General features: G+C 50.9%; 6 protein-coding genes across 10 annotated transcripts; 3 read left to right on the top strand and 3 right to left on the bottom strand.

Moving 5' to 3' along the window:
• Nucleotides 1-22,088: 22,088 nt before the first annotated feature.
• Nucleotides 22,089-51,536, bottom strand: LOC128836602 (zona pellucida sperm-binding protein 3-like). 2 transcript variants are annotated; one of them, XM_054027009.1, is made up of 9 exons: nucleotides 50,320-51,536; nucleotides 28,042-28,220; nucleotides 26,698-26,810; nucleotides 25,710-25,813; nucleotides 25,055-25,226; nucleotides 24,075-24,186; nucleotides 23,606-23,792; nucleotides 22,925-23,167; nucleotides 22,089-22,383 (listed from the first exon to the last, which is right to left on the bottom strand). In XM_054027009.1, the coding sequence occupies exons 1-9, from the start codon at nucleotides 50,444-50,446 to the stop codon at nucleotides 22,127-22,129; spliced, it is 1,494 nt and encodes a 497-aa protein (XP_053882984.1). In that variant the 5' UTR covers nucleotides 50,447-51,536; the 3' UTR covers nucleotides 22,089-22,126. The 2 variants fall into 2 exon arrangements, with proteins under 2 accessions (XP_053882984.1, XP_053882985.1); XM_054027010.1 differs by lacking the exon at nucleotides 50,320-51,536 and adding an exon at nucleotides 31,770-31,831.
• On the top strand, nucleotides 32,204-42,134 carry LOC128836603 (transcobalamin-1-like). The gene is made up of 9 exons (XM_054027011.1): nucleotides 32,204-32,314; nucleotides 33,181-33,363; nucleotides 34,024-34,173; nucleotides 38,292-38,444; nucleotides 38,626-38,804; nucleotides 39,248-39,434; nucleotides 40,846-41,035; nucleotides 41,483-41,601; nucleotides 41,840-42,134. Exons 1-9 carry the CDS (start codon nucleotides 32,236-32,238, stop codon nucleotides 41,899-41,901), a joined length of 1,302 nt encoding a protein of 433 aa, XP_053882986.1. The 5' UTR covers nucleotides 32,204-32,235; the 3' UTR covers nucleotides 41,902-42,134.
• On the top strand, nucleotides 47,842-55,107 carry CBLIF (cobalamin binding intrinsic factor). The gene is made up of 9 exons (XM_054027013.1): nucleotides 47,842-47,984; nucleotides 48,275-48,463; nucleotides 51,876-52,010; nucleotides 52,853-52,987; nucleotides 53,290-53,453; nucleotides 53,689-53,869; nucleotides 54,227-54,362; nucleotides 54,566-54,684; nucleotides 54,881-55,107. The coding sequence occupies exons 1-9, from the start codon at nucleotides 47,855-47,857 to the stop codon at nucleotides 54,940-54,942; spliced, it is 1,251 nt and encodes a 416-aa protein (XP_053882988.1). The 5' UTR covers nucleotides 47,842-47,854; the 3' UTR covers nucleotides 54,943-55,107.
• A 5,470-nt stretch (nucleotides 55,108-60,577) lies between these two features.
• On the top strand, nucleotides 60,578-64,255 carry MRPL16 (mitochondrial ribosomal protein L16). Its single transcript, XM_054025928.1, has 4 exons — nucleotides 60,578-60,761; nucleotides 61,364-61,429; nucleotides 63,081-63,229; nucleotides 63,513-64,255. The coding sequence occupies exons 1-4, from the start codon at nucleotides 60,710-60,712 to the stop codon at nucleotides 63,996-63,998; spliced, it is 753 nt and encodes a 250-aa protein (XP_053881903.1). The 5' UTR covers nucleotides 60,578-60,709; the 3' UTR covers nucleotides 63,999-64,255.
• A 6,116-nt stretch (nucleotides 64,256-70,371) lies between these two features.
• Nucleotides 70,372-96,584, bottom strand: STX3 (syntaxin 3). Of its 4 annotated transcripts, XM_054025482.1 has the most exons (13): nucleotides 81,308-81,811; nucleotides 79,192-79,272; nucleotides 78,685-78,784; nucleotides 78,427-78,501; nucleotides 77,774-77,841; nucleotides 76,795-76,903; nucleotides 75,756-75,829; nucleotides 75,272-75,406; nucleotides 74,120-74,230; nucleotides 73,888-73,998; nucleotides 73,071-73,125; nucleotides 72,183-72,297; nucleotides 70,372-70,574 (listed from the first exon to the last, which is right to left on the bottom strand). In XM_054025482.1, the coding sequence occupies exons 1-13, from the start codon at nucleotides 81,425-81,427 to the stop codon at nucleotides 70,565-70,567; spliced, it is 1,164 nt and encodes a 387-aa protein (XP_053881457.1). In that variant the 5' UTR covers nucleotides 81,428-81,811; the 3' UTR covers nucleotides 70,372-70,564. The 4 variants fall into 4 exon arrangements, with proteins under 4 accessions (XP_053881457.1, XP_053881459.1, XP_053881456.1 ...); XM_054025484.1 differs by lacking the exons at nucleotides 73,071-73,125; nucleotides 73,888-73,998 and having other exon boundaries at nucleotides 81,308-81,795; XM_054025483.1 differs by lacking the exons at nucleotides 70,372-70,574; nucleotides 72,183-72,297; nucleotides 73,071-73,125; nucleotides 81,308-81,811 and adding exons at nucleotides 96,093-96,259; nucleotides 96,491-96,584 and having other exon boundaries at nucleotides 73,173-73,998.
• Nucleotides 96,585-129,892: 33,308 nt separating this feature from the next.
• LOC128835352 (olfactory receptor 10V1-like) lies at nucleotides 129,893-130,840 on the bottom strand. The gene has a single exon (XM_054024761.1). It carries the CDS (start codon nucleotides 130,838-130,840, stop codon nucleotides 129,893-129,895), a length of 948 nt encoding a protein of 315 aa, XP_053880736.1.
• Between the last annotated feature and the right edge of the window lie 9,517 nt (nucleotides 130,841-140,357).

Genomic DNA, 140,357 nt, shown 5'->3' with positions numbered 1-140,357 from the left:
TGATCCACAAGTGCTTGCAGCACCATTGAAAAGTACCCCTTGCGGTTTATGTACTGGGTACCCTGGTGCTCCGGTGCCAAGATAGGGATGTGGGTTCCATCTATCGCCCCACCACAGTTAGGGAATCCCATTGCAGCAAAGCCATCCACTATGACCTGCACATCTCCCAGAGTCACTAGCTTTTGTAGCAGCACCTCAGTGATTGCTTTGGCTACTTGCATCACAGCAGCCCCCACAGTAGATTTGCCCACTCCAAATTGATTCCCGACTGACCGGTAGCTGTCTGTCGTTGCAAGCTTCCACAGGGCTATTGCCATTCGCTTCTCAACTGTGAGGGCTGCTCTCATCTTGGTATTCTGGCGCTTCAGGGCAGGGGAAAGCAAGTCACAAAGTTCCAAGAAAGTGCCCTTACGCATGCGAAAGTTTCACAGCCACTGGGAATCGTCCCACACCTGCAACACTATACGGTCCAACCAGTCTGTGCTTGTTTCCCGGGCCCAGAATCGGCGTTCCACGGCTATAACCTGCCCCATTAACAGCATGATCTCCAAAGCACCGGGTCCCGCGGTTCGATAGAATTCCATGTCCATACCCTCATCACTCTCATCGCCGTGCTGCCGTAGCCTGCTCCTCGCCGCCTGGTTTTCCAGGTTCTTGTTCAGCATAAACTGCACGATAAGGCGCGAGGTATTTACAATGTTCATGACTGCTGTCTTGAGCTGAGCGGGCTCCATGCTTGCCATGGTATGGCGTCTGCACTGTTCACCCAGGAAAAAGGCGCAAAAACGGTTGTCTGCCGTTGCTTCCTGGAGAGGGGGGAGGATATACCCAGAACCACCTGCGACAATGTTTTTGGCCCCATCAGGCATTGGGATCTCAACCCAGAATTCCAATGGGTGGAGGAGACTGAGGGAACTATGGGATAGCTATGGGATAGCTACCCACAGTGCAACGCTCCGGAAATCGACGCTAGCCCCGGTACATGGACGCACACCACCGAATTAATGTGCTTAGTGTGGCCGCATACATTCGACTTTATACAATCTGTTTCCCAAATTCGAATTATATAAATTCGGATTAATCCCGTAGTGTAGACATACCCTTTATGTCTGTTCACACCCCTTTGTGATAAGAGAGGGGTGGGGTTTTTGGTTTGTTGCAAAATTTCCACCCATTGTTTCCCTGTATCCCTTCCAGCAGTTGAGATGAAACCCTCATACACGGGCAAGACCGCAACACCCCCTCTTCTAAGCAGGGATCTCCTAGTGCTATGCACAGATGGATGAACTAACTCTACCCCCAACATTTGTTGAGTGAGGAAGGGATGATCACCCCCATTGTACTAATGGGAAACTGAGACACAGAACAGTCAAGGGCTAAGTTTTCAAGCACCCGCTAGATTTGGGTGTCTAATGTGAGACTCCTGGGGCCTGCTATTCAGAGGTGCTGGACAGCTCCAGCTTCAGTTGAAATCACTGGAGTCCTGGACCACAGAACCGCCCACCCCATTCCCATACTGAGCCCCCACCCAGCTCTAGCGATTCCCATTAATCCTGATTCTACACCCCTGCTATCCCTGTGTAGCGCTTTCCCCCCAGCTCTGCCAATTCCCCTTACTCCCGCCTACAGCCAGGACCACCTGCACACAATGACCCGGGAAATCAGGAAGGGATAAAGCCAAGAAGCCCAAATTCCCTCTCCCTTACACTGGTGCACAACTTCACTGGGGTGGCCCATGGTGTCAGTGTGTTCGTGCGGAGGTGTTAGCCAGCTGTGGTCTCACAGTCCTACGGCCCCCAGTGAGATGTGACCCAGGGCCCTGTGATACCTAGTCAACTGGGGAAGTGGGAGTACGGATTGTGACGCGGAGAATTCCATCTAGGTCTCCGGTGCCAATTGGCTTCTTGCAGCACCCAGAGGCCATGGGGAGGGAATCGTGGTCTGACAGCCCCAGATATCTCTATCTGTGCCGGTCTCTGGGGCACAGACCTGCCCATACTGCTGGGCATTGCTTAATGTCTCCCATCTGCTATGGGGAAGCAGCAGGGTGAGGCAAGCCAGGGAGGAGGGCAGGGCACCCTGGTGTCCCCGCCTCCTTCCAGCTGATAAATACCAGGTCACAGCACAGCCAGGGAGTGACTGAAGACAGAGGGATGAGGAGGACTTTGGTGACCATGCTAGCAGGGCTACTGCTTCTGTAGCTCATCCCGGGGGGCTGTGGTGAATCAAATGGCCCTGTGCCATGTACCCCTCCCCTCTGTGGTGTGACTTCTGGAGTGGCAGGGGGAAGGGAGAGAACCCAGATAATGATGGGCCTCTGCAGGATGTCAATAATTCTTCCTCTGCAGAGCTCCTCATATGCATGAGGAAACTGGGTGATCCAGCTGCGGTGTGAACCCTGGAGTCTGGACTCCTCCTTCCAGAACACACTGCCCCCTGCATGCTCCATGGCCTGGATTGCATGTCCCTGTGGAGTGGGGGTTGGGGAGGCTATGAGGCAATGTTAACTAGGCCTCCTGCAGGACTCACTCTGTCTCGCTGTAGGTTCACGTACACGCTGAGTGTGTGGGGCACATACATAACCTCCATGCAGGGGCTGCAGGCCGATTACAACCAGCGCACCTACTGGCAGCTCCTGAGCAATGGCATCCCGCTGAAACTAGGTGGGATGGCAGGGGAGAGTGGGGGTGGGGGGGAAGAGTGAGGAGGAGGGTTGTGGGGGGGGGAGAGGAACAGTCGGGTGAGAGGCACAAGAGAAAGCGGGGATGAGAACCAGAAGACGGACCAACCCAGGGAGGGGCTGGCATGCAGGTGGGTGGCCAGCACTGAGGGGCAACTGACCCCATTTGTGGGCCAGCACCCGCAGGACTGGTACAAGTATTTACCCCACCTGCTGTTCGCATACAGGGAAGTGCCCCAGGAAGCCACAGGGTTTTCTCCGTTCGAGTTGCTGTATGGGAGGAGAGTAAGGGACCCCTGGACTTAATGAGGGACGAGTGGGAGGGAAAGGCCTCTCCCAATGGAGAATCAGTGGTGGAGTATGTCCTGACCTTCTGGGAAAAGCTCGCTGAGCTCATGGGCTTGGCCAGGGGAAACCTAGCCAGGGCACAAAGGAAGCAGAAGGTCTGGTATGACCGCTCAGCACACTCCCACTCCTATGCTACCAGGGACCAGGTGATGCTTCTCATCCCCATGAGGAAGAACAAGCTGCAAGCAGCCTGGGACAGCCCCTTCAAGGTAATCAGACAGGTAAATGAGGTGAACTATGTAGTGGAACTGTCAAACCTGGCACACAGCCACTGGGTGTACCATGTCAACATGATGAAGCTATACCGGAACATGAAGAAGTTGGTGCTGGCTGTCTGTGGGCAGTGGGAGGAGAAGGGAGAGGATCCCGTGGTGGGTCTCCTCCCTGAAGCTGGGGCTGACCCTTCACTGGAATCAATTCCCCTCTCAGCCTGCTGGGCAAGGGTTAGCTGGTCTATCAGAGGGGTGCTGCATTCATAGCGGCAGCTGTTCTCCAACCAGCGTGGGCTTACTAACCCAGTTGTTCACCAGGTGGAAACAAGAGCCAACCTTCCCATCAGGTGTTCCCCATTCAGGGTCACTGGGAAAACAGCCCAAGACCTGGAGAGAGAGGTCGGAGACATGCTGGCTTTAGGGGTCATTCAGCCATCCTCCAGCCCCTGGGCCTCTCCTGTGGTGCCAGTCCCCAAGAAGGATGGGTTGATCCAGTTCTCTGTGGACTATTGGAAGCTCAATGCTATCACCATGTCCAATGCCTACCCCATGCCTAGGACTGATGAGATCCTAGACAAGTTGCGGGACGCCCGGTGCCTTACTACTATGGATCTCACCAAAGGCTACTGGCAGGTGCCTTTGGACACAGAGGCCAGGGCGAAGTCTGCCTTCATCACCCCAATAGGGCTCTTCGAGTTCCTGGTCCTGCCTTTTGGCCTCAAGGGGGCACCTGCCACCTTCCAGCACTTACTGAGGGGGATGGAGGACTTTGCTGTAGCGTATATTGATGATATTTGTGTCTTTATCTAGACTGGGAGGAATATGTGTCCAGTTGAAGCAGGTGCTGGGTCGCCTCCAGGATGCAGGACTGACTATAAAAGCTGGAAAGTGCAAGGTGGGGATGGCAGAGGTGTCATACCTGGGCCACAAAGGGGGGAATGGCCACCTGAAGCTGGAGCCAGGGAGCTAAAGTGTGGTAGTACCCCACCATACTTTAGCTCCCTGGCAGCTCCCCTATAGAGCTTTGTAGGAAGGGAAAGCTGGACAAGGTGGTCTGGACCAAGTAGTGCCAGAGGGCTCTCTGTGCGCTGAAGGGGGCACTCGTCCAAAGCCCGGTGCTGGTAAACCTGGATTTTAACAAACCCTTCCTTGTGTTCACTGATGCAAACTGATACTAAGGGGGAAGAGACACCACATTGTGTGTACCTGAGCAAGAAGCTGCTGCCTCGGGAGCAGCACTATGCGGCCATAGAGAAGGAATGTCTGGCCATGGTGTGGGCCCTTAAAAAGCTGCAGCCACATCTATTTGGGCAGCGCTTCACTGTGTACACCGACCATTCGCCCCTAATATGGCTACACCAAATGAAAGGGGCTAATGCCAAGCTCCTGAGATGGGGCCTGCTCCTCCAGGGTTATGCCATGCAGGTGGTCCATGTGAGGGGGAATGCCAATGTTATAGCCAATGCTTTATCACAGAGCGGAGGCCCTGAACATCCCCAGGTCACTGGCTAAGTGACCCCGCTCAGTTCAGACTCAAATGGGGGAGAGATGTGATGAAGTGGGGGATTTCCTTGTTTTTTTCAATGGTTTGCATGCAGAGGGGGTGGGACGCAGTTTCCCTGAGTGTTACTGATTTAAAGAGATGATGGGAGAGGGAGTTTGTTGTTATAGAGGATCAGCGATGGAAATTGGAACCCTGGCCAACAGCCAGGAGAATGGATACCCCAGCGACTGGTGACCTGGTGACCAGGAGGCCCAGCTCAGACGTCACAGCCAGTTCTGGCCAGTGGAGGACAATGGGCTGTGGAAAGAGGACCCCGGTGACCTGACCAGCCGGTTCCAGCCAGTGGGGAACAAAGGATGGATGAGAGAAGAGGAGAGGAGACCCAGGCGACTCTGTTTACCTGGACAGAAGACAAAGGACAGAGGCAGGGCTTGGGGGCAGGGGATATCAGATGCCCAGCTGGAAAGCACGGAGTCTCTGGACTGGAGAGAGGGGGCAGGCAGAACCCACCTAGATGCAGGGGAGACTTAGATGTACTGTGCTGAGGGAGGCCAGGCCTGAGGACCCTGAGCGTTTCCTATGCTGTGTTCAGATGCTCAATAAACCCTCCTGTTTTACGCTGGCTGAGAGTTGCTCCGGTCTGGAGAACAGGGTTGCATTATTCCCTCGGAAGTCGAGGCCCCAGGGGGCCAGAGCGAGTGGACTCCCTGAGGGGGCCCATCAGGTGGTTGTCAATCTTTATGCTGAGGTCAGTCAAGGTATCCAAAATGGGTGGGTAGTCCACATGTGCCAGCCCGTCTTCAATGTTGTCATTAAGGCCGAAACAGAAATGATAATGCCGCATGGCCTCATGCCATTCGGTATCTGCTACCAAGCGATGGAACTCCATGGCATACTTAGCAGCCAGCTGGTGTCCTTGCCTCAGCCGTGGTTGTACGCTGACAACTAGGGTCATTGAGGATCACAGCCATGGCTCGAATGAAGTCTTTGAACTGGTGCAGGCATGGGCTTGTTTTCTCTAGGAGTGGAGATGCCCAGACCAGAGCCTTCCGAGACAGCAGGCTGATAATCAGCCTCACCCTGCATTGGTCAGAGGGCAACTACGGGCACAGTAGAAATAGGAGCTGGCATTGACTGAGAAACCCCAGAAGTGTGTCCCAATCGCTGTTAAACTTATCAGGCAGGGCGGTCTTTGGTTCACATGGAGCAGGGGATGAGGGAGGGTGCTGCTGCCTGCTTGTGCAATGCTGCATTATGAGCCTGCTGGGCACTGACCAGGGCCTGTAGGGTCTGTAAGGCAACCTGTATGTCCTGCAGGAAAACATTGGCCAGGGAGGGATCCATACTAGCCACCGATCTGGACTTGTCAGCCTCGTCCCCTCTGTTTTATTTTTGGACTGCTCAAACTGTCAGTGGACTGGGTCATGGGCAGTCAGGGCTAGTGGTTGGAGCAGGAGTCAGGCCTCGTGGTGGAAGCCTGAATGCCAGAGCCCAAGGTCGAGACAGTCGGAGTCAGGAATCAGAGCCAAAGGTCAGAACCGGATTACCAGGAGTCAGAGAAGGCAGGAGCAGGGCTGGTTGTGAGGCAGGAGCAAGGCTGGGCAGGGCCACCCTTACCCATACGCAAAGTACGCAGCTGCGTAGGGCACCAGGAAACTTAGCTGCCTGCTGCTCCAGGCCCTGCTCCGGCTCTTCCCCATGGCTCCCGCCCCTACTCCACCCCAGCCCTACCCTACTCCACCCCTTCCCCAAAACCCCTGCCCCTTCCCTGCCTCTCCCCACCCCAGCCCTGCCCCGCCCCCACTCCCCTGAGGAGTGCAGCAGGGCCAGGCCTGCACTCACTGGTGGCAGGAAGTGCAGGGACCTGGCCCCAGCCACACCATCAGTGAGTGCTGGGGTTAGTTCCCCATGTCCCCCACAGAGACCTGGGGCCAGCCCCTGGGGGGGGGGGTCTGCATAGGGCCCCAGAATAGCTAGGGACAGCCCTGAGGCTGGAACAAGACTTGGATGCAGGGCAGGATCTGAGCTGGAGCAGTGGAGAAGCAAGGCAGAAACAGTGATTGGAGAGAGATGAGCACAGGGAGGCAGAGAATCCATGGGTGTGTACATTGAGCAGCCAGGGAGCTGCTGCTGCTGCTGGGCTTAAGAACCTCCCTGATGGTTTCCTCAGCCAGTCAGGCAGGATGATCTATCAAGCACCTGGCTGACTCGTTAGGGCGTCCGTGGTGGATTCTCTTCGAGACCTTTTCTACTCAGCTTATCCAGAACACCTTGTTCAGTTCTGGGAGAACACTTCATCCAGTTCTCTGGGATCCAAAAAACCTGTTTGACTGCAGGTTCCTTTAGTTGGCATACAGCAAAGCTATGCTGAGTTGATCAGATTCAATCATAGGGGGTGAGTGTAGGGTGTACCATGAATCCAAAGTTACCCAGCAAACCTCCTCCTTTATATACATTCACAAATTACATTTACTATCCATTGCATCACACATTTTGGCATCAGCTTGTTTACTTTGCATGAACCAAACCCTGTGCCACAGGCGCTGTCCATGTACTGTTCAGGTATAACCTGATTTTTACATTCCAGGTTTATCTTGTCCATTGTCCCTGGCAGCAGGGTGCTCCTGTTTTTCTTAGCTCGCACAGATATCCTCACTCCAGCACACTGCTTGTTAACCCCCTATTTATAACTTCACCTTCCACTCACCTTCCCAATCACACTCATTAAGAAATCACACCCATTAAGAAATGAGGCAAGTTACTTATCTCAAGCCAGGCCTACAGACAGGCATACTGAGTAGGCTCAGCTGTAGGGCCTTGCTCCTGACAGGATGTTTACTAAACTCTGCCAGTTTACTCACAGATCAGGACAGGTGCTGAACTCTGCTGGTCTACTTACAGATCTGGACAGATCCTAAATTACTGTGCCCTATTGGTGACTAAAATAAAATCAGCTCCCCCACCACCTCAAAGCGTGGGTCACTGCACCCTGATCCTGCTGCTTTTTCAACTTTAGGTACCTTGAACTTAGTTTCACAACACAACTTACAAAGCCCCCTTAACATGTGTATAAACTTCAAACAACATGACATCTCCTCCCCCCGTCCCGCTTTTTGCAAGATTCAAAACAACAAATTGACTAGTTAACAGGAACACTGTTATTCCGCTCACTGTGAAATTGGCCAAGCAAGAGAGCAAAAGGAATACCACTGTCACAAACTACACCAGAAGCAAAAGGGAAAAGCAGAACAGAGAAAGGAAATATCATGACTGAGGCAGATTCAGTGCCTGGGAAAAAGTGGTTGGCAGAGAACAATTCTAACTCCAGTTTACCTAAAGGTGAGTCTAACATGCCCTGGGCTCTAAGCCACAAGTAAAGGGGGACACCCCTGAGCACTCTTCAGGATCCCTGTTCAGGTGCCCCTCTGTAGCCTGATTTGTTGAGTGGTTACTGGATTCTATATTGAATTTTAAGAATTCCCAATTAGTCACTGATGAAAATACTGAGGTTTAAAAAAATCATTGTCACAGAATCAGGCACAATAGAATGAAGTTCAGTGTCTGGCTGTGCACACCAGCATGAACAGTGTTTACACTGCAGGCAAAGCTTTACATTCTGTCATTAGCATAATTAGTAAAAACACAAACATTCCAACCCAAAAGAGAAGGTAGCTATAATGTGAAATTAAGACAATGTCCAGCACCGTCCCTTACATATACTCACTCCTTTCCCATGGAGACCTAGTAGTGGGAAACAGGTGGTGTTCCACAAGGGTTCTACAACCCTGTTTCTGGCACATCAAACAAGTTCAATGGGCAAGATCTCAAAGCTTACATGGTGGCTTGGCCTATTATGGGGCCTGGTGACTGCCATGAATAGTCATATAAACACCTGGCCTCCTTTGTCCATAACTGATTTCCTCACCCTAACAACGTTGGGGTGTCCTCATCCTATAGGTGAGTATATTAATGCTCTCAACTTATTATCATATATGTCAATTCATTGCCAAGGCAAATTTGTGGTTGTACTTTTACAGATGTTCCTATCCTAAAATATCCAAAAGCTGGTATTAGTTCATATTCCTGAAGTTACCTGGTGCAATAAAGCAGAAAAACTGCCAGCCAGGACAGCAGGAGTTAAGGAAAGCCTTTGGACCCAGATAGCCCCGCCTGCTGTACCTGTAGCCAATGCCAGGTCTGGACGGGGGAGAAAAGAATGGAGCCTGGCTCAGTTCAGGGCTGACTACTGGCAAAGAGGCAGGAGCTAGCTGTCTCTTGGCCTGAAGGGATGGAGCACCAGCCTACCAGCCAGGGCAGCCACCTGGAAGTAAGGACTGGTTCCCCAGCAAAGGGGGCAGAGATGAGGTGTGATTCTGGATAGTGCGGGGGGAAGAGACTGCCCCATGCATCAACTTTGGGCTGAGGAACCATAGCAGAGCCAGGAGCACCAGGACAGCAGTGAGCGAGCACCTTGAGGAACCTCTCATGGCAGCCAGGCTCCGTGGGCAGTGGCCAGCACCAAGGGGCCAGCCACCACTCCGACTCCCACAGCACAGAGCCAGGGGCCGAGTGGGCTAGGCAGCTCTCATCAGCTTTCAAGCCACTGGCTCCAAAATGGAAGGCAGAAATCTGTTGGGACATGTGATCCCATGTCCCTCTCCCCCGCCACCCCATCGCCTCAGCAAGGGGGACTGTGATGGAACCTTCAGCACCAGAGGTAACTGATTGAGCAGACCCCAGAGATATTGTGACTCTCCCCACCACACTTGGTGAGTGAGGAAGGGATGATCACCTCCATTTTACTGATGGGAAAGTGAGACACAGAACATTCAAGGGCTAATTTTTCAAGCACCCACTAGTTTTGGGTGCCTAATTTGAGATGCCTGGGCCCTGCTATTCAGAGGTGCTGGGCAGCCCCAGCTTTAGCTGAATTCAATGAAGTCCTGGACCACAGAACCACCCACTCTATTGACATCCTGATCCCCCACCCAGCTCTGCCGATGCCTGTCAAACCTGACCCTGGACCCCTGCCACACACAGCTCTAGTGATGAGCCTCAATCCCTGCCATAACTATAAAGGGAAGGGTAACAGCCCTCCTGTGTACAATACTATAATCCCTCCTGGCCAGAGACACCAAAATCCTTTTACCTGTAAAGGGTTAAGAAGCTCAGGTAACCTGGCTGACACCTGACCCAAAAGACCAATAAGGGGACAAGATACTTTCAAATCTTGGGGGGGGGGGAAGGCTTTTGTTTGTGCTCTTTGTTTTGGTTGTTGTTCGCTCTTGGGACTAAGAGGGACCAGACATCAATCCATGCTCTCCAAATCTTTCTGAACAAGTCTCTCTCATATTTCAAACTTGTAAGTAACAGCCAGGCAAGGCGTGTTAGTTTTATCTTTGTTTTCTCAACTTGTAAATGTTCCTTTTGCTAGAGTGTTTATCTCTGTTTGCTGTAACTTTGAACCTAAGGCTAGAGGGGGTTCCTCTGGGCTCTTTAAATTTGATTACCCTGTAAAGTTATTTTCCATCCTGATTTTACAGAGATGATTTTTACCTTTCTTTCTTTAATTAAAAGCCTTCTTTTTAAGAACCTGATTGATTTTTCCTTGTTTTAAGATCCAAGGGGTTATGGATCAGTGTTCATCAGGGAATTGGTGGAGGAGTCTCTCAAGGTTACCCAGGGAAGGGAGTTATCACATTGGGAGTGGTGGCAGCAAAAGCAGATCTAAGCTGGTAAAGAAGCTTAGAGGTTTTCATGCAGGTCCCTACATCTGTACCCTAAAGTTCAGAGTGGGGAAGGAACCTTGACATGGTGGCAGAGCGGTGGGATCATTTTAAACCAAAAGCCAGTAAGATTTTTTTTTCTCCTTTCTAGCTGCTTAGAAAGCAGAGCTGAAGGTAGATACATATCTTATCTCTCCTTGCCTGAAGGCAGAGGTGTTACGTTTTTTTAACAAGGATCTTTGTTAAGAGAAGGGTTCAAGCAGTGAACAAGCAGCTGGCAAAAGGAATTTACAAGCTGAATTGTTTTTTTTTTCTTTCTACCTCTCGGGGATAGCTAGTTAGAAAGTCTCTGTTAACTAAGCAGCCCTGAGCTGAGTGCATCCCAGTTTCAGTGAACTGCAGAGGGGTGTGGCCCAGCACAAGAAAGCCGGAAAATGACTACCAGTGAGGCTGCAACTAAACTAGAGCTGGCCAGACTAGAAGCAGAAGAAAATGAAAAGAAACATCAGAGACTGCTTGAATTAAAAAAACTCGAGAAGGAAGCTGCTGAGAGAACTATGGAGGAGAGAGAAAAAGAGAGGGAGAAGAGGGAAAGAGAAAGGAAGCATGAACTGGAGTTGGTAAGGGCTAGGCAGGAAATACCAGCCAACCCTAGCAACCCTTCTCCAGGTACTGCTTCCCATCCCAGAAAATTCCCCACCTACAAGGCAGGCAATGATACTGAGGCCTTCTTATAAAATTTTGAAAGGGCCGGCCTTGGGTACAGAATCTCTACAGACCAGTACATGGTAGAGCTGAGGCCGCAGCTCAGTGGACCTTTAGCAGAGGTGGCGGCTGAAATGCCTAAGGAACACATGACCAGTTAGGAAATTTTTAAAAACAAGGCCAGAATCAGAATGGGGCTAACACCCGAGCATGCCCGTCGGCGGTTCAGAGCCCTAAGGTGGAAACCAGACGTGTCATTTACCCGACATGCCTACCACATTGAAAAAAATTGTGATACCTGGGTATCAGGAGCAAGTGTTAAATCTCTGGAAGATCTGTCTTTCCTAGTGAAAATGGAGCAATTCTTAGAGGGTGTTCCTGAGGAAATAGAAAGGTACATCCTAGATGGGAAGCCCAAAACTGTAACCGAGGCAGGGGAGTTTGGAGCCAAATGGGTGGAGATGGCAGAAAAGAAAAAAACTAGTAGCAGTTGGGGCGAATATCAGAAGGGGCAACCCGAAACAAAACCCTATCACCAGGGGCAACCCAAGGCCCCACAGACATCCCAAGGAAAACCCCAGACGCCTTCTCACCCCACCACCCCAGTCTCCACCAACCAACCTCGACCCGGTGATACCTTAGCAGGGCGATGTTTTAAATGTAATGAATTGGGACATATAAAGGCCCACTGCCCCAAGAACCCCAACCAATTACAGTTCATTACACCACAATCACACCAAAGATCCCCAGGCCCAGATGCCTCTCAAATACCCTCGGAGCAAAGAGAAACCTTGAGAGTGGGCGGAAAGAAGGTTATCGCGTGGAGGGACACTGGGGCACAAGTGTCGACTATCCACCAATTCCTAGTAGACCCCAAACTCATCAACCCAGAGGCTCCGGTGACAATTCAACCCTTCATGTCACACTCTTTAACCTTGCCTACAGCCAAGTTGCCTGTCCTGTACAAGGGCTGGTCAGGAATGTGGACTTTTGCAGTTTATGACAATTATCCCATCCCCATGCTATTGGGGGAAGACTTGGCCAACCATGTGAAGCTAGCCAAGAGGGTGGGAATGGTCACCCCCAGCCAGGCTAAGCAAGCTTTCACACCCATCCTTGTTCCAGAGCCGTCCACCAGGGCCCCATCTGTGTTACCAGAGACCCAGACAGAGGTGGTGGAACCGGATCCCCTGCCAACGACTGCAACAGCCATAGTGGATCCAATCCCAGAGACCCAGCTAAAGCCAGTCCCAGAACTGGAATGCAACCAGCACCAGAACCATTGCCAGCACTGAGTCCAGCGCTTGCAAACCCATCTACAACTCCAACGCCAGAGGGCACCAGCGAGCCTGAACTGGCAGAAGCAGCAGATAACCCTACCCAAGAGGTTCAGCCAGAGCCTGAAATACCACATAGTGCACCAGCGGAGAGCGGTTCACAGTCAACGGAAACAACCCCATCACCTGCCTCGCTTCCAGAGGGACCTAAGTACCGGGTAAAGCTCTTGAGCTTAGCCCGTGATCATCCCAGTGGCCATTCTGGGGTGAACAGAACCAAAGACCGGTTGGGGAAGTCTTTCCACTGGGAGGGAATGGGCAAGGATGTTGCTAATTATGTCCGGTCTTGTGAGGTGTGCCAACGAGTGGGAAAACCCCAAGACCAGGTCAAAGCCCCTCTCCAGCCACTCCCCATAATTGAGGTCCCATTTCAGCGAGTAGCTGTGGATATTCTGGGTCCTTTCCCAAAGAAGACACCCAGAGGAAAGCAGTACATACTGACTTTCATGGATTTTGCTACCCGATGGATGGAAGCAGTACCCTTAAGCAACACCAGGGCTAAAAGTGTGTGCCAGTCATTAGCAGACATTTTTGTCAGGGTAGGTTGGCCCTCCGACATCCTTACAGATTCAGGAACTAATTTCCTGGCAGGGACCACAAAAAGCCTGTGGGAAGCTCATGGGGTGAATCACTTGGTTGTCACTCCTTACCACTATCAAACCAATGGCCTGGTGGAGAGGTTTAATGGAACTTTGGGGGCCATGATACGTAAATTCATAAAGGAACACTCCAATGATGGGGACCTAGTGTTACAGCAGTTGCTTTTTGCATACAGGGCTGTACCACATCCCAGTTTAGGGTTTTCACCACTTGAACTTGTGTATGGCCGCGAGGTTAAGGGGCCATTACAGTTGGTAAAGCAGCAATGGGAGAGGTTTATGCCTTCTCCAGGAATTAACATTCTAGACTTTGTAAGCAACCTACAAAGCACCCTCCGACACTCTTTAGCCCTTGCTAAAGAAAACCTAAAGAATGCTCAGGAAGAGCAAAAGGCCTGGTATGATAAACATTCCCGAGAACAGTCCTTCAAAGTAGGAGACCAAGTCATGGTCTTAAAGGCACTCCAGGCCCATAAAATGGAAGCATCGTGGGAAGGACCATTCACGGTCCAGGAGCGCCTAGGAGCTGTTAACTATCTCATAGCATCCCCCACCTCCAACATAAAGCCTAAGGTATATCATGTTAATTCTCTTAAGCCCTTTTATTCCAGAGAATTAAAGGTTTCCCAGTTTACAGCCCAGGGAACAGATGACGCTGAGTGGCCTGAAGGTGTCTACTACTTAGGAAAAAGTGACGGTGGCGTGGAAGAGGTGAACCTCTCTACGACTCTTGGACGTCTGCAGCGGCAGCAGATCAAGGAGCTGTGCACTAGCTTTGCGCCAATGTTCTCAGCCACCCCAGGATGGACCAAACGGGCATACCACTCCATTGACACAAGTAATGCTCACCCAATTAGAACCCCACCCTACCGGGAGACACCTCTTGCCCAAACTGCTATAAAACAGGAGATCCAGGACATGCTACAGATGGGTATTATCCGCCCCTCTAAGAGTGCATGGGCATCTCCAGTGGTTCTAATTCCCAAACTAGATGGGGAAATACGCTTTTGCATGGACTACCATAAGCTAAATGCTGTAACTCGTCCCGACAACTATCCAATGCCACGCACAGATGAGCTATTGGAGAAATTGGGACATGCCCAATTCATCTCTACTTTAGACTTAACCAAGGGGTACTGGCAAGTACCACTAGATGAACCCGCTAAGGAAAGGTCAGCCTTCGTCACCCAGGCAGGGGTGTATGAATTTAATGTGCTCCCTTTTGGGCTGCGAAATGCATCCGCCACCTTCCATAGACTTGTAGATGGTCTCCTAGCAGCATTGGGAGAATCTGCAGTTGCCTACCTCAATGATGTGGGCATTTTTTTCTGATTCATGGGCAGAACACCTGGAGCACCTGGAAAAAGTCTTCGCGTGCATCAGGCAGGCAGGACTAACTGTTAAGGCTAAAAAGTGTCAAATAGGCCTAAACAAAGTGACTTACCTTGGACACCAGGTGGGTCAAGGAACTATCAACCCCCTACAGGCCAAAGTGGATGCTATCCAAAAGTGGCCTGTCCCAAAGTCAAAGAAACAGGTTCATTCCTTCTTAGGCTTGGCTGGATATTATAGGCTATTTGTACCACACTACAGCCAAATTGCCGCCCCACTGACAGACCTAACCAAAAAGAAACAGCCAAATGCAGTTCAGTGGACTGATGAGTGTCAGAAGGCCTTTAACCAGCTTAAGGCGACACTCATGTCTGACTCTTTGCTAAGGGCCCCAGACTTTGACAAACTGTTCCTAGTAACCACAGATGCATCCAAGCGTAGTGTGGGAGCAGTTTTAATGCAGGAAGGACCGGATCAAGAATTCCATCCTGTAGTGTTTCTCAGCAAGAAACTGTCTGAGAGGGAAAGCCACTGGTCAATCAGCGAAAGGGAATGCTACGCCATTGTGTACACGTTGGAAAAGCTACACCCATACGTTTGGGGATGATGTTTACAACTACAAACCGACCATGCTGCGCTACAGTGGCTTCATACCGCCAAGGGGAATAATAAAAAGCTTCTTCAGTGGAGTTTAGCTCTCCAAGATTTCGATTTTGAAATACAACACATTTCAGGAGCTTCTAACAGAGTGGCTAATGCACTCTCCCGTGAAAGTTTCCCAGAATCAACTGGTTAAAAATTGTTCTTGGAATGTGGGACATATTGTTAGTTTTTATATAATCAGTAGTATGTCTAAAGATGCATGTGTCTTATTAACTCTGTTTTCTCCTAGAGTTCCAGGATGAAATCACAGCCAGTGTGGAACCGGCTGTCCAACACTATCTGTGATTTGGGGGGCATGTCATAACTATAAAGGGAAGGGTAACAGCCCTCCTGTGTACAATACTATAATCCCTCCTGGCCAGAGACACCAAAATCCTTTTACCTGTAAAGGGTTAAGAAGCTCAGGTAACCTGGCTGACACCTGACCCAAAGGACCAATAAGAGGACAAGATACTTTCAAATCTTTGGGGGAGGGGGAAAGGCTTTTGTTTGTGCTCTTTGTTTTGGTTGTTGTTCGCTCTTGGGACTAAGAGGGACCAGACATCAATCCATGCTCTCCAAATCTTTCTGAACAAGTCTCTCTCATATTTCAAACTTGTAAGTAACAGCCAGGCAAGGCGTGTTAGTTTTATCTTTGTTTTCTCAACTTGTAAATGTTCCTTTTGCTAGAGTGTTTATCTCTGTTTGCTGTAACTTTGAACCTAAGGCTAGAGGGGGTTCCTCTGGGCTCTTTAAATTTGATTACCCTGTAAAGTTATTTTCCATCCTGATTTTACAGAGATGATTTTTACCTTTCTTTCTTTAATTAAAAGCCTTCTTTTTAAGAACCTGGTTGATTTTTCCTTGTTTTAAGATCCAAGGGGACTGATCTGGACTCACCAGGAATTGGTGGGGGGGAAAGGAAGGGGGGGAAATGATTAATTCCTCCTTGTTTTAAGATCCAAGGGGTTTTGGATCAGTGTTCACCGGGGAATTGGTGGAGGAGTCTCTCAAGGCTACCCAGGGAAGGGAGTTATCACATTGGGAGTGGTGGCAGCAAAAGCAGATCTAAGCTGGTAAAGAAGCTTAGAGGTTTTCATGCAGGTCCCCACATCTGTACCCTAAAGTTCAGAGTGGGGAAGGAACCTTGACAATCCCAACCCACAGTCCCCTGTCCCCCCAGCTCTGGCCTTTTCCCACAGCTCGGCCCCTCAATCTGAACCTGCAGCCCTCTGCTATCCTAGCCCTACACTCCCCACAGAGAGCTGTGCCAATGCCAGTCAATCCTAACCCACAGATCCCCCTCTCTCCCACCCATCCACCCACAGCTTTGCTGATGCCCCTCAATCCCAACCTATAGCCAGGACCACCTACACTCAATGACCTGGAAAACCAGGAAGGAATAAAATCAACAAGTTCAAATTCCCTCTCCATTTCACTGGTGCGGACCATGGCGTCAGTGTGTCAGGGTGGAGTTGTTAGCCAGCCTTGCAGTCCAACAGCCATTCAGCAAGACGTGACCCCAGGCCAGTCACACCAATTCAGCAGGGGGAGGGAGTGGGAATTATGACAGATGAAATTTTCCCCAATTTGTGGTGCCAGTTGGCTCCTTGCAGCACCCAGAGGCCATGGGGAGGGAGTAGTGGTCTGACAGCCCCAGCCATCTCTGTCTGTGCTGGTCTCTGGGGCATAGATGTGCCCATACTGCTGGGCATTGCTCAATGTCTCCCATCTGCTATGGGAAAGCAGCAGGGTGAGGCAAGCCAGGGGAGGTGGGCAGAACTGCTAAATACCAGGTCTTATAGTCGAGATCCCAGCACAGCCAAGGATTGACTGGAGATGGAGGGAGCGCCGGCAAGAGTCTATGATGTTTTATCAGGGGTGAGCGTCTCATTGTAGTCCAATACTGACCAAGGGAAGCGGGGTGACTCACTCGAGAGTCCAACAGATCCTTTTGTTGTCGCCTAGGCCAGCATCCTTTGTTCCTGTGAAGCTGGGCTGGGCTTGTCCCATACATATCCTGATGAGGTGTGATCTGCCTCTCTGCTCCTGGAGAGTTTTGCCTAGGCCTCTGCTCTTGGAGAGGTTTTTGCCTGGGCTTGTTTTAAGCCATGAGGACACATTTTCAGCCTCATAACTGTATACACATGAAATTACAACCTATAAGTACTATAACAACAATGCTCAGTGCATCATGCGCCTTCTGAAGACACCTGACATGACAAACTTTGCATTGGATATCACACAATCATGTTATAAGGATGTACATGGGGGTGCAGGGTGTTCCCCTGAGTACAGAATGTCACACCCTCCTCCAAAATAATCTGAATGTTTTGCTTTAGGTTTTTGAAAAGCAAAAAAAAAAAAAATTCCACTTCAGCACAAGCTTGTTTGGAAGTTATCAAAAGTGACAATTTCCCCCACAAAAATTAACAAAACCCCATTTTCCAGGAGAGTTTTGACCAATTCGAATGGAGGAGGCTGTGCAAGGGCTGTGGTGAGTCACATTGTCCTGTGCCACATACCCCTCTCCTCTGTGGTATGACTTCAGGGGTGACCTGGGGAGGAAGAGAACCCAGAGAATGATGGGTCCTTTGCAGGTCATCAATAATCCTTCCTCTTCAGGGTCTTATTGCATGGGAAAACTGAGGCACAGAGCAATGAATGACCAGCCAGGGGGCAAATCTAATTCTAGTTTAGGCACAACCTCCCCCAACCTATCCATACCATGTTAAAAAGTAATGAAATTCCAGAACAGTTGTTTCTCATAGGTCTCCAGCAGGGCTGAAATGGGGGTAATATGAAGCGAACCTTGGAATTATTTTGGGAACACACAGTTCAGACAACCCTGTTTCCTCCACTGCTCACAGGCTTTGCCTTTGGAGAGCTTTAACACTCTCAGTGCCGTCATGAGGGACCTGACGTTAGGCCAGGCTAACATGGAGAGGGTAGAAAGAAGGAATGCTGAGCCAGGCTTTTACCCGCATTTAATTGCTCCCCGTTTCACTCACTAGGAGGTGGGGTTAGACATCCCCAATTCCTGCAGGCATGAGACTGTTTATATCACAATTTCCCCACTCTATGACTTAGGGTATTTACTGCCAAACCAGAGAAGAATGGAGGAGTTTACACTCTCAGTGCCATGGTGACACCAGTAGCCACAAGGGCCAGGGTTCCTCTTAACATTACAGAACAGAAACAGCTTGAGCCAGCACCCAGAAATGTGGGAAACCTATTCACTACCCTTCTTCTTGAGGCAATACTTCCCCACGTGCAAGCCTTGAGTCTGTGTACAAGAGAAAGCTTCTGTGGAGAGGGATTGGGGGAACCACCAAAATGGTAACTCAAAAGTAAAATAAAACACTTGCTCCACAGACTCTTGGTCCTCTGCCTGTTTCCCACCTTGCAATGGGAAGGCCCAGTGGACATCAGCTTAGCACACCAGTCTCTTTGTCCCTTGCTGCACCCACACGCACAGTTTGGTGTCCAAGATCAGGAAAATCCCAGCCTCCAGGAGTGCATTCAATCAGCTGCACATCCTGCCTGAGGGTGGGGGAAAATGGTTGAGTGATGCTGTGTTTGGAGATTCCACCACCTAATCCAGTACTTAGTGATTAGAGTGGGTGGCCACTGCTGCCCCTTCTTTCACCAGAAGACCCTCCCCCAATATCTAAGGTTCAGCCCCTTACATCAACTTAAGGGTTTCAGCTCTAGTGATCACTAAAAAGGTTGAAATAAGTTGAAAGGCCTTTCAGCTCTCTTTAAACACTGGAGAAGATGGCCAAACACCACCTAAGATGCTTTAAGAAGAAACTGCACCACACAGGAAAAGTCTATTCCCACTTCATCTTTCACTTGGATTTGACATCACTACCACACACTTAGCAAGGGAGCTTACAGTTAGAGAGACTTCCTCACTTAGGTTCTGTTAAGCATAGTTCTCTTCTCTACCCTTTAGTTATACAATAAGATTTCATTAGCCCTGCACCCAAGTTTTAACCCAAAACAGCCAAAATTGATCACTTTGGCAAAGCTAGTCTGTCTGCTGATCACCCAGGCAAATGAGGCGTGTGTGCAGATACAGTTGGTTCCTCACATCTTTCCCCATTCCTCAATAGATGGGGAAAGAGAGCTCAGTTTGAGCACAGGTTTACACACACAATCCAATTACTAGTCACAGGAAAGCAAGACCCTCAACTGTCTGAGGAGAGTTTTCTCCTCTACCATATGATACACCAGCACTAACTATAAGGTCGCAGCACTCAGACATCTAGGCCAAAAGTCTTTGTGAATTTGCAGAGAGCAGACCTAGAATCCACCTCAGTAGCTACTAAGCTGGACTTTAGTGAGACACCTTTCTGAGCATAGAATCATAGAATATCAGAGTTGGAAGGGACCTCAAGAGGTCATCTAGTCCAACCCCCTGCTCAAAGCAGGACCAATTCCCAGCTAAATCATCCCAGCCAGGGCTTTGTCAAGCCGGGCCTTAAAAACCTCCAAGGAAGGAGACTCCACCACCTCCCTAGGTAACGCATTCCAGTGTTTCACCACCCTCCTAGTGAAATAGTTTTTCCTGATATCCAACCTGGACCTCCCCCACTGCAACTTGAGACCATTGCTCCTTGTTCTGTCATCTGCCACCACTGAGAACAGCCGAGCTCCATCCTCTTTGGAACCCCCCTTCAGGTAGTTGAAGGCTGCTATCAAATCCCCCCTCATTCTTCTCTTCTGGAGACTAAACAATCCCAGTTCTCTCAGCCTCTCCTCATAAGTCATGTGCTCCAGACCCCTAATCATTTTTGTTGCCCTCCGCTGGACTCTTTCCAATTTTTCCACATCCTTCTTGTAGTGTGGGGACCAAAACTGGACACAGTATTCCAGATGAGGCCTCTCCAATGTCGAATAAAGGGGAACGATCACGTTCCTCGATCTGCTGGCAATGCCCCTACTTATACAGCCCAAAATGCCGTTAGCCTTCTTGGCAACAAGAGCACACTGTTGACTCATATCCAGCTTCTCGTCCACTGTGACCCCTAGGTCCTTTTCAGCAGAACTGCTACCTAGCTATTCGGTCCCTAGTCTGTAGCAGTGCATGGGATTCTTCCGTCCTAAGTGCAGGACTCTGCACTTGTCCTTGTTGAACCTCATCAGGTTTTTTTCTGCCCAATCCTCTAATTTGTCTAGGTCCCTCTGTATCCGATCCCTACCCTCTAGTGTATCTACCACGCCTCCTAGTTTAGTGTCATCTGCAAACTTGCTGAGAGTGCAGTCCACACCATCCTCCAGATCATTAATAAAGATATTAAACAAAACCGGCCCCAGGACCGACCCTTGGGGCACTCCACTTGAAACCGGCTGCCAACTAGACATGGAGCCATTGATCACTACCCGTTGAGCCCGACGATCTAGCCAGCTTTCTATCCACCTTACAGTCCATTCATCCAGCCCATACTTCTTTAACTTGGTGGCAAGAATACTGTGGGAGACAGTATCAAAAGCTTTGCTAAAGTCAAGGAATAACACATCCACTGCTTTCCCCTCATCCACAGAGCCAGTTATCTCATCATAGAAGGCAATTAGGTTAGTCAGGCACGACTTCCCCTTCGTGAATCCATGCTGACTGTTCCTGATCACTTTCCTCTCCTCTAAATGTTTCATAATTGATTCCTTGAGGACCTGCTCCATGATTTTTCCAGGGACTGAGGTGAGGCTGACTGGCCTGTAGTTCCCCGGATCCTCCTCCTTCCCTTTTTTAAAGATGGGCACTACATTAGCCTTTTTCCAGTCATCTGGGACCTCCCCCGATCGCCATGAGTTTTCAAAAATAATGGCTAATGGCTCTGCAATCTCACCCGCCAACTCCTTTAGCACCCTCGGATGCAGCGCATCCGGCCCCACGGACTTGTGCACGTCCAGCATGGCTGGGGTGGGGTAGAGAGATCTTTGAGACTGTCATTGCAGGAAGGGTGAGAGTGTCATACCCTTCATTGCCTTCCACCTTCTCACCAGGGCATGGCTTAGGACCAACTGTGGGACCTCACCCCCCCAGATCTGCCCTATTAAATTACACAGGAGATCAGCACACATTCAGCCCCTCAGAGCAGGACTCTCAGTGATACCTCACCAGATGGACAGAAGTCCTGTGCGTCTCACACTTGGTTAGACACCAACTCAAAATGCTCTCCGTACCAGGACAGCCCCAGTTAACTGCCTTTTGGGTACCTAGACTCTTGTTTGGGTTCAGATCAGGTATGGGGCTGTGGTAGGGGGAGGGGGTGTCCAGCCACCATGAGTGAGAGGGGGACAGCAAGTGAAGAGACAGGACCAAACAAGTCACATCAGTCAGATTGATGTATTCATTAGCACAGAGTCAGTCAGCTCACAAAGCCCTTGAGTTCCAAGATTTGAATGGAGTGAATTTGTTTGTCCTATCTCCTCCACCCCATCGCCACCCTCCAGAGTGGCACCTAGGAAAAGTAGATGGAGGTAGCAGAGCATGAAGACTCAGCATCCTCTCCACACCCCATTTACAGTGTGTGTGGTGGTGTGGGGGGAGAAGAAGAATACCCAAGTCATCATGGTTAGCTAGCTATCTTACCCCAGAAAAGGCAACAGAATATTCCCTCAGCAACAAGCCCTCCCCCATTGTGGTCATTGTAGCAGAGGACATGAAATGTGCCCCCATACACAGCTGTGGCAGTGACCAGCAGTGCTGTGCCTAGAGGAAGGTACATAGTGGGTGTTTTATGGTATAGCCATTGACGAAGAAGAAGAAGAAACTCCCCCAGCTCAGGTCAGCTTATAGCTCCATATGGAAGATAGTGATCTTTTGGAAATCTGACCCTCAGTGGTCAGCTTGTCTTCTGATCCTGAAGGAGAAGGTACTGGTATGACTAGCCAGAGTTAAAGTGGTGACAGAAGAGGCTCACAGCCAGCCAGGTGGTGCTGAAGTCCCCCCCACCCCAGCTGCCCCTACACTGAGGAATGAGACATTTCCCTTGACTGGTTGGTTTATTTGTTTATTAGGAGGCGACTGGAGTTTCATACAGAGCCAGACTCCCCACAGGCTGCAGCCACCACAGCACCAGGTTTCTTAGAGGCTACATTGGAGTCCCCAGTGGCTGTGGGTGCCATGGCGACAGCACCAGACTCCCCCAAGGCAGCATCAACGGCACCCATCCGGTATCCTCTGTGGTAGCGCTTGGTGGAGCAGTAGCAACCCAGGATTCCCAGGAAGACAAAGAGTGAGCACAGCACTGCAATGGCCAGGGTGGTGACGGAGAAGGGGAGCTGCAGCCCTGTGGGAAAGAAATTCAGAGCAACACTCAGGAGAGATGTTGTGAGGGCATGTGGTCAAAGCAGCATGGTTCCAACAGGCCTCCCAGCTGTTCTCCACCAGGGAATGGTGGCTGCTGCCTAAAGCCATCAACCCTTGTGTGTGGGGCAGGGGGAAGAGAACAAAAAACCCATGCACCCCCCCCCCCCACACACACACACAGCGCCCAGGAAGGCTCATTTCCCCCCCCCCCCCTCCTCCTGGACACTACTCTGCTTGTGAGACATGGTGGCTTGGCCCCATTTCTATTTGGAAGAGAATAACTGACTCCAGATCTCCCCAGATTTCCAGGATATGGGCCTGCAGCCAATGGCAGCAACCCCATTAGTCAGTTCTGCCAGTTGGCTAGGTGATGAGACAATAAGGAGTTGACCAGACTGCTCATGGCCTTGCTCGTGGCTACATTGAGCAACAAGTCACCTACTGAAAGATGGGTCATGGGAGTCTGTCTCACTCCAGTCAGCTCCCCCACCCCATGGCAGAGGACAGATCAGAGCACTCACCTGAGGAATCCTTCATGTCCCCTCTCACAATGGAGTTCACAGCCCGATTGGGAGAGAACAGGTCAGGGTGGATGGCTTTAGGGGTGCCAGAGATGGACACAGTGGAAGAGAGCTCAACAGCCCCTGCTGTGGCAGAGGTGGGCTCTGTAGAAGCCAATGTGAGGGGGCTGGAGCCCAGTGTAATGGAGGAATTGGTGGCCAGCTTGATGGGGCCAAGCTGGAGGTCTGCTTCTCCAAGGAGCCCTGCAGGGAGAAAGCAGCCACAGAGTCTGGGAGCAGATGCCGGATGCCTCACCCTCCTCCTCCTGCCATGCCAAATCCCACCAGCAATCAGCACAGGGTCTGGTGGGGTGGAAGCCACATGTGCAGCAAGCCAGATCTATCCAGCCCCATATCAGAAGCAGCTGGGCTCAGCTCTGATGACAGCCAGATGGAAGCTTAGTCTAATGGGTAAGAAAGAAAGCAGCTCTCCACTCCCCCAAATGCTAGAAGGGGCCACATGCCCATAGGGCAGCCCCTGCTCTGGTGCCAAGGCAGAGCTGAGGGGCAGGGCACAGAGACTGGAGGATCCCAGGGAGACATTAGCCCAGGGAGCCTCCCCCAGCCCACCAAGGAATTGCAGAAGCCAGGCAAGCTCCTCCAGCAGGACTGCAGGGGGTTTCAAGGTAGGGGCAAGGTTACCTTCCCTGTCCTGAGGCAGATGCCGGCGCCGCCTCCTGCTCCCACAGCCAGCAGGGGAAGCACAGCAGGAGCAGTTGCCTCCTTCATGGGAGTGCCAGGCTGTGGTGGCTGGGTCATAGGAGCAGGCCTTGTTGTGCTGGTCAGCAGGGCTGGCAGCCACTGCCTTCAGATGGCACAGGAGGTAGATCTGAAAACATGAGAGATGTCACAGCCAGGTGTGGTTCTGTATGGGATGCAGGGAGAGCCCAGAACTCAACTCTGGGGTCAGGCTGAGGGAACCCTCTCCCCTTACAGCACCTATTCTGCCCCACACCTCTGTCCATCCCTATCTCTGTGAGGAGAGCTCATCTCCTTGCAGGGCCCTGTGGGAGAGTCCCTCATGGAGACGGCAGCCATCTTGCCTTGCTGACACCCAACCCCATACAGGGAAGTCCGTGCCCTTCCAGGTCCCCACCTCCTCTGTACTGACCTGGCTGTTGGAAGCACCAGTGAAGATAAACGTGTCCAGCTGGAAACGGAGGAACTGGTCTCCTCGTGGGGCAAGGAAGCGGGAGCGGCTGTGCTGCCCATCCACAAGGCACCTGTAGGGAGGAGGTGTTACCCACCCAGCCTCTTCAGTGCCATGGAGCAGCCATCATCCTGGCTCCTAGACTGTCCACATGGGACCTGAGAAACAGCTTCGTCTGGGCCTGACCCAGTTCCCAGGGGTGGGGAGACAAGGAATTGTGGGGATTTGGGGCAATGGTGAAGAGGCCAGCAGCCTGCTGAGTAGCTTGGAGATACAGGAGCAGTTCAGACCATTACTAATAACTAGGGCCCTACCAAATTCATGGCCATGAAAAACAAACAAGTCATGGACAGTGAAATTTGGCCTCCCCCATGAAATCTGGTCTTGTGTGCTTTTACCCTATACTATACAGTGGTCACAGGGGATACTAGCATGTCTCAAATTGGGAATCCTGACCAAAAAAAGGGATTTGTGGGGGGGGGGGTGTCACAAGGTTATTTTAGGGGGCTCATGGTATTGCCACCCTTACTTCTATGCTGCCCTCAGAGCTGGACAGCCAGAGAGCAGTGGCTGTTGGCCAGGCACCCAGCTCTGAAGGCAGTGCCCTGCCAGCAGCAGCGCAGAAGTAAGGGTAGCAGTGCCACAATCCCACCTACAATAACCTTGTGACTGCCCCCCCCCCCCAAAATGCCTTTTTGGGTCAGGATCCCTACAGTTACAAACACTGAAATTTCAGATTTAAATAGCTGAAATAATTAAATTGTAGGATTTTTTTTAAAAATCCTACAACTGAAATTGACCACATTGGACTCTGAAGGCCCACCATCCACTTTCCTCCCACACCTCTCCCTGGACCAGTGCTGCCTAGTCCTGCTAGATAAAATGGTGCTTTGGTACCAGACACCAGAGCCTGTTCAGAGTCTTCTGCCCCAGACACTCACCCGTGGTCTGTGATGACCTCATATTTCATGGAAGATGCTGCACTTGGCCGTGCCACACACTCATCCACGTAGATCCTCAGAGGCACATGGCTGCCAGTTCTCACAGATGCCTGGATGTTTATCAGGTCACCAAGGTAGTAAGAGGGATCAGACAGGGGGGATAACCAGGTACCTGAGGATGAAGATGAGACACACACACTTTGCCTGAGAAAGGGGTCTAAACAGAGAAAGGGGTGTAAGGCAGGAGAGATCAGCAAGAAAACAGGAGGCTTGGAGGGTGGCATCAACAGATCTGTGAGAGGGGGAACCCAAGGCTAGAATAATAGGGGCTGCAGGGTGGGACTGAGGGCTACTAACTGCTGGCATAGGAGGGGGCTATGGGTCAAGGTAAGGGGAGTTCAGGGATGAAAAGGGGTGTTGGCAGGGCTGGGGGAGAACACAGGACTGAGGTGCATTAACCAAACTTGGGGTGCCCCCAGTTCCCCTTTTTCTGAACAGTTTAGGTAGTATATGCATGGGCAATGAAGTTCCTTCCTAACCCATCCCCTGGAGACAAGCCTGGCTAGTGGGCTCCCAGGTCAGCCTGCCATTTAGCTATAGACTGGGTGGGATCCCCAGAGACTCTCAAGATCCCCCTGAATACACCAGTACTCACTGTCATATACATCAAGGGCAAAGTCCAGGTGCCATCTGTGCATTAGGGTGGAGCTGAAGGGGACCCAGGTGGGCTGGAGGCCCAAGGAAGAGACATTACTGGTCCTGGAACAGAGAGGAGACAATCACTACCTCTTCCACACACCCAGGATCTGCTATTGTGTGGTGGCACGTGGCACATGGCACTCTCCTTTGGAGGTATCCTGGCAGCCACTGCGTAGCCCCTCCTGATTGCCCATCACACCCTCCAACACATAGTTGTGAGGTTAATCCCAGCAGGACTCAGTTACACATCATAGCATCTAAATCAGTGGTTCTCAAACTTTTACTGGGGACCCCTTTCACATAGCAAGCCGCTGAGTGCCACTCCCCCCTTATAATTAAAAACCATACTTAATACCATTATAAATGGTAGAGGCAAAGGGAGGTTTGGGGTGGAGGCTGACCCCCAGTTTGAGAACTCTTGATCTACAGCCACCCCTCTATCCCCTGGCTCAGGCCAAGACTATGGTGTAGCCAGAACAGAGCTGTGGTGAAGAAGGAAGCGGATACATTCGTGAGCGCTAGTGCATTAGGGCTTCAGTCTATTTCCTTGTCTCACCATGTGCACTAGCATGGCACTATCAGGTCAGCATTGCACTAGTGCAGGTGACAGGCAGGTCACATGGACCATCAGGCCCCACCAAGGCTCTGCTCAGTTGTGCATCCCTGCAGCTGAGCCATGAGCATTAAAGACCTGGGCAGCTCTAGTTGACTGGATACCCAGCCTTAGTGTGACAGACCCAGCAACCACATCCCACCCTCAGCAGGACAATCCAGGACTCCTGACTCTCTGGCCATTAGCAAAGCTCAGTGGGGCAGCCCTGCAATGCCAAGGCCACCCTCGGCAGGAGGGTGAACAAGTCCAGGTAATGGGGAGAGACTTTGCTCCTTGAAGCAACTTGGGACAGTTCTCAGCACCCAGCACTGCATGGAAGATGCTCACTCACCTTGGGTAGAAGCAGTCTATGGGGAGGGAGAAGGCGCTGGCTCGGATCACGCCCCTCACAGCAGAAGGTCTGTAGTGGAGAAAGTTTCTGTAGTGGATGGTGTCAGGGAGGAACTATGCGGAGCAAACACAGCCGAGGGTCAGTATCCCCAAGACTACTCAGCTGCACCCTGCTCCATCCACCCAGCAGCAGGGCCTCCTGTCCAGCCATAGCCCAGGAGGATAGCTACTGTGACCAGCCAGAAGGGGAGGTGCATACACCATTGGAGAGACACCTCAGAGCACCAGCCAGTAGGGCACCATGTTTGGCCCTCACAACCCTCCAGCCACTGCCATTCAAGGGGGCAGGTAGTAAAGAGACTCCAGCTAGAGGGAGAGAATAGGTTCATCATTGCTATAGCATCAGCCGCCCCCTCCTGGGGGAACATCAGGGCTTGGACCTACTGCTGGGACTCTTAGGAGCAGGAGCTGCTACCACAAGATCTAGAGGAATCCATCTTCTAGCCAGGGGCTGTAGCAGAGTCAAGCCTCCACAGATCAGCCACTAGAGGGGACATGCAGTGCCCTGAAAGAGGGGGTTACAGTGGTACCTTCCACCTGAGCATCTCATCACATGTGAACACTAAGCCTCAGCCCCCCCCCCCCCCCAAAAGGCAGCTAGTCTGTCATTTTCCAGATGGGGGCAATGGAGAGTCCCTTCCCATAGGGGCATGCTGAGTACATGGGGAACCCTGGGCACTGCTTCCAGCTCCAATAGTTCCAAGGCCTGTAACTTCTCATTTTAGATCAATCTGTGTATCCCCACCTCCTGCAAATGCAGGAACCTGTGGGCACCAGAGGAAGGCAGGAGTTACCCAAGCAATTTCACAAGCCAGCATTCACAGATCTGTTTCAGCATTTGCATTGCGCCTGCTCATCGGCAGTATTAAGCCCTCCATGGCCCCTGCAACGTACTTAGACACTGTACCATTGCACCCACTTTAGCTGCAGGCATGAAGTGAAAGGCTATGGGTTAGTATCTGATGGCTAAAAGGCCCGCTCCCCTGGGCTCCCCTCCACCCAAGGGCTTCTTTGGATATAGATCCCCTATTCGTTCTCTCCTGCATGGGACAGGGTGTATCCAGATTCAAGAAGAGCCTCATTGCAGTGAGTCTGTTCTGTGTCCAGCAGTGGGAGTGAGTGAATGTGAGGCTTGATTTCCATCACTCAGGAAAGGTGGGTGTCCCTCAGGAGAAAAGGAGGTCAGGGGAGGGAGGGGCTGAGGATTGAAACCAGGCTGCACTCAGCTGGAAGAAAGATTGACATCCACCCACATACCCAGCCCCCCACTGGTCTCTGCTCTCACCTCCATGGTGGCCCCACATGCCGACAGCAGGTATTCTAGTTGGAATCTATCTGGCCCAACAGTTGTCACAGCACAGCCAGCCCCCAGCGTCAGCTCCCTGGTAGAGACAGTCACACCGTTGCCAAAGAGATCCACCAGCACCGTGATCTGAAGCCGCGAGCTGCCACACACCACTGACACTGCAGACAGAGCGCACAGGGGTTAACAGACTCAGCCACAGCATCCTCCAGACACAACAGCCCCAGAAACCTGGTCCTGGGATTTATACCACTCCCAGGACACAGGAGTTCAGGAAGGGCTGGGTAGATATCCAGCATTACTGACTGTGTCTGGGGCTGTAGTGTATTTTCATACATCATTACAAGGCTCAGGGCCATAATTCCAGTTGCTCCCAGTAGCTGCAACCCCAACATGCTCCTTCCACTCCATTCCAAACACCTGCCCTGTGCCTGAGAGGCCATCCTTGATCCCTAGCACCTCCCAGGGTCCAGCTACCAGATCTGTGCTAGCAGGAGAGGGGATTTCCCCACCACCCCAACAACTCATCCCTCATTACTGCTGCCCAGGGGCATGCACTGATACTACTCCTGGGAGGAGCAGCCAGGGACAATGTGACCAGATGGACAAGCCCAGTGTCAGCAGAAGGGGTGAGCGTCCAGTGGTGCAAGTAGAGGATCCACCAACCACCATCACTGAGAGAGATGTCCCTTGCACCTCATTACACTGAGCAAGACAGTCCTTAGATCTATGGCAGCTACTGAATCCTGGAACTAGACAGCTTAGAATTGCAATAACACACTGGTGACATGCAGGGTTATGGAGACTTGGACCTTGTCTACACAATATTAGTCTGTTAGAGCTATATGGCAAAGCCCCCTAGTGCAGGCTGAGCTTATGCCAACAGAAGATGTTTTCCTGGTCAGCAGAGTAATACCACCTCCTGGAACAACATTTGCTAAGCCAAGAGAAGCTCCCTTCTGTTGTCATAGCTGTGTCTACATGGGATTTTTGGCAGCTTACCATGTCCCCCCCCCCCCCCCCACACCCCTGACTGACAAAAAGCTGAGTGGAGACCCGGCCCTAATCTGCCCGGACTACGTCTCCAACAGCCCCCAGCCTCCCAACTCAGACATGGAGGACCAGGAATCACCTCCATTTCAGGAGGGTGGAAACTGGAGCCACAGCAGTGCCAGGCTCTACCAACCCCAGAGCTGAAATACCAGACAGCTGCCTTCAGCCATCTACCCCTGATTGTGGAGGAGGAACAAGGAAACTGTCAGCCAGCAGGTTACACCAGCTGTGACAGATCTCACTGATAAAGCCAGGTTAGAGGCAGGAGAAAGTGAGAGCATTAACCATTAAAAGGACCCAAAAGGCATTGAGGAGCACCAATGCAGCTTGCCACCAAGCATCCCAGGGTGGGGTCAGGAAATGGAGTCAGATGTTGGACAGCAACTGCTGAATCTGTGGGTGCCTCAAGCCAGACATCCCAAAAATGAGGTACCCAGAAATCCAGCAGCCACTCTGGCAAGCTTTGGTTTCAGCAAGGTCACCCCCTTCAGAGCAAGGACTAGAACCCAGGGCCCCCAACTCAGAGGTTCAACCTACTCTAGCCACTAGGCCATACCACCCCAGAAGTCTCATAAGTGGGCACACAGGAGTGTCCTGCTGGTATCTCCTTGTGTTACAGATCTCATGCCACCAGAGGCACCTAGATAACTACCACAAGAGGAACCTTCACTGTTGTCTCATTGCTGCCACTAAGCCCCAGGAAGCCAGCCACCAAAATGCAGTGTTGTATCCTTTGAGAGAGCAGGTCTGTTAACCCACAAACTGCTCAGACCCATCCCACCTGGGACAAAGTCAAGGGTTAGGATTTTGGGGGAGGGGGCGGGAGGAGGAAGGGGGAGAGAGAAAGAGGAGAGAAGCATAGTGGATTCCTCACTACAGACCTCAGCTACATCTCATCACCTTATTGCAGCTCCTACATCAATAACTGCTTCCCTAACGCCTATCACCAGCAGGCTGGAGACTGTTCTGTTGAATAGTGGCAGTATCTACCACTGTTTTACGAGATTAGAGAAGCAAGGTGGGGGAGATGATCTTTTATTGGGCCATATTGGTCCACTAAGAGGTATTACCTCCTCCACCTTGGTGCTGTAATATCCTGGGATCAACATGGCTACACTGCATAGAGTAAGAGATTAGCTATTTAGGCCCTAGGGAACTTGCATACTTAGGGAGATTTAAAGCCACAGACTGGCAGAGGGAGCAACTTCCACACCCAGCATCTGCAGGGAGACTGGGGTTTCCCACGTGGGCCAGGAGGAAATGAAACTTTGTAGGCACTCTGCCAGCAGATAAGAGTCACTGAGCAGGTGCCCAGAATACATTCCATACAGGAGAGCCCTAGGTTTTACCTGCCCAGAACAGGGAGTTCCAGTGCAACACTGGAACAACAGGATCTGGATCCGGCTCTGCCCACCCAGCAGCTCTTCCAGGAGGCTGGAACCCAGAGCAGGAAGTCCCCACACAGTTGGAGGATAAACCACAGCAAGAGGCTCAGTTCACACCCAGCATCCCTCATTCCCCCCACTTTACCTGAAGCAGTTTGAGCCCAAGCACCAGTGACTAAGAGGAGCAAAGGCCAGCAACCCCCAGGAGCTCCCATCTTCCACTCCCCCTTCAGGAAACAGCCACATAAGGAAAAGCTGCCCCCATTGGCTGGTTTTATACAGGGGGCAGCAGCACTCAGGTGTCTGCGATTCCTCCATTACCAGCATGGGCCACAGTTCCAGTCCCATCCTCTGCAGCTTTGACAAGGGACAGGTGAGAGTGGCCAACCAAAGCCAGGCAGGCTCTAGCTAGTAGCTGTCTGCTACTCTGAGCCTTTGTCGTTGTAGGTTCAGCTCCCAGGAGTGGTAACTCTGCCCCTTTCCTAGTGAGGATAAATTAAAAGCCCCCTACCCACTTCTGTAAGAGACTTTATGTCTGTTTACAACCCCTTTGTGGTAAGAGCAGGTTTGTTTGTAAAGTTTCTACCCATTGTTTCCCTGTATCCCTCCAACACTGGGGGATGAAACCCTCATACGCAGGCAAGACCACAACACCCCACCTCCCAGGCAAGGATCTCCTAGTGCTATGCACAGATGGATGAACTAACACTCCCCCGACCTCAGTTGGTGAGTGAGGAAGGAGCCCCCAAAACACCCCCATTATACTGATGGGAAAGTGAGACACAGAACATTCAAGGGCTAATTTTTCAAGCACCCACTAGTTTTGGGTGCCTAATTTGAGGCTCCTGGGGCCTGCTGTTCAGAGGTGCTGGGCAGCCCTGGCTTCAGCTGAAATCACTGGAATCCTGGACCCCAGAACCACCCACCTCAGTGCCATCCTGAGCCCCCACCTAGCTCTACCAGTGCCTGTCAAACCTGACCCTAGGCCCCCTCTATCCCATCCCTGGGACCCCTGCCACACACAGCTCTGGTGCTGATGAATCTCAATCCCAACCCACAGTGCCCCATTACCCCAGCCCTGGCCTCCCCTCATAGCTCTGCCAAGGCCCCTCAATCCCAACCTGTAACCCTCTGCTATCCTACCCCAGGGCTCCCTACCCCAGCTCTCCTGATGCCCCTCAATCCCAGCCTATGGCCAGGGTCATCTACACACAATGACCTGGGAAACCAGGAAGGGATAAAACCAAGAAGCCCAAATTCCCTCTCTGTTACCCTGGTGCACAACTTCACTGGGGTGTCCCGTGGTGTCCATGTGCCTGGGCAGAGGTGTTAGCCAGCTGTGGCCTCACAGTCGTACAGCCCTTCAGTGAGATGTCACCCGGGGCCGGTGGCACCAAGTTCACCAGGGTGGTGGGGGATGGGGGTATGAACTGTGACTGGGAAAATTCCATCTAGGTCTCTGGTGCCAGTTGGCTCCTCGCAGCACCCAGAGGCCATGGGGAGGGAGTAATGGTCTGACAGCCCCAGCCAGCTCTGTCTGTGCTGGTCTCTGGGGCACAGACCTGCCCATACTGCTGGGCATTGCTCAATGTCTCCCGTCTGCTATGGGGAAGCAGCAGGGTGAGGCAAGCCAGGGAGGAGGGCAGGGCACCCTGGTGTCCCCGCCTCCTTCCAGCTGATAAATACCAGGTCCTAGTCCAGGTCCCAGCACAGCCAGGGAGTGATTGGAGACAGAGGGATGATGAGGACTTTGGTGACCATGCTAGTTGGGCTCCTGCTCCTGTACCTCACCCCTGGGGGGCTGTGCCAAGGCTGTGGTGAGTCAAATGGCCCTGTGCCATGTACCCCTCCTCTCTATGATGTGACTTCTGGGGTGGCAGGGGGAAGGGAGCCTTTCCCCACTGCGTTCCCCACCAGAGCCTTCCCTTGACTCGTGTAGCTACACCCCACAGCCTGGGCACACCCTGCTTTTCACTGGGGTGCGAGCTACTCCTGTCGTCTCTGCTGCCAACACGGGTGTGCAGTGTAGACATCACCCAAACCTGGAAGCTGGTCTGTCCAGTTCGCCTGGGAGCTCAGGAGGAGTTCCCCTTCCTGATGCCCCACTGGAGGCTGAACAATAATAGCCTCATTGTCCCTGCCATCCAGGCCATGGCAGCCTCTCGCCTCCCATCTCTCCTGCCTCTTGCACCGGCCTGGGAAATTTCACACATGGCGGGGGGTGGGGGAAAGAGGGGGAATAGGGAAGCGGGGACAGGGATCATGGATGCAGCTGTCTCTGGGCCAGGACACAGGTGACCTGAAGCATGGGACTGTGTCAGCATTGGGCACTGGAGATCCTGGCTGGCTCAGGTGCTGAAGTCACACCCCATCTACCTGGGGGGCTGCAGAGACCGTGCCCTCCCTTCACCATGTGCAAACAGCCTGTGCAGAGCATATCTGCATAGCTACAATGCCAGGGAGAGACGGGGGGGGGTGGGCAGGGAGGTTTTGGGGGGGCTGATGAAGGTGGGCTTAGAAATAGGGTGTAATTGGCATGGGGCTAGGACTGGGAAGTGTTAACTTCCTCCTGGCTGATGCCTGAGGCCCCGCATTCCCCCCTCAGCTGGTTCTGGGGGTGGGGGGGAAGTTGAATAGGCCCCCAGCTGTGACTACCCATGTGTGATCCTGGCTCCTCCACCAGCCGTGAATGAAGCTGAGCACCCCCTAGTGAGGGATCTGCAGAAGAAGATGATCTATTCAGTGGATGCTAGTGCTCCCCCAAACCCCAGCATCCTGCTTTCCCTGCGGCTGGCCCAGGACCACAACATGCGCATCGAGCAGGACATGCTGAACAAACTGAGCCAGGATGCAGTGCAGCGAGCTGGTAAGGGCTTTGCCCCCCTCCCCACACATAGACACCCACCAGGCATGTGGGACTCTGACACTGTCCCCCGAATAGAACCAGCCTTCCCAATCCTCCATTAGGAAGTGGGGTCCCCAATAACCCCACATATAAAGTCAGACCCCCTGAAAGGGTAATGGTGACCCCACAACAAAGCTGTCCCCCAAATATGCACCCCTCTGTGAGATAGAGGTGACCCCATAGCAGCCCCCAAAACACAGCCATCTCCCCATGCCCACTGTGCCCCACAGCACCCCAAAAAACAACAGCCATCTCCCCACCCCTTTGCGTCCCATGGCACCTCCATTGGGTACAATACTGGTGCTGAAACTCTGCTCCCTTCTGAAAAGCATGAAACCAAAGGGAGAAGAGAAAAGCAGAAAAATAAAGGGAGACAGATAGGAACAGACAGACTGATGGGGCGGGGTGGGGGGGAAAGAGACACACCCAAGGGGGGTGAGGTGCAGGGAGACTGAGGAAGGGAAGCAGAGGATGAGGCTGGGCCTGGGGCAGAGACAGTTGGGGCAGTGGGGCAGAGGCTGTGGCAGGGAGCCAGAGATAGAGACTGGGGCAGGGAGCATAGGGCAGGTTTGCAGCATGGCCAGCCCCACTGACCCCCACCCCTGGCGCGCTGCTTTTCAGTTGTATCCTTCTCCTCGGGCCAGGTGGCCCTACATATCCTGGCTCAACAGGCCTCCTGCTCCGAACCCCGGCGGGTCTCTGCGAACAGCTCTACCATCAACCTGGTGCATCTTCTGGAGCAGAAGTTCCAGGCGGAGCTGCAGAACATAGGTGAGGAGCCCAAGCCTTGGGGGGGGGGGGGGGGAGATCCTGCCTGGCTCAACCCCTCTGCACCCATACAGTTGAGCTCTCCCATCCCCTCACTCCCTTTCCCTTCTTTCTCTCCCCATCTCTCTGTGTCTCCCTCTCTCAGGCCCTTTCCCCCATCCCACGCCCTCGGGCGGCAGGTTTGTATAATTTTTGGTGGTGCCCAGAATGGGTCTAATCCCCCTCCCGCCCCCGCCCCCACCCTCCTGCCTTGTAAGCTGATATATATTGTATTAAATAGTGTAAAAATGGACTGGAAACTGTAAGCGTTTAAGTTTCTCTTTATTGCACAATATCACTATCATAAGAAAAAATTATTTAACTAAGAATATCAACATTATTAATACTCTTTTGAATACGGAAACAACCATACACTCTTTGATCAGTAACCCTCAAAAGCAAATACTTTCTAAAATTAAAACAAATATAGCCCCTTCTTTTGCGATGTTCTTCAGGAGGCAGCAAACACTTTTCGTCGTTGTTTTGGTTCTTGAAATGAAGTCATCCAGGAGACTTGCAATGTCCAATTCAGAGGTAGAATTCTTATGAACATGCAGAAATGCCAAGTGATTTAGACTTTCTTGGCCCATGTCGTTTGCAAATAATTTTTCAGTCGGCGCAAGCAACTGAATGATTGCTCAGCGGTGCAGGTTGTAGTCAGAATTGTATAGAATAATTTCAGGAGAATTGTAACTTCTGACAACATGTCACTCAAGCCTTTGTTTTGTTTTAGAAATTGCTTCACTTCACTCACCGAATTAAGCTGGCAATTTCTCGATCTGCAAATATCACTCTGGCTTGGACTCCAGTAAATTTGCCGGACACATTACTGGTTCCGTTGTAACACTGCCCCCGGCAATCAGAAAAGGGCAAATCACACCTGAGAAGTGTATCTTTCACAATTTTGAAAAGAGAAGCAGCATCCATTGCATCAGTTTGGTAAAACCCAATAAACTCCTCATAAATCTCCCAGTCTTTACTAGAAAAGAACCTTAAAGAAAAATTTACTTGTTCTTTTCTTGACAAATCGGTAGTCTCATCCATTACAATGGCATAAAACTTAGAAGCCTTTATCTTTTGCACAATTTTTCTTAGCACCATCATTGCCATCATTTCGATTATTTAGTTAATAACCTCATGTGACAGTCACTTGTATTTTGTGCGATTAAGCCACTGTCTCAGTTCCTCAGAATCTGTACTGCGTAGCAACAAGAGCTGCATCAAATTTGAATCACTCTCATTCTGTCCACATAATGCTATTCCTTGTTGAGCTAGGTACTGAACACTGGTAAAAATGTTGTGCGGTGCAATCCTAGCTGATTGTGACCCTTTTCTGCAACTGGACAACATTAGTGCAGAAACATTTACCTGTGATTGCAGAGCAGCATACTTCATTACCGCTTCCTTGTGACAAGAGGATTTTTTGTGTGATGTAAAACCACGCAATGCGAGTCTCCAATCTTGAAATCCAGACAAAATAAATGTTAGTTCGGCCTTCATAGAAAATATTAAGATCTTCTTTTCAGAACAGTTTTTGCAGACTGAGCAAAAAACTCTGTTTAATTTGCTATTGTACTCCAACCACTTAAATCCTGATAGCCAAGATTGCTGAAAACTCCTTTTCTTATTTTGTGGATTTGCCGCATATTTCTTTTGTATAACTTCAGTTTGAAAGCTGAATGTCGAACTCATGCCGTCACTTGATGAATTACCCTTTTTTTCTTTTTCTCTGGGTAACTTTATTAAGAATTTATCCATTGTTGATTATTAGTGGTCCTACAAATCAAGAATTTGTTGCTGGGATAAAATGAAGCTACAACGCGTTGGCAACACAAGATTACAAGGGTCAATTAAAAGTGGAAAGTCAGAAGCAGCACTTGCCTCCTTCAATATATTATATTTTGTTGTACCTGCTGTGACGAAGTGAGAATGTTCTTAATGTTTTCTCTGCATATTGTGTGGGTGCCTCAGTTTCCCCTGCAAGGTGCCAACTGAAGGTGTTGGAGAACAAAGAGATCAGGGGGCCTTCTTGTCCGGAGACAAAGGCCAGAGGAGGGGCTGGAGGGAGTGTCAGTTTGGAGCTGGCTGGGGAAACAGGGAGAGATCCAGTACTTGGGTCTGGGTTCCTCACCCCCCAAGATGGACCTGACTGAGGGGTCCTGTTTTCTGCACCTACAAGCTCTGTTTTAGACTGTGTTCCTGTCATCTAATAAACCTTCTGTTTTACCGGCTGACTGCGGAGTTGGGGTGCAGGAACCTCTGGCTTCCCCAGGAGCCCTGCCTGTGCGGACTCGCTGCGGGAAGCACACTGTGTGGAAGAGCATGCTGAATGCTCCGAGGTCAGACCCAGGAAGGTGTAAGCTTCTTGCCCTGGAGACAGTATGCTCAGAGAGAGGAGGCTCCCACAGAGTCCTTATTGGCTTCGTATTCAGTAGTTTCAGAGCATCCCAGCATCCCCTTCCACACTGTGCGCTTCCCCGGGAGTCCGCACAGGCACCGACACTCCCTCCAGCCCCTCCTCTGGCCTTTGTCTCTTTTCCAGGCATTAGGTGGCCACCTGATCTCTTTGTTCTCCAACACCTTCAGTTGGCACCTTGCAGGAGAGCAGCCCAGGTCATCAGCTGCCAGGAGACAGGGTGTCTACAACAATCACACACCCTTATCCCACCACTTAGATCCTTAAGAAATGCATAGGGGAAACTGAGGTACACACACAATATTCAGAGAAAACATTAAGAACATTCCCACTTCGTAACACCTGTATACAACCAATTATATACTTTAAAGGGTGTAAAATAATCAAGTATTGTGCTAAACACGATCATACCCCAAACTGACTGCCAAATTTAAGTTGCGTGTTTTTCCCCTCAGGTGTGGGCTCTGGGGTGGGGCTGAGGATGAGGGATTCACAGTGCAGGAGGGGGCTCAGGGCTGGGGCTCAGGGTTAGGGTGCTGGGGGTGCAGGCTCTGGGGTGGGGCAGAGCCAGGGATGAGGAGCTTGGGGTGCAAACAGGCTGCCCCAGGGCTAGGGTCAGAGAGGATTCCCCCCACAACCCTCTCCCTGCCAGCAGCAGCAAGCTCCAGGTGAGGGACACCTCCTCCCCCCCCCCCCCCCCCGCAGCACACTCACTCTGCACCACTGTCACTGCACATGCTCCTAGGGCCCCTCTCAGGTCCAGGAAGCCCCCTCGCTTCCCCTATGGGGGTACCGGGGTGGGGGCTGCCATCATGTGTGGCCTCCCCTGCTGCTGCCACTCACAGTAGCCTCACTGGGGATGGGAGACAGGACTGCCCCTTGCCCAGCATGGGGCAGGAGTGGTGGCTGCAGGGCGGGAGGGAGGACAGGATATCACAAAATTCACCCAAGCCCCAGCTGCTCAGGTGTAGGAAGCCCCCCACCCAGTCTCCCCTGCAGTGGGTGGGTGCTGGGGGGGGGGGGGAAAGGGCTGCCATCACATGTGGCTTCCTTCCTCCCCTGCTGCAGCCTGCTGCCCCTCACCATAGTCTTACTGGGTGTGGAGGATAGGGCTGCCCCTTGCCTAGTGTGGGGAAGGAGTGGGGGCTGCGAGGGGGCAGATCATGGGGTCAAACACTCACCAAAGCCCCAGCAGCTGCTCAGGTGAGTGAGGTCTCCTGCCGGAAGCCCCCTTGGCGTCTCCTCCCGGTGTGTGCCAGGGGAGGGGAGGGCTGCCAAGCACGTGTGCGCCTCCTCCTCCTCTCCGTCCTGAGGTGCAGCAGCCAGGGCCCCAGCCTGCTGCCAGAGTCTCTTGTTGCCATAGGCAGCAGCAGCTGGCGCCGGCAGGCAAGGGAGAGCCACTCGCAGCTTTCATTCTGGCAGGAACACTCCGGGGTCGGGAGGGATGCGTGGGAGGGTGGCAGGTGGGGGCCGGGCCCGCTCCAGGTAGGGCCGGGGGAGAGACCCAGCTCCAAATATTGGTGGAGCAGGGCCCCCAGCCCTGAATATTCGTGGAGCCCGGGCACCACAAAAGAATATATCTCACCACCCATGCCCCCCGTTTTGCCCCCTCTGACCTGGCCCCAGTCTGTATGTCTGTGGCTAACAAGAGGTCTCTCCCCCACAGCAATCCATGGCAACCCCTTGACCAACTTCTACCAACTCAGCTTGGACGTACTGGCCCTGTGCCAGCTGAACGGCCGCCTCTCACCAGCCAATGCCAGCGCCCTCCTCAGCCCGGACCACAAGAAGTATTACCTCGGCGGCCAGTTCTCTGTGGGTGGGTAAAGGCACACAGCCTCCTATACCTGGCGGCCTATGGCTTCCCCTATGGGGAGGTCCCGGGTGGTAGGAGCTGGAATTCCCATGACTGTCCCCTGGGGTGGGTGCTGGGATGACCCTGTCCCTCACCTCTCTCTGGCGTGGTAGTCCCATCTGAGCCACTTTTCCGGTCTCCACAGACACTGCAGCGGTGGCAGTCCTGGCTCAGATCTGCCTGCAGACCAGGGGGCAGCCCCTCCCCCCGAAGGTGCATAAGAAGATCAGACAGAACGTGCAGTGGCTAGTGGACAAAATCCTGGCTAAGAAGAGACGAGATGGAGTGATCGGGAACATCTACAGCACCGGGTTGGCTATGCAGGTGAGGGACCAGAGTCCCAATGGGAATCAAAGGGGGTAGGACTGAATTCTAGCTTCACCCACAATCCAAAGACCCTCCCCACAACTGCCGAGCATCTGGATAATTCAGCTGTGGAATAGTTAATGTCAGCAATTACTGTGTCATTGGTAGGTTCCAGAGTTAACACCATATTGCCATAAATGGAGGCAGCTCAGTGCCAGGTAGAGAGAGAACAGAGGATTTGGGCTGCAAATTCCCTCACTGATAGAAGGCCTTACATATCCCTCCCTTCTGTCTACATCCCAGTCACCCTTCTGCTCTCTCCCTGGTGGGCCATCCGGACGTGTTCTTGTAGCCCCTTCCCAGCTGCCTTTGCTTGCAGTCTTGTCCTCTATCACAGTCATGTTGGGCGTGGGCAGCCAGGCCCCAGCAGGTAACCCTGCCTTCCTCTCTGTCCTCCACAGGCCTTATCTGTCTCATCCAGCTATCTCAAACCCGGGGCCTGGAACTGCCTCCAGACTCTGCACAGGGTCCTGGACGAGATTCCCCAGGGCACATTCAAAAACCCCATGGCTGCTTCCCAGATCCTCCCTTCCCTAGAGAACAGGACCTACCTGGACGTGAGTAGGCTCAACTGCTCCATGAACCCAGGTAAGGAGAGAAGACCAAAGGCAGCATCCCTTGGGTTGCTAAGTGCAGAGGCCCCATTCTCCCAGCGCAGGACATGAGAACTGGTAGCACCCAGGCCGACAAAGCCCATTAATTCAACCATGCACTGGAAGGGTGGCCTAGTGGTTGGGCTCTTACCTGGCATTTAGAAGACCCATGTTCAGCTCCCTGCTCAGCCAGCCTTGGGCAAGTCACTAAGGGTACATCTAGACAGCCAAAAAAAAAAACAACAACCCTCTGGCAGAAAGATTTAGAGCTTGAGTCAACTGACATGGGCTCGTGTGGCTCACACTGGAGGCTAGAAATAGTAGTGTAGATATTTGGGCTTGGGCTGGAGCCTGGGTTCTGAAATCTGGTGAGGGATTGGGTCTCAGAGCCCTAATGTCTTCACTACTATTTTTAGCCCCAGAGCTCAAGCCCAGATCAGTGGACTCAGGCTCTGAGACTTGCTCCCATGGGTTTTTTTGTTGTTTGGATTTTTTTGCTGTATAGATGTATCCTGTGTCTTTGTGCCTCAGTTTCCCATCTGTACAATGTGGTTAATAGCACTGTCCTGCCTCGTCGGGGTGTTGTTAAGGATGATAATTGGGCCATCTAAAGCACCTGAGGCAGACAGAAACACATGTAGCAAGGGATGGGGGGGGATGGTTTTCCCATCCCATGAGAATTTTTGATATTTCAAAAATGTTTCCCATCCTGAATGAGGCTGAAAAGGCAAAAAAATCTCAAAAATGTTCGCAAACTGAAGATTCAAGAAAGAAAGAAAGAAAGAAACAAACAAAAATTAAATTTTTCAATTTGTATCCATCAAAATGTTTCCTTTTGATAGCATCAAAATGTTTCTACTACAAATTTACCCGCTTTTTTTCTCTGTAAATTTACTAAAATTTCTCAGTGAAAAGTTTTTTCAGGTTGAAAAACCAAAACTTTCCAGTTCAGCAATCTTTCTGCCAAACATTTTTCGATGCAGGAATTTCTACCAACTCAACACTGCTTCATGAACAGTTCGGACACCAACTCAGCATTTTTCAGTGAAAAAAAGGTTCATTGAAAAATTCCTGCTCAGTTCTACTGTGTAGCCCGTGCTAAGCCAGTGTGGCTCTATGTCTCCATCTAGTGACTGGAGGGCCTAGAGATTTATGAGTCTCAATCTAAAGACTCTTGTCCTTAGCTCAATCACCAGACCTTCATCATCATAGATCCAAAGGCCCTGGGTTCAGTCCCAGCTAATCTCCTTCCCAGAGGGCCATTGCCTAGATCCTCTCTGTCTTTGCTTCTGCCTCTTTCTTTCCCCTTGACTCTAATGGGACTGGAGTCCCTGCAGTCAGAGAGTCGCTCTCTCCAAAGTATATGTGGCAGTTCTTCACCCTCTCTCCTCTTTCTCCCCACACAGATAATCTCCCCCTGTCCACCGCCAGGCCCGCCCCACCCACTAGCTGCCCACCTAGCATCAGTGTCACCTACACTGTTGCCGATAGTCTGAACAACACATTCAACAACTCTATCAGTGTCACCGTGCCCCAGGGCTCCGTCTTCTTCAAGGTGATGGAGGTCGCACAGGATAAAGACCCCAGCAAATTCAGGTACTTGCTCAGCCTGGCAATGCGGCACCCATTGCTGGTGGCAGTAGCAGCAGCGGAGAGCAGGCTAGATGGTAGCATGGGGCTCCTAGGGCAACAGAGATTTAAAAAAACAGAGGGGTCCCTAGGATCACAGGGGGGACATGCCCCTGCTACCCCACTGTGCATGGGGGCAGGTTAAACCCTCAGGGGCTGGGAAGGGGGATCAAGGCTGGTTCCTCCGCATCACTCAGCTGGACAATGTCTCCTTGGGATGGGGAGATTGGAGCTCAGGCAGGGGCCAGCTTGGCTGCTTCTCAATCCCTTCCTCCTCCTCCCCCCGCCCCCCAATGGCATGGGAGTTCAGTCTCACTGTGTCCTCAGTTGCATGTCCCTGCGGAGTGGGGGTTGGAGAGGCTATGAGGCAGTGGTAACCAGGCCTCCTGCATGACTCTCTCTGTCTCTCTTTAGCTTCACGTACACGCAGAGTTCCTGGGGCCCGTACATCACCTCCGTGCAGGGGCTGCAGGCCGATAACAACCAGCGCACCTACTGGCAACTCCTGAGCAATGGCATCCCGCTGAGCCAAGGTGGGACAGGGTGGGGAGCAGTGTGAGGGGAGAGGGACTGTGGGGGGAGAGAGGGATGAACAGGGGGGTGAGAGGCACAAGAGAGGGGTGTGAGAGGCACAAGAGAAAGCAGGGATGAGAACCTGGAGAAGACAGTTGGACCCAGGGAGGGGCTGGTGTGCAGGTGGGTGGTTGGGGCTGAGGGGCCACTGACCCCATTTGCGTCCCTTACCCTCCCTTTCCTCTCCTCTTGTTCCAGGAGCTGGGGACTACGTCGTCTCCAACAGCGAGAGGCTGGAGGTCAAATTCTCTGTGTACTGAGCTCCAGGGCACTGGCCAGCCTGGGGACAAGGGGTGCTCCAGAAGGTGCAACTTGTCCTGGCCTTTCTACTGTCCAGAGATTTCAGGGTTCAGCAGCCCCCACCCCTTCCCCCCAGAGCAGGGGATAGGACGGGCCCCTGGAGACAACTGTGTCTTGTTTTCATATCTGTGTGACTGTTTCCCAAGCTCTGCCTGTGTCTGGCCCTCGCTCCTGAAATAAACCCTTTGCAAGAGCTGGCTGCACCGTGAGTGTTATTCCAGGCAAGGAGAGGGGCTGAGAAACTGGGAATGCAGGTAATGGAGCCTCTGATGGGCACCCTCCATCTGGAAACACAGCACAGCAGCAGGGCTGCTTCCCCCACCATAGATAAGGGCTCACCCGGGAGCAACCATCCCATTCATGGTACTGGCCAGTGAGGTGCTAGACTCACCCTAAAGACTCTGTCTCCTCCATGGTACTGGCTAATGGGGTGCTGGGCTCACCATGGAGTCACCATCCCCTCTGGGGCCCTGGCCAATGGGGCACTGAGTAGTGGTCCCCAGGCCTGGAATCTCCCTTGCTGCGGCACTAGCTTTAGAATCGTTAGTGGCAGGTCATTAAGGCCTTTGGTGAAGCAGGACGGGCTGGAGAGCACTGCTGATGGAGAATAGGAGGCTAATGGTGTTAACAGCCCAGCTAACCCCTTCTTCTGCCTGGATCCCCAGCGGCAGCACTGCCTGGAATCCTTGCCTCACCCACTCTGGGTCCAAGCCCCCCAGCAGTGGCTGATCCACATGGGAGGGTGATGATTCTCCTAAAGCTGCCAGCTGGGAGACATAGCCCTTTAGCCCTAGCAATGGTCAGGGCCGCTGAGAGCGGGTTCAGGCCCCGGTGAAAATTTTTTTTCGGGCCCCCCAGCAAGGGCAGACCAGCTAAAAATCTTTACATGGGATTTGTATTGATGTGCAAAAAAAAACCCAAAAACAAATATGCCCTGCCTGGTATACAAACGAAAGACAAAAACATATGCAACATAGTCGGGCTCCAGTAATTTGTACTGGCTTCCCCCCCTCTCGTCGGCCCTGGCAGTGGTGGCCTCAGCCACCTCACCTGGCCCTTGGAAACTGGGCCTGAAGGGAAAGAGGCTAGAGCTGTGGACTCACCCTACAGGGGGAAGAAGCAGTAAACCCCACTGACTGTGATATCCACTGTGCCTCCACAGCAGAACCCAGAGGTGTCAGAGGCCTGGATCATGGACCGTGGTTAGAGGAGGCTCCACTCTGTGGGCCATGTCTTTGGAGATGGCTCTTCCCATAGGCACGTGCCCCGCAGCACCCCACTTCTGCCATCACAACCCACTCGGAAATTACTGCCTAGGGAATTAGAAAAAAAATACAGGGAGAGGGCTAGGGAGAGCGATTGGACTCAGAGCCAATGAAAACTTTCTAGTGGAAAAGTGTTTTCCAATGGATCAAAAAAAAAATCAATTTTTAATATCATTTTGTAAGGAAAATAAACCCTTTTTTCCTTCCCTTTTTTAGTTCCACCCACCCCCAGCCTTATAAAACAAAATGGAAAAACATCAAAAAAAAACCCCCAAACATTCAAATGGTGGGGGAGTGGGGTGGGGTTTGGTTTTTTTCTGATTTTTTGTGTGTGCATGCGCAAAACATACTTGCCTTTCTCCTACCAGCTCTAAAGGGAATGAACCAGCTTTTAATTATTATTGATTTATCCAGGTCCCAATGGTGCTGGGTGCTGTACATACACAGGACAAAAAGATGATCCATGCCCCAAATCAATTACAATCTAACTTTAACCCAATGGGGGCAGTGACTAGGCTGTGTCACCCCTTAGTGAATCTGTGCTACATAATCCTGGAAGCCCCCCTGCTCTGATCTCTCCAGGTCGCAGTCCCCGATCCCTAAGTGTGCGTTTGCTGCCCTCTCCAATTTGGTGCCAGTTACATATTGAGTCACAGTGGCAGACTGCCCAAGGATTAGCGGGACTGTCCCATGTCGATGCCCCAAACCCCCTGTCCTGGCTGAAGAAGAGTATTTCCCACATCCACCCAGCATGGGGGGGTAAGAGGAGGCGAAGGGAAAGGCTGTACTAAGTGCCACATTTCACAGGGCCCCAAACCAAGCAGCATTGCAACCTGGTGTACAGGGTTGCAGTGTCACTCAGGTTTGGCCCAGCACCCCTCTGTCTGCATCTCCCCCGCCCCCACTCAGCTGCGCTTTGATGCAGGGTGACAAGTAGTAAAACTAGGACACTGCCTATGCTGTAAGCACAACATGGGGAGGATGGGAGCTGATGAGGTGGGGGGGGGAGATCCTCACTGTCTTGGGAATGTGATGCAGCAGCAGCCCTTTGGGATCCAGACACTGCAGTGATCAGCACCCAAGAAATGCATGGTTAAGCAGGTCAGGGTGTTCAGGGGCACTGAAGGGATTTAGCTCCTTAGCTCCCTGCAGCTTTTTCCCTTAAAAAGCTCATCCTCATGGCTGCATAAGAACTGTTCTCCAGCCAGGCCAGCTTCCAGCCTGGAGCAACAGCTCCAGGAGACGTGCCAGTCATCCCCGTTTAGAGAAACAGGGTGTTCACTCTGAAACCTCACGATGGCTGCTGAAACGGCAGCCAGGTTAACTATTTCACTGCTGAGTGTATTGGCAGACACGTCCTGCTACAGCAAGCAATTATTTCAGCCAGTGTTTCCCCTGGTAACCAGACACATTATTCTCCTCTGCACTCATGCAGCTGAGCTGGGCCTAGCCCTGACAGGGTGCTTGGGTGCAGCAGCTGCTGGTGGTTTCTCTGTCATGTTGTCTCCCTGTGCTGTGAGCAGGGGGAGATGCCACAGCAATGCCAGTGCTGGCACCTGGGCCATGCTAGCTGTTTCTAATGAGTGCTACCACTTGGGAATAAAGGTTAGGAACATTCTAATGTAGACACAATCAGGAATTCAGTCCCCAGCCAGCAACTTTTTCCCCTGCCCAGAAGGAGGAGGGGAACACATGGCCACATCTGGGCTTTATTGACTACAATTTCAGCCACCTCCTGCATGCTAAAACCCCAGCCTATCGTCCAGCTCTCCCATGTTCCCTAATGCACCCTCCCCAGCTGCCAAGCCTTCCAGCTTCTCCACCTGGTGACTCCTGAGAGGCTGTCATGGTTGTCAATGCAAAAAGCCTGGGGGCAGCATAAAATCAGCTGAGCTTCATCTTAGCAGGAGCTTGCTGAGCAGCAGCTTCCTGGCTCCCCAAGGAGCAACTCAGAGACGTACAGGTCAGCAGGCTGGGAGCTCATTCAAGGGCATCTGACAGTGGCCTGGGAGCTGGAGGCTGGGTGAGAAGCAGAGAGCTCAGCTAGGAAGCGTATTGGCTGGAGAGGGGCCAGGTGCAGCAGGAGACCTTGGAAGCAGCCTGCAGGCAGGAGACTGGAGACAACGGCTAGGACTCAGTGATGCTATTCATGCTGGAATAGAACTCTGGCCAGTGGGAGCTACAGATCTCTGCTTAATTGTGGAAACAGTTAAGCTTGCACCCTTCTATTGGGCTGCCCCAAGAGGCCCGTTAGGAACTGCTGCATTGATCTCCTAGTGAAACTCCCTGAGCTATTCCTGGGAGTGATTTGCTTCCTTTCCATCAGCTCTCAGTCTTTTCCATCCAGCAGTGTGCAAGTGGGAATTGGGGGGACAGTCTGCAGAGACTAGCAGCTGACCTGCCCAGTGCTCTTGCTGCTGAATCTGGGGTACACTTGGGACACCTCTGAGCATCTGGAGGGGGTTGGTGGATCACAGCCCCCTCCCCATGTAACAGGGTTGGCTGCCAACCAAGCTCCCCCTCAAAGCCAGAGGTCACCTTGCAGCACTCCATCCCTGCTGTATCCTTTACAGGGTTCCTTAACCAAACTCAAGAGCATCCAAAGGAAATTAAAACATTCCCCACCTGAGGTCCAATTTATTCACTCTTCACATATACACTGGCCCTCCAGGTCCCAACCTCAGTTCAACATCCATCTCTATTTCATTGGGTTGTTCCCAGTCCTCTTTTCCAGATCTGCACTTTCAGTCTCTGCAAGAGCTAATCTTGCTCCCTGCAGCAGTTTCCATCACCTTCTTGCCAGCTACAACTTCTCAGGCCTCTATTTCCTACATGGTTCCCCCAGCTTGGGTCAGCCATCTGCAGCCTTTTATAAGGAATTCCTGATCCCACTCAGGCAGGGCTCATCCTGTAATTAGAGTTGGCTTAGTCCCAGGATCTGCACTCCATGGGGCAAGACACCCTGTTACAGCCCCCAGTGGCGGGGTGCATTACAACAGCAAAATAAGGAACAGCTGCGCAGATTGGATCATTCATTCCCATACTCAGCTCAGCAAAAGACGCCATTTATTGACTTTACCCGATGCTGCCACAGAATTGCTGATCTGCTGCTCCAGAAATCAGAAGGGAAACAGGATAGGCACAGAATTTAGACTTAGCTTGCCCTGGAGCATGAGCCTTTGCTTCTTCTTCTTCTTTCATATGCTTAAAACCAGCAGTGTTAGATATCCAAGCCTAGGTTCGCAATCCACTTGATTGCTTCAGGGGAGGCACAGTGATTTGCAGAGAGCCCACTGGGATAGCATCAATGTCCCAAATGATTCACGAGGTATTCCATAGTCTGAAGTCCCTTTGCCCAGGCACAAATAGGACTATGCCTCAGTTCCCCTTTATGGAGACTATAGGTGCATCTGCCATGTGATGTGCGGCTGCGATTGAAAGTGGACTGTATTTTCCATGGGAGTGAAAAACCACTGGGTTCTTCACTTGGGGCACTGATAGGGTGTTTCTTTGGGACACTGGCATCCTTCCACCTTGCTCACCATTGATCTCTGGGGCGAAAACCCTGAATCCTCGAGCTCTTGCCCTGCAAGCTAAAAAAGTTTCCTGGATTTGAGTGATGACAATCATCTCGGGGTCTGTCCTGTTACGTGCTAAGGCACAACCAATGTCAAATCGGTATCTGAACGTCACTCGGTGAAGTCCCAGCCTGAACAGCAATCAAAACAGCCCTTGCTTATCACCTCTCTAATGTAATTTTACTCTCTCTAGTGTACCTATCAAGGGATATTTTGAGTTTTAGTTGCTGGAGGCCTATTTGGGGGGGGGAGGGGGGAGGGGAGGATGAAGAACCTGAATACAGTAGAATACAATAGATTATAAGGCCCAAAGGAACCATTAGATCACCCGTGTCTGACCTCCTGTATAACGCAGGCCAGAGAATCTCCTGTGGTGATCCCTGCCTCCAGCCCAGTATAGAACTGGGGATCTGTCTTCAGACAGCAAAGGATTGGAGAAGATGCCCCCCGAGTAGAGGCGATCTGTCTCCCCACATATCTCAGCTTCTCTCTATAGGGCAGCAAAGGGATTGCCCTTTGCCTGCTATACAGGTAATGATACTGATCTCTTTTGTAAAGTGCTTTGATATCTATGGATGAAAAGTGCTAGATAAGAGTTGAGATAAGTGTTGAGCTTTGGCTCTCAGCGAGATTCAGAGGGGAATTCAGGGGAGGCACAAAAGTAGGATTTGTGGGGAGAGGCTACAGCTTGGCTGACTCCTCTTGATCTCAGACACATTCTCTGCTAGCCACCCCATGCCCTGTCCTACTCATGCCACATGTTGGTTAGCTAATCAGAAGTCACCTCTGGTTGCTGGGTTGGCTGCTCTCCAAAGAATGGGGTATAACAATGGTGCTCACATGGCTCTTGGTGCGTCCTTCCACTAGTTGTGTACCTGACCCCACCATCGCCAGCCAGCTCCGGTATTTGTTCTCCGGAGTCACCTTGCGAAATTCTTGAGAGTCTGTGCTGTGGAAAGTGAGATAAGCAAATATAATGAATAGTATCAGAGATGGGGTGGGGGAGAGATAGGGAGAGGGCTGGGGCTGTGCTGAAGAATGCATATAAAGGATGACGCAGAAGGCTGCCAATGCTCTCTGGGACCCCACAGTTCTGCCCCCAGCAGGAACCATTGCCCAGAAGAAAAGGCAGAATGTTCCCCTGGGCCCTGGCTGTTCTGTGTGCGATCTGCGCAGCGACCAGTGCCACTGAGAAGTGCAGTGAGTACCAGCCATTCCCTAGGAGAGACCAGCACCATGACGGAGCCAGCAGGGTGCAGTAGCTGGGCTGGTTCAATATCTCCCTGGTGGTCCCTGAGCACAGTTAAGGAAATAAGCAGAGGTGGCACAACAGGTGTTGGTTCCCAGCATCAGTGAGAGCCAAGAATCTCCAAAGAAAGTGAATCCGTCGGGGTTGGGGGCGGTTCTTTAATTCATATCCTGGGGCTGCCAAGGTGGCCTCCTGTGGCACATGCCCTCCTGAATGAATGTCTGCTTCTCTCCATCTCCAGTTGTTCCTGCCGACCAGCAGTCCCTGGTCACTGAACTCCAACGTAGGATGGAGAGCTCTGTCGTCCTGCAAAGCCCACCGAACCCCAGCATCCTGATTGCTTTGAACCTGGTCGGCACACAGGATGGCACGAAGGAAAAGCTACTGGTGCAGCAGATAAAAGACAGGGTCATCAAGGAAGGCACAGCGGGTAGGATGCCAGAAATCAGAGATTCTTCTCTGTGTGCCGGATCAAAAGCCCACTGAAGTCAACAGGAGATTTCCATAGACTTTGAAGGGTATTAGATTCAGGCCTTCTGTGCATGCCCTAAATCCCTTCGCCATATATCCTGCCCTTAGAAGAGGAACTGGTATATCCTTTAGTCATAGAATCACAGAGATATAGGACTGGAAGGAACCTTGGGAGATCCTCTAGTCCAGCCCCTTGTGCTATGGCAGGACCTCGTAAACCTAGACCATCCCTGACAGGTTTGTCCAACTTGTTCTTAAAACCCTCCAGTGACAGGGATTCCACAGTCTCTCTAAGTAACCTGTTCCAGGGCTTAACTAGCTTTGGAGTTAGAAAGTTTTTTCCTAATAACTAACCTAAATCTCCTCTGCTGCAAACTAAGTCGATTCCTTCTTGTCCTGCCCTCAATGAACATGGGGAACAATTGATCCCTGTCCTCTTTATAACCACCTTCTACATATTTGAAGACTGTTATCAGGTTTCCCCTCAGCTTTCTCTTCTCTAGACTAAACATATCCAGATATTTAACCTGTCCTGATAGGTCAGGCTTTCTATACCTCTTATTTGTGTTGCTGTCCTCTTCACTCTCTCCTATTTGTAGGGTGACCAGATCACCCAGGTCAAATATCGGGACGTGGGGGGGGGGGGGGGGGGAAGGCTGGGCAGAGCGGAAAAAAAAAAAACGGCAGCAGAGCAAAAAAACAACCCCCCCCTCCCCGCTTCCTCCTCCCTCCGCAAGCGCGGGAGGGAGGCCCCAGAGACGCAGGGGGAGCGCGGGGCCGGGGTGAGTGAGAGTCCGGCCTGGCCCCGAGCGCAGGCAGGACTCAGTCGGGTGGTACCTGGAGGGAGAGTAGGGGGGGCGGCGGCTGTTCTCCCCACCTGGGCAGCAGGACTCGGGAGCAGCCGCTGCTGCAGCTCCTACTGCCGCAGCTGGAGGAAGCGGCCATGGCGCTCGGCGGCTGCGGCTCTGGCGCCCGGGCCCGAACCCAGGCCTGTTGCAGGGACCCAGCAGCGTGCACGCTGCGCGGGCCTAGCCCCTGGACAGTTGCGTCTGGGCTGGCTGCCCAGCTGTTGCAATCCCGCAGGCGGCCCCGGAGTGGGGGCAGCAGGCCCCAGCCCCCCCATCCCGCTCGGGTCCCACAGGAGAATGAACGGGGCTGTGCTGCCGATGCCTCCGCCCCGGGGCCGCTGCGGGATTGCACCAGCTGGGCAGCCAGCCCAGACGCGACTGACCAGGGGCTGGGCGCAGCGTGCGCGCTGCTGGGTCCCCGCAACAGGCCCGGGCTCGGCTGTAGGAGCTGCAGTGGCTGCTCCCAAGTCCCGCTGCCCAGGTGGGGAGAACAGCCGCCACCTGGCCCCGCGGGCCGCTCCCCTACTCTCCCTCCAGGTACCGCCCGACTGAGTCCTGCCTGCGCTCGGGGCCAGGCCGGACTCTCACTCACCCCGGCCCCGCGCTCCCCCTGTGTCTCCGGGGCCTCCCTCCAGCACTTGCAGAGGGAGGAGGAATGGCGTGCTTGGGGAAGAGGCGGGGATTTGGGGAGGGAGCCAATGGGGGAAGCAGGGGGCGCAGCTGGGGTGGGTGGGGGGGACGCAAGCCCTTCCGGGCTCCGGAGCCTTTGCTTTGGTCGGGACACAGGACAAACAAGCAAATGTCGGGACAGTCCCAATAAAATCGGGACGTCTGGTCACCCTACCTATTTGTCCCCAATTTTCTTAAAGTGTGGTACCCATAACTGGACACAAGACGCCAGTGCTGAGTAGAGCAGGAAAACTACTGTCCCTGTCTTGCATATCACACACCCCAGAATGACATTTACCTTTTTCGCAATAGCATTGCACTGTTGGTTCATATTCAATTTGTGATCCATGACAACCCCCGGATCCTTTGCTGCTGCCGAGTTGGTCCTTTCGTCTGCTGCTCAACCAGTCCATCCCTTCTGCCATCCTGATTTTGTATGATCACAGATCCGGAAGGATCTAGTGACCAGGTTTCCCCAGCAGCTATTGTAAGGAATGATGTAAATGCTGACCCCTAGTGGCAATAGCGAAGAATATTCCTTCCAGATGCATTTTGCTGAGTTTGGAGGGGACCCTGGCCCTCTCCCCCACCACACACACAACCAGTGAAGAGGACATTACATTTCCAGGTTACACACTGACAAGTCAGCTGTCACAATTACGATTTCATATCTAGCCTTAATTCTGCCCCCTTGAGTGGCTGCATTGCTAGCATAAAAGTTCTAATTACAGGATGTCGGACAATTTCTTAAATAAAACAGCATTTCAGATCAACAGGAGCTGAACTTATGAGCCACTGAAAACCAGAGGAAGGGGAGGGGGGCTAGAATAGAAAGATTAACTATCGCAGTAGCTGCTCCTCCCGCTATGTATTTCTATAGCTGTTTTCATCCCAGTCTGAGATCCTTTCATCCAGCCACCTCTGGGGAACAGCATTTTATAATCCCTCCCAGCAACACTACACAATGGTTTAACACAGGAAATCCTGTGTTCAATGGAAACAGGATGGCAGATGGCCTGGGACATGAAGAAAACTGGGTTCTATTCCTAACTCTGCCACTTACTCTCTTGGGCAACTCATGCATCTCTCTGGGCCTCAGTTCCCCATCAGTAAAATAGGGACAATTATTATTTATTAGGTGTATTATGATAGCACTTAGAAGTCCCAATCATGGACCAGGATCTGATTGTGCAAGGTGCTGTACAGACATAGAACAAAAATCCTTGTTGATTTTGACTGGAAGTTCTTTGGGGCAGGAACTCTCTCCTACTGCAGGGATGTACAGCACCTAGCACAACAGGGCCCAGATCTCAGCCAGAGCGCTTAGACGCTATCCTAGTAGAAATAATAATAAACCTAAGGTGGAATTTCAGGAGGAAGGATATTCTTAGAGCCGGAATTCAGGCAAGACTCCAGGCTTAACAGCCTTGCTGTCATGAAGAGCAATACGGGATCTAAATTACACACAAGTGCTCAGGACCTCAGTTTTATAGCCCATCTGATAGACAGCACCTGCTAGCACTCTACCAAGGTCCTGGAGGCTATACCCAACTCCGGAGGAAGAGCAGTAAGTCACCATCACCCCTGTGTAGCATGCAAGTGTCCCTCAAATGTTGCCCATCTAACAAAGCCCCATCACAAGCCCACTTAGCTTTGATACCAACACATGCTGTGCTGGCTGCCCCCATCCCATGCACGGACACCCTCACTCCTCCTGGTGTTTCAGACATGCAATCTGTTATAGCTTTAACCCAAGGAAACATAGGAAAGACATGATCTGTGTTGTGCCGAGGACCCCTTAATGAGTTAGTTACACTTTCTGTCTCTTCTCCGCTCCCTCTCCTTGTCCTGCAGAAATGACCTCTGGCGAGGTGGCCCTCTACGTCCTCGCCCTCCTCTCGTCCTGCGAGGATCCCAAGCGCGTCACGGCTGACATCAACTTGGTCGAAGTCTTGAAGTTGAAAACCAAGGAGGAGTTGACCTACTTGAGTAAGAGGGGGAGCAGGGCTTCAAAGGCATAAGAACTGGACCGGGACTCAGCAGGACTGGGTTCTGGTCCCACGTCTGCCACTGGCCTGCTGGGAGACCTTGAGCAAGTCACCACACCAATCTGTACCTTGGTTTTCCCATCTGCAATGAGGATAATGATCCTGACCTTCTTTGTAAAGCGCTTTGTGATCTACGGACGAAAAGTACTATACAAGAGCTAGCTATTAGTATTCTAATCAGGGAAGAGCTTTCTCACTAGGAGGGAGATGAAGCACTGGAATGGGTTACCTAGGGAGGTGGTGGAATCGCCTTCCTTAGAGATTTTTAAGGTCAGGCTTGACAAATCCCTGGCTGGGATGATTTAGTTGGGGACTGGTCCTGCTTTGAGCAGGGGGTTGGACTAGATGACCTCCTGAGGTCCCTTCCAACCCTGATATTCTATGATAAGAGACTTGGGGACTGGACTCCAGGTCCTTGCACCTTTGGGGTCCTGCCCAAGTGCGCCTGGAATCTTTCTGTCCAGGAGGAGTGTCCTCTGCAAATCTCCCTGGAGGCAGCAGTTGCCCAGGTCAGCACTGTGCCACCATCTCGACTGAGGGATCACTGGGATCTTTGCTCTTTTTCTTTACTCAAGTGAGTGGGGCACTGGTGGAAGGTGCTGTCCTGAGGGCTTAGTAGCTCGAAGGTCACCTTCTGTGTCCCTGGTGGGTACAGCACAGACGAGAACCAGGACAAGGGGTGCACTTCCCCGCCTGACCTACAGACACAACCTTTAAGGGAGGAGAGGCCTGGTGTGTCTCGATGGCCCACTGTTCAGTCACTCCTGCTCTGGTGCTTTCCAGGTGACCACGGCACGCCCAAGACGACGTTCTACCAGCTCAGCCTGGACACCCTGGCTCTGTGCCTAGAAGGGGCCAATGTCAAAGAGGCAGCTCTAAGCCTGACCAAGGAGGCGCTGGCCAAGGATTTCTTTGTGGGTAAGAGCTGCAGCTAAGAGTGCCAGCCCCTCCCAGTACTGAGCCCATGCCACTGGGGCTTGCTTCCCATCAGGCACCCTGCTCTGCTCACCGACGTCACCCCTAACATACCTGCTGCTGAGCCTCCCCATCATTGCCCCCTGCTGCCTATCTGTACCCCCATTACCCTGCCGTCCTCCTCACTGCCCCTCCCTGCCAGCTGCATGGAGCCATGCTCTGGAGAATGTTCTGCTCTAACCACCCTTGCTGTCTCCTTCCACCCTCAATGGTCATGGTGACAATGGGGCGGGGGTGATCTGCAGACACCGGAGCCATGGCGACTCTGGCACTGACCTGCGTGCAGAATGCTGAGCAGAGCAGGATCCTGGAGACCATCCACAAGGCGCTGGACAAGCTCCGAAAGCAGATTCTCAGGGCCGTGGAGACCAACACCGCCAATATATACAGCATCGGCTTGGCTCTTCAGGTACCCAATCCCCATCCCCTCTCTGCTGGGAGCACTGGCCTGGTGCAGAGCCCCCAACACACTTTGAGCCATGGTCTGGCTGTGTCATGACTGAGTCATGGTCCCAGCCTGGCCGGACACGACCAAACGGCCACGGGACCGCGAGCAGTAGGGCTGAGTGCACAGGGACACAGCCCCCTACTCTCCTCCCACCATGCCCTGCTCTGTTAGAAGCCTCTCCCTCCTCCTTTGACAGGCGCTCAATGTCACTCCGGTGTCCTATCCCTCCGAGGACTGGAGCTGCTCACAGACGTTAGCCAAGGTGCTCACCGAGATCTCCCAGGGAGCCTTTGACAACCCCATGGCCGCTGCCCAGATCCTCCCTTCCCTCGTGGGCAAAACCTACCTGAATGTGATCAGACTCAGCTGCTTGACAGGTAAGGGTAAGGATCGCTCCGTAGTCTCTTCCCCCACCAGCCACTTCCCCAGCCCCTTGGAGCAATGCAACAATGGCCCCAGGGTCCAGAGATCTCTCACCTGTTGCTTTACCTTGGTAGAGGTCTGAGCTAACTGGCCCTGATCCTGGCCTCTGCTCCACTGACCCCGAGAGAATAATCACAGTGTTGGGGGTTTCCCTGGCTGGTATAAGGCTACTGGAATAGGTCTCCCTCATGCCCTGCGGCTGGCCCAGGACCACAACAAATGCTCTAACCACTAGGGTGACTAGGATGACCAAATGCTCCTATATCCTCTCTCTCTGTTCCCATCTGCTCCTATATCCTCTCTCTGCTCAGTCATGGTGGAATACACCATCACCAACCACCTCAGGGGGCAATACTTCAACCACACCATCCGCGTGAGTGTACCCAAAGGCTCTGTGCTGCTCTCCGTCCTGCAAGTGGCTCAGCAGAACAATCCACAGGACTTCAGGTGAGCGAGGCAGGCCTCATGTGGCTACAGGTTCGTCCTCCCTTTTGATCACTCTCTCCCTACTGGTGCATCAGTTTCCCTGTTTGCCTCTGTCTCTCTCCTGATCCATCCCCTCTACATCCCTAGCCTTTCCTGAAGCCAACAGCTGTATCATCCCCCATCGCCCCGGCTCCTCCTGACTCTTGCCTTCATTCCCCTTGCAGCTACGAAACAAAGCAGACATCCTGGGGCCTCATGGTGGTCTCCATCAACAGCCGTGCTGCCAACTCCAACGACAAGACCTACTGGCAGTTCTTCAACGGCACAAAGCCCCTGGAGCAAGGTGCGGAGTCTGGGGGGAAGGTAGCAGGCGGGACAGTTGTTGGCAACCACCTGGCAGGGGAACATGCTTGTCCTCAGAGTTGCATCAGTTCTGTCCAAGTGGAGCATTTCATAGGAGGGCGGCAACAGCAAGAGCGAGAGGGATTCAGTCTGAGCAGCACCGCTCCTGCCTTATCATCCTGTCCCATTTCCTCTAGGTGTCGACAGCTATGTACCAAGTAACAACGAGCATATCGAGGCCATCTTCAGCACATATTGAGCACGCAGGTGGCCTGAGGGAAGAAGGGGATGCAATCAAGAGCGGGAGAGACCTCTTCTGTCGCCCTTCAAGATCACAAGCCGGGCAAGACCCCTCTAGGCTGAAGAGATACATGCCCAACCCATCACAGGGCTGTCAAGGGCAAATAAAAAGAGTTCTCTGGTTCTCATGGATCGCTGAGTGTTTATTTCAATCTGGGGTGTTAACACTGGGCTCTCAATAAAGCGCTCAGTTTCTGAAGGGCTCCGCAGTTTGGGATAGTCTCTATCAGCAATCTCTAGGGACAGATATGATTTCCTGCTTCTAAAGGGGGCCCAGATCAGCTCACAACACCCCGATTATAGCTGGCCGCCAAATCTGCATTAGTTAAAATTGAGACCAACTTTCTGTTTAAAGCTTGATTCTTCCAAGTGCTTCTAAAATCCACATGGTTATTTGGATTTCCTTGAAAGTTGGTGTGCCTCACAAGGTGCTTGCAAGAGTTAGTGTTCCAAATGTAGGGGCATTTGACCAAGGGATCCCCAAGATACAGCTCCTGAAAAAACATTTTCCCCCGTACAGTTTGCAAATTCGACCAGTGTATTTTGATAAAGCTCTTTCTGTCTAAAGAGGCTCCAGAATAGGCCATTCTCTCCCAGCTCTTACAGGGATACCATTAAATTTTCTCCCCATCTAAAGAGGTCCCTAGAACAGGACATCACTTCCTAACCAACACTAGGGGATTGATAAAGCTCTTTCCTTTTAACTGGCCCTCAGATTGGGTCATACTCTTCAGGATAACAACAGGGATCAATAAAGTGTCTGGCATTCCAGGGGAATGATAACATTCTAAAGTGGCCCCAAAATGGGACGATCCCTTTGGCAAAACAACAGGATACCATCAAGTAGTGGGTCTCAACCTTTTTCATAGATTCATAGATTATAGGACTGGAAGGGACCTCGAGAGGTCATCGAGTCCAGTCCCCTGCCCGCATGGCAGGACCAAATACTGCCTAGACCATCCCTAATAGACATTTATCTAACCTACTCTTAAATATCTCCAGAGACGGAGATTCCACAACCTCCCTAGGCAATTTGTTCCAGTGTTTAACCACCCTGACAGTTAGGAACTTTTTCCTAATGTCCAATCTAGACCTCCCTTGCTGCAGTTTAAACCCATTGTTTCTGGTTCTATCCTTAGAGGCTAAGGTGAACAAGTTCTCTCCCTCCTCCTTATGACACCCTTATATATTCCATACTGTCATGGGGTTGTTATACCGTGGAGCGGGGTGCTGGATGAAGAAAGCCAAAAAACAGGGGTTATAGCTCAAGTGGCAAGAGTTCCCCAGGCTGTCTCTTGTTCCTAGGGTAACAGGGCCCAGCCTCCGGGGTCAATACAACTGTCCCTGTCTTCAGGGCAGCACAGCCCAGCGACCAGAGTTTACGCAGCTGTCCTTGAGCAGTAGAGTGTGTTCCTTGGGGTGGTGACTGCCCCAGTGGTTGGTGCGGTGTGGGAGACCCAGGCCCACCTTACTCCACTGAGTCCCGACCCAGGCCCCTGAAAAACCAATTCTCCTGTGTTCAGACTTGGTCGCTCTCTGCATCCATTCCAATCTCCTGGGTCGCTTCCTACTTTCACTTTCAGCATAATTTGTTTCCTGGTGTTAACAAACTCTTCTCCATATCTTTAGTGTTTGACTGGGTGTCCGCAGGGGCCTCAGCGTGGTTGGCCTCTGCAGCCTAGGGCTCCTGCAGCCTCTTAGCAGAAGCCTGCAACACAAATCCACTCTTCTCCTCAGTCAGCCCAAACTGAGCTGAGCTGCTGCTTTTATACCTTGTCTCCAGTCCAAGAATGCCCAGCAAGGGGGAGGGGGCCTGGCTTCTTCAGCCCACAGAGTGTGGTTAACACTAGATGGGCCAGTGCGGGGTTGATAAAACAGGTTATCGCCAACTCTCGTGATTAAATTGCAAGTTTTGCAATAATTTGTATTTCTAACCCATTAGACCGCACTCCCCTCCCAGAGTTGGGGAGAGAACTCCCATCTCCCCCATCACCTCATTTCCAGTTCCCTGCATTGGAATGGCATCATCCAATGGAACAAATGTTGGTGCGACTGATGCCAAGGTTGGCAGCTGGATGTTCATAGAATCATAGAATATCAGAGTTGGAAGGGACCTCAAGAGGTCATCTAGTCCAACCCCCTGCTCAAAGCAGGACCAATTCCCAGCTAAATCATCCCAGCCAGGGCTTTGTCAAGCCGGGCCTTAAAAACCTCCAAGGAAGGAGACTCCACCACCTCCCTAGGTAACGCATTCCAGTGTTTCACCACCCTCCTAGTGAAATAGTTTTTCCTGATATCCAACCTGGACCTCCCCCACTGCAACTTGAGACCATTGCTCCTTGTTCTGTCATCTGCCACCACTGAGAACAGCCGAGCTCCATCCTCTTTGGAACCCCCCTTCAGGTAGTTGAAGGCTGCTATCAAATCCCCCCTCATTCTTCTCTTCTGGAGACTAAACAATCCCAGTTCTCTCAGCCTCTCCTCATAAGTCATGTGCTCCAGACCCCTAATCATTTTTGTTGCCCTCCGCTGGACTCTTTCCAATTTTTCCACATCCTTCTTGTAGTGTGGGGACCAAAATTGGACACAGTATTCCAGATGAGGCCTCACCAATGTCGAATAAAGGGGAACGATCACGTTCCTCGATCTGCTGGCAATGCCCCTACTTATACAGCCCAAAATGCCGTTAGCCTTCTTGGCAACAAGAGCACACTGTTGACTCATATCCAGCTTCTCGTCCACTGTGACCCCTAGGTCCTTTTCAGCAGAACTGCTACCTAGCCATTCGGTCCCTAGTCTGTAGCAGTGCATGGGATTCTTCCGTCCTAAGTGCAGGACTCTGCACTTGTCCTTGTTGAACCTCATCAGGTTTTTTTCTGCCCAATCCTCTAATTTGTCTAGGTCCCTCTGTATCCGATCCCTACCCTCTAGTGTATCTACCACGCCTCCTAGTTTAGTGTCATCTGCAAACTTGCTGAGAGTGCAGTCCACACCATCCTCCAGATCATTAATAAAGATATTAAACAAAACGACCGACCCTTGGGGCACTCCACTTGAAACCGGCTGCCAACTAGACATGGAGCCATTGATCACTACCCGTTGAGCCCGACGATCTAGCCAGCTTTCTATCCACCTTACAGTCCATTCATCCAGCCCATACTTCTTTAACTTGGTGGGTGGCAAGAATACTGTGGGAAACAGTATCAAAAGCTTTGCTAAAGTCAAGAAATAAGACATCCACTGCTTTCCCCTCATCCACAGAGCCAGTTATCTCATCATAGAAGGCAATTAGGTTAGTCAGGCACGACTTCCCCTTCGTGAATCCATGCTGACTGTTCCTGATCACTTTCCTGTCCTCTAAATGTTTCATAATTGATTCCTTGAGGACCTGCTCCATGATTTTTCCAGGGACTGAGGTGAGGCTGACTGGCCTGTAGTTCCCCGGATCCTCCTTCTTCCCTTTTTAAAAGATGGGCACTACATTAGCCTTTTTCCAGTCATCTGGGACCTCCCCCGATCGCCATGAGTTTTCAAAAATAATGGCTAATGGCTCTGCAATCTCACCCGCCAACTCCTTTAGCACCCTCGGATGCAGCGCATCCGGCCCCATGGACTTGTGCACGTCCAGTTTTTCTAAATAGTCCCGAACCACTTCTTTCTCCACAGAGGGTTGGTCACCTTCTCCCCATGCTGTACTGCCCAGTGCAGCAATCTGGGAGCTGACCTTGTGCGTGAAGACAGAGGCAAAAAAATCATTGAGTACATTAGCTTTTTCCACATCCTCGGTCACTAGGTTGCCTCCCTCATTCAGTAAGGGGCCCACACTTTCCTTGATTTTCTTCTTGTTGCTAACATACCTGAAGAAACCCTTCTTGTTACTCTTAACATCTCTTGCTAACTGCAACTCCAAGTGTGTTTTGGCCTTCCTGATTTCACTCCTGCACGCCTGAGCAATATTTTTATACTCCTCCCTGGTCATTTGTCCAATCTTCCACTCCTTATAAGCCTCTTTTTTGCGTTTAAGATCAGCAAGGATTTCACTGTTTAGCCAAGCTGGTCGCCTGCCATATTTACTATTCTTTCTACACATTGGGATGGTTTGTTCCTGCAACCTCAATAAGGATTCTTTAAAATACATGTTGGGTGGCTGAGGACACTCGGCTGGAGGTGGTCTCCCACTGGGCAAGCAGCAGACATTTTTTTCAATGAAAAACTGAGAAACATGACCTGAGAGCTCCCTAGAGACTCAGAACCCAGAAGGCAAAGAAAATGAACTCTCTCTCTCTATATATATATATAAATCTCATTATTTTCATGGAGATTTGGGGAGGGCCAACTCAGGGTATCAGAATGCTTGGGGTTGGTGATGTTTCATGTGACCCCACATTACAGCAGGAAGGAGTTGCAAGAACACACACACACACAAAATCAGGCCATTCCTGCATGGTTCGCACTGGGTACTAGTCCCCGCTGTGGGTTATAGGCTAGGGCAGGGGTCGGCAACCTTTCAGAAGTGGTGTGTCGAGTCTTCATTTATTCACTCTTAATTTAAGGTTTCGCGTGCCAGTAATACATGTTAATGTTTTTAGAAGGTTTCTTTCTCTAAGTCTATAATATATAACTAAACTATTGTTGTATGTAAAGTAAATAAGGTATTTAAAATGTTTAAGAAGCTTCATTTAAAATTAAACTAAAATGCAGAGCCCCCCCGGACCGGCGGCCAGGACCCGGGCAGTGTGAGTGCCACTGAAAATCAACTCGCGTGCCGCCTTCGGCACATGTGCCATAGGTTGCCTACCCCTGGGCTGGGGGATAATATGGGAGAGCCTCAGTGTCCAGCAGGGCTGGGGGTATAATGTGGGTGAAGGGCTCCCCCAGCATGAAGGGAAGAGCACATAGATCCCAGGAATCCTGGCTCCCAGCCTGCGTGCTGTAACCAGTAGGGTGACCACATTTTCCTAAAGGGAAAATGGGACACCCCATGGGGCCAGCCCTGTATGAGGCCAGCCTGAGGAGGCCACCCTCCTGTACATGGGGCCGACCCAAACTGCTCTCCGGAGCGGGTCTGGTGTGGCCACTACCCCCCTCCTCCACAGCCCGCACAGCATTGCACCCCATGTTTTTGGCAAAACTGTGTTTGTTCAGTTTGCTCTTGGGACAAATGCACCATTTTGCAGAAAGTCGGGATGGTTGGGACAGGACTTAAAAAGGGGACTATCCCGGACAAAATGGGACATATGGTCACTCTAACTAGATCTCCTCCCTTCCCTGAGCTGGGATGGAACCCAGGAGTCCTGATTCCCAGGCCTGCAGCACCCCACCCCCCTTTGTGGCTGCCAAGACTCATGGGATGCCACCCCCCCAGCCCGTGCTTTCTAGGGCGAGGCTGATGGGGGGAAGGGGAGGCAACAGCGCCCCCTGGGGACCTGGTCCGCTCCCGACTGCTTCCCTTCCGCCGGCCTTGCAGGCTGGAAACCCCTAGTCCCGGAACCAAATCTCCTGACTCTTGTTTCCCCCAGTGCCACACGCCTACAAGATTACCGGAAGTAGTTCCTCCCGGGAAGATTAAAGAACACTCCAAAGATGGCGGTGCCCTGTGGCCATTTCCCCCTCCCCTTCCGCTTTCTCCCTCAGTTAGGAGCTTCTCGGTACAGCTCCTGAGGCAGCCTCGTTTCCGGGGCATCCCGGCGCGAGGACACCACCACCCTCCGGAGCGGCGCGCGACCATGTGGAGGCGACTCGCGCGCCCGCTTCGCGCGCTGCCAAAGGTCCCCGGAGGTCAGAAGGTCGCCAACCGGCCTTATGCGGGGGCGGATTTAAAGGGCGAGCGCCCTTTCCAGGCTCTATGAGCCGGGGATGGTCCCCCGTTGGGCGCTGTCGGGGTGTTGTCCGCCCAATGAGGGGTTCTCCTTGGCCTAGTGTCTCTCGCCGCCCGCCGCCCACAGTCCAGCCTTGGCCTGAATCACGCCAACATCCGTTCCACTGGAAGGCACCGTTCATGGGGGGCTTGGAGCCGGGACTCCTGGGTTCTATCCCAGCGCGGGGAATGGGGTCTAGTCGTTAGAGCGGGAGGGGGCGTGGGCTGGGAGCCCGGAGTCCTGGGTTCTATCCCAGTTCTGGGAGAGGTTACCAGTGGGGTTCTATCCCTGTCCCCATTTGTAAATTGGGTGCATGCCACTTAGCCTCCTCTGAGAAGCGCTTTGAGTTCCTCTGTGAACAGTGCACTGTTAATGCAGCATATTAGAGTTTCATTCTGTGCTGGGGATCTAGGTCATGTTTCAGTGATGGCCGGTTATAGTCGGTGATAGTCTCGGCTCTGTCTCCTAAGGGCCAAGGATCTGTGCAAGGTCTTTCTACATCTCCTCTCTTTTATTTTCCAGATCCTTTTTCTGCCAGAGTCCTCAGTGCTGGCCTGAAGAGCTATGTGCTTCCCCAGGATTATACCAGTGAGTGCTGGGCTTGGAGAAATGCCAACACAGAAGGGCAGCGGGTGTCTTGTAATGTTAGACACATTTGTCACCTTCCTTGGAAAAGTGTTGGGGGAAGGTGTTAAGTCCCTGTGGGGGGCTGGAGTGGTAGGTGAGGGGAGAGCACTATAGAAAGCATATTACTAATTTTTGAAGTGTGATAGGGTATTGACTAAGTGCATCATCACCATCTCTTGGGGGAGCACTGGTTATCTAGGAGGCATGTTATTAATCTCGCTTTGGAGGGTAGAGGAAGCGTTTTGTAATCCTTGCTGTCAGGGAGCAGTGTATCAATTCTTATTTTTTTTTAATAGCTTTGGAAAATATACCTAGTTGCATATCTCCCTTGTCAGGAGAACACACCATTTGCTCTAGGTTGTCCTATTTCTTTTGTAAACACCTGGGGAGAGGAGTCATGTACCATTTTCTAAAAGCCAATGCACTTGGGTTTTGGACCAGTGTGGGAAGTAGACAGAATCTAGGAGCTTTGAGCTAACAGGTCCCCTGCCTCTCCTCACCCTGTTGTCTAAATGCCTCCCACATATTTGTATTTCTCTCTTGACTCCAGGCAAGACTGAGTAGTAGTAATTTTTGCTAGCTGCTCTTCATCCAAGTGCTGATTTTGGCTTGATATTGAAATAAGAGGGAAGCTCTGCTGGTTATGTTTGATGTAAAGAAGCAGTAAAGCTGGTACTTAGGCCTGTCTACACCTAAAATTTAGGTTGACCTAGCTCCATCACTTAGGGCTGTGAGAAATTTCCACACAGTTAGGTCAACCTAAACCGCACTGTAGATGCAGCAAAGGAGAGAAGACAACCACCACCAATCATGGACCTTCAAGTGTGTCATCACCTCAACCTAGCTATCGTCTCTTGGAGGGGTAGACTATCTACGTCCACAGAAGAACCCTTCTGTCGACGTAGGAAACGTCTATATTACTGTGCTATGGAAGCACAACTGCAGCACTATAGCTGTGCTGCCGCTGTAGTGTGGCCATACCTTTAGGTCTATATTGGCTCACCAGCCTCTTCCACCACCATCATGTAGATGTTAGATAAAATGGAGGAGAGGAATGGAGCTTTATGGGACTGCTTAGATGAGGGCTTTGAGGTGGAGGAACAGTAATCCATAACCACCCTCAGGGTTTGGTATGAGAGGACAGACCTTTGCCATTTCAAGATGTCTCATTCATCCCTTCAGCTTCAAGGAGGTGGGATGGGAATAGTTGGGGATAAATAGCAGGAGACCCCATCGTTCTCAATCTGCCACCCTAAAAGGAAGCAGTAGTGACTGAGAGAATTGGCAGTATTATTACTAGTGTCGAGAAGTAGTTTCTTAAGCAGAGGACTAACCCAAGCTGCCTTCTTGCCTTTCCTTAGAGAAATCAGTGTTCACAGTAGAGCCAGTGTCTCCCCTTGCTTGATTTAACATAACTAGTTGTAAGATACATAGGGTTAGGTCCCTGGCCACAGAGTTTCAGAAGCTCAGTGAGGAAAACTGGCTGATGTTCCCCTACTGACAGTTCCATATTTGCACCCTGTAGCTACAGATCTGTACCCACCAGACCAGCTGCCCCAGTGAAAAAGTGGAGGTGAGGCATACTGACACCTCTTTTTGTTCATCCTTCCAGACATCTCCATCCCTGACCGACCCAAACTGAAGTTCATAGACAAAGTTCCAAGTGTACCTAAAGTGAGGCGGGAATTCAAAAACCTACGTGACATCCGTGGCCCATCCACTGAGGCTACTGAGTTCACCCAGGGACAGTATGGCATTTTGGTGAGTGGGAGAGGAGGGGAGATACAAATTGAGGTCACCTTTGGGTTGATTCAGCCAGAGCAAGAAAAACAGAACCCCAGGAGCTGATCTTTTCACCCAAGGCAGCTGAGACCATTAGGGCTTACTCCATCCAGGACGAAGACATAAGCCAAATGAGGCCAAGAGAGAGTATGGAAGTGGTATGAGGGAGAACAACTGTAAATGGGTGGCAGAAGAAGCCCCTTCACCTGTATTTGAGTCATAACTCCTCCTGTGCTTGTGCTCTCTCTCTCTCCTCTTGCAGGCATTGGGTGGTGGTTACCTTCATTGGGGTCACTTTGAAATGATGCGCCTAACCATCAATCGTCACCTGGATCCCAAGATCATGTTTGCCGTGTGGCGCATCCCAGCCCCTTACAAGCCCATCACCCGCAAGAGCCTAGGCCAGCGCATGGGTGGGGGCAAAGGTGCCATTGACCACTATGTGACAGCAGTGAAATGTGGCCGCCTCATTTTGGAAGTGGGTGGGCACTGCGAGTTTGGGGAGGTGGAGCACTTCCTCACACAGGTGGCCAAGAAGCTGCCGTTCCCAGCCAAGGCAGTCAGCTGCCAGTCCCTGGAGGAGATGCGCCAGGCGGAAAAGGAAAGAAGATGCAAAAATCAGAACCCCTGGACATTTGAGCGTATCATCACCTCCAACATGCTGGGGATCCGCAAGGTTCTGAGCCCCTACGATCTGACACAGAAGGGGCGCTACTGGGGCAAGTTCTTTCTGAAAGACAGAGTGTAATGACCAAGTGGGGGTAGGAGGGGAAAAAATCTCAGGGACAGGTGCCTGGAAGGAACCTTGATCCTCCTTCCTCAGCAGCTGTGAGGTCCCTCCTGAGTGCAGCCCATCTTGTAGTGGTAGGCTCTCCAGGGTGGGCATTACTGTGGAGATCTGCCCCTCTGCTCCAAAGGTGGCTGAGTTGTGTGCAGTAAACATGGAGGTGCAAGTTCGGGTAACCAATGATCATTTTGGATTAATAAAGCTTTCTTACAGTGGCATCGTCTTGTGCCTGTGCCTCCGTGTCCTGTGTACGTTGGAGGCCAGAGGGGATGGTTAAGGGGCCATCCAAGGAGTCTCAGATCCTCTGTGGAGTATTAGGTTAAAGCCTGTATTGCTGCACATCTGACCAAGTCAGGAAGATGGTCCTCATACTGCATTATTGAAGTTCTAAGGAAACTTGCCCCATCCAACAACACTTCCTCCCAGCTGACCCACACACCCCACTACATACTGAATACACTGTAGCAGTGGTCACTGAATTGAACTCTTTATTCAGAAAGAGGCTTCTGTATAGATGATTGTGCCTTTAGAACAGTAACTATACAGATAACAGCTGATATAAATTCAGGGTGGGGGTTGTCTTAAGCACTGAGTGAGGCAGAGTCTCCTCTGCTCCACTTAGAGCTGACCCTCAAGGGGAACATGTCATTTGCCCTCTGTGTAACTGGGGAGGGATCATTAGATTTCATGGAGGTCTCCCTCTTTCTGAAGAATCTCTCACTAGTACAAGTAATGGAGGGGAAAGCAACCTTAGAGCTTTCCTCATGTGGATAGACAAGGACCCAAAGGAATAGAAGCATCAGGAGATGTATGGAGTGACAGCATCCTACTGCAGAAATGATTTATCTGAGGAGAGGGGGAAAACAAACAACAAATATGCTCAAGTTGACATGGTTTGGGGGTTCAAAATAAGTGACAAACTTTCAGGTGAAAGATTTTTCTGTAGGATAAATGAGACTGTCCCACAGCTAAACAAGGGAATACAGTCTATTTTGTGACTTAAGGGCTGGTCTAGACTGGGGGGGGGGGGGGGGGAGGGGGGAAATCGATCTAAGATACGCAACTTCAGCTACAAGAATAGCGTAGCTGAAGGCGACGTATCTTAGATAGACTTACCTTGCGTCCTCACAGCACGGGATTGATTGCCGCAGCTCCCCCGTCAACTCCGCTTCTGCCTCTTGCCCTGGTGTTCTGGAGTCGACGGGGAAGGCGTTCAGGGATCAATTTATCATGTCTAGATGAGACGTGATAAATCACTCCCCGGTGGATCGATTACTACCCGCTGATCTGGTAGACCCTAGCTGAGTGAGTGAAGGGCTTAACTGCCTTCCAAGTGTCAGTGATTCAGGTCAAGCATGTTCTGATTCCCACCCTCAGCAGCAGGAGTGGACTGGGAAAGAGCCAGAGAAATAGGGGTCACAGGAATCAGAGTGAAAACAGCTATATTGCTTATCTGGGGAAAGATGTTCTGACAGTTCAGTGCCTGATCACGCTTTTGATGTACTGACAGTTACAATGTCAGATGCGGTCTTTAATCCCTGTCCACCAAGGAGGAGAACTGAGTCTCCCAGAGCAACAGAGGCAGGACTGTGCCATTCCCCACCCTTCAATAAGTTTGTGCTGAGCATACACATTCCATTGAATGGATGTCCTCTGCTGGCTAGTCACTCTTCACACACAAGTGGGCAGAAGGAGCCACTAGGACTAAGAACAGAGTTGAACTAAAAGGTTGATATTTAGAAGCACTTTAAACAGCCAATAAACGTGGAGTCTGAAAATGGTTACATTGGAAGATGAACTTCCCTTCGTGTCAGCTAGCATCATCCCCATGGTGTCTTGTTTGGTTTTGTCTTTGCGGCCCATCCTCCCTGTTCTATTCCGGCTTCCTCTGCCCCTCCAGCCAGGAATGCTCTGAATGGTGAATATCTGACAGATAGGGTCCACTGGCCAGGCCTGTGACTTCTCCGTAAAGAGGAGGAGGTAGAGCTGGTGAGAAATCCAGATGGGAAAGAACATTTGACGGGTGGCACCAGGGTGCAGAGTGGAAGAACGGTGAAAGGCCATCTGCAAATCCAGCTGAAAAATCAGAGCAAGAGAGACACCAAAGGAGAAAGGACAGATGAATCTTGCAATTCCATCTACCTCACAGTCCCCTTTTCTGTCAGTAACCTACCATCCCTTGTTCTTTTTGACATTGTCCTCTTGATCATCCTTTAGGCTTGGCAGTTATGTTCCTAAATGGCACTTCCTGCATGCTCCTCAACTTTCCTTTCCTTAGATGCTGAATACAGCAGCTAGACACCTAGCAGGCTGCCAGTCTAGACCCCTCTTTCCCCGCAACCAGAATAAGGGCATAAAGCAATCACAGTACAGGGAACACAACCCAGAAGTACAGATACTGACTGAACCAAACACCAGCTCCCACCCTGCTGACCCATCGCACCGCTACATCTGGCTCACCTGTGGTGGGGGAGGGCAGGAGATGGGCACTCAGGCGAAGATGCCCCCAATGGTGGAAGCCAGGATGATGGCCAGGATGATACAACAGATCATGATCATGATCTTCTTCTGCTCGGCGAGAGAGAGAAATGTAAATAACACACAGTACATGCAGTGGACTTACAGTGAACTATAAATGGAAGTGAGAGGAGAGGGAAGGGTCACCCATCCTCCATGTGTCACAAAGAGCAGAGGAAGGGGGGCCATCACTTTGGGCTGGAAAAGAGGAAAGGGATCCATGGGTAGTAGGACGAAGATGTGGAGGGAGGGAGTGGGGCTTTTCTTTCACAGAGAACAGAAAAAGTTTTATCCTTGGTGCTGGTGGCTCTCGTGGGAAATGATCGCTTAGTGAGCTCATTTCCCTTCCCCTCAACTCACGTGCCATGCAGAAAAAGCAAACTCCAGCCATGTGCTCTGATGCCATCATTACAGGGGCCACATGAATAGCTAAATAGGAACTAGCCTGCCCCGCACATACAGCCATGCAGAATGTCATGCCCCCAAGGAAAAGACACAACACCCGTTATCTCATCTTACCAGAAGCACTGGATACTGCACAGCAGCAGAGGAGAAACCCCAGCCAAGTTTTCTGATCCACGTGGATGAAGTGGAGAGGCGAGGCCCTTCTGGAGACTTGGAACAACAGGCCAGCCTGGGTGTGTGTGTGGGGGGTTCTCTCACCCCTTCACCTCCCCAAGGTTCATCAGCGGAGCCAGGTGGCATGGAGATTATAAACAAAGCTCCTTCCTTTGCAGCCAAACCTGGTCACTGCTGCTATTCTGAAAGAGGAGCTGTCTCTTTAAATGTCAGTGAGTCAAGTGAAAGCAGTTCTCAGCCCAGCGCTGGAGGCTCAAAGTCCCAGTCTCATCCCCAAGGCAGTGCTGCTGTTGTGAGGCTATTTAATTCCAAACGGTGCTATCATTAACCCTTCGTTGGGCAGGTCACTGTATCTACTGCCTTTCCCCATCTGTTGCTTTACTCAGCCTTGACTCTTGCCGTGGGTTGGATAATTGGGGCAGGGCTGAGGCTGAGCAGAGCAACAGATTCCAGCCAGGAGCATTCTGAACTGGTGTATCCCAATGTTTGCATGGAGCAGTCTCTTCTAGGCCAGGACTTGGCCCCTGCGTGGTGCATTGGGCAGCACAGGCTGCATTACTCCGGTTGGGAGCTGGTGAGCCAGAGAGAACCACGGCATCTGTCCACGTCTGGCAGCCCTGCTAATAAAGTCTCCTTTACACTGGGAGGAGGGTGGCCTAGTGGCTAGAGCATTGGACTGGGACTCAGGAGCCCTAGGCTCTATTCCAGGCTCAACCACTGGGCAAGTCACTTCCCCCATCTGTGCCTCAATTTCCTCATCTGTAAAATGTGAGTAGTGATACTGACCTCGTTTTGAAACCTACTGAGGACCTGAGCTAGTTATGAATTATTACTGCCATTCATTCCAGCCAAGTCCTGTCTTTTTCTACCATGAGGGATGCAAGCCAAGGAGATAGCACCCCTGCCTCCCAGCCTCAAACCAGCCAAGAACAGCTAGGGTAACTATAGCTGGATGTTGCATTTAGGCAGTGGCGGCTCATGCAGGGAACACAACGCAGGCGAGAGCTGTTCGTGATCAAATGTAAATTCATTTATTTACTTTTTTAAATTAAAAATAAATCAAAGTTAAAAAAAAAAAAAAAAGACAAGCCAATACCCTCACTTGGTGAAACAATGACATTTCCCGTCTACAGAGCTCTGGGGAGTTTCAGGGGCATCTCAGGGCTGCAATGGCAACCCTGCCCAGGCAGCATGCTCCATACCCACTATCTAGAAAATCACAGACATCAAGACCTAGAGGAGAAGACGAAAAATGGAAACTTCCTCCCAGCTCCGTCTGTTCACCAAAGGGTAATGGCCAAGTGCAGTCCTACATCAGGAGAGTGGGTCATGGGGCATCAAGCTGGTGAGTGCTAAGTGGGTCTAAGATGTGCAGCCTCTAGCACATCAGGAAGGATGGTGGGGGTGGAAGTGTGCACCTGGACCAGCCAGATGCTGCTAGGGCAGGGAGTTTAGCTCCCTTCACGGACAAGAATCCCCCATCCTGACTAATAAGGGCTATCACCCCTTATCTTTCAACAAGGGGAGAGGACATTTGTCAAGTGAATTTACTATAGCTCTTGGGCCCTGTTTATCCTCCAAGCAGGCACAACATAGGTAGGCTTCCCCCATCCCTCTGCCCTGGGAAAATCACCACTGATTCAGTCCTTAGCTTCTCTATTGAGGCTTCCAAGCAGAGAGCCCGATTGGTGTAATGGCATTTCTGCGATCCAGAGATCTGTCCACTGGGAATGGGGCCCCAAGACCTTAATCCCCCTTTCCCACCAAGGCCACCAAACGGCTGTCATGCAGCTGTTGGTCATGCCCGACTCGGGTGGATCACACCCAAACCCACATCACACCAGTAAAAACAGGCCACCCTGATTTCTGTGACAAATGCAGACATTCAGGGACTGGCTGGTAAGAATAATAAATACACACAAGGACTCCTGATCCAGACACATTTAAAACAACATCCATGAAAACTCAACTAGCCCTGAGTAAACAGACCATTAAACATACATGCAGACACACACACACACACACTAAAATTATATCCCCATCAGAGGTGGGCAGCTATACCCACTGGTCCCATAACCAAAGGAGAAGCCCCCAGCAAGTATCAGACAAGGTCAGTGCTAAGATTTGCAGCCCAGGAGTCACTGATCACTATTTAACAGAATATGTCACCCAACCTAAAGTTTCCAAGAGCCCCAGCCCTGCAAACCAACCACAGGGAGTATCAGAGCCTGGGCTTTGGGTTGGGTGCCAGAAGCCAATCGGATTATTTTTGTGCTTAGAACAAATAAGTAGGTGGAAACTCCAGTCGCAAAGGTTCACACTTCAAAGCAAACAGAGGTTTTGATTCCTCCCAGTTCTTAGCAAACAGGGATCACACGAGACAGGGCTTGAAGGCAACTCCTTCTGTACACAGGCACCCGCCCCTCAGGAAGGGATTAAGAGAAGCAGCCCATGCTCCGCTGGGCTTTTACTCTGCACTGAGCTGAGAGTGCTCATGCGTCCCGGTACTCCGCCACAGACCCACGTTTCAGTCCCAGCCCTGTTACCCGTCCCACCTAGTGCACTGAGGTCAGTGCCCGCATATCCTGCTCTGCTTTGCTTCCACATCCCGTCCCTAATTCTGGGGTTGGCAAAGTTGAGGACACTGCCAAGTCTGTCCCTGTTGATTTGACCAACGTCCCTTGTTAATCCTGGTGTCAAAGCAGCTTGGGAGTGCTGCGGATTCCGGTGCCATAGGTTTAGTGCATTGCTACACAGGAGATTCAAAATCAGGCCTATCTGCTCACTCTCCTTGGGGTTGGCAGGTCCTGGGAGCACTGCAGAGTCCAGCCTCAGTTAGTGTCCAATATGCCACACGGCCGACCCAGGTGAGCTCCCGAGCCCTGATATCTCACTCCCTGTCCTGGCTGGAGCAATTCAGAGGGGTAGTTCTTACATTCCCTGGCCTCCCTCAATAAAGATTTCAAACAATTAAAAAATTCCCCCTAAGAAAGATGAAAACAAGACAGGCCAGTGAGGTAGGAAACACAGTCCTGGACATTCCTTTAAGGCTCTGCTACCATTGGTGAGACTCCCGCCAGGAAACGAAATCTGACCAAAATGACATCAGGAGGAGGAACTGGGGTTGGTGGTTGTGGACTCGGAGTGGAGGGGAGAAGAGGAAAGCTTGATGGCAGCTTCTCTCAAGTGCATCAGTGGTGCAGGAGACAGTTACGTCCTGGACATGGCGAAGCAAGCTCAGATCCTCCAGGAGGGATGCATCAGCTAGCTGATGAATGGGCTGGCAGTTCTCCCAAGAAGTGCTATTGGGAAAAGCTCTACCCAAAAGGGAAATGATTCACATCAGAGCCCAGAGGGCAGGCTGTGATTAGCAGGTCCAGGGAAGGCAGGGGGAGCGGGAGGATCACGAGGGAAAAAGCTCACCACCAAGATCAGGAGTGTCTGGAGAAATTGAAGGAACAAGGGAGAAATCAATTCACATCTGAGGGCAGGCCAGCAGGGTAATATTAAACATAATCACTGACATCTAAACATTAACAGATCCTGGGCCCAGACAGCTAGAGAGGGGGAAAACGATCTCTGCAGATGGGCCAATGACCCCACTGTGGGGCTCAGAAACAGCCAGCATACGCACCCATATGCTGCATGATGGTGTCTCCAAAACCACTACCCTTGCTCCCCAGAGTCTCAACTTTCATTTAAAATAAAAAGCAAGTCTCTGTTATGCTTGCAAAGGAAATCGCAAAACCGTGACCCAAGTGTAAGTGAGCGGAGGGAGCCTGGAACAACTCACAGAAGTGTGAACTGCCCCACTTGTGAGGGTCAATTAAATGGCCGTTTTGTTAGCTGTGTTTGTCATGGCTCATCTGAGAACGGGGAGGGAGGGTCACAGATTGGCACAGTTCCCCAATGATTTTGGTGCTACAGGCGGGTGGTGTTTGGGAAATGCCACATTTCCCTCCCCCTCAATCAGCCCAAGCACTTTGGTCAAGCCCAGGGGGACAGTCAAACAACCCCAGCCCAGGAGGGGCCAAGCAACATCACACCCCTATTTTGATTATCTGCACAACTTGAGCGGGTCTGGTTTTGGTGACTCATGGGGCGGAGCTTGGAAGAGTTCCACCTTCTTTTTCCCCTCTTCCCCCTCCTTCCCCCCCAAGGGAAGGAATGGAGAGCAGACCAGAATTAACCCTTCAGATCTCTTTGTGCACAACGTCCTACCTTGCACTCTCTGAGTCTGCAGAGATCCAGAGAGCTGTGAGTGAGCCCTGTAAAAACAGCACAGGTGCCTGCTTTGCAGCAGACTCTAGCAGCTGCCTTCACTGGGGCCACATTCACAGAACTATCCTCCCCACTCTAGAACCTTGAGAAATCATGCTCCCCCGCTTCCCAAATCATGCTCCTTACACCGTCCCCTCTTCTGCAAACACCCTCTCGCCTGCCACATCCCCAGTGCCGAGGCAAGAGTTAAAAATGTAAGAGATTGAAGGCAAAGCTCAGCTGCAAAGCACAGAACCCAAAGCTAGAGCCAAGAATCTACAGCCCAAAGCACAGAGCCCAGAGGCTAGAATCCAAAGTACAGCACATAGTCTAGAACCCGAAGCCAGAACCAAAAGCACAGTAGCCAGTCTAGAACCCAAAACCATAACCAAGAGCTCACAGCACAGAACCCAAAGCCAGAACCCACATAGCCCAGAACACAAAGCACAGTGTCTAGAGTCTAGAACCCAAAGCCAGCAGCAAGAACCTAGAGCACAGAACCCAATGCATAGACAAGGTTGTGGATACAACACCCAGGATAGATCCAACTGACACTAGTGAGAATACATTTTATTTCTGGCCCAAGGCAGTGTTGGTCTCCAGCTATAAGGAGCAAAACCCCACCCGATATCCAAGGCACCCACCAATACATACCCAACTCAGAGAGGTTCTGAACTCTCCTGGGCAAGCAAGCAACAATAAGTTCAAGTCACTCCACCACCTTTGCTTGACTGCCACCCCACCGAGCCAGCACCCCAGGAAACCCCCACATTTCCCCACACTACTTACAGTTTGGAGCCAGCAACCCTGGGGGCTAGCTTTACTTGAGCCCTACGGAAAGTCCAATAATCAGAGCTACTATTGCGAGCAAGACAACCACTACCACAATGATAATTATCATTTTCTGGAGGAGGGGACAAAAACAAAAACAAAAAAAAGGATAAAACCATAAACAGCAATGCAACAGCAAATGAGAAAACAGATATGGCTCCCCCTGCACGTGTCCCTTTAAGAGACAGCTATTTCAGAGCTGCAGAGCACTGATTTCAGCCACCCCTTTAAGGCAGCATAGCAATTTTTTAAACACCTCAAAAATATTCCCCACCAGAATCTTTCAGATTAAAAAAAAAATCAGACCATATGCATTTCTAGGCTTCTTAATTTTTGTCCCCCTCATAATTTAATCCAGTCCCAGCCTTCTCCAGCTAGGGATGCTGCAGGGAATGGCATAAAGGCACTGGGAGCACACAGCTACTCCAATCCTAGCCTCCCTCAATTGGGGGTACTATTGGGAATGGTGAGCAGAGAGGTACTCCCAGCCTCTCCTAGCATGGGGTGCTGTAGATAGCCAGGCAGGACTACTGGCTGTGGGGGGAGCTCCCTGCTACTCCAGTCCCAGCCTCTCCCAGCAGGCGGCACTGAAGGGGGAGCTCAAGTTACTCCAGCATTGACTCCTGTCAGCAGGGGGTGCTATAGGTAATGGTGTAGAGGTGTGGGCTGCAGGGAAGTTCCCAGCCTCCCCCCTCCCCTTGAAGGCACTTTAGGGAACAGTGCAGGAGTTCTGGGGACCGAGCCTGGCTCATAACCACATTTATCAAGACGTACAGAGAAGAAGGAAGGGCCAGGGAGGAGCCCGGAGCTAGCAAAGTGAAGCAGGGAGACAGCCCAAGCAGTTACCTCGAAGAGGGATGCAGCATGGCACGTCGTACGTGGAGGGGCTCAGTGTCCCGGGCTGTGGGGGACAAGTGAGGGAGGAGGAGAAGGCTGTGAAAGAAGAGCACAGGAAGCTGGAGCAAGGGATGGGGAAATATTACTGAGAAACCAAGGGGTCACCGGGGCCCCTGGATTTGCTCTGGACCTTTGCCAGCTAGACCCATTGGCCCAGGTGCTCAAAAAAGTATTCAGGTGGCTTACTCCCCTGGAAATCATAATACCTTTGAGAGCCATTGGTCCTTTCCAAGCAGGGAGGGGGCTGGAACAGGGATGGGATGGAGACCAGCAAGGTCAGAGAGGGGTGGGATGGAGGAGGATGACTGGAGGGGACTGAGAAGATTTTGGGAGGTGGGGGGGGAGGCTGAGGGGGTGGAATGGGAAAAGGACTTTGACTGGTGGGTGGGTGCTGGATGCAGTGAGGCTTTGGTTGATGGGATGGGTCATGGTTGGATGGGTGACAGAAGAGTGAGATGGGAACCTTTGATTGACATGCCTGGGGACTGGACAGGGAGCTGTGATTGGTGGTGTCGAGGTGATGGGGTGGGGCTTTGGTTTATAGGATGGGTCACGATTGGATGGATCTGAGAAGGGTGAGATGGGGGCTTTGACTGGTGAGTGGAGGTTGGATGGGGGACTGTGATTGGTGGGATGGGAGACTAGATGGGGTGGGATTTTGGTTGGTGGGATGATTCAAGATTGGATGGCATCTGAGAAGGGTGAGACGGGACCATTGATTGGCAGGAGGTGGAGACTGGATGGGGCTGTGATTGGTCGTTCTCACCCTTCTGGCCTCGCTCTGGTATTTCACAGCCTTTTTGGTGTCAGCCACGGCCCGTTCCACAAAGCCCACCGACTGGTCCATGTTGGTCTCTATGCGGTCGATCATGGCTCCCTTGCGGAGGAAGAGAGAGATGGCGGGAGCGGCAGAGAGTGGCGGAAGTGGCAGGGAGGCAGAAGAGAGCAAGAGAGCCAGCGAGGGGGCCTGGGCACAGATTGGGGCTTGGGGGACTCACCTTGTGTGCCTTTTTCTTGTATACCAGAGCCTTTTTGGTCTCATCGCGCGCTTTCTCTATGTGGTCTACCGCATGCATCATGTTCAGCTCTATGTTATCTAGGACCCCGCCCTGTCAGGGGAGCAGGAAGAGAGGAAACTCAGACATCTAAAACACCCACAGCACCTCCCACCATGCACATGCTCCTCCCATCACGAGATCCCAGCCCGGCCCTTGGAGGTCTCCCCCTCTGCTCAGGTGAGCAAGGCAGTCATTCCCACCGCCCCCGCCCTTCTCCTGGGCACAGAGGGGTTGCCATTGGGTTGTAGGGCTTCAGGGTCAATCCACCGCCTCTCCCTGGGTCTGATGACAGGAAAGGGGCATACTCACCGTTCCCCGACTCACACGCCACCTCCTCGGCATTGCATTGAGGGTAGAAAACAGAAAGGGGGCCTCAGAGATAGACACTGATCCCTAAGTTGCAGTGAGAGGTGGCTGCACTCCACAATGCAGGGGCCTCAGGAGACTGAAATGGGGGGCTTTCCCCCAGGGAGAGACAGAGCAGGGATTGAGCCCTGGCTGCAGGAGCTCTGTGGGGTCGAAGGAAAGCCAGGCACTGAGCACTGGGACAGGACGACAGACCTCTGGGTCTCCATGACATCAGCCATGTCACCAAGATCACAAACTCACTCCCACCCAGCTCCCACATCCGAGGTACCACCAACTGAAAATCCCTGGCTGCTAGAAGGCACCAGTGTTCAGTTGCTTAGTTACCCATTCCAATTCCCAGTTTGGCTGCTCAGTCCCTCCATTTCCCCCATCCCTGCATTGCTTGGTTACATGGTTTTCACCCTGCCCCGTCTTGTACAATCCTTTTTTTTCCTACTCCCAGGTTACATGGTCATCATGCTGTCTCCTCCCATGGTTACTCAGTTACCAAGGCTTACCCCACTTTCCCCTCCTGTTACACAGCTGTCACCTTCATCCCGGTTGCTGAGTTACCCTGTTCCCTGCCCCAGGTTACATGGTTATTCTGTTCCCTGACCCTGGTTGCTAGGTTACCCCTTCCTGTCCTGGTTGCTAGGTTACCCCTTCCTGTCCCGGTTGCTCAATCACTCAGTCCTTATCCCTCCAGAGCGCCCCACCCCCTCATTGATTGTTCTGCCCAGTTACCTGGTTTTCCACCAGCATGGCGATGTCCACAAACATGTCGTGAAGCTCCTTGATGCTGCTCTCAAGCCGCACAATGTCCTTGTGCCGCCCCTCGATCTCACTCAGTGCCTGCTTTGAGATCTGCGAATCCATGATCTGGAACAGAGCCAGACAGGGTCGGTTACCATCCCACACAAACCCAGATAATGCTAAGGAGCTGTGAGCTAACACCCTGCCATTCCCACTGCTCAGAGTTACCCTGCTCCCCACCACCCATATCCTGACACCCATACTCGCTGCCCATCACCCCAAATTCCCACTGCTCACCCCCCCCCCCCATCCCAGTGTCTCCCCCTAGATTTCCCATTCTATAAGTGCTTTGAGATCTACTGATGAAGGCGCTTTGTAAGAGCTAGGTACTATTATACCATCATATGCTCCAAGGTCCCTCCTCTTTATGCACCTCCATTCCCCCATCTCCTCCCAGTCCCCACTGCGTCCTCACCCCAGATGTGAATATCGAGGGGTTTCCACTCTCTAGCATCTCCTCCAGCTCCTCATCCGTTGTATTCTTCCCAGCTTTATCATGGGAGAAAGAGAGGAGAGATCAGACCAAATCGCTGGGCATGAATGGCAGAACCAGCAAGGCTGGAGGGGGGGGCGGGCGGGGGGGAGGGAAGAGAGTGGGGAGATTCACTTTGGCTGCTCTTGGGAACAGGTGTGTTTGTGTGAACCCCTCTGGCCTCCAAACTGAGACATGCCTTCCAAGCCCAGATTCTAAACCTCCCCCACATTCAGCAGAGACACAGCTGGGGGATAGGGAGGAATCCCACAACTGCCCAGCCCACACTTCCCAGCAGGGGGCACTGAGACACCCTAGGTGGGAGGGGATCATGGGAGGATTATGGTTGGGACTCTCCCAAATTCACAATCCATTTTTGTAAATTTCACGGTCACACCATTTTTTAAATCTTGAATTTCTCAGTGTCAGATATTTAAATCTTAAATTTCAGTGTTGTAACAAAACAAATATGTATTTAAAAACAGCAAAATATAAAGCCCATGACGACACCCCCCCCCCCCCCCCCCGCACCCTCCCCACACACACACCCTTACTTCTGCACTGCTGCAGTGCTGCCTTCAGAGCTGGTAGCCCAGCCGCCGCTCTCTGGCAGTCCAGCTCTGAAGGCAGCACAGAAGTAAGGGTGGCAATACTGTGACCGCCCCTACAACAGTCTTGCAACCCCCTTTTGGGTCAGAACCCCCAGTCTGAGAAACACTGTATAGTATAGGGAAAAGTACACAAAAGATCAGATTTCACAGGGGAGACCAGATTTCATGGTCCATGACAAGTTTTTCACAGCCGTGAATTTGCTAGGGCCCTAATTATGGTCTCTGCAGTAACTCAGGCTCACAAACTGGAGTGGGATAGTTTCCATTCCTGTGGGCAATTAATCCAACCATCCCTTGGGCTGGGGAGGAGGGTCAGGCCCTGGCCATATGCTGCCTGTGGGCCATATCCCCTGAGCGGGGAGGGTACATACTGATCTCGAGCTGCCGCTGGATCCGCCCTTTGCTACGTTCTCGGAAGTCGACCTGTGCCTCGTTGTACTTGGTCATCACATCGACAAACTTCCGGGAAAGGACAGAATGCTGGGGGGAGGGAAAGGAGGAGATGAGCAGTTCACTGTATGATCTATATTGTGGTAATGTGGGTTCACGGGCACTGCCTCTCCAGCTGGGATAGCCATCTGCCCCATCTGCTTGGGGAGCTATCTGACCACAGCACAGCCTACCTGCTCTCCATACCCTCTCTCCTCCTTATCCTCCCCTTTCCCCAAACACAGCCTGGATGGTTCTGACAGGAGCACCCACTGCAGCGTTGGGGAAATGCTGTCACTTGCCTGTGCCTCAGTTTACCCAATCTGTATGAAAGGGATAATAATGCTCTGGATAGTGCTTTTATAGCACTTAAGGTCTGAAGGAATTATCTAGTTCAACCTGTATAACAGGCCAGAAAATTTCAGCCAATGAATCCTCCATGAAGCCCAGAACTTCTGGGTGAGCTAGAGCCGATTGTTTGGAAGAACATCTGGTCTTGACTTTGAACAACACACTCCTAGAAGTGTAGGGCTGAAGAATTCACCTCAGCCCTAGATAAAGTCATTCTAATGGTTAATTACCTCCTAATACAGAATTTGCATCTTATTTCTGGTCTAAATTTATGCAAAATCAACTTCCAGCCATTGGATCTAGTTCTGCCTTTGTCCGTTGGACTGAGGAGCCCACCACTCAGAGATCCTTAGATGAAGCCAAAGATCCATGTACTGCTCTTTTTGTTCTCTGTAACGTATCATCTCCCCACACAGGACTGAGGTACAGTCTCCCATCTCTGATGCTACCTTTGTCCCCTCCCCACCTGGGCTCTCTATGGGTGCAGCCCGTTCCCTCTGGGACCCATTCTAGCTAGGGGCAGGTCGATACAGGGATTGCAGTGTGGGAATGAGGGAGTGCTCTGCTCACCTGGGATTTCCGTATCCGCAGATCCGCTGACGACTGGACCTCATCCTGCTCAATGCTCCGCTCCATGCCTGGGGACACGGGCAAGTGGGGTGAAATAATGGGGGGGGCTGGACCAGCTGCACAGTCTCATGTCTCAGCTTCCCCACCCCACAAACTTCAAGTTCTCCTCTTCCCTTAAAAAAGGGGCTCAATCCCTTACTGCCCCCCACACCTCCATAGCCAAGTCAGTGGGTTTGGCCTTCTGCACCACCTTCCTATCCAGGCACTAGGAGGCACCAGATGCAGCCACGCCCACTCTGCGTGGCACTCTGTCCCCGCTAGTGGTGTCTGAGCCACAGAGGTGGATGAGCCTGCTACAGGCTGGACTAACAGAGGTGGGTCTTTTAATGCAAGCAATAGAGACCTGCGCATTAAGATCCAAAGGTCACAGCATCCAGCCAGTGCCCCACTAGGGGGAGAAAAGCTCCTGGCAAGGAAGGGTCATTTCCAAGAAGCAGTCCCAGTGGGGTGCAGGGAGGAAAGGGCAGTCCTGAGGAGGAGGAAAGAAGATGAGCAATGGATGGGCATTGACAGGGTATGGTCAGCCCTAGGAAGGGCTCTACAATAAAGGAAGGCTCCAAATCAGCCAGCACAGGGGGGAATCAGTCTCTTACTCTTAAGCTTGTTTCGGACACTGTTGGCTATTTTTTTTATCTCTGCCGTGAGCTGCTCCAGGTCATCTTTCGTCTCTGCAAAAGCACAAGTCATCAGTAGTTGGGGACCCTGGCCAGTAAGGTCACCAGGAGAGCACCTGCTGCCCGCCCACCCACCCCCCGGCAGAGATCCACCTTCCACCCCCCAGCTGGATTGACCCATCCCAGGCAGGTGACCTGTTCACTCTTGTTCAGGCCCAGGAGGAGTCTCAGACTTACTTTGCTCAGGGATGGGGGCGGACAGGATGATACTGTACAGCTTTTTTGCCCCCTCCACATTCTCTGCAATTTTCTCGATATTTTGTCGGGTTTCTTCAATCTAAACCGCAAGAGATCACTATTAGCTATATTACAGTAGCACTGAACTGTGATCAAGGCCGTAGGGTGCTAGGGGCTGTACAGACATTTAGAGACAGTCCCTGCCCCAAACGTGTATCAGTCTAAATAGGCGAGACAGACAAAGGTGGGAGGGAAAACTGAGGCACAGAGAGGGGACAGGATTTGCCCAAGGTCACCAAGCCAGCCAGTGGCCGATCTGGGAGAAGCACTTGGATCTGTGCCCTATCCACTGAACCACAGTTCACTAAAGGAGAGGAGATCTCTAGCCCCAAGAGCTCCCCAGGAAAAGGAGATCTGCCAGCCCACCTTGCTCCCTCCCCCCAGAGAATGGACACGGACAACGTAAATGAGACTGAGGCCTGTCTCAGGGCCATGCCTCCTCCTCACCTCGGAGAAGAACTCGTCCATGAACCCCGTGTTCTCGATGGCAATCTCCACATCATCAGCATCGTCATCCTGGTCCTGCTTCTGTAAGGGAGGGCAAGGCCAGTGAGAGGGTATGGGGACCTTCCCAGAGCCGGCACGCCCACACTGGGCTTCCCGGCACAGAGGAGGAACCCCTCACAGCCTACCCCCTGGGTGCAAAAGGCCATCTCACCAGTGCCCCAATTTGCACTCCCTACACCCTGCAGCCTCCATGCCAGTGCAGCACCGTTGGGAAGCCAGGCATGCGACTCTGGGAGTCGCCCTCACTCAGAACAATGAGGAGGGTGAGTCCTGCCCTGGAAAAGATTGAGATCCACCAAACTAATCTAAAGTGGAGGATCATCCTTCCTGGAGATGCTTCTCTCTCTCTCTCTTCCTCCTGCGGCGGCCACTATAGATACTCAAACGTCAGGGGGCTTTTCAGTAACATCTGTAATGGGGCTGGGTTCCAGACTGACCCCCTGGAGACAGCCATCTTCGGTTCCTCCCCACAACTGGCGCATCAGGAGTGGTGGCCCTGCAGACTTCCCCCGCACCATTCACCGCCAGCATGCCTCAGCCCAGATCTAGAGGGACCTGTTAGGGAAAGTGGGGAGCTCAACGTCCACGGCCTATCACTTCGTGGGATCTCTGCTGAGACCAATGACAAGGGGGCCAGCTAGTACCACGAGTTTGGTACTTTGTCCTCTAGGGACAAGACGGAGGAAAGACCAACTCATCTCATATGGGGCTACTAAAAATACCAGCCATCAGAAGGCGACTCAGTGCAAGGCACGCGGGGGTAATCTAGAGTAACTCCACTGACTTCAGTGGAGTCGCTCCTGATTTACCCTGGTGGGACTGCGATTCGAATCCCAGCCCAGCAGCCCCAGCCACACTTGGGGACCCAGGAGTCCAGGGGCTTTGTGGAAACTTGCTGCTGCTAATGGGGACGTGGTGAAGAGGCACCAGGAATTTGGGGTGGGAAGGTAAAGAGAGAGTGGGGGAGGTAGGAGACATATTGTGAGTAGCTAGTAAAAAGGCAGGGTTCATAGTGGAGGGGTCTGGCCCCTATTTTAAATTTCCCCTGGGGGGAAGTGGCCCTCACCACACACCCAATCAGAGCAGAAATAGGATTCTTTTACAGTTAAGACACTGTTCGCTCCCAGCCCACAGCAATGACGCAGCAGCACTTCACATCACCACAGCTTCAGCTAAACCAGGGGTGGGCAAACTTTTTGGCCCGAGTGCAAAACTGTATGGAGGGCCGGGTAGGGAAGGCTGCGCCCCCCAAACAGCCTGGCTCCTGTCCCCATCTGCCCCCTCCCACTTTCTGCCCCCTGACTGCCCCCCCTCAGAACTCCCTGCCCATCCAACCCCCCTGCCACAGCCCCCTTACCATGCCACTCAGAGCAGCATGTCTGGAGCCATGCCTCCTGGCTGGAGCCAGACATGCTGCCGTACTGCCCTGCATAAGTGCGCAGCCCCGCTGCCCGCGCGGCGTGCTGAGACTGCGGGGGAGGGGCCGGGGGTAGCTATGTGGCCCGCGGGCCGTAGATTGCCCACCTCTGAGCTAAACAACGTGCCCCTTCAGCCCCACCCGCTCTGTCGGCCCATCTCAGGAGTGAGCCCAGGTTACAAGCACGCTGGCCTTATGATACTCTCTGAAGGTCAACAAACTCAGGCTGTTTTGGGTAAGCAAATGTCCAGTGTCAAAAATCTTCTGCTGAAAGGGTTTGGCTTTCCCATGTCCTGCTGCTTCCATAGCCGGCCATGCTGCTTCCAAATCACATTTCCACCAGGGTAATGCCAATGAAATCAATGCAGTTATTCCAAACTCACTCTGATGTTAGTGAGAACAGAATTCGACTCTTCCACTCAGATCCACTGGCCCATTACACCCACTGTGCACTAGTGTAAATAGCTATGCAACATGCACCAATGACTGATGTGGGGCAATGCATGATGGGATAACCCACCCCACCCCAGGACCTGCCTCAAATACCCCTTACATACATATCTAGGTACCATCAGCAGAAACAGCCCTCTGATCTCAGCTGCTGACACAAAGCATCAGCAGAGGAGCTCTCTCACTCACCCAGGATCCACAGCATACAGGGTTAGAGATCAAAGTCAACCCCTTGAATTGCACCTGGAGGCAAGTCAAAAGCCAGCATCTTCCACACAGGGCAGGGGATACACCCTGTACCATCTGCATTGCTCACTAAATGAGCAGCTGCCTTCTGCCCTAGCTGAAGCTCACACATGGCCTCCAAAGACAGCCCCAGGTTGTGCTCAGTGCAGTGATCAGACAGAGATTCCCAAGGCATCACTGACTGCAGGGAGCTCCACATCAGAGAGGGCAGTTTGCAGAGTCCTAGACAAATTCAGAGGTTGAAGGTACTCCTGCCACCCGAGATTCCATAGGGTGTGGATCTCACTTGCAGAACAGTGCAGTTCTCTAGATGGTTCCTTTCACCAGCAACCAGCATCCCTTTCATCTTGCCCAGATTAAGTGTTAGCCATCTCAGCCAGGCACCAGGAAGTTAGAGCCAACATGATTTGAGTCTGCTGAGACACAGAGGAGAGGGTCATCAGCACAATGACAGCACAGCAACCTAAGAAATGTAGCAGTCCTCCCTAGCAGCCTTCCCAATGCGTGGAGCAAGAAGAACCACACATGAGGGAGCCTTAGTATCACCCTCTGAGATCTCCCCAAGAGGAAGAAACAGAGCCATCAAAACAACTCCACCAATGCTGGCTGCGGTCTGTAGGGGAGGGAAGACCCCTTCGTGATCAATGGTACCAAGGGAGCAGACAGCTCCACAGGGATCAACATGAAACTAGGGAAATACAACCTAGATGGAGCTACTATAAGATGGGTGCATAACTGGTTGGAAAACTGTTCCTGGAGAGTAATTATCAGCGGTTCAGTCAAGCTGGAAGGGCATTTCGAGTGGGGTCCTGCAGGGATAAGTTCTGGGTCTGGTTCTGTTCAATATTTTCATCAATGATTTAAATAATGGCAGATAGAGTACACTCTATGCGGATGATACCAAGCTGGGAGGGGTTGCAAGTGCTTTGGAGGATAGGATTAAAATTCAAAATGATCTGGACAAACTGGAGAAATGGTCTGAAGTAAATAGGATGAAATTCAGTAAGGACAAATGCAAAGTACTCCACTTAGGAAGGAACAATCAGTTGCACACACATAAAATGGGAAATGACTGCCTAGGAAGGAGTACTGCGGAAAGGGATCTGCGGGTCATAGCGGATCACAAGCTAAATATGAGTCAATGATGTAACCCTGTTGCAAAAAAAGCAAACATCATTCTGGGATATATTAGCAGGAGTGTTGTAAGCAAAACACAAGTAGTAATTCTTCCATTCTGCTCCGTGCTGATACAACCTCAGCTGGAGTATTGTCTCTAGTTCTGGGTGCCATGCTTCAGGAAAGTTGTGGACAATTGGAGAAAGTCCAGAGAAGAGCAATAAAAACGTTTAAAGGTCTAGAAAACATGACCTATGAGGACATAACAGTTTTCAAGTACCTAAAAGGTTGCTTCAAGGAGGAGGGAGAAAAATTGTTCTTCTGAGGATAGGACAAGAAGCAAAGGGCTTAAATTGCAGCAAGGGAGGTTTAGGTTGGACATTCGGAAAAACTTCCCAACTATCAGGGTGGTTAAGCACTGGGAAAAATTGCCTAGGGAGGTTGTAAAATCTCACTCATTGGAGATTTTTAAAAGACAGTTAGACAAACCCACCAGGGATGGTCTATATAATACTTAGCCCTGCCATGAGTGCAGGGGACTGGACTAGATGACCTCTCGAGGTCCCTTCCAGTTCTATGAACGCCTCACCTCTGTCCATTGTCAAGGAACCAATCAGAGAAATCTGTGCTTGCCTCTGAGCGTCTCTAGGCCAACAAACCAGACCAAGAGCCCACAAAGCAATCTGAACCCTCCACCACGCTAGCATAGCAATTCTGGCAATTCTTTTCAATAATCCCCTCTCCCCATACTCTCGTAAAAAAAAAATAAAAAAAAAAACCTAAGGACCAAGATGGTGTTTTACTAAACAACAGCCTTGCTCCCTGTTTATGGGAATATGGCTCCATGTCCTCTTCCACAGAGGCACAGATGATCCGTGCTACTAATGACCCCAGTAGATCCCCACTTGTTTTTGCTGCATGCAACAAAGACTGGTCCATCTCACAGGTCATAGGCTGCCGCTCTGCCAGAGCCTCAGGGAGGAAAACTGGCTGGAATTCAACCAAACGCTGCGCTTGTCTCCTGATGCAGCTGTGCTTGCACAGATCTGTCCATTCTGAGCGTTTCCTTGCACCAGAGGACAGTTGCTGCTGTTGACCCCGGATCCAAGAGGAGGTGGCTCAGATTTACCTGCATGTCAACTACTGGCTGGGGCCTGGGGAATGGCATGGGGTCAGAGAAGCTTTCTGAGCCTCCACCACAGCCAGAACACAGGACTTGAGACTTCACAGTCCATCACAGTAGGACAACAACTCCCCTCCATCTGTCCCAGTCATCTATATAACCAAGGTGACCTGCAAGGCTGGTGCAAAGAAGGGATCTTTAGCAGCCATCAGTCAGTGGTCAAGGATGTCTGACCAGGCCATCCACAGAAGGAGCCACAGTATTAATCCTTGAGAGCTGCAGCAGTAGCAACCTAGCTCTATCACTGTAGTATCTGAGCCTCGCACAACCCCCTTGTATCTTCACTTTTCAAATGTTCAGGGGGCTGGAGGTGTGGCGCGACAAAGGAAGATTAAGAGACGAATACGTACATGTTACATGCACTCACTCTGCTACAGCCTCGGCTAACAGAGGTGGGTCTTTTGGTTCAGACACCAGAGGCGCATGTGTGAAGATCCAAAGGACCCAGGTTCAATCCCCTCAGCTGATGCACCTCCCCCCACACACAAGGGTGTGGTGTGACATACAGCTTGACTAGGAGATGTGCAAGGCACGGTGATGGGGGACAGGCTGTAAACATCTGAAGGATGTAAATGCCAGTGAGAGAGAGGAATCCCTACTCATGGGACCATAACTAGGTCTAAGGGGATGAAAGCAAGAAAAGGAACATTGGGGATGAATGTCAGAGAGCCTCCCTGATGGGGGGGGGGCTGTGAAATTGATTCCCAAGGGGAACAATGGGAGCCCTGACTCTCGGGACATCTAAAATTAGACTGCCCAGTGCTAGGAAAGGTTGAGAAGGGCCCAGTGGATGCAGCCAGCTAAAATACGGCAGGAAGGGCATTTTCCAGCTGGAATGTCTCTGATTCTAGCAGTTTCTAGTCACTCTCGACCTAGGGCTAGATAGGAGCCAGTGACCTAGAAGTAAGAGGCTCCTTCTCTCTCCTATATCCTGGAGCCCCAGAGCTGTGCGCTCCCTGCAGCTGCCAAGAGGTTTCAAACAAACCTTGCTCGGTTGCTGCCAGGAAAGCATGAGATGCTGAGGCGAGGATGCTGCAGAGGGGGAAGGTTCCTGGCCCAGAGGAGTGGTCTTTGGAGGCTCAGCAGGCAAGGTCCCTGAGAGGGGTGTTCCGTTTAGCCATCTGCATTCCTGATTAGCAGCAGAGCTAATCTCACATCTGGTTCCAGACACACACAGCGAAGGTATTAACAGTTTGCTGGCAGGGAGAGGGGGGCTGCCTGCTCAGGAGCATGCACAAGCCGTCCCCCAACCATATACCCCAACTGGCTTTCCCCGGGGCCCCTCAGCCCAGCTCTTCCTGCTTTAAAGGGACAGTGACTCCTCTAGGACAGGCTCACCCATGTGGGTGACTCTCCCCTGGATCTGAAGACAGCTGCTCCCCTAAGCCACACGCAGAGATTCACCCCAGACCCATGCACACCCTATAGCCAACTGGTTTTGCCACTTCCCCCATTTAAAGGGCAAGAGACTTGATGCCACCCGCCAATGCCCCCATACACCCATCACTGTCCCCAGCTCTTGGTTTAAGGGACAGATGACCATCCCCCTCCTTCCCACAGGGCCTGACGAAAGCCAGGACCAGATGGCTGGATTCCCTGTTTAATTGCATTACACCCTCCCAAGGCGCTCTGCAGAGTCAGAGAAAGAAGAGGGGGCAGGGGGGCCCTCCAGCCTGACACCATCTTGAGGAGCGGAGAGGAAAAGCAGGGGATATGCATGAGGGGTAAAAACCCAGCTGCTGGTTTGGGGCTGATCCTTGTGCGGAGTCACACGGAACCAGGAAACAGTCACTCCCCAGACAAGCCCCTAAGGAAGCAGGGCTGGGAGTCAGGATTCAGGGGCATCTGCAGAGCTGGGGTGGGGTGGAGGGAAGAATGACTGGGCTAGCAAGGGGCTGCAGGCTGGGATTGAGGGGCACCAGCAGAGCTGCGTGAGGAGCCTGGGGCTAGGACAGCAGGGGGTTGGGACAGAGGGGCATTGACAGAGCTGTGCGTGGGGAGCCCACAGCTGGGATAGCAGGGTAACCAGCAAAGCAACACATAGGGAGCCCAGAACTGGGATAGCAGCGCCTGCTGCAGGGCAGAACTGAGGTGCACTTGCAACAGGTAACTGGGAATGCTGATAAATTCAGACAAGAGGCAGCGGCTGCAGTGCAGGCCGTCTGTGTTGCACCTAGCCCTGCCAATACGAAGAGACAGACAATGTGGGTGAGCTAATGTTTTATTGGGCCAACTTCTGTTGATGAGAGAGAAGTTTCCCAGCCACACAGAGCTCTTTGAAAGCTTGTCTCTCTCACCAGCAGAAGTTGGCCCAATAAAAGCTATTACCTCACCCACCTTGTCTGTCCAATATTCTGGGTCCCACCCGGCTACAACAGCACTGCGTAATACGAAACGAGACCATTTAAGCAACTGCCTGAAAACAAGAAATATCTGTAGCTGTGCGAGTCCTGCATGCTGCTAAGAAGAGAGGGGGCAGTTTTAACAGGAAATACAGCTGGAACCGCCATATCTCCCCAACCCCTTCCTGCAGCTCCTGTTCAAACAGCCAGTTTGAGGTGACATACCTTGAGGAGAAAGGGTTGGCACCGACCTAAATGAGTCACCCCAGGAGCTTATTGTTGTAACCCTCCTCCCTCCCCAGCCTATCTCCTTGCTAACCCCACTCATCGGGTCACAATTACAGTTAGGCCCTGATCCCCACAAAGGACCCACATAGCTGACCTTAGTCTAAGGGACTTACCTCTTTAACCTCCCAGCACCCCTGTGAGGTTTGTTTCAGATGCAGAACTGTAGCACAGAGTCCAAATGACTTGCCCAAGGTCTGGGAAAGCAGAGAACTGACCCTGAGTCCCCCAGTTCCCACCCCAGACCATCCTTCCTCTCTACAGAGTCCTAGGCGCAGATCCTCAATGGTATTTAAGCACCTAACGCCCACTGAAATCAATGGGAGTTGGGCACCTAAATACCTATGAGGATCTAGACCCCCCCCACCCCCCCAACTTGAGTTCTTCTTTCTTAGATCCTATTGCAGGGCCCGGAGTTTGATTTCAAATGCCTCATGGCCATGACCATTTTTCTGTTTGTTCTGTAAAGAGCCCAGCAGAGTAATGTGATGGAGGGGATTCTGGGGGAACCTCCTGTTAAAATCCTACCACCAGCAGAAGAGGAGGTTGAGATGACCTCGGTCTCTATGGCATCACTAGATCCTGCCCTCTACTTGTGTGTCCCCAGGGCTCACACAGACACTTGGGGAAAACACATTATTCTGCCTTTGGAACACACCAGATATCACCTTGTGCCAGTTATTTCCAGAACATTTTCTGGAGAAGGGTTGCTCCAAAGCCAGTACAAGGACTTCAGACCCTGAGCTATTCAGTTGAGACACTCGGGTTTCCCCCACCCCCACCCAAGGAACAAAGTAGAAATATTTCCAGAAAGACAAAAATATAGCTTTATCCTTCCCTAGGTTTGTGTTGAAATGGGAACATTCCCCACTCCTTCACCCCTTCCTTCTGTAAGCACATGCACCCTGGTATGAGAGTGTTAAAGACTAAGATGTGTTTTCCCCTTGATAATTAAAATGCCAGAATCCTATAACATTGGCTTTGTGAAACCACTGAGGGCAGGTCCTCACTACCCACCGGATCGGCGGGTAGTGATCAACCTATCAGGGATCAATTAATCACATCTCGTCTAGACGCAGATAAATCGATCCCTGAACGCGTTCCCCGTCGACTCTGGAACTCCAGCTCACGAGAGGCAGAAGCGGAGTCAACGGGGAAGCAGCAGCGGTCGACTCGCCGCCGTCCTCACGGCCAGGTAAGTCGACCTAAGATACGCCAACTTCAGCTACGCTATTCGCGGAGGAGAATACAGGTCATTGTCCGCCCCTAATGCCTGTACCACATACGAAGTTAACACATCCACAACAAGTGCCAGCCAAGGGACTTACTCCTTCAGCTCTAGTGGTGGAGGAGGTTCATGCTTCTACAACTCAGAGTCCCGGGTTCGATGCCTGTTCTTGGCTCAAAGCAGGGTGGCCTAAACCAGCACGCTTCTGGGTACCATAAAACCAAATGAATAATGTTTGATGCAGGAGGGGAGGGAAGAAGTCAAGAGTAGCTTTTAAAAATGAAAAAACCCAGTCGATAGAGATGAGCGAGAAAGACATCTGGAGCTGGTTCCCGCCATAGAGTGGATCATGAAAACCTCAGGAGTGGCATCCAGGATGTATATTATTGTCATCGACAGGGAGGGGGAGGAGCTTAGTCATGTGTTACATTGTGAAGGAAGAAAAATTGCAGCCATACATTGGGAGCTGAGTCCCCAGCACCAATGACTAGCCCCACATACCCAGCCGAAGGTTGGACCATTCATTGGCCACTTTGCAACCGCCCTTTGGTGGCACTGTGGAAACAACTGGTGAAGAAAAGGATGGAGTGAGGGGGTTATCCTGAGATCATGAAGTACTAAAATCCAATTGGTTTCCATGGGAGTTAGGCACCTAAATACCTTTAATGATCTGTCCCGAAGTTCTTATTGTCCCCCACCAGTGCACAGGCACTGGCCTCAGTTCCCACACTGTCCCCACCACAACAACAGCTACTCACAGCTAGTGTATCACCACCAGTGTTCTACCAAGGTCCATGTTCATCCCAGGGTGCTACCGCGAGGATGAGCTTAGCCCCCAAAGGCTGCCCCAGGGGTCCCTGCTCTGGGTTTCTCTCCGGTTATCCAACAGTCGGTGGGTCTCGATGGCTGATCCTGTAGCCATTACAGAGACCCAAGGCCCAACAGGAGGACGAAAAGACTTCACTCCTCACTCTTCTCCTGGACTTTGCCAAGAGCTGCCAGGCAGGGGGGCGTTGTCTGCTCGTGCTGTTCTCTCCTTGCCTCCACCCGACACTCCAACTGCCACTATCTCCAGCGATCCTCCTTCGTTTAGAATCAACACATGACTCAAACCGCTCAATGTCTAGTTGGCAGCCGGTTTCGAGCGGAGTGCCCCAGGGGTCGATCCTGGGGCCAGTTTTGTTTAATGTCTTTATTAATGATCTGGAGGATGGTGTGGACTGCACTCTCAGCAAGTTTGCAGATGACACTAAACTGGGAGGCGTGGTAGATACACATGACTTATGAGGAAAGGCTGAGGGAACTGGGATTGTTTAGTCTCCAGAAGAGAAGAAGGAGGGGGGATTTGATAGCAGCCTTCAACTACCTGAGGGGGGGGGGTTCAAAGGGGATGGAGCTCGGCTGTTCTCAGTGGTGGCAGATGACAGAACAAGGAGCAATGGTCTCAAGTTGCAGTGGGGGAGGTCTAGGTTGGATATTAGGAAACACTATTTCACTAGGAGGGTGGTGAAGCACTGGAATGCGTTACCTAGGGAGGTGATGGAATCTCCTTCCTTAGAGGTTTTTAAGGCCCAGCTTGACAAAGCCCTGGCTGGGATGATTTAGTTGGGAACTGGTCCTGCTTTGAGCAGGGGGTTGGACTAGATGACCTCCTGAGGTCCCTTCCAACCCTGATATTCTATGATTCTGTGATTCAAACAGACGCTGTCTCCACAGGTAACAAACAGCACATACCGTCAGCTGCTGCCCTCCCATCTTGCCCCACTCCCCTGGTCTGTTTAACACTTTTCTCTCGCCTCAATTTTCTGGCCCTCCAGCCATCAAACCAGCAAGGACCTGACCCCATCTGTTGTAGGCATCACCCAAAACATTCTGCTTCCTTCTTGAATCTCCACAGCAGAAAGCAGGAAAGTACTACTGTACTTGTTATGCTGAGGACCTCGCTTAGCCAATGGGGGGGTGGAGGGGGAGGAAGGAAGCTCGCTCACAGCTGTAAGCAAATATCTCTGTCACAATCTATAGTATTGTCTGAACAGATAGAGAAAGCAAGTAAATGTGCACCACTGCTCTCTAGTGGATGGGATCAGAGCCGCTCACTGGTGTGCTATTGGCCTTACACTGCTGCCAGTTAATGGAGATTTTCCTTGTAATTAAGTGACTTTTGGAGTCTAAGGCTCTGGCCTCCCTTTGCTATGGAGTTCCAAGTGTTATGGAAAGGCTATATTAAAAAGAGCTACAGATGTATATGCAGATTGTCAACAGAAAGAGCCCACCTCCTTGCACATAAGAATATATTGTTGTGCAAAGATCATTTTACTAGCCCGTCGCTGACCTCCTCTCTTTGCATCCCTCCTCTGGCGGGATCCCCCTTCTCTATCGCATCAAACTTAAGCTGCTTGTCTTCACTTCCAAGGCCCTTTGCGGTCAATCCCCACCCGACCTCTCATCCCTCATTCACTATCAAGCTGTTGATGCTCACCTGCAATTGGTCCCACGGGCCAGCTTCCACCGCCCACGTGTTATATTTTCAAACAGGCACCTCTGTGCTTACTCCCAGAATGCCCCTTTTGCTTGGTAGACGCTCCTCATAAAACATCTCCAGCTCCGCCTCATCATCCCCAGTCAGATCCCACTTCAAAACTCTCCTTTGCTGCAATGCCTATGAAAACCTGACAACGCTCAGACTGTTGATGTGCACAGACCACTGCCCATCACGCTGACCAATACTGTCTCGTTGCCCATCTGTACTTGTACAACACCTAGCACAATGGGTCCTGCTCCATGAGCAGGTCTCCCAAGGACCAAGGAAATACAGATAAGTAATACTAATAATAGCAGGTTCAATAAAGCTGGTGGGATGCACTGCAAGCAGCTTCCCGATTATGCAGCTCTTAGCTCCAAGTGGACGCACTGTACAGCATGGCAACCGATGGTTGGTTTTTTTAGTACTGTTTTATTTGTCAAGTGACTTGGATCCATTTGATTCTCCGTTAGCAGCAGAGCTGTTCTCTCCAATATTTGACCAGAGCCCATCTAAACTCTACCCACCACCAAGAGTGCTGCAGAGCTGAGTGCTCACAAAGTGTCCTCAATGTCATGGGCATCAATTTCATCCAAAACTATTAACCAAGGTGGGGAGAAAAGGAAGCTTCCCACAGGATCCTCTGTTGCCCAGGAGTGTGGCCTAGCATCTCTCCCAGTACCATCCCTCTCTCAGAGTCTGTCCCCCTGCCCTCAGGGCTGATCCCCTCCCATGGCTGGAATACAGTCCAGGAACAGAGTCCTCAAAGTTACATTAGGTTTGGTTGGTGCCACTGTACTGAATGAGTGACTGGCTTAGCGAATCATTTCAGACCATCAGAAATAAGACCAGACACATCCTGGTAAAATTGTGCTCATCAGGATGTTAATTCTAGAGTGTCAACTCCCTAAGGGCTTCTCTACATGGGAAATACCACAGATAAAATAATCATCATCAGTCCTAGCTTTTATCCAACGCTTTTCACCTGTAGGTCACAAAGCACTTTGCAAAGAGGGCAGGATCATTATCCCCATTTTACAGCTTGGGGAAGTAATTTGCCCAAGATCACCCAGCTGGCCAGTGGCCAAGCTGGGACTAGAAACCAGGCCTCCTGAGACTCACTGCTCTGCTCACTAGGTACAGTCACTCCCCATGTGAGCACTCTATTCAGGAACAGAATAGAGGGGAGCTATTCTGCAACAGCTGTCGTGGTTGATTTCCCCAGAGGGCTGCAAAGTCTTTGGAGGAAGGTACTGAGGCTACTATTCCTGCATTAGCCCCAGGCCACTGCCAGATTGGCCCGTTTGACGGCTGGCAGCATGGCATCGTAACCTCCAGCCTGGGACATGCTCTACTCTCCACAGGACCTTTGGGGGCGGGGGCAGTAACACAGCTCTGCTCAGATCTTTACTGATATGCTCATCCGCCTAGGAGGCTGAACTTTGCCCCAGCTAGAGCAGGCCAAGCGTAACCAGCGAACCTCCAGCCTGTTCCCTCTGGAGGAGGAAGGCAGCCAACGGGTTGGTTGGTGATTAAACCAGGCCTTATGGGGCCTGTCTGTGCTCCGATCCACAGAGAGACTGACCCAAAGTCCCTGCTCAGACCCCCAAGTGGGGAACCCCTGGAACAGGGATCTCCTGTTTAGACACCAGCTGTGGCTCTGGATTTCCCAGCCTCAGCAAATGGCCCAAGGAGACCAGGTCCATCCCCCTGCCAACATAATGCCTCTCAGATGGAGCTCAACTTCTCAAGATGGCATCTACCAAGGAGACACATCACGTGGCACAAACAATGGGGGAGCGACTATGGGAAATATGCTAGTCGTCCCACTGCCCTCCCAAGCTACAAAGAGCAGGTCATGAGAATGCCCCAGTGACCCGCCTGCTCCTTGTGCCCCATCAGTCACACCCTGACAAGGTCCCCATGCCAGGACAGATCTGGGATTGTATCCAAGGGGTGGGGAACTGTCCCTATGTGCCATATCCCACTCAGACCCTGGTAACCCCTCTCCCCCTCACCCCCAGGGCAGGACAAGATTGTTTCCCAAGAGGGTGGACGGACCTGCTACCCATCCAGATCCCCTCCCTTTGCCTGCCCTCCCACTCTCATTGCCGGTTCGGGACTCCAGCCCTCCGAGGAATAAAAATAAAATTAATCCCCCTCTCTCTCTCCCCTCCAAGCGTTTTATCTCCTCTTCCCCTAGCTGATGGCTTTGTAATCCCAGCTAAATCCCTGTCACTCTCCCCCACCCCCTTCTCTCCCAGCCACCAACAGGGACACCAAATGAATCAACACTGCCATGTAACCCCTGGACCGGCAGAAAGAGGAGAGCTCAAAGACGCCTGTTCCGCTCCTGTACTGCAGAGATCAACCCCCCAAAGCAGACACTCCAGAATAGCCCACCTGTGACGCTTGAGTCGCAGGTTCAAGGCCTCTCTCCCCCTGATTCAGGGCAGGATCTTGAACCCGGATCTCTTACATCCCACATGAGTGCCCAAACCACCAGGCTATTGTGGGGACACAGATGCGCTCTGTCTCTCAAGGTCTCTTTTTCATTCCCATGCAGAAAATAAATCTCCAATCCTCTCCCTTTTTTACAGAAAGGAATTTTTGTTTTCCAGCCGGTCCTAATAGTCATTGGGGTGATGGCGAAAGGGAGAGTTTAACTCCTGGTGTTCTGGAGGGACACATCCAGACCAGGCGAGGCCTTTGTTCCCCCCAGGGGAAGCCAGGCAAAAAAGTTTAACCCTTTGGGCTCTGAGAGAATTTGATTGGGAGAGGCCTCTCCATTCTGGGTAGGCCAAGACATTTTCGGGGGGGAAGCTATTAATTCAACAAGCCTGATGTGATCCTTTAGGTGAGCAATTACACAGGAGATGCTGGTTTCTTTCAGGGGGTCTGTTTTCTGGCATAGATTGCTATTCCCCAATGAGAAGTCATCTTTAGTGACAGTTTGGATCTCCCCCCAGGGTCTCCCATAGTGGGTGCAGTTCAAACAAGGCACGTGGATTTTCTCACAGGGCCCACAGGCTGGGGCAGCATCGCCCTGGGATGCCCCGGATAGAGGGGGTTGGGTTGTCTCTCATGCTTCCCCTCAGAGCCCTGCAGATTCCTGCCCATCCTTTGCCACTTCCTCATGCCCCACAGCAGCCTCCTTTTTCTGATGAGGGCAAGGGAAGGTGATGACTCTCTTTAGAGCCTAACAGCGCTGCTCATTAAGCTTCAGGGAGGGGCGCAGCCAAGCATTCCCCCTGCCTCCAGCCCCAGGGGCTGAGGTTGCTGCTCCCCCAGGCTCCCACCAGAAGAAGAGATCTTACTTCTCTTTTGTAGTAAACGGCAGAAAGTACATGGCCTTTCCACAGCCCACCATCATTAGCCCTATTTCACAGATGGGGAAACTGAGCATGGGGAGGTGTGGGGGAGTGACTCAGCCAAAGTCACACAGTGAGTCAGCAGTGAGTCTAGGCCCATGCTCTGACCCCTCATCCACACTCCCTCTAATCCCCACATCCTAGCCTGATCTGGTGATATCCCACTCTGCCTTCAGGAGAATATGGGCACCGGATGTTGCTGCCCCAGGTGATGGGATCAGAACAGGGATGGTTTAGTCTCCGAATACCTGCTCCCTTAAAGGTGACACACTCCAGGATAGGAGCTAGATCCACTTCCCACAGCATTATAGATTTCTCTGACACCTCTGACCAAAAACCCCCAGAGCCCCCCTGAAGCAAAGAAGCTGCGGACAGGATACTACAGTCGTGCTACTCCCACCAGGCTCTGCTTAGCTGCTGCCCATGCACTACCAGGCAGGGCAGATCCTGCATTACAGCTGGGTTGGGGCAAAACAGGCTGGGGAGAATGAGGGCGTAGTAGGACCGGCTAACCCAGGAGCCTCACAGACACCAGGCCTCCCATTTGTTTCGGCCTTTTATTCTATGCATTCAGCCCTTTGTCTGATACATGTTTAACCAGCGCTTCCTGGCAATGAAAGCTGTGAGAGTCTGATCCCGTGCCAACGGGCGGCCTTGCCCTGGGTGACCTGCCTTCTGACACCAGTGACATCACCAAGGGAACATACACAGCTCTCACGGGTGACCCTACAATAATAAGGCAGCACGCACATGCGACTCCCTTGGGTGACCCTACCATCACGAGGCAGCCTGCACAGTCCCTGGGAGTTCGCACAAGTTCATATAACAGAAAGGTGGGTGCATAGCCCCAGGGGGGTGGTTGCAAGCACTCTACAGGAATAACGCAGCATGTGCAGCTCACAAGCGACCCTACAATAGCAGCACATTGTGTATAGCCCCTGGTGCTCACAAGCAACCCCACACATTAAAGAAACTAGCACCAGAGCCAGTGCGCCCAAGCAACCCTCCTGAGAATAGCCCCAGGCTCTAGCGCTCACCACCCCGTGATCAGCCAGCAAGGTGCCTGTGTGATGCAGGGGAAGGAAGCTCAGACAGTCACAGAGCAAAGTGCCAGGGTAATAATGGGTGTAACCCTGCGGGTACTGTTATCGCCAGTTAACGGACAGGCTGAGCAATGGGTGGGCAAGGCCGTTAACGGACAGGCTAAGCAATGGGTGGAAAAAACCGTCCCCAAGAGGAAAAGAAAAGGAGGAAGTTGCCAGCTCGACTCATCCAAATACTAGTGGGGGGATTGAAATGGCCTCCATCCCCCAGATCTCTTCAGCCCACCTCCCCCTTCCTCAGCTGACCCTCGTGGGGCCCCCCCTAATAGAAGAACAAGGGCCCCTGGCCAGCAGGCCCCCTCTGAACCCTGGACCCCCCCCCCCCGTCCTCTGCTCTCAGGGCACAAAAGAACCTCAACCTCAGCAACAACCTGCTCAGCCCTCAGGACACCTCATGCAGACACTCTCCTCCTTCCCCTCCCTTCCTGGGGGCATCAAACACCTATTATCGCTGGGGGGGCTGCCCTGGGTTTTGCCCCCCCCTCCAATTTGCAACATACAGCCATCACTCCAGCCCCCCCAACCTCTCTCACTGTAGGGAGAGAGAAAAACAATCACTCCGCAAATGGAGCTTGATTATTCCCCCTACCCTCAGCTTTACATAGGAGAGACCAGGGAGTTGTGGGGGAGGGCTGATTGTAGAGCTGGGGGGGGGGGGGGAGATACTAGAGAGACCAGAGATGGGAGGCTGATTGTGAGGCTGGGGTGGGGATACTGGATTAGGGAGATTGGGGGGGGGGAGGTGGAAGGAGCTGATTGTGGGGATACTAAGTATCAGAAGGGTAGCCATGTTAGTCTGTATCCACAAAAACAACAAGGAGTCTGGTGGCACCTTAAAGACTAACAGATTTATTTGGGCATAAGCTTTCAAGGGTAAAAACCCCACTTCTTCAGATGCATGGTAAAATACCCACTTCTCCATGCATCTGAAAAAGTGAGCTTTTTACCCACCAAAACTAATGCCCAAATAAATCTGTTAGTCTTTAAGGTGCCACTGGACTCCTCTTTGTTTTTGTGGGGATATTGGAGAGAACAGAGAGATGAGAGGGGGTGGGGGAGCTGATTATGGGGGTGAGTTGGGGATACTGGAGAGACTAGGGAGCTGGCGGGGTTGGGGCCTGGAGAGACCAGAGATGGGAAGGGGTGATTGTGGAGCTGGGTGAGGATACTGGAGAGACCAGGAAGCTGGGGGGAGGAGGGGGAGAGAGAGATACTAGAGAAACCGGAGATGCGGGGAGGCGGAGTGTGGAGAGATACTCGAGAGACCAGGGAGCTGGGGGGGCTGCGTAATACTCGAGAGACCAGGGAGCTGGGAGTGGGGGGGGGCTGAGTGTGGAGAAGGGGGAATACAGGAGAGACCAGGGAGCTGGGGGAGTAGCTAGGGTGGGGGGGATACTCAAAAGCGCAGGAAGCGGGGGGGGGGGACCACAAGTGCCAGCGAATGCCCCCTTCCCCCGGCACTTCCCACTCTCAGTATCACCATAGCATCGAGCCCCCCCAAGCGCTACAGAAGAGCTGGGTTTTATTATTAGCATCAGCCCCGGGGCACAGGGATCGAGCCCCCCCTCCAGTGACTCACGGCTTTGAGCTGCTCCAGCCGATCCTTCATGGTGCCCCGGCGCCCCGCAGCTCCTCCGAGCAGGTGAAGGCTCCTAGCGGCTCTTCCCAGACGCCCGGCGTCGCTCCAGGAAGTCCTAGCGCCCGCAGAGGCCCGGGGGACGGTTCTTCGCCTTCTTCCCGCCCAGGCTAGAAAGGGGGTGGGAGGCTCATTAGACCAGAAAAAAATAACTCAAGGTCCGTCCCCTCGTTGTTTATTTTTGGTCTCTCTGCCTCTGTGTGCGGCCGTGCGCAGCGGATTGCCAGGCGCTGCCGAGCTGGCCTGGCCCCAGCTGCTAATCCCCAATGACATACAGAGGAAGGGAGGAGGGAGGAAAGACAGAGGGAGGGGGAGGGGGAAGATGGGAGCCTCCACTTTACCTGTGCAAGAATCTGCTGCCCCACAATCTCTTAAAGAGCTAGGAGAGAGACAAGATGGGTGAGGTAGGGTGAGCTGGTCTCTGTGGCCGGCAGAAGTTGGGACAGTCAAAGCTATTACAGTACTTCCCTCACCCTGTCTCTAATGTCCTGGGATCCACCCAGCTTCAACAATTAAAGAGACAGGGGGTTGGACTAGATGACCTCCTGAGGTCTCTTCCAACCCTGATCTTCTATGATTCTATGACACAGTCAGGCCAGACTGGGCCCCAGGCTCGACCCTGATCAGAAACCAAAGAGCTCAGAGAAACCTCTCCTGCCATTTTTTCAGCTTGTAATCAGATGGGAATTGTTCAGAGAGCCAGCCTTTGCAACCAAGCGCTTGAGAAACTGAGGCTGAAACTGACCAGGGATTGCCTGGTGCCCCAGGTGCCTTGTCTGCTTACACATAGGGAAAGGCCCAGAACAAACATGCCATCAGAAAGCTGTTAAAATTCCTTCTGGTTTAATCATTTCAGAGGCCAGTTGCTAAGGCAAGGAAGGAAATTGGGATCCCAGGCATGCAACTGGAACCCTGTGCCCCCACAGATTCCCTGGATCTGCCTGCACAGGGCTCATTGCAGGGTCAGGACCTTGGCATTTGGAGTTGTGTTTGTTTGTTTCCAATCCAAAGGGTATGACTGAGTCCCTTTACAGATCCAGCTGACAGCCTGATTCTGGGAGGGACTGATCCCCAGCTCTTATGAAAGCCACAGGATTTCAGCACCTTTCAGGTTTGGATCCTTAGTGGTGAACTGCAGGGAAAAAATAAATTGAGCGTGACTTTCTTTACTTCTCTGTAATGTATAAAGAAAGTGGAAAGGAGAAAAAGGGAGGAGGAAAGTGGGGTTAATGTGGAAACTGATTGAGACAGGGAATTATTTTGATTCAAGATGCTTAAGACTGTGGGAGGGACTGCATGGTCCAGCCCAGGGGAGAGGAAGCAAAGATGACTTTAAATCATTTTTGTGCCCCTCTTGGTTCTGGGCCGGTCAGGAGCCAGAACAGCCCCTAGCATAATTTAGGCACCCCAGGGTTATGGCAGCCCTGTGACCCAGAGTGGCCATAGAGGTGTGCACTGAGGCTGGGCAAGTTGGCTCCGTGGTTAGGGTGTTATCTGGAGACCCACACTGAATTCTCTGCTCTGCCACAGACTGCTTCTGTGACCTTGGGCAAGTCATTCAGTCACTTTGTGCCTCACTTTCCCCATCCATACACTGGGGATAATAGCACTGCCCTGCCTCATAGGGGTATGTGAGAATCAATACATTAAAGTCTGTGAGGTGTTCAGATACTAGGATGGTAGGGGCCATATAAGTATATTAAATATGAAATATGCTCCTGCCCTGCCCCCCCTTCTGCCCCCAGGGCTTGTAAGAAAGCCCGTGTAGGGCTTGCCCTATGCAATGCCTGCCCCCAGAGAAATTCTTCTTCCTAGGGACTAAAGGGTTTTTATTAGGGGGTTGTATGTGTTATTGCTTGTGTCAACTGAGCTTATTGCACCCCATGGGCTCCTTGCATCCCTCCACTCTCCCCAACAGCTCCCTGGATGCCACCCTCCCACCCCCTCTATTGCAGGGATTCCCTGAACACCCCAGCTAAGGTCTCTGTGTGCTTCCATACCCTCATCCTCCCACACCAGAATCCCCATTTTTCCCCATGCTAGTGGCTTTGCATGAACACCCAGTCCAACATCCTCCATGCCCCATTGTCTGAATGGCAGGGGATCTGTGTGCCCCCTTCCTCCCTCGTCCATTCTATTGTCCCCCTTCTCCCCCTCCAGGGCAGGGGCTCTGTGTGCACCCTCTTACCCACTTCTTCCCCATTTCAGGAGCTCTGTCTGCTGCCCATTTCCCATCTTACTAAGGCCTTTGTCTCTGTAAATTGAGATGGCCTGTCTGTGGACACTCCTCCACAAGTTCGGTTGCCTCGGTAAGTTTGTCAACTTTATTAAATCTTTCCATGCAGAAATGCAGGTTCATGTCCTTCACCAAGGCTGCTTTCTCAGCTCCCTTTGTTGTCACCAATGGAGTAAAACATGGCTGTGTTCTTGCTCCAACACTATTTGGCATCATGTTTGCAGTTGTTATAACAGATGCGTTCAGAGACATTGATTGTGGCATTTATGTGCAGATGGAGGTATCTTGAATATGCATTGCCTGCCTGTGAAGACAAAAGTTATGAAGACAATTATTCATGAACTACTGTTCACCGATTATTGTGCTTTATTGGCCCCTAACCTCAGGAACATTCAGTTGCTCACTAACTGCTTTGTGTTTGCCACAAAATGTTTTGGCTTAACTATCAGCTAAAAGAAGACTGAAGTCATGGTCCAGACTTGACTAGGATGTACCGCAACTACTCCACTTGTGTCCATCGATGATGTATCACTCGAGGTTGTTAACAAATTTTGCTACCCAGGCAATGTCATTTCATGAGATGCAATGACTGATGACAGCATTACCAAGCGAGAGAGTCCAGCAGAAAGCAACGAAAATGATTAGAGGGCTGGGGCACATGACTTATGAGGAGAGGCTGAGGGAACTGGCGTTATTTAGTCTGCAGTAGAGAAGAGTGAGGGGGGATTTGATAGCAGTCTTCAATTACCTGAAGGGGGGTTCCAAAGAGGATGGAGCTAGGCTGTTCTCAGTGGTGGCAGATGACAGATTAAGAAGCAATGGTCTCAAGTTGCAGTGGATTGGGGTATGGAAGCACACAGATACCTTAGCTGGGGTGTTCAGGGAATCCCTGCAATAGAGGGGGTGGGAGGGTGGCATCCAGGGAGCTGTTGGGGAGAGTGGAGGGATGCAAGGAGCCCGTGGGGTGCAATAAGCTCAGTTGACACAAGCAATAACACATACAACCCCCTAATAAAACCCTTTAGTCCCTAGGAAGAAGAATTTCTCTGGGGGCAGGCATTGCATAGGGCAAGCCCTACACAGGCTTTCTTACAAGCCCTGGGGGCAGAAGGGGGGGCAGGGCAGGAGCATATTTCATATTTAATAGATTAGATATTAGGAAACACTATTTCACTAGGTGGGTGGAATGGATTACCTAGGGAGGTGGTGGAATCTCCATCCTTAGAGGCTTTTAAGGCCTGGCTTGACAAAGCCCTGGCTGGGATGATTTAGTTGGTGTTGGTCCTGCTTTGAGCAAGGGATTGGACTAGATGACCTCTTCCAGCCCTAATATTCTATGATTCTAAACACATTGGTGCAGCAGCGATGCCTTCAGAAATCTTTGTTGTTGTCTCTGAACAAACAGTATCAAACTGTAAACACAAATGGATGTTTACTGTGTTGTTGTCATCACCACACTCCTCTACCGCTGTGATACGTGGACTGCTTATCAACGCCATCTAAAATCCTTGGACCAATTCCACCTATGATGTCTACGGTGGATAATGGGAATAAAATGGTAAGATTTGGTTCCAAATATTGTCAGAAGTCACCGGTGTGGTGCTCCGCTCTGTTCAATATTGATAACAGTTGGCTGTGTGTATGTGTTCCCTCTGTGTGCTGCCCCAGCTCTGCAGATCACTGGCACAGCAGACCCTGAGAGAACCCCCAATGACCACAGACTTTGATAAATTACGAAGGCACCCGGCCAGGTTTATTGCCAATTGAAAAACAGTCTCTAGATCCCCCAATCAGATGTCTACAGTTCTGCTAGTACATATGCGCTCCCTGACAATGACAAAGCTCAGTCAGTGGTGGGATTTACCTCTGCCCCCTAGGCCAGAAAAAGACACCCACTCAGGGATGCATTCTTATACACAAGTACAAACAAGTTACATATCACTCCTGACGCATAGAGGTGCAACCCCTCTACGTGTGAGGGTGCCGCCTCTCACAAAACAACTCTACCATATTACCTTCTTGCCTCTGTCTTTAGGATAGGTCAGCCTGTTCCTGTTATCTGTGGGGAATGTGCTAGTACCGGAGTGTTCTGGTACCATCCTGGCACGTGTTTCCATAACTAGTGTCCAGTACCTTTTACGGATGTGTATTTTTGCAACATCAGCCCTCTTCTTGCCAGATTCTGTGAGCAGGGCCTGCCTCTGGCTCACTGCTTAACTTTGCTTTATGTTAGCAAAGTCTTGAGCATTACTTTAGTTCAGGCCTTAGGCTTCATACCAGACCTCTGATGCAAGAGTTTATGTTTCAGGGCCTCATCTTACTACACCAAACATTGAGGTTCTTGAGTGCTGTAACATCACAGTCATTGAAGCTTTTATCATAAGAGCACAGCTGGGATGGTGTGGTCATGTGGTCATATGTCTGCCAGTAGAATACCGAAGGCCGTCGTTTACAGAGAATTGTAGACTGGAACTTGTGTTGGGGCAGACCAAGAAAATGTTACAAAGACACTTCCCAGGTTAACCTCCGATCTTGCAATGTTGACCTCAACACTGGGAGCTCTTAACTCACGACAAGATCCAATGGTGGCAGTTCTGCCACTTTGAGAGCTCATGGATTGTGCAATCAAGGAGAGACGTGTGAGGTGTACAACTAAAAGCAACACACATATATCTACATTTGTCTTCACTTGTGGCACCCACGGACAGGATTGCAGGTTCCACAACTGGTCTTTGATCTACAATAAGTGACATACAGGACCTACAATAAGTCACTGCAGCTCATCCGTCGGACTTGATGGGAAATTCTATCATAACTATGCCAGCCCAGCTCCTGAGTGTAGGTGCAGCCTGTATTCATAGGAGTTTTTCCGTTAGTGTAGGAAAACCACCTCCCGAATCGTGTTAGTGACATTGATGGAAGTGCTCTTCCATCGACATAGCTGCCTCTACACTGGAGCTTCTACAAAAACAACAAGGAGTCTAGTGGCACCTTAAAGACTAACAGATTTATTTGGGCATAAGCTTTCATGGGTAAAAACCTCACTTCTTCAGATGCATAGAAGAAGGGGCTTCTGTCAGTGTAGCTATGTGAGTCAAGGGTGTGTTTTTTTCACATCACTGATCATTGTAAGTATGCTGATATAACTTTTCATTGTAGGCCAACTCTAAGTAAAAGGCTAAGGCCTGGTCTATATTTAAAAAATTCACACCCTTAAGTGCCATAGCTATGCTGACTTAACCCTTGGTGTAGATGCCGGTTGGTCGACGTCAGAATGCTTCCATCAACCTAGCTACTGCCGCTCAGGGTGGTGGATTACCTACATCAACAGAAAAACCCCTCCCATTGCTGGAGGAAGTGTCTACACTATGGTGCCATAGCCGTGCCATTGTAGTGCCCGTAGTGTAGACACGCCCTGAGAAAACTCCCAATCCACATTTCTGAGTCTTCCAAGGAGTCCTCCTGCAAAACCAGGGAAGACGCAACTTTTACATTGTGGATATTTCCAAGGTAAGAAACAAGCACACACTTCTGCAGTTCATTCAGAATGGTTGGAAGAATTGTCAAAAACACAGCTTTGATGGAAAAGTAACTTGCCACCAGCAATAAAATGGGGAGAAAGACACTCAACTTTGGTGTCACATGGGTGCAGTTACAATTATGCAAGAATGTGCCTGTAGATTGTTTCATTATTGAAACATTTTTCAGATGACAGATAAGATTTTCAAAAGCAAGTAGTGATTCAGGGAAGGGCTGGTCAGGAGTTTTTCTATTAAATGAGTTTTCATTGGAAAATCTCAACTCATTGAAAACAAATTTTTCTATGGGAAACAGGGCCAGCTCCAGGCACCAGCGCAGCAGCAAGCAGGTGCTTGGGGCGGCCAACGGTAAGGGGCGGCACAGCCAGCTCTTCAGCAGCAATTCGGCGGCAGTCCCTCAGTCCCTCTCGGAGGGAAGGACCTGCCGCTGAAGTATGAAGCGGCGGCGGTAGAGCTGCTGCCAAAGTACCGCCGATTGCCGGGGGGGAGGAGGGGTGTTTGTTGGTTTTTTTTCCTCCGCTTGGGGCGGCAAAAATGCTGGAGCCAGCCCTGATGGGAAAGGGTCAATTTCGAGTCATCTTTCATTGGGAAGGATTCTCAAGTCCAGGATGGAATTTCTAGTCAAAACCAGAGAGAGAAAGACCCACCCCCAGAATAGGCAATCACCTGGAATGGCACTGTCAGAGTGGAGCTGACAGGGTCAGGGGCTCAGCCTACCTCCAATGCTCTGTTCACTTGGGATTAGTTAACTCATTGAGTTACTGGACGGCAGTTAATTAACCAGGGAAGCACCTGGGCAAGATAAAAAGGAAGCTACACTGCAGTGGGGCTAGAGGAAAACAGCACTCTCCAGAGTGCAGAAAGAGAAAGCTCCTATGGAGAAGTCTTCTCAAGGGGAAGGTGGTGACGGGGGCTCAGAAGCAAAGGAAACCCAGGGGGAGATTGCTCCTGAGTGGGAAAGTTTCCAGAAGGAAGGGACTACGAATGCTAAGTCTCAGAAGAGCCTGGCTCCCATGGATGATTCCAGCAAGCAACAGGAGAAGCCCTGTAAAACAGAAATTATGTGAAAAGCAACGAAGAGTCCTGTGGCACCTTATAGACTAACCGATGTATTAGAGCATAAGCTTTCGTGGGTGAATACCCACTTCATCAGAAGCATGTAATGGAAATTTCCAGAGGCAGATATAAATATGCAGGCAAGAATCAGTCTAGAGATAACGAGGTTAGTTCAATCAGGGAGGAATTATGTGCTGTCCTGAGGAAGGGTCCTTGCGCTTCAGCCTCCACTGGGGACCTTAACCCAAGAGAAGAGACCCTTCTCCAGCTACTGCCAAGAGGACCCTGATACCAGAAGAGGGTTGTGGGTGATAAAGGCCTCTCTGATAAGGGACATTGGGCATAACTGGGGTTAACAGACTAAGGTTGACTCAGTCCTTTCTCCCTCTTCCACCCCCCACCCCCCAATCACAGCTAGAAACATAAGCAGGACACATATTTGTGTTTCATGTGGTGTTGTGCCATGGGGGGGTTGAATAAACTAGCCCCCTGGAAGGGGCACTGTTCAATATACAAATCTCACTGGATTTATTAAAAACCTCATTTTGGAGAAACTGAGGTAGGGATGCAATGGAGACACTGTCCTGGGCCACCAGGGTGTCCTGCAGTGTGAGGGGAGGACCCCCATTACAGGCACTCACTTGAGATTCAGGAGACCTAGGTTCAAAGCCCTGCTGAACTACCTGGGTCTTCCACACCCCACTGGAGCTTCCTAACGAGCTGGCTACTGTGGGGTGGGGGGATCGCTTACTCTTTTTTTTTTTTTTGGTGACAAGTTTCACAAGCTCTCATTTTTTGTCCCGATGCAGAATGAAAAAAAATTTAGAAATGTTCATGAGATGTGGAAACCATTTCCCATCTCGCTCTATTTTTGGGTCCCCGCATTTTGGGTGCCCAATTTGGGGTGCTCTACCTGGCCCTGGTTTTCAGGACGTACTGAGCACCCTCCTTCTGAAAGCCAGATCTCTTCAAGGTGTTTCAAGTTGACCGCCAAGAAATCAGGGCATCCAAAATCACTAGTCATGTTTGAAAATTGTGGCCATGTACATTGAGTTTACGGTTTCTCACTGGCCTGTTCCTGTGCCAAAGTTTTATTAAAAGAAAGCATGCAGAAGCTAAAACCATTAAGCAATTGACCCGTATGGCTGCATTCCTTTATTCTGCTGTCAGGAATAATGATTTAAATACTTCCCTATATGTCTTGCTCACAGCATTTTTTTCAATTCTATGCCTTGAAAAATTAATATTTAAAAAAAAAAAACGGGGCGGCAGCAATTGTATGTACAGATTATTTAGGGGAGTAGAGGTAATTTGCGGGTTTTGTTTATCATAAAGAAGCAAAAAATAGCATCATTCCATTTTATTTCCCTTTGCAATTCACCTCTGACATTTTGGTTGCCTTGGATGTAGTGGCATTTAGCAGAATTGCCTTCTAAGTAGTTAATATGTGTTCCCATAGGAACTAGGGTTGCTGGGGATGCTGCTGCACTCCCTGGCTTGAAGTGGTTTCCATCATATACAGGGTTTACAGTTAGGTTCAATGGCTCTCAGCACCACACTACATACATTGTTCTAGCACCCCTGTGTGTTCCATGTGGGCTAGCAAAGGGATTATGATGCCTACCCTACCAAATCCCTGGGGGTGTATAAGGATCTGTGGGTCTAGAAGAGGGGTGGGCAAACTACGGCCCGCAGACCGGATCCGGCCCATCGGGGCTTTGGATCCAGCCCACAGGATTGCACCCCATGGTGCCGCAGGCCCCGTGCCGCTCTCAGAAGCGGCGGCTCGACATCCCTGCGGCCCAGGTGGGGGGCTCCGTGCATTGTCATTGCCTCCAGGCACCGCCCCCCGCAGCTCCCATTGGCCGGGAACAGGGAACTTCGGGGAAGGTACCTGGAGGCGTGGCAAGGGCAGTGCGCGGAGTCCTATTGCCCCCTCCCCCAGGGGCTGCACAGGGATATGATTCCAGCTGTTTCCCAGAGCGGTGCTGCGCTGCTGCCACCCCGGAGCCACTTTAGGGAAGCAGCGCCGGGCTGAAGCCCGAACCCTTCCTGCACCCCGCACCCCAACCCCCTTCCCTGAGCCCCCTGCTGCACCCTGCACCCCTCCTCTGCCCCAATCCCTTGCCCTGAGCCCGATCCTGCACACCACACCCCCTCCCACACCCCGCACTCCCTCCTGCACCCCAACCCCCTGCCCCGGCCTTACATACAATTTCCCCACCCAGATGTGGCGCTTGGCCCAAAAAGTTTGCCCAGCCCTGGGCTAGAACATGGGTCTAGAGATTCCCCAGGTGGTGCTCTGATAGTGGCAACACTCCGCAGATCATGAGCCTCAGGGACCCGCATACCACAGGATGTGCTGCCTCTAGAAGACCTGACTGATTGGACATTCCTGACTATTGATTGGCCTGGGCATACTATTTAAGCTTGGGGAGGATCAGTGAAGTTTGTCTGTGCAGCTACATGGAACCCCTGCTAGCTGCTGCTACAGACCCTGTTTCCTCACACTGCTTCTGAAGTCTGATTCCTGACTCTGGCGCCGATACTCGTCTTTGTCTCCTGCTGCTGGTTCCTGAACCTGAATTGACCAAAGACTCCCATTCCTGATGTCTGACTCTAGCCACTAGGCTGGCTGTCCGTGACCAGGCCCTAACAAGGAAAACCTGGAATCTCTGGATCTTAAAGCATGGGCCTCCACTGCCTGAGCTAAAAAACTAATCTGTTAGCTATGGCTGTAGCAGGTGCTCTCTGTGTCCCAGCCATGACTAGAGGTGCTTGTTATTAATAACATTTATAAAAAAAAAATTGTCTGGGGCACAATTTCATAAGCGGAAGGCTGATAAGCAAAAAGAAGAAAGAAAGCAAGAAGGTTCATTTCTGAAGTATCTATGTCCACTGGCCAGAGATGAAGGTAGTCCAATGCCAAAGGATCAAGCAGAGATGGAGGTGGGGATGAAAGTTTCACAAGTTAAAGAAGAGTTTGAAGAACATAATCTGAATGTTGAAGACGAATCAAATGAGACACGCGAGGATCAAAACTTGGAAGAACGTGAAAGCAAAAATGTTTGAATTTGAGCTTTAGTGATCCTGCTGCTTGGGCCAAATGTGATGATCAAGTCCAACAAATTTTGGTGGAAAAAGTTCAGCAGTTCGATTTTCCCAAAAATAGTAAGCAAAGAAAATTCTCGACAATTCATTACAAAGGTAGGTTTGTTAATGGAGAAGAAATGCACTGTCAGTGGCTGCAGTATTCTACATCAAATGATTCTGTCTTTTGCTTCTGATGCAAATTGTTTGCCAGTAGTACTACTGGCGCATCACCTCTTTCTGAAAAAGGCTCAAGGGATTGGAAAAACATATCTGCAATTCTTTCAGGGCACGAGAAAAGCAGTCAACATTTGACGAATGTTCAAACATGGAAGGAACTTGAACTGTGATTGAAATACAAGAGAACAACTGATGAAGAACATTTGCGATTCATTAAGCAAGAAGAAAAGTATTGACAGCAAACACTAAAATGTCTGATTGCTTTGGTCAGAGTTCTTGGTATGCAAAACCTGGCCTTTCGGGGAACACAAGAAAAACTGCACACTTCTGGTAACGGGAACGTCCTCAAATTTGTCAAATATCTAGCTTTGTTTGACCCACTTATGGATGCATCTTCGCAAGATTAAGGACAAGGAGATGCATGTACATTACCTAGGGAAAGACATACAGAATAAGTTTATTCAGCTTCTATCCAATGCCATCAAACAAAAAATCCTAGCTTCTGCTCGTGCTGCAAAATACTTTTCTATCATTCTAGATTGTACACCAGATGCAGGCCATGTTGAACAAATGACCATGATCATTCAGTTTGTGGATAGGCCTACTTCAGAGACAGAGAATGAGACTGAATCAGTATGCATAAAGGAACACTTTTTGGGATTTGTGTCGCTTACAGAGACCACTGGAGCTGGTATGACAGAAACTATTCTTCACCAGTTAGACGAGATGTCACTGCCTATAGAAAACTTGCGCGGTCAAGTCTACAACAATGGGAGCAATATGAAAGGGAAAGAAAATGGTGTCCAGCGAAGAATTTTGGATATTAATCCATGAGCCTTTTTCGTTTCTTGCAGTGCACATTCATTGAATTTGGTTGTTAATGATACTGCAAAGTGTTGCTTGGAGGTATCCGCCTTCTTTGATTTAGTTCAACGTGTTTATGTGTATTTCTCAGCTTCTACATGTCACTGGGAAATTCTAACACACCATGTATCTAATCTCACAGTTAAACCATTGAGTGAAACAAGATGGGAAAGTCGAATTGATGCCTTGAAACCTCTTAGTTATCAGCTTGATGACATCTATGATACTCTGATAGAGATCTATGGTGACACTACTCTAACAGGATCATCTGGTAATACGTCACAAGTTGATGCAAAGGATCTTGCAAAAGCCATTTCTAGTTTCAAGTTTCTTGTTTCTCTTGTTGTGTGGTATGACATATTGTTTGAGATTAACATGACTAGCAACCAACTTCAGGTGAAATAATTTGACATACGTGATGCCATTAATCAACTTGGAGAAACCAAGTTCTTGAAGTGACGCAGACTTGGAGAAAACATTGGTAGATACAGGTGAACTTGCGGAGGAGTTGGATGTACCACACTTTTTGAACCAGATCCAATCCGTATTAGAAAAAAGAGGAAGCAGTTCACATATGAAGCAGATGACAAACCTATTTATAATCCAAAAGAAAAATTCAAAGTGAACTTTTACTTTGCAGTCATCGACAATACATTCGGTTGAAGAAAGATGCAGCAAATTAGTTCAGTATTTGGCTTCCAATACAATGTTTACAGTTTGCAAAATACAACACCAAAGCAAATTATGGAACATTGCTTGAATCTGGGGTAAGCTTTGCAACATGGTGAATCCAAAGATATTGATGCCTTTGACTTGTGCAATGAATTGCAAGCTATTGCAAAAGAGTGCATCACCACAAGTTGTATTGAACTTCATATGGAAAAATAAGCTGACAGATAGTGTCCCCAACACAGTTATTGCTCTTCGCATCCTCTTGACTCTCCCAGTTTCTGTGGCCAGTGGTGAGCAAAGCTTCTTGAAACTCAAGTTGATAAAAACATACATGTGAACATCAATGTTGCAACAAAGACTTGTTGGGCTATCTACCTTGTCAATAGAACATGACATTGCTCGCAGCATTGACTTGGAGGAACTTGTTTCTAAATTTGCTAAACTGAAAGCGTGGAAAAATAAATTCTAAATTATAACGTGTTATTCTGTGACAGTGTATTGTGTATAATGTATGTTGTGCAAAGTGAAAACAATAACAATGTCAACACTGTCAAGTTATTCATTTATTTTTATTAAATATGTAGACTAAATAATGAAATTAATAAATTTTCAAGCCAAACGTGTATTAATTCTAATGAACAATGCCACATTATGCAGTATTCATTTTTGAAAGTTTATAATAAGTGATGCTCTCGGGGGAGGGGAGAGAGTGGGGGGGCACAAGGTGGAAGTTTCACCTAGGGCACAAAATATCTTTACTCTGGCCCTAATCTTGGGGTGGGTGACTTGAAGGTGATGCTGGCTAGTGAGGGCTCTATAATCTGAGGTTGCAAGAACAGCCCTTAGGTTCAAGCTCCTATTGCCAACCCCAAATGTTCAAGACAGCAGGAGTCAAGCGCCCCCTCCCATCCCAAACATCATGAGATGGGCTTAAAAATCATGAAACTAAAATACACATTGGGTTCTTTTCATTGGCTTTGTGGATTTTGACTTTTCAGGGGTCACATTTTTAAGCTTTTCTCCACAACTGCATGAAAAAGAAACACACTTTTTTAAAAAAGAAAAAAATTAAGCTGAGATTCTGCTGTAATTCCATGGCTCCAGGGTTTGGTGCTTTAAGGAAAACACCAAATCTCCTAAGGCTCTCGATGAAATCATGAGAGTTGGCCACACTCGGTCCATGAAGCCCTTGTGAGCCAAACATTGACGTACATGGACTGTACTAACTGTGTGAGCAATTTCTCTTCCTTCATGGTGCAGGGAAGCTTCAGAGAAATATAACCCCTTCATCTTCAGGGGACGCAGAGCTGCCTGCCTCATTCAATCTCCTTGGGGTCTTTCACACTCTGGATTCAGAGCCCAGGAGAGCAGAGCTGGCTGGAAAACTGGCTTTTTTTCCCCTGCAGAAATATTTTACTTTTCTACTAAATAATTGCAAACCGCAATGTTTCAATTAGGCAGTGCTGCCATGGTGCCTCGTGGGCGCTGTAGTTCAGGTGTCTCACGCTTCCATTCTCCTCCTTAGGCCAGGTTCCCTGGCCAGATGACATCTCCCACGATGCACCATGGTTTTCTCTCAAGGTAAGGCTAGGCAGCTGCTGTCAGAGCCCATACATGATTGATCTGACCTAATGGTCAGAGCATAGGGTAGAGTCAGGGGTGTGGTCAAGAGTCACACCCAGGGTCAAAGCCAGACTCAGAGTTGTGCCAAAGGTCAAGCCAGAGCCACTAACTGGAGTTAGGGCAAGAGATGAGGAACCAGATGTGAAAACAGGAGGACGGAGCGGGAACCAGGTGAGGGGACAGGAGCTTGGTCTCAGCATCTAGTCAACAACAGGCCCAGCAGCTAGTTGCTCAGACAAGGGGTGTGGGAGGAACAAGAAGCTTTATGCTAAGAGGTCACTAATCAGCAGCTGGCTGCTGGTGAGCTAATCATGCTGAGTCAGAAGATGTTACCCCTGTTTGTGGTGTATCAGCTCAGCTGCAGTTCTGCTGACTGGGCTTGCAGCCCAGTGGTACAGACGGTAACATTCTTACTTAGCAACCCCACAGGCCTGGGTTCAAGACTCCCTGTTGCCTGACAGTTGTATCACTATGCATAGCTAAGGCGCCCCTTAGGAGATAGAGCCTGGCCTATAGAGGAGAATGGGGACATGAGGCACTGACCCAGAGACCTCTTGGTGCTAACTGGCAGAGGGCATAAGGGGTATAGTGGGCTTTATAGGGATCCCCTGGGTCTAATGTCTACATAATAGTGCAGCAAAGGGTGGCATGTGAGGCCTCTACCAACAGCCAGTAATGTATTGGTTGCCCTAAACATAGTGAGATGTGTGGATGTCTCTCTACTGAAAATTATGTTATTAAGGTATATAAGTTATGAAGGTAAGGTTGCCAACTCTGATTGAAGCTATTCCGGGAGATTTTTTCCCCCCAACATAACATAATGTCATTTTCTTAAAATATCCTATTAAAATCTCCTTGTTTGCTTTCAATAGTCACCAGGAGATTGGTGCCAACCCAGAGAGTTGGCAACCCTATATGAAGGTGATAAACAGGTTCTGTTCAGGGAGGGTATGGGACACCTTTATCTCCCTGGCTGACCATTGTGTGTCTCACAACCTGAGTCTATTTGCATAGGGAGCCACTAGATAATCAAGAGTGAGTCTGTTTGCATAGGGAGCCACTAGATAATCAAGAGTGAGTCTGTTTGCATACGGAGCCACTAGATAATCAAGAGTGAGTCTGTTTGCATACGGAGCCACTAGATAATCAAGATTGCAAAGTCGAAGGCGACAACAGATCAGAAAATCTACAGGAAGGAACACCCAGCAGGGGGTGTCCTGTTTGTGACAAAGTTCGAAGAATTAGTCTGGTCTATGAGGAGAATGGAGAGAGACACCCAGGGCTGAAGCTTTGCATTGGCCCAGCGGTGCTGCTGTAGGGTGTCTGGTGAAGATGCTCTATGCCAACAGGAGAGCACTCTCCCGTCGGCGTAATTACTCCACCTCTATGAGAGGCGGTAGTTATGGTGGCAGGAGAGCGCCTCCCTCCGACAAAGCGCTGGTGTGGACATTGCTTAGGTCTCTGTAACTTGCGTTGCTCAGAGGGGGGCTTTTTCACACCCCTGATGTAAGTTAGATCGACTTAAGCGGTAGTGTAGACCTTCACCTAGGGGACAAGCTACCAGCGTGCTTGACTTCTGTACAGAGAGTCACAGTCAGCCTGGGTGTTAATGGCTGGGAAGACTAAGGCCTGGTCTACACTACGGGTTTGGGTCGACTTTAGCAGCGTTAAACCGAATTAAGCCTGGACACGTCCACACAACGAGGCCCTTTCTTTCGACTTAAAGGGCCCTTTAAACCGGTTTCTTTACACCACCTCCGACGAGGGGATTAGCGATAAAACCGGCCTTTGCGGGTCGGAATTGGGGTAGTGTGGACGGAATTCGATGTTATTGGCCTCCGGGAGCTATCCCACAGTGCTTCATTGTGACCGCTCTGGACAGCGCTCTCAACTCAGATGCACTGACCAGGTAGACAGGAAAAGACCCGCGAAGGTTTGAATTTCATTTCCTGTTTGCCCAGCGTGGAGAGCACAGGTGACCACGCAGAGCTCATCAGCACAGGTAACCGTCATGGAGTCCTCCCAGGATCGCAAAAGAGCTCCAGCATGGACCGAACGGGAGGTACGAGATCTGCTCGCCATATGGGGAGATGAAGCAGTGATAGCTGAACTCCGTAGCAGTAAAAGAAATGGAAAAGTATTAGAAAAGATCTCCAAGGCCATGAAGGACCGAGGCCATAACAGGGACACACAGCAGTGCCGCGTGAAAATTAAGGAGCTACGGCAAGCCTACCACAAAGCCAGAGAAGCAAACGGAAGGTCCGGGGCAGAGCCGCAAACTTGCCGCTACTACGCGGAGCTGCATGCGATCCTAGGGGGTGCAGCCACCACTACCCCAACCGTGTGCTATGACTCTCTCACTGGAGAAACACACAGGGAAGACGGTTCGGGGAACGAGGAAGATGACGATGGAGGTACTGTAGGTAGCTCACAGCAGCAAGGAAGCGGAGAAACCGGTTTCCCCAACAGCCAGGATATGTTTGTGACCCTGGACCTGGAACCAGTAACCCCCGAACTCACCCAAGACCCTCAGGGCACACAGGAGACCTCTGGTGAGTGTAACTTTGTAAATATTTGTAAACATTACAAAAAAAAAGCAAGCAAGTCTGTTAACGTGTATGGGGATGGAGCGGAAATCCTCCAGGGACATCTCCAGAAAGCTCTTCTGGTTGAAATGGGGTGATTTTATTAAAGGGGACATTCAGAGGTGCCCGTTCCTGCTCTTCTGACCAGAAATGTTCCCCGCTGTTAACCACGCGGTGGGGGGGAGGGGTGAAGTGATCATCCCAGAGAATCGTGTGTGTGTGTGTGGGGGGGGGGTGGTTTACTTGTGTTTGTGCCACATGTTAACCGGGAAACCGCAGCCCCCTCCTTTTACATTGAAACACCATTTTAAATGGACAACCCAATTCATCCTTGATATGGGAAATGCGCTGCTGTTTGCAACCTTTCCCGCATGTTAAGAAGGTTAAAAAAGCCAAAACACTGTGGCCTACGATGGCTGCCTGCAAGCCGAAATATGCGACCTTGTAATGAAAGAGTGTACCCATTGTTCCCTAAAATGTGTCTTTTTTAACCACCTCTCCCTTCTCCTCCACCAGCTGCAAATGTTTCTCCTTCGCAGAGGCTCGTGAACATTAGAAAGAGAAAACGTAAGACGAGGGACGAGATGTTCACGGAGCTGCAGATGTCCGCCCAGGCTGATAGAGCACAGCAGAATGCGTGGAGGCAGTCAATGTCGGAGATGAGAAAAGCCCAATATGAACGAGAGGAGAGGTGGCGGGCTGAATCGCGGGAAGAACAGAGCAAGTGGCGGGCTGAAGACGATAGGTGGCGTCAGCTTGCAGACAGACGGCAAGAGGCAATGCTCCGTCTGCTGGAGCATCAAAGTGATATGCTCCAGCGTATGGTTGAGCTGCAGGAAAGGCAGCAGGAGCAGAGACCGCCGCTACAGCCCCTGTGTAACCAACAGCCCTCCTCCCCAAGTTCCATAGCCTCCTCACCCAGACGCCCAAGAACACGGTGGGGGGGCCTCCGTCCACCCAGTCACTCCACCCCAGATGATCGCCAAAGCATCAGAAGGCTGGCCTTCAATAAGAGTTAAAGTTTTAAAATGCAGTGTGTCCTTTTCCATCCCTCCTCCCCCACCCATCCCAGGCTACCTTGGCAATTATCCCCCTACCTCTGTAAGGAACTAATAAAGAATGCATGAATGTGAAAAAACAATGACTTTATTGCCTCTGCAAGCGGGAGGGGAGGGGAGGGTGGGGTGGGGTGGGGTGGTTGGTTTACAGGGAAGTAGAGTGAACCGGGTCGGGGGGGGGGTTGGAGGGTTCATCAAGGAGAAACAAACAGAAGTTTCACACAGTAGCCTGGCCAGTCACAAAACTCGTTTTCAAAGCTTCTCTGATGCGCACCGCGCCCTGCTGTGCTCCTCTAACCGCCCTGGTGTCTGGCTGCGCGTAATCAGCGGCCAGGCGAGTTGCCTCAACCTCCCACCCCGCCATAAAGGTCTCCCCCTTACTCTCACAGATATTGTGGAGCGCACAGCAAGCAGCAATAACAATGGGGATATTCTTTTCGCTGAGGTCTGAGCGAGTCAGTAAGCTGCGCCAGCGCGCTTTTAAACGTCCAAATGCACATTCCACCACCATTCGGCACTTGCTCAGCCTGTAGTTGAACAGGTCCTGACTCCTGTCCAGGCTGCCTGTGTACGGCTTCATGAGCCATGGCATTAAGGGGTAGGCTGGGTCCCCAAGGATCACGATAGGCATTTCAACATCCCCAATGGTCACTTTCTGGTCCGGGAAGAAAGTCCCTTCCTCCAGCTTTCGAAACAGAGCAGAGTTCCTGAAGACGCGAGCATCATGTACCTTTCCCGGCCATCCCACGTTGATGTTGGTGAAACGTCCCTTGTGATCCACCAGGGCTTGCAGCAGCATTGAAAAGTACCCCTTGCGGTTTACGTAGTCGGTGGCTTGGTGCTCCGGTGACAAGATAGGGATATGGGTTCCGTCTATGGCCCCGCCACAGTTTGGGAATCCCATTTCAGCAAAACCATCCACTATTGACTGCACGTTGCCCAGAGTCACTACCCTTGCTATCACCAGGTCTTTCATTGCCCTGGCAAATTGGATCACAGCAGCCCCCACCGTAGATTTGCCCACTCCAAATTGATTCCCGACTGACCGGTAGCTGTCTGGCGTTGCAAGCTTCCACAGGGCTATCGCCACTCGCTTCTCAACTGTGAGGGCTGCTCTCATCTTGGTATTCTGGCGCTTCAGGGCAGGGGAAAGCAAGTCACAAAGTTCCATGAAAGTGGCCTTACGCATGCGAAAGTTTCGCAGCCACTGGGAATCGTCCCATACCTGCAGCACGATGCGATCCCACCAGTCTGTGCTTGTTTCCCGGGCCCAGAATCGGCGTTCCACGGTATCAACCTGCCCCAGTGACACCATGATTTCCACATTGCTGGGGCCTGTGCCTTGTGAGAGGTCTATGTCCATGTCAATTTCCTCATCACTCTCGTCGCCGCGCTGCAATCGCCTCCTCGCCTGGTCCGGGTTTCGCCTTGGCATGTTCTGGCTCTGCATATACTCCAGGACAATGCGCGTGGTGTTCATAGTGCTCATAATTGCCGCGGTGATCTGAGCGGGCTCCATGATGCCAGTGCTAGCTATGGCGCCTGGTCAGAAAAAAGGCGCGAAAGTAGTATCTGATGGACCAGGAGAAGGAGGGCGGGAGGGAGGGAGGGAGGGAGGGAGGGCCGAGTGACGACATGGCGTACAGGTACAGGAACAGGGAGAAACACAAACAACTGTCACACAGAATGGTCCCCCCAAAGATTAAACTGGAAACCCTGGGCTTAGCAGGCCGTTGATTTCACGGAGGAAGGGGAAGCAAATGAATACAGAACAAATCTATTTTTTACATCTTAAGGTGGCAGCCGACGCTGCAGCATGAGTGACAGCCATACCAGTATGATGACGATGGGTACCAATCATAATATACCATCATCTGCCAAAAGGCAAGGGGCTGCTGCTGTGTAGCAATGCAGCCCCACGTCTGCCAGCACCCAGCATCGCCCTCGGCCTCTTCTGGGTGCTTAGCAGACAATATTGGGCAATTGGCAGAAAATAGTATATTATGACTGGTAACTGTCATCATCGAGACAGTAGCATGTCTGCCCAGGTGCCCATGATTGACAGCCACTCCAGTACGACGATGACGGGTACCAGTCATAATATACCATCGCCTGGAAGGGGCTGGTGCAATGCAGCCCTATGGCTGCCAGCCCCACGGCTATCACTCATGCTACACCGTCTACCGCCAAAAGGCAGTTAGCAGCTGCTGCTGTGTAGCAATGCAGTCCCACGTCTGCCGGCACCCAGAGGACATATGGTGACGGTGAGCTCAGCTGTGCTGAGCGGGCTCCATGTTGTCTGCACAGGTAACCCAGGTAACCCAGGTAAAAAGGCGCGAATCTATTGTCTGCCATTGCTGTGACGGGGGAGGGAGGGGCCTGACGACATGTACCCAGAACCGCCCGCGACACTGTTTTGCATCATCCGGGCATTGGGATCTCAACCCAGAATTCCAAGGGGCGGCAGAGACTGCGGGAACTGTGGGATAGCTGTGGGATAGCTACCCATAGTGCAATGCTCCGGAAGTCGACGCTAGGCTCGTACTGTGGACGCGGTCTGCCGACTAGAGCACCTAGAGCATTTTATTGTGTGGACATACACAATCGGCTGTATACAACCGATTTCAATAAAACCGGCTTCTATAAATTCGAACTAATTTCGTAGTGTAGACATACCCTAAGCTTCGTTAGGCCAGGAAAGTGTCTTGTTAGTTGAGTCTGGTCTCTAAAAAGCATGTTATAGTTTTATTTTACATGTAGCCAACTATGTCCAATACCTGACCCTATTCACTATTTCTTCAATCTCTGCTCTTTGTTAAATAAATTTATTCTTGTTTTCCCTATAAACGTATCGACGTGCTGGGAGCTGAGCTGAGCAGTGATCTGAGATGTAACTGGAAAGCTGAGGGGTACCCTTCCTTTGGGAACAGCGGATCTGTGAATTCTGCGAGTGTCCAGGGGAGCAGAGGCTGGCATTTCAGGGGGCCACTCCGGGTGGAGGCTGGAGCATGCCTATTGCTAATCTGTAGGGGGAGGGGAGCCTGCGAGGACCAGAAGGGAGTGCTTGTGTAGCCCGGTCTGGTGGAGTCAGGGAGCTGATGCCTGGCAGGCACAGACAAGCTTTCCTCATGCTAAGAGCAGCACCTGAACTACAATTCCTATGAGACGCCTACGGCAGGCTGGACAAGTCCAAATATTTCTGTTTTCTGGAGTTTCGTGTTTTTGATGAAAACCCAAAATGTTTAGAGAAAAGTGCTAGATAAGAGTTGAGGTAATATTATATTATTAATTGTTATATAATTAAAATGAATGGCTTCAATAGTAAAAATAGCAAACTCACAAACCTGGAAAAATATCATCAATGTAACATTAAGAGCCTGCTTGATAGCCCATTGAAGGAAATGGGTGTCTTTCCATTGGCTTTAATGGAATTTGGATCAGAACCCAAGTGCACACAATTTGTCAAAGCAGAGCACTCAGCCATAAAACCCATTTTAGGCAATTTTCAAAGAAATGTGCTGCAGCGTTTGTCATGTTGGAGTAAACTTTCCAAAAGCCCGCTTAGCATCTAGCAGTTACACAGCAACCCAAAAAATATTGCAGGAGCACACGGATCTGACAAAGCACTTGTGTGTAAATCCAATACATGGATGACTGAAAAAAATATCTTCAAATGATATAGCTGTACTCAGGAATCCTTGAAGCTACATTTGAAAGTTAATTGTCATCAGAAATATCTACATTTCCTTCCACCAACTTCTCTCATTTTTGTAATGATTATGATGATTTATTATTAATTATTATGCAGTAAGTGCTCTCCACACATTCAAGGATATTCTGTGCTCCAAGCAGCTCATAATCTGAAGTCTCAATTTAGTAAAGCACTTAAGAACATGCTTAAGTCTCATTGACTTCAAGTTAAAGTTTATCTTAAAGTTAAATACAGGCTTATTTGTTTTGCTGAATAGGGATGCTTTCCTGAATCAGGGCCTAAGGAGAGACAGACAAGGAGAGGTAGCCTGCAGAAGAGGAACAACAATAGGCAATAAGGAACAAACCTGGGACCCAAATGCATGAGCCTCTGCTGTCTGAGCTAAAAGAGCCAGCTGTGGTAGCCAGGGCTTTGGCACAGAATGTTACACCATGATTTAACTTGCTTGTACTAAGAATGGTAGAAGTGGGTGTGTGGGAATGATTTAAATGTGGATGGTGTAGGGACCTAATGGCTGAGCTCATGGATGTCCCACCATGCTCAAGGGGGGGGGGTGTCAGGTGAAAAATGAGCCAACACTAAACTTTAGTGACAGTAAAATTTTAGCAGCATCACATTTGTAAAAAATTATATATACTTCCCCCAAAAAACATCAGCACAAAGTCTGTCTGGGAATAATGCAGGCACTATGATAGCAAATCAGACATTTCTTCCCACAAGCCTGAGATGCCTGGGAAACATCAGGAGATCTCTAGATCTTTTTAAAATCTTGGTGTTTTGGATTACCTTTGCATTGTAAAATTGCAGACATACTCCAAGAACATACAGATATCTAGCCCTTTGTAAATTTTTCTGTAACTTTCTAATATTTTTTTCCAAGAGCTCACTTTTAAGAAAAATGTTAATTTATCATGTATTATTACAGTATTGCCTAACTGCCCCAACAAAAATTAGAGCCCCATTGCGCTGCCGTAGAAACACAGTGAGAGCTAGTCCCTGCCCTTTAGAGCTAACAATCTAGGGCCTGGTCTACACTACAAAGTTAGGGCGACATAATCTGCGTTCGGTTGATTTAATAATGTATGTGTCTACATTACTGAGTCCTTTCCACCAACCTAAGTGGCATGTAAAGTCAACTTCTGTACTCCACCTCTGTGAGAGGTGTAGCGCTTCATTCAACATCTATGGGTTGACATGGGGATAGTGTAGACACTGCATTGCGTAATTCGAATGAATTGGTCTCCAGGAGGTGTCCCACAGTGCTCCGCTGTGACCGCTCTGGAGAGCACATTCAACTCCACTGAACGTCAGCCAGGTACTCAAGAAACAGCTGCCTCCCTGTTAAAGCCCCGGGAACTTTTGAATTTTCATTGCCTGTTTGATCAGCATGGAGAACTCGTTAGCACAGCTGATCATGGTGACTCAAGGCCGCAAATGCGCTCCAGCATTGAGTACACAGGAAGTGCTGGCTCTTATTGCTATGTGGGGGGGGGAGAGTTTGTGCAGGCAGAACTCCGATCCAGCAGAAGAAATGCTGACATCTATGCCAAAATTGCTTGGGGCATGGGGGAGAAGCGCTATACCAGGGACACACAGCAGTGCCATGTGAAAATAAAAGAGCTTCAGCAAGAGTACCAAAAGGCAAGGGAGATGAACAGTCATCCTGGTTCTGCCTCACAGACATGCCACTTCTATGAGGAGTTCATACGATTCTTGGCGGAGACCCCACCGCTACCCCAAAACGCTTCGTGGATACCTCCCAGGGGCCCCAGGCAACCTCCAGCAACAACGAGGAGGACATTGTTGATGAGGAAGAGGAGGAAGAGGAGAGTGCGAGACAGGCAAGCGGGGGAGCCCATCTCCCTAATAGCCAAGAACTGTTTTTAACCCTGGAGCCTATCCCTTCACAGGACCAGTTGGCAGCAGAGTGTGATGCTGGGAAAGGCACCTCTGGGGAGTACACTTTCCAGTCAAACTGTAGGGGTTACATATTATTGTTTTTAATGTTTAATGTGAACAAAAAAGTAGCTGCAGTGGGTATCAGTGGCCATTCCAGCTATGCAGAAGGTGCTCTCCGAAAAAGGCTGTTTATGTGCACTGGGATGGCCCTGAAATCCTCCATGGAGATCTCTAGGAAGCTTTCATGAAGGTACTTTGCAATCCTGTGCAGAAGGTTTCTGGGAAGGGCTGCTTTATTTCGTCCACCATGGTAGGACACTGTCCCGCGCCACTCCAGTATTAACTCTGCTGGCATCATTGCGACACACAGCATTGCAGCATAAGGACCAGGTCTGTACCCAGACGCTTGCAGCATCTGTTCCCTTTCCGAGTGATATCGCGTAGGGTCATCTAGGGGAAACGGGGGAAGTTTTAAATGTTAGCCCTTAAACCGCAAGCAATTAGACAAGTAATTCGCCCCTGTTTGGTGAATTCTGGGTCCCGAGCGTGCCCTGATTGTGGTTGGAAGGGATCACCACGTATTGCAACCAGCATTTTAAAAAGTGGGGGGCAGCTTCCTGTTTGTCTCCCTTCTCCCCCAACCCAGTGCCGCTTTTGTAAAAAATCAAACTATTTGGGAGGCTTTACACTGGTGCCTGTCCTCAAGCACCAGCCAGGTTGCTAGGGGAAAGAGGGCTTTTCTCAAGTTGGAACCATTGATCCCAAGGGTGTCTTCACAAAAGCTGCAGCACAAGACCTCTCACACATGCCTGGTGACCTTATTCACCATGGCTGGAGCAGCAAACCGACTCTTGCAATAGCCAGTGGTTGTGATTACGTTGTGGCTTGCAGGAAAGTGTATTGAGGGGTGTTTCTTTTATAAAAAGAATTAACCTTGTACCAGAAACAATGTATGCATCTGTCAATGCTACCCTTGTGCTTTGTTTTCTTTGCAGCTGAAACTTTTTCCGTCAGCGCATCCTCCACACCAGGAAAGAGACTTTCCCAGATTAGAAGATGAAAAAAGAAGACTTGGGAGGACATGTTCAATGAGTTAATGCGTGCCTCTGAGAGTGACAAGGTGGAGCTCAGCACATGGAGGATTACACTGTCCGACAACCTGCACAAAGACAGGGAGGACAGGAGAGGATGCAGGGAACACGAGCATGCCACACAGGAAGAGATACTGCAGATTATGAGGGAGCAATCAGACATGCTGAGGTTCAGGAAAGGCAGCTGGATGCTAGAGTCCTGCTGCAGCCTATGCTGAACCTGATGCCATCGTAGCCAAGTTCCTCCTCTCCCAGACGTCCTAGGATGTAGGCAGGGCCGGTGCAAGGAAGTTTTGCGCCCTAGGCAAAACTTCCACCTTGCGCTTCCCTCCCAGCCCTGCGGCAGCTACCCGCCCCCCCCGCCCTGAGGCGCCCCCCCCCACGGCAGCTTCCCCCTCCCCTGAGGCGCCCCCCCCCCGCGGCAGCTCCCCAACCCCGGGGAGCCGTGTGGAGCTCCCCACCCCAGCTCACCTCTGCTCCGCCTCCTCCCCGAGCACGCCGCCCCCGCTCTAATTCTCCTCCCCTCCCAGGCTTGCGGCGCCAAACAGCTGATTGGCACTGCAAGCCTGGGAGGTGGGAGAAGTGGAGTGGCGACTGCGCGCTTGGGGAGGGGGCGTAGGAACGATGTAAAAAAAATTGGGGGCACCGCTTTTTGGCGCCCCCAAATCTTGGCGCCCTAGGCAACCGCCTAGTTTGTCTAAATGGTAGCACCAGCCCTGGATGTGGGTCGGGTGGAAGTCCGGTATCCCTTGCACTCAACTCCAGGGGAGGGTACAAGGACCAGAAGGTGCCCATTCCCACACTTTTGATTGTTACTGCAGTGCAATTGTAAGCAAGCTGTCCTGGTTTCTTCTCCCCCTCCACCCCCACAGTGTTATCAGCCTCTTTGCCCCAGGTTACTTTTCTTTGCTATCTGTTGTGTTTGTGAGTATCATAAAACTTAACGGATTGAGGAGAAAAGGCTCTTTATTCATTCAGCACTCTGTGGTTAGTGGGGGTGGAGTTCACAGGGGAGTACATGAAATGAAGGGGACAGCTTGGTAAGGAACAACATCTAAGTGTCACATTACCGTGGTTTCAGAGTAGCAGACGTGTTAGTCTGTATCCACAAAAAGAACAGGAGTACTTGTGGCACCTTAGAGACTAACACATTTATTAGAGCATAAGCTTTCGTGGACTACAGCCCACTTCTTCGGATAAATACAGACATTACCGTGGGTCATTGCTGAAACTGGTTTTCAAAGCCTCACAGAGATGCAGAGCCCCTCCATGTGCTCTCCTTATTGCCCTGGTGTCTGACTGCTCAAAATTGGCTGCCAGGTGATCTGCCTTAACGCCCGACCCCGCCAGAAACCTTTCTCCCTTCGTTTCACAGATATTATGGAGCACACAGCAGGCAGCAATAACAATGGGGATATTGCGTTCAAAGGCACATTCCACCACCGTTCTGCACTTGCTCAGCCTATGGCTCCTTACTGTTGTCCAGGCTGCCTGTGTACGGCTTAATGAGCCATGGGAGCAAGGGGTAGGTTGAGTCTCCCAGGATCACAACGGGCATTTCAACATTACCAATGGTTATTTTGCAGTGTGGAAAGAAAGTCCCTGCTTGCAGCTTTCTGAACAGACCAGAGTTCCTAAAGATGCACACGTCATGCACCTTTCCCAACCATCGCACATTGATGTCGATGAAATGGCCCCTGTGTTCCACCAGCACTTGCAACACCATTGAGAAGTCCCTCTTTCAGTTTATGTTCTCTTTAGCAAGGTGGTCTGGTGCCAAGATAGATTTATGCGTTCCATCTATAGCCCAGCATGGCAAAACCATCCACTATGTCCTGCACGTTGCCCAGAGTCACCACCCTTCTTACCAAAAGTCTATTGATTGCCCTGCAAATTTGGATCACAATAGACCCCACAGTAGATTTACCTACTTCAAATTGATGCCCCACTGTAGTAAGTCAGGCATTGCAAGCTTCCGCAGAGCTATCACCACTCGCTTCTCAACTGTCAGAGCAGCTCTCATTTTAGTATTGCTGCACTTCAGGGCTGGGGAAAGCTCTTGACACAGTTCCTGGAAAGTGGCCTTATGCATTCGAAAGTTCTGCAGGCACTGCTCATCATCCCATAGCTGCATAACAATGCAGTCCCACCAGTCAGTGCTTGTTTCCCGGGACCAGAAGCGGCACTCAACCGTGTCAAGGTGATGTGCAACTGTCGCCAGCAACTGCGAATTGCTCCACTCCATGGCTTCCAGCAGGGCTGCTTGCATGGCATCACATTGTTCCGCGCAGTGGCTCCTGCTTCAGCTGAGTAAACAGTACCAGGTTTACAATGGCGCCACTGGCGCCATGGCACCGGGCCCAGGCTCCAAAGGGGCCCCGGCCCGGCCTGCTCTGCTTCGGCTGCAGTCCAAGCCCCTGCCAGCTCTTCTCCGCCCCTCGCCTCTGCCCTGCACCCACCGGCAACCAAGTTCCTCCCTCCCCCACCTATGCTCCGCCTCCTCCCCCAGAGTGCAGCGTTCCTGCTCCTCCCCCTCTCTCTCAGCGCTTCTCCCGCCACCAAACAGCTATTTTCCAGCGCTCTGGGAGGGACGGTGAGAGTGGGGTCGCAACGCGCTTGGGGGAGGAGGCGGAGAAGAGGCAAGGGGGGGCCTTGGGGCAGGGGGTTGAATCGGGGCAGGGCAGAGCAAAGGCGGGGCCCCCGCACTCTCCCTACATATACCCCCCCCGCTGTGAGCCGCTCAGGGAAGGTGGAGGGTGTGTGGGGGGGGCTGCTAGGCATAGCAGTTCCGGGGGATGCTGGGCATAGGGAGTCAGGGGCTGTGTGGCACAGCATGGGCCCATGCCCGAGGGGAAGGGGCATGCTGGCAGCACAGGGCTGGGTGGGCCAATGTGTGCCTGGCCATGGCTGGTTTGTATACAGTGCCCTTGCACTGGGCTGGGTGCAGCAGGGCCGGCCCCACCATCTATGCCCCATTGCCCCTTGCTGGCCCCTTGCTCTGGGGACTGACCTCCCCATGTTATGCTCCTTTACCCCCATGGGGGCCCACGAATATGTTCGACACCGGGCCCACAAAAGGTTAATCCGTCCCTGTATAAATACTGCAGGATAAGGCACAAGGTGTTTGCAATGCTCACAACAATGTACAGCTGTGTGGGGTCCATGCTTGCTGTGCTATAGCGTTTGCATGTATAACCCAGGCTTAGGAAAAAAGGTGCGAAAAAGCCTTAGTTTCTTTGCTGTTGATTTCAGGGAGACAGTGAGGTAAATGCATCATGGGAGGCTAATGCCATGTTCCCATAGCCACCCATGCAAATATTTTGGTCCCATAAGGTATTGCAATTCCAACCCAAAATTCTATTCAGCTTCATGCACTGTGGGATAGCTACCCAAAGTGCAGCACTCCGTGTGTCAGCGCAAGCCCTGCTAGTGAGGATGCGCTCCGCTGACACAATGAGCATAGTGGGGACACGCAAGATCGACTTGCTTAAATCAGAGGCTCAATGTCGACTTACATAAAATCGACTTAACTTTGTAGTGTAGACATGCCCTAAGGAGACAAAAGGTGGGAGAGAGCAGGTATTATTACATGAACATTGTCCATCATTACACTAGACAGGGTTTTAAGACTGTCCCAAATCTATAATTCTTTGTTTTAAATTAACAAAGGATACTTCTCCAACCCTCCCCTTCTTTTCAGATCAGAAATTCTGGGGCCAAGCAAGCTGAAGGCTTGTCTTCATGGGGAAGTTAGTGTGCAGCAAGCTAGAGTGTGAATTTAAAGCACTTTAGCTACTCCACACTAGTTAACTGGTCATGTGGACACTCTTACTGTGCGCTAAGAGTGCCCTCAGGTGGTCTAGTTTAGTACACTTCCAAAGTGCATGAAGCTAATGCACACAGAGGCATTCATAGTGTGCTATAAGAGTGTCCACATGGGGAGTTAGCCAGCAGGAACTGGTGCACACTAGCTACTCTGCACTTGTTCCCTGTGTAGACAAGTCCAGTTTCAAATGGATCAAAATGAGATTCTGTTTATTGAGAGTTCTTCTACTGCACCTGTCACCGCAGGACCTCACAAACTGAGCCAATTTAAGAATTAGTCCTAGGAGATGACTGAATTCTTGGCTTATTTGTTCTCCCAGCTTGGTCATGACCAGCAATGGATCTGGAGACTTCCAGCACTGTCTACAGTGTGAGCTAAAAGACTGTTTTTTACAGCCCGGAGCTATCACACACTCAGACTGGTGGCTGAGCTAGGTCCATGCAAACCACTCTTCAGTGTTCATATACATCTCCTCATCCTCCTGTCTTCTTTTCCTTGGCTGGTGTCTGGGCTATTGGCTTAGGCTAGAGAAGTGGAGTTTGCACGTATTCTGAAGGCACTGAGATCTGGGCTCCCAACATCCTCCTCAGGAAGGAAGTTCCATGGCTCTTAGGCCAGCTTTGTTCCCTGTTGTCACAAATTGGACTCTGAGGTTCCAGAGGAAAGGACGAATGAGACTAAAAAACCCTCTGTCCTTTCCCCTTCCTTCCTGGACATAAGTATGGGAAAGAGCCTTTTATTAAGCTCAACAGGCTAATATGAGGTCAGACTAGATCAGTGGTTTTCAAACTTTTTTTCTGGCAACCGAGTTGAAGAAAATTGTTGATGCCCACGACCCAACGGAGCTGGGGATGAGGGGTGTAGGGTGTGGGAGGTTTAGGTCCCATCACACTTTACTCACTAGATTTCATAGCTTCCAAGACCAGATGGGGACAATGTGACCATTTAGTCCAGCGGTTCTCAGACTGTGAGTTGGGACCCCAAAGTGGGTCATGATCTCATTTTAATGGGATCACCAGGACTGGTGTTAGAATTGCTGCGGGCTGAATCACCTCTCTCCTCCTCTCTTTTAGCAGTCTCAAGTGCTGATTCCATGGGGGTTGAAACCAGGCTGATACAACTCCACTTCTATCCCTTGTTATGAGCTGACTTGTCTGTGTGCATTTTATAGCTGATTGCTGGTGCTGGGGTTCATGTTTGCCCTGTAGTTTATTTTTCTGCTGTTCCACCTGCCATTCTGTGACACCAATGAAATCAATCTCTTCTATTGTGATGTGCTGCCTGTCTTGCTGCTGGCATGTGCCAATAGGTAGATCCACCAGCTTGTTATCTGCATCATAATCCTGACCATCCCATTCCTGATGAGCTCCATTTCCTATGTCTTCATCCTGTGAATCTGCTCTGCAACCATCTGACGCCACGCCTTTTCCAGCTGCTCCTCCCATTTAATGGTTGTTCTCCTGCAATACAGCTACTGCAACTTCATAGACCTACACTCCAGTTCCAGCTACTGACCAGAGGAAGGCTGGGTGATATCTGTGGTCTACACCTTTGTCATCCCTGTACTGAATCCTTTGAGCTACAGCATGAGAAACAAGAAGCTCAAGAAGGCACTGAAGAGAGTCATGAATTGGAAAAAAAATTCTGTCCCAGAGAGAGTGACCATTTCCCCCCTGCCTTTTCCATTTTGGGAACTAAATGGCTCAAGGAGGTCAGTGTCTCTGTGTAGTGAGCCGGTGTGGCACCCCTCCATCTCCGATAGGGCTGAGCTTCCTCCAACCCCAGCGTGGGCGTAGCCACCGGGTCCGGGGCCCGCCGCTCCGAGGTCACGGTCCTGACCCAGAAGTATAAAAGCCCGCCGGCAGAGCTCAGTGGAGCCCAGACTGCCAGAGAGAGCAGACGTCCCGGGCCGAGCTCCCGGTTGGGAGACAGCCGCAGGCCGCGAGCCACTTGCTATCCCCCCCACGCCAGTCGAGCCTACCTCTCACCAGCTACCCCGAGGAGGACTGGCCAAGCCTGCCCCGTGCCAGCTACCCCGGGGAGGACTAGCCAAGCCTGCCCCGTGCCAGCTACCCTGGGGGAGAGCTGCCGGCCCGGCCCCCAAGCCTCGCACCAGAGGAACTGATGCTGCTGGAGGTAGGCCCTGAGGGGGAAAACGGAAGTAGCCTGGGGGTAGCTGACCCCGGTCAGGCTGCAGAGGCCTGTGAGCCAATGTCAGTGTGTTTCGGTCAGGTTACCCCACTGACCAGCAGCGGCAGTAACCGCTGCTAGGGCCCCGGGCTGGAACGCAGTGGAGTGGGTGGGCCTGCGTTCCCCCCTGCCACCCTGCTCACGGGTGGCAGGCTTCCCCCTCACCCGACGCTCAGGTGTAGGACCCTGGGCTTACCCCAACTGGTTGTCTGCTCAGCCCCTGCACCAGAGGGCCTGAGCTGCAACTATTTGCGCCCTGCCCTGACCCAGGGCCTGGGCTCCTTAACTGCTTGTCTGCTCAGCCCCTGCACCAGAGGGCCTGAGCTCCTTAACTGCTTGTTTGCTCAGCCCCTGCATCCAAGAGCCTGAGCTGTGACTGTTTGTGCCCCACCCTGATCCAGGGCCTGGGCCTGCTTAAACTGCTGATTAGCGCCCAGCCCCTGCCTAAGGGCCTTAGCTCCCTGAACTGCGGGCCGCTCAGCCCCTGCCTAAAGGGACCTGAGCTTTGACCGTCTGCGCTATAGTGAGCCGGTGTGGCACCCCTCCGTCTCGGAGGGCAGAGCCCCGGCGTGACGCTACTACACTCGGATATGAAAGCTTTCATCTTTAGGGCATTGGTTCCAATTTGCCCTAAGGTTGGAGGGACAGGGCTGATTAAGGGGAATCAGGGAATGAGACATGGAGCCTTCCAGGATTAAAGCCCTGATTCCACTGCATCCCAGGTCAGTGGGTGACTCAGGAGAAAGGGCTATGAAGCACTAAGAGTCCAGAGAACTTGTTCCACCCTGCCCCTATGGGGGAGGGGGAATGAATGGCTCTTTTGCATGGGATATGGAGCCTTTCACTTCTAAGTAACCAGTGCCAATCTAACCACAAGCAGGTAATGATCAAGTCAGATGGTCTCACAAGCTACTGGGCTCGATACAGGGGTAACTGGGTGACATTCTATGGCCTGTGTTATACAGAGGGTCAGATTAGCCTTTAAAATTTATGAGTCTGCTGACTTCTCAGTGATCTGTATGAAATGAGTTGGAAGGGTCTCTATCAGCTGTCAGCACTAGAAAAGACGCCATTGCAACTGGCACTAACTGAGCCCTTATTCGCAGGGCGAGTAGGAAATCTAGGACTGGAGGGTTCATAGAAACTGAAATGCTTTCCATCTCTGGAAGTAGTCCTCAAAGGGCAGAGATGGAATGAAGGCACGCACAGTAAAGCAGATATTGTGAATACAGTCACTGCCAGACTGGACTGGACCAGTAGCCCATCTAGCTCAGTATCCTTTCTCTGACAGGGACCAGTATGATATGCTTCAACAGAAGGTGCCAAAATCCCTGGAGTAGGCCGTTATAAATAGAGGTGGGTGAATGTCACAATGCTTGGGTCTCTCATGGGCACCTCCTGATGACTGGGCACTGCTAAATCTGCAGGACGCCCCTGCTGGCACAAACGGGAGTCTATTCAATACTAAATTACACCAAGTGGTCTGTCTGCATTTGAAAGGATGGGATTTCTGGTGGCCCACTCCACGAGCCCTTTCAGTATTGTTTCCAATTCACTACCACTGGGAAGGGTGGAGGGTTGCAGCACAGAATGTTTAACTGCTCACCTTGGGATCTGTAAGTGCTGGTAATTGGGGAATGACCTTCTTGAGGGCAGTTTCCCTGAAGCTTTCCAGGAGTTCCTCTTGGGAGCTGTAGAGCTACTGTCTGCTCTCTCCCAGAGCTGCCCAGCAACTGTCTGGAACTTCCTGCTTTTAAACCCTTATTCCACCTGTAATGAGGTTGGCACTCACTTCTCACAAGTGCCCTCCTGGCTGATGGTTATTCAGCAGGTCTTCAGTGACTCATCCCTCTCACCGAGGTCATAGAATAGAATATCAGGGTTGGAATGGACCTTAGGAGGTCATCTAGTCCAACCCCCTGCTCAAAGCAGGACCAAGCCACAGACAGATTTTTGCCCCAGATCCCTAAATGGCCCCCTCAAGGATTGAACTCACAACCCTAGGTTTAGCAGGCCAATGCTCAAACCACTGAGCTATCCCAAATGCACTGTCCCCCATTCTGGGGTATAGTCTCTAGTTCTTTCTCATGGCCATGGTACAAGGCCATAGCACTAAGGCTTCCTTCCCGGAAACACAGCCTTCTCTAACACTGCAACAGGGTCCATCTCAGTACCCTCAGTTGATATGTCCTTTCTGGCAGCCTTCCATGGGCTTAGTCTTCAGTCAGACCAGCCCTCACTCAGTCTGGCTAGGTTCTGGGCTCAGTCATGCCTGCAGTGGGTTGTCCATGGTCCTGCTGCTTTTCCAACCAGCCAGGCACCCAGTACTCCCTCTTCAAGCTCCAGGCAGCAACTCTGCTTCTGCTGTTCCTTTTTATAGGGCCCTTCTGCCCCCTGATTGGCCACTCCAGCAGCCCCTCTGATTGGCTGCTTCTCTGCAGCCACTCTAGGCCATCTGGAGGACTGTCCCTCTGTTCTTTTCTGGGGTGCGGTGCAGCAGGGCTGCAAAGGCTCTAGGAGGGGGCCTCCGGACCTAGTTCACCACGTCACACCAACCCTGACATGACTGACAGGGCTGGAGGGAGAGGCCAGCCTTGCCCACAGCAGTTCTTTAACCCCTTTGTCACCAGTTCAGGGTTTACAGTCCCCATCACAGTGGAAAAAAAAGTCTTTTCCAGTTCACCGGCAATTCTGAAAAAATCAAGAGGGTAAAATGCATTTTGGGTTCATTCAAGGCCAAAGTTTTTCCTCAAATTTTTTGGCAAATTGAAAAGGAAAAAAAAAAAGGGGGGGGGGGGAATTGAGCCTTTTGAGTTTGACCATTTAAAACTTTATATATATAAAAGTAAAGGAAATTTTGAAGCAAAACAGTGAAACATTTCATTTAAAAAATGTCAAAACAAAATGTTCTGATTTTTTTTTTTTGGAAGTTTGCCTAAGGTCACCCAGCAGGCCAGTGGCAGAGGAACGAGTTGAACCCAGATCTCTTGAGTCCCAGTCAAGGGCTCTATCCTCTAAGGATCACTATCGTTTAACAGGCCATTTATATATGCACATATTCAATTTCCATCAACAATTGCAGTCATTGCAAAAACAAATTAGGTTCACAATTTTATGTTCAGATCTAAAAGCCTGAGTTTTTGAAATCTGACCCATTATCACGAGAGGAGCTTGGGGCATTTTAATTGCCACCCATGCCACTAAGACAGCAAGGACAGGGTTAGTAAGTCAAAGAATGAGCATTAACTTTCAAGGAATCTGTTTTATTGGTGATAAAAGGCATATATAATTATTTATTTCAGAGAGGAGGAGAGTACTGCAAGCTCTCCTCAGATGATGTCATGGTGTCGGGATGCATAATAAAAATCACAATGGACATGAATTTATTTTTTGTTGCTGTTCACTTTAAGCAGTGAATTTCTCGCTGCCAGACTCTAGCTCTCCTTTGGTTTCCATTGCAAGGCAACACTGTCTCCTGTGGTCATGTGCAGGAACTGCAGTGGCAATATTCCTTTTAGGTTCCATAGGGTTTCCTATGGTTTATGCAGTGATACAGATTTACGTTTTCCAGCTGTATAGGTGAAGTACCTCTCATCCTGTCATGGAATGACTAACAGGCAAAGCTCAGAAGCAAATGGAGAGCCAGCAGCTGGAGCATAATCATTAATTATTTCCTTATTAATGATCATAAAGATTGGATTATTTTGCCCTCGTTCTCAAGATAGACACACTATGCCACTCCTCAGCACCCCATAAAGCTTAACCTGCCTTTCGCTTTTACAGAGGACTATAAGAACTGTTTTAGGCTATCTAATCAGTGTGTCCATCCACACGCCAAAGAAGCCTGAGCCTTTTCTGCTCTTAGACAAACCACCTGTTTCATCCTTCTCTGGATACGGTTCCTAAAGTGAATCCTAAATTTCCTTAGAATCAAAGTAATGCTCCATAGCACCTGTCTAGATAATATCACAATCCCACTCCCAGCCCCTACCAGTGACAAGACAGGAACTGATGTCTTAGAGATGAAACATTCTTCAGCCAATGTCCAATATCCAAGAGCCATCCAATCGCCTGTTGTGTCTTCGGTGGAGGTGTCATTTACCGACCAATGGTCCAAAGTGGTCACTTTCTCTGGGACAGTATTGCCCTTCCCAGCGCTCTCCCCAGAGCATCCTTTAGGTCCTTGTTCCTCATGCTGTAGATAAGGGGGTTCAGTAAGGGGGTGACAAAGGTATAGACCACAGACACCACCTGGCCTTGCTCCGGGGAGTAGCTGGAGCTGGGGTGTAGGTATATGAAGCTGCAGCAACCGTACTGCAGGAGGACGACTGTCAGGTGGGAAGAGCAGGTGGAGAAGGCACTGTTCCGACCAGCTGCAGAGCGGATCTTCAGGATGGCAGCCACAATGAAGACATAGGAGATGCAGATCAGCAGGAAGGGTATAGTCAGGACTATCACACTAACAACAAAGAGGGTGGCCTGGTGGATCTGTGTATTTGCACATGCCAACTGCAAGACGGGCAGAACGTCACAATAGAAGTGATTGATTTCATTGGTGCCACAGAACGGTAGATGAAATAGCAGGATGGTCAACTGCAAGGCTAACAGGAACCCCAGAACCAGTGACCCTGACACCAAGCAAGCACAGACCGTCCAGTTCATAATAAGGGTGTAGCGCAGTGGGTGGCAGATCGCCACATATCGGTCGTACGCCATGATGACCAGCAGGATGCACTCGGCACTGCCGAGAAAGACAAAGAAGAACATCTGGGTGCCACAGCCAGCAAGGGAGATGGTGGCCTTCCTCCCAGACAGGAGGTTGACCAGGGCCAAGGAGGCAATGACAGAAGAATAGAAGATCTCCAGCACTGCCAGATTGGCCAGGAAGAAGTACATGGGGGTGTGGAGGGAGTGGTCAGTATGGACAGTGAGCGCAACAGTGGCATTCCCACAGAGGCTGAGCAAGTACACAAGCAGAAAGGCCAGGAAAATCAGCAGCTGCATCTCGAGGAGGGACGAGAAGGTTTGGAAGTGTACTTGTATCAGCTCTGTTCGGTTTTCATCCCCCATGGGACTTGCTGAGTGAGAAGAGTAGAGAGAAGCAGTTATTGCCAGCTATCATCAAAAGCAGAACATGAGCTGTCATCTGGGATGATCAGATTCAGTATCAAGAATCACAGACAAGTCCAGGGACTTGGATAACCTGTCAAAGTGAGTGTGGAATACCAGAAATGTAGGTGAGGAAGGGATCCTGAGAAGTCATCAACTCCAGCCCCCTGTGCTGAGGCAGGACCAAGTAAACCTGACCAGTATTTGTCCAACCTATTCTTAAAAATCTCCAATGATGGGGATTCCACAACCTCCCTTGGACGCCTGTTCCAGAGCTGAATTACCCTTATAGTTAGAATGTTTTTTCCTAATATCTAATCTAAATTTCTAAGGCTGTAGATTAAGCCCATTGCTTCTTGTCCTACCTTCAGTAGACATGGAGAACAATTCATCACCAGCCTCTTTATAACATCCCTTAACATATTTGAAGACCATTCTCAGGTTCCCCCTCAGTCTTCTTTTCTTAAGACTAAACATGCCCAGTGTTTTTAACCTTTCCTCAGAGGTCACCTTTTCCAAAGCGTCTATCATTTTTGTTTCTCTCCTGAGGTCTCGCTCCAATTTGTCCATATCTGTCCTAAAGTGCCGCACCCAGAACTGGAGACAGTACTCCAGCGGAGGCCTCACCAGTGGCCTCTTTGGAGAAGAACAACATCATCTGGTTGCCTTGGCCAACAAGGGTGGTGATAACCTTTCTAGTCAATTGATTTAGGCTCCTTCATGCTTAAAATCCCATTTGAAAATAAGAATTAGTCTCTTATGTCATTTCGGTGTTTTTGAAAATTTAGCACCAGATGGATAAACTGCAACTTTTAAAATTTGTACAACTTGATCAATTTGACATCCATGAATATTGTCATACAGTACCAGATTTACCATGGCTCCATAGTGCTGGGCCCAAGCTCAGAAGGGGGCCCATAACACTCACTTCCTCCCCTCTTGCAGCGCTGCAGAAGCAGAGCCTCAGAGCAGCAGGGAACCAACATGAGAGCTGAGAACCCAAGGGGCCCTGGGAACTGTAGCTCCTTGGCCAGCTCCCTGCCTAAAGAGCCAGCCCTGGAGCAGGGAAGGAACTACATTTCCCAGCATTCCCTTGGCAGCTATCAACAGGAAGGGAGGGGGAGGAAGTGGGGAAGCTGTGAGACCCCATGCACTGCAGCTTGCTGTGAATGGAGAGCCGGCTGCTAGAAGGGGCTGGCACTGTGAATAGGGAACAAGTATGCCCAAGGAGCTTTGGCTCAGATATCACCCTCAGAAGATTTCCCCAGACTGGATTAGGGATGATGGTGTGACCCCCCCTGGCAGCCCCCAAAGAAGGAATTGGGTGGACTAAATGGACAGTGCACCTCTCTAGCTGAAGCCTAGCAAGGGAGATATGTGGATCCCGTTGTAGTCCACGAAAGCTTATGTTCTAATAAATTTGTTAGTCTCTAAGGTGCCACAAGTACTCCTGTTCTTTTTAAGGGAGGGAAGGCTCTACTAGAGGACCTGGGCAGCTTTAGATACAGTGCAGGAGGATTTCCACTTCTGAGCCATGGAAGCAGAAATTGGCTTTTCCTTTCCAGATTTATCTAATATTCAGAAAGGGAATCTAGCACCTGCCTTCCAGATTTAAACACTCTCAAAATTCAGGAATGCTCAAGCTTAATTTAGGATGCTGTTACTTCATTTCTCCCAAATCAAATATACGAGCCACTGTAATTTGCTGTAGAAAAAGTAGGATAAAATTGAGCAACAAATGCTGGCATCTTCCCAGTGCTAACTAGGGCTCGAATTACTATTTTCAAAAGCCATTACCATTTTTTTTTAGTTTTGTTTGTTTTAAAAGAAGACAATAATATTGCACTGGCAAATTCCCCACAGAAATGAAGAGTGGAACAAAAGAATAACAAAGACACCTCAACTTTTCCTTATTTATGTAGGACAGTCTTATAATATGGATCCAGATATCCTCCAATCACACAAGCTGAAAATTGTTCCACTTTACTGCAATTCTGTAACCATGCGGGAACCAGTCCTGTCTGCGTTCTGTGCACATCCAAAATTCCTACTGAATTCAGAAGTGCCTTGCTTTTGTAACCAAAAAAGTTCCACAGCTAGCAAATATGTTGATATTTTCAGCTCTTGTAAGCGAAGCAGGTTTACATTGAGTAATTGGGTGGGAAGCCTCTCAGAAAAAGTTAGGTGCTGTAGGAGGTGTTGCTTATTCATTAGGTAATGTGAGACCTTCCTATTACAATAGTAAACCAGTGGAGCATAGAATGCACTTTGCTCCTAGAGTCTAGAATGTGGTCCTTTGCTTCTACACGCAGCCCATTAAAGACAATTAAAAGACTCCCACTCACTTCAACAGGCTTTGGACAGAACAGGTTATACACAGGGTAACTCCACTGTCTTCATAGGGTCCTGGTCCCACAGCAGAGCGGGGCCATGTGAGCTGCTGCTCAGGGATGGGAGCCCCCTGGAACTCCAGCCTCAAAAATCATTCTGGCTGCACTTTCTGCTCGACTATGTGCTAGCTGAGGGGTGCATGGGAATTGGTGGCCTCTGCTGCAGGTGATGGGCATCTCAGGTACTTAAAGCCATGGCCTAGAAGAGGAAAGTGCCTAACTGCAGAGTCTGCAGCTGTCTAGGGCCAACGCTGAGGATTTAGAGTCCATAGTGCTGCAGTTGTAAGGTTCAAGCATGCTCAGCCTTGGAATTGCCACCCCTCCTTAGACTAGTAGCTACAGCTATCTAAGGCTGGCCTCTGGCAATTGGCCCCATGGCTGTAGCCAGAGAATCTGCAGGTGGCTCTGTGACTACTGGGGGCCATTAAGCTAGGAGCAGATAAAAAAACTGGAGTTAACCTCAAGGGACAGAGGTCACCCATAGGAAAGGAATGTCAAGGGAAGCAGGGAAAGAGGAAACAGGTCAGGCTTGCAGGGGAGAATAGTGTCCAAGGTAGAAGGGAAACAGGCATGGGGAGAGGTGGTGGTGACCAGGCAGTAGACTAGTAGATGGGAGCAGAGGGAGAAAGGCTGGTGACTTTAAGTTCCCAGGGACTGTGTCCTCACTTTGGGGAAATGGTGTTTGCAAGTGGCTTGCTCAAATGGTAGGATGGGTGCTGAGGGAGGCATTTGTCAGAACTGATCAGGTATCTGCTGGCTGTGGAACTTTATTGAGCTGAGACCAGAACCATATACAGTGACTGGTGACATAGGGTGGTACTGGAGACATGGCTATAGAAGGTCTGAATGAGGAAGGAGATAAATTTGTGGGAAGTTTTCCCTGATTACTATGAAAGTTCTGCCTACTGTGGACACTGGTAAACCCACATGGGTGTACAGCTCAATGAGAAAAACTGGGGGCTGAGGGAGCTGTGTATGGCAGTGCATATAGTTATGTAGAGGTGTGTGATCAAAATGAAAAATGTCTCTGAGATTCAGTACCGGGTATACTAAGGCACTAATGGCAGTGCCACACCAGACCCACACTCAAAGCTCTCAATGACTACATGGGGGCCCACACTGGAGCCCAGAAAAGGTTAATCCAGCCCTGTTTTCATATATGTAACTTCCACCTTTTTTTTTACTCAAAGTATTCAAAAAAAAAAAAAGTGAGACATGCTCTAAAACATTTGAAAGGAGTTGTTGGTTTTTTGGAACTCTTAAAGCATCTGTTACCTGTCGACTCTGTGTTCTTGGGGAACCAGAGTGCAGTATCCAATCTGTCAGATTCACGAAGGACACCCCCTCACACCCAGACTCTGCTTGAACCAAAGCCGATCAGAAGAAAGACTTACAGAAAGCAATGAAAAGACAGTGGGAGACCCACCTCAACCCCTCCGGACAAGGGTGACAGGATTAAGGAAACTCCCCTAACCTCATTTGCATCAAGAGACATCTCCATTAGCATATAGAATGGAAAACAGAGATTCTAAGCCAAGAACCATACTGAACTAGGGTTACCATATTTCAACAATCAAAAAAGAGGACGGGAGGAGCCCTCCCTAGCCCCGCCCCCGTCCTGCCCTAGCTCCGCCCCTGCCCCTTCCACTCCCTCCCACTTCCCGCCCCCCTCAGAACCCCCAACCCTCCCCCCCACTCCTTGTCCCCTGACTGCCCCCTCCTGGGACCCCTGCCCCCCAGGACTCCACCCCCTACCTAAGCCTCCCTGCTCCTTGTCCCCTGACTGCCCCCTCCTAACTGGCCCCCTAGGACCCTATCCCCTACCTATCCCCTAACTGCCCCCTCCTGAGACCCTCCCCCCATCCTAACTGGCCCCCTAGAACCCTACCTCCTACCTGTCCCCTGGCTGCCCCAACCCTTATCCACACCCCCACCCCCAGACAGACACCAGGGACTCCCACGCCCCATCCAACCACTCCCCACCCCCTGACAGCGCCCCCCCAGAACTCCCGACCCATCTAAACCCCTCTGCTCCCTGACTGCCCCCTCCTGGGACCCCTGCTCCTAACTGCCTCCAGAACCCCACCCCCTAAGCCTCCCTGTTCCTTGTCCCCTAACTGCCCCCTCCTGAGACCCCCCCCACCCTAACTGCCCCCTTGGACTCTACCCCCTACCTATACCCTGACTGCCCAAAACCTTACACCCCCAGACAGCCTCCCCCGAACTCCTGACCCATCCAACTCTGCTCCTTGTCTCTTGACTGCCCCCTCCAGAACCTCCCTGCCCCTTCTCCGACCCCCTGGCCTCCTTACCCTGCCGCTCAGAACAGAGTGCTACAGAGCGGCGGGCTGGGCAGCAGGGGAGGGGAGCAGGGGGTGGAGCTCCAGACTGCTGGAGGCCCAATGCAAATGGCCGGCCAGCGATCTGCAAATGCAGGGATGGGGAGGGAGGGAGAGAGAGGAGGGGAGTGGTCTCAAGTTGCAGGGGAGAGGAGGGAGAGGTGGAGGAGGGGCTCTGGCTGTCAAGAGCCCTGTGCGAGTGGCATGATCCGGCTGGCTGCCCTGTCAGCCGCATACGCTCTGCATGGGGGGGAAATCTGGACATTTACAAATTACCCCCGGACGCTATTTTTAACTCAAAAAAGCCAGACATGTCCGGCAGAATCCGGACGAATGGTAACCCTACACTGAACTATGGGACCAGAAAAGCAGGAAAGCACTGCATGATGGGGGATCTCTGTTCCAGATGTTAATGAACCCATGTCTGCACACACCCTTCTTAGTAGTATCAGACCAATTCTGTAATCAGGGGCAGCTCTAGGCACTAGCAAAGCAAGCAGGTGCTTGGGGCAGCACATTTGCAGGGAAGGCAGCAGGCAGGGATCCAGCATGGGAGCTGAGAACCAACAGAGGGCCCTGGGAGCTACAGCTCCTTGTTTAGCTCCCTGTCTATAGAGTCAGCCCTGTAGCAGGGAAAGAACTACATTTCCCAGCATTCCCTTGACCACTATCAACAGGAAAGGGAGGGGGAGGGAGTGGGGAAGCTGAGACCCCATGCACTTGCTGTGAATGGAGAGCTCACTGCTAGAACAGGGTGGCGCTGGGAATGGGGAACAAGTATGCCCAAGGTGTAGGCTTTGGCCCAGATATCCCCTTCAGAAGACATCCCCAGCCTGGATTAGGGATACTGGTGTGACCTCACCTTGCAGCCCCCAAAGAAGGAATTGGGTGGAATGAATGGACAGTGCCCCTCACTATCTGAAGCCTAGCAAGGGAGGTACGTGGATCCCACTAGAATTTAAAATGAAAAGTAAGGGAGGGGAGGCTCTACTAGAGGACCTGGGCAGCTTTAGATACAGTACCAGGCGCATAGGAGTTGTTCCACTCCTGAGCCATCGAAACAGAAATTGACTTTTCCTTTCCAGATTTAGCTAATATTCAGAAAGGGAATCTAGCACCTGCCTTCCAGATTTGAACACCTCAAAATTCAGGAGTGCTCAAGCTCAATTTGGGCAGCTGTTACTTCATTTCTCCCAAATCAAATATACTGATCCACTGTAACTTGCTGTAGAAAAAGTAGGATAAAATTGAGCAAGAAATGCTTCCCAGTGGTTATTAGGACTGGAATTGCTATTTTCAACAGCCATTGCCATTTTTTTTTTTTTTTTTTTAGTTTTAGTTGTTTAAAAGGAAGACAGTGATATTGCATTGGCAAATTCCCCATAGAAACAAAGAGTGGAACAAAAGAATAATAAAGGCACCTCAACTTTTCCTCATTTATGTAGGACAGTCTTATAATATGCATCCAGATATCCTCCAATCAACAAGCTGAAAATTGTTCCACTTTACTGCAGTTCTGTAACCATATGGGATCCAATCCTGTCTGTGTTCTGTGCACATCCAAAATTCCTGCTGAATGACCCGCCCTGGGAGCGAGTTACCAGTGACCCAGGACTGGGGCGGAAGGAGGGTGCAGGGTGGGGGGAAGCCCAGAGCTGGGGCGGCAGGGTGTGTGTGGGGGGGAGCCCAGGGCTGGGGCTGCAGGGTGTGTGGGGGGGAGCCTAGGGCTGGGGTGGCAGGGGGTGTGTGTGGGGGGGAGCTCAGGGCTGGGACGACAGGGGGTGTGTGTGTGTAGGGAAGCCCAGGGCTGGGGCGGCAGGAGGGTGCAGTTGGGGGGGGGAGCCCAGGGGGCGGCAGGAGGGTGCAGTTGGTGGGGAGAGCCCAGGGCTGGGGCGGCAGTAGGGTGTGTGGGTGGAGGGGCACTGGTGGGGGGAAAGGGGGTAGCCCAGAGCTGGAGCAGCAGGGGGTGTGGGTCCGGGGGGAGAGCCCAGGGCTCGGGGAGCCCAGGGCTGGGGTTGGGGGCAGCCAAAAATTTTTTTGCTTGGGGCAGCAAAAAACCTAGAGCCGGCCCTGCTGGTAATAAATCCTTTATTGGTATCCAAATTACTGAAGCTGCTTAATTGCATTGTGAGCTCCCGCAAAGGAACACTGCCCATAGCCAGCAATGATCAGTTTCTATTGTGTAGCCTGAACAAAACAACCTTGGTATACTCCCTTGAGCCATCAGTTTACCCATAAACAAATCTAGTTTTCTCCCTTGAACCACTGTTCTTTTCCGGCAAAACCCCCTGCCCATGCTCAAGTAAGTGTTCTGATGCCTGGATCCAACATCTGCATCAGCATGATCAGTCAGGAGAAGATGAAGTCCCAATGGAACTGATGCAAATGTTGGATCCAGGCTTCAGAACACTTACTTGAGCATGGGTAGGGGTTTTTGTCGGGAAAGAACAATGGTTCAAGGGAGAAAACTAGTCCGGTTTGTCCAATGTACATGGCAGAGGGGCATTGCTGGCACATGGCATATATCACATTGGTAGATATGCAGGTGAACGAGCCCCTGATGGTGCGGCTGATGTGGTTAGGTCCTATGATGGTCCCAACAGCCACACTATCAGGGGCTCGTTCACCTGCACATCTACCAATGTGATATATGCCATCATGTGCCAGCAATGCCCCTCTGCCATGTACATTGGACAAACCGGACAGTCTCTACTCAAAAGAATAAATGGACACAAATCTGACATCAGGAATTATAACATTCAAAAACCAGTAGGAGAGCACTTCAATCTCCCTGGTCACTCAATAACAGACCTAAAAGTGGCAAGTCTTCAACAAAAAAACTTCAAAAACAGACTCCAACGTGAAACTGCAGAACTGGAATTAATTTGCAAACTGGACACCATCAAATTAGGCCTGAATAAAGACTGGGAGTGGTACACACAGTTCTATGCCTCTTTTCCATCAAACCCAGATGATGCATCTTTGCTTTCCCAGTGCCTGGTAGAGAGCAATTCTTAGATAAAGGCAAGCAGGCAGAAGCTTAGTTTGGACATAAGGGAGGCACTGATAATGTGTTAAGGGAAAGTGGGGTGATTGTCCTTCCTATCCTTTCATTTAAGAAGTTTTCAGTTTGTGATGCCCCTTGTGTCCCTTCCATGAGTGCAGTACTGGCAAGAAATTATTTCTACTTGCACCACTGTGATCAAGAGATCCATCCCCTGTTACCCATTCCCAGCTTCTGGCAAACAGAGACTAAGGACACTATCCCTGCCCATCCTAGCTAATAGCCATTGATGGACCTATCCTCCATGAACTTATCTAGTTCTTTTTTGAACCCTGTTATAGTCTTGGCCTTCACAACATCTTCTGACAAGTTGTTCCACAGGTTGACTGTGTGTTGTGTGAAAAAATACTTCCTATTGTTTGTTTTAAACCTGCTGCCTATTAATTTCATTTGGTGACCCCTAGTTCCTGTGTTATGAGAAGGAGTAAATAACATTTCCTTATTTACTTTCTCCACACGAGTCATGATTTTATAGACCTCTATCATACCCCCCTTAGTGGCCTCTTTTCCAAGCTGAAAAAGCCAGGTAAGGGAAGACATTTGGTATCTAATATTAACCCAGGGGAAGAGTTACAAATCCAGGTGATCACTGATCTGGAGGCAAGCCTCGGAGTGGATCAGAAGCACTCGTACTGCCCTATAATGGTCTAAACGGATCTATGCAAGGAGACAATATCTGATTCAAGGGGCTCTTTAAAGTAGAAGATAAAAGCATAGCAAGATCTGAAATTCAAACTACAAATAAAACAACATTTTAACAGTGAGGGCAGATAACCTTTGGACTATTTTACCAAAGGGAATGATTAATTCACCATCACTTGAAGTCTACAATTGGAGACTGGTTATCTTTCTAAACCACAATTTATCTGACGTGATGGCGTCACTTATGTCAATAATTTCCTCTACTATAGGAATTAATGTCTGAAATTCTAAAGTTTGTGATATGCAGATCAGATTAGATTATCATGGTCTCTTCTGGATTTCAAAATCTCAGAATCTCTTAGTTAGAGGATGACTTATTTCCTGAAGAATGTGGGTTTATAACTCTTCTAAAACTCAAAACTTATTATTGTTCTTATTCAGATAAATGTCCAGACTTTTTGGAATACTTCTAAACTCTTGGTCTCAATATCTTGTAGCAATGAGTTTCAAAGGTTAATTGTGCATGAGGTGAAAAAGCATTTCTTTTATCAATATTAAATTTGCCACGTTCCACTGGCATGGAATGAGCCCTCATTTTTGGACTATGAGAAAGTGGCTTGATTTTCAAACACTGAATTTAGCCAGCTGGGTTACAGCAGGCAAAGAAATCCAGCATTGCTATGGCAGGAAGAGCAGGGACCTTTCCTTTTTACTGGGTCACGTTTCTGATCCTTTACCCTGAGAGTGATTAGAGTAACTGCTGTCAAAATAGATCCCCATCTGCCTCTGAAAAGAGCCACATTTGGGTCCCCCCTCAGAGAAAATCTGTTCCCCTATTTCTGCTTTTCATTAGGAACATTATTATGCTAACTACTTCCCCAGCTAGCTATCTGTTTGTCCCATACCCAGAATGGTAACTCAGAAGCAGTGTTCCTGTCCTGTTCCTCACCACCAAAAGCTGACAAAGAATATGAGAAATGAAAGATCATTGCAGATAACAGCACTGGGAAATTGTACAGCACATTCTATCCCACATGATCTCA

Source organism: Malaclemys terrapin, chromosome 4 (genome assembly GCF_027887155.1).
Source record: "Malaclemys terrapin pileata isolate rMalTer1 chromosome 4, rMalTer1.hap1, whole genome shotgun sequence".
Taxonomy (NCBI): domain Eukaryota; kingdom Metazoa; phylum Chordata; order Testudines; family Emydidae; genus Malaclemys; species Malaclemys terrapin.
This window is presented reverse-complemented; position numbering and strand designations above follow the sequence as displayed.

Coding starts and splice junctions, on each gene's coding strand:
- LOC128836603 (XM_054027011.1), top strand. CDS start 32,236: ATGATGAGGACTTTGGTGACCATGCTAGTTGGGCTCCTGCTCCTGTAC. Junction 34,174..38,291: donor GGCGGAGCTGCAGAACATAG/GTGAGGAGCCCA, acceptor TCTCCCCCACAG/CAATCCATGGCAACCCCTTG. Junction 38,805..39,247: donor GCACCGGGTTGGCTATGCAG/GTGAGGGACCAG, acceptor TGTCCTCCACAG/GCCTTATCTGTCTCATCCAG.
- CBLIF (XM_054027013.1), top strand. CDS start 47,855: ATGCTCTCTGGGACCCCACAGTTCTGCCCCCAGCAGGAACCATTGCCC. Junction 48,464..51,875: donor CATCAAGGAAGGCACAGCGG/GTAGGATGCCAG, acceptor CTTGTCCTGCAG/AAATGACCTCTGGCGAGGTG. Junction 53,454..53,688: donor GCATCGGCTTGGCTCTTCAG/GTACCCAATCCC, acceptor CTCCTTTGACAG/GCGCTCAATGTCACTCCGGT.
- LOC128836602 (XM_054027009.1), bottom strand. CDS start 50,446: ATGGCAGAAGGGATGGACTGGTTGAGCAGCAGACGAAAGGACCAACTC. Junction 25,814..26,697: donor ATAGACTGCTTCTACCCAAG/GTGAGTGAGCAT, acceptor TCTCTGTTCCAG/GACCAGTAATGTCTCTTCCT. Junction 24,187..25,054: donor GAGGTCATCACAGACCACGG/GTGAGTGTCTGG, acceptor TCCTCCCTACAG/GTGCCTTGTGGATGGGCAGC.
- MRPL16 (XM_054025928.1), top strand. CDS start 60,710: ATGTGGAGGCGACTCGCGCGCCCGCTTCGCGCGCTGCCAAAGGTCCCC. Junction 60,762..61,363: donor GCTGCCAAAGGTCCCCGGAG/GTCAGAAGGTCG, acceptor TTTATTTTCCAG/ATCCTTTTTCTGCCAGAGTC. Junction 61,430..63,080: donor GCTTCCCCAGGATTATACCA/GTGAGTGCTGGG, acceptor TCATCCTTCCAG/ACATCTCCATCCCTGACCGA.
- STX3 (XM_054025481.1), bottom strand. CDS start 81,427: ATGCAGATGGTACAGGGTGTATCCCCTGCCCTGTGTGGAAGATGCTGG. Junction 78,502..78,684: donor CGCCCCCATCCCTGAGCAAA/GTAAGTCTGAGA, acceptor GTGCTTTTGCAG/AGACGAAAGATGACCTGGAG. Junction 76,904..77,773: donor TGCGGATACGGAAATCCCAG/GTGAGCAGAGCA, acceptor CCCTCCCCCCAG/CATTCTGTCCTTTCCCGGAA.
- LOC128835352 (XM_054024761.1), bottom strand. CDS start 130,840: ATGGGGGATGAAAACCGAACAGAGCTGATACAAGTACACTTCCAAACC.